This window comes from Choloepus didactylus, chromosome 10, assembly GCF_015220235.1.
Source record: "Choloepus didactylus isolate mChoDid1 chromosome 10, mChoDid1.pri, whole genome shotgun sequence".
Taxonomy (NCBI): domain Eukaryota; kingdom Metazoa; phylum Chordata; class Mammalia; order Pilosa; family Megalonychidae; genus Choloepus; species Choloepus didactylus.
The window spans coordinates 35,544,694-35,688,872 of record NC_051316.1 but is presented as its reverse complement, the minus strand read 5'-3'; positions in this window follow the sequence as shown (position 1 = coordinate 35,688,872).

Here is a 144,179-nt window from a genome sequence, read left to right as displayed (position 1 = left end):
AGTCCAGAAAGGCCTTTTCTTCTGACCAGCTCAGAATGTATGAACATGGTTATCAAGGATGTCAAAGGAACCCACGATTTCTGAAAGTATTGTTAAAAATGATGACAGGGCAACAACAATTCTGGGGCAAATTTGTATGAATTTTGTGGCCCATCCCAGTGAGATGGAAAACGTAGGACTGACAATCTGTTATTTTTCTCTAAGCCATTGAAGGAGGTTAGAAAAAGGAGGGATGAACATTGAGCATAGGGCAGGAAGGAAATACATGATGAACACAACAAAAAGGCAGCCAACGTCTGGAATGGGAATGCCATAAATTCGCAAGTAAAGCATTATTAAAAATTTCCAGCCCCATAAACGCCGCCATTAATCACTTCCAAATTAACCTGATGTGAGCTAAATTATTGCAAGTTCCTGTGTAAATTAAATCATTATTAGTTCCAGGCTTTTTTCTTTTTGATACAGGCTGACAAAGAAGGGATGGGGAGGCCTACTGGTTTCAATTTACAAAAGAGAGTTTGGCGGGAAAAGGATTTTTTCCTGATTACAAGAGCAAAACCACTTCACAGTATAATATCACAATAATTGTAGCCATATATCATAACATGTCATAAGTCCAGGACAAAGCTCAGCCACCTTTCGTAACAGCAGCCAAGAATGCGAGAAAAGGGAGTGAATGAGGTAATGGATTTCTTTCTCCTTATTCCACTAGAGAGCAGTGTTCTTTTGTACAAATCAGGTAGGTTTTTTTCTGTAAAAAAATGATGAGGAAAATCTCCTACGAAGAGAGGTTTTATTAGCAAGAGAAATGTTTCTCTGTTGCTGTGAAGATATGCATTCCAAATAAAAGGTGAAGACAGTATTTTCCAGCAAAGGTCGCTCTTACTGAAGTAGGTACACTTCTGATGCTATCGTCTTTTCATATTTAAAAGCACTGGCTACTTAAAGATATAGCATGTTTTACCATAGCTAAACTTTTTCAGATGGCAATCTCCTGTCAAAACAGATCTGTCAGTAATCAACCATTAGTTACTTTTATAACTAAAGGAAGGATATTAGTGAAAAAAAAACCTATCTAAAACAATTCAGGAGACAATAAGCAATAGTGTGAGGTACAGGAGTAAAGACAAGATGAACGAGTTTAGAGAAGGAAGATAAGTTTTATTTTCTGAAAAGTTTATTCAACTCCCTTCCTTTTTATTTTTAACTGATTATACTGCCATACCTTTATTGCTATTGCTGAGACTACCAAGTTTGCATGATAGGTATTTGTCTGTTTCTCTAAGAGAAAATATTCTGCCATAGGCTGACTGGCTACAGCTCCTTGATAGATCAATTGACATTCCAAGAAATCCTAGGCCAAGCTAACAACCGCTGAAGGTTACCTCCTCATTTCATATGTGTCAATATATTTTTAGCTCTACAGTTTCAAGCACATGGAAACAGGCACAGCAAACCCAGGGAATTCATGTGTATATATGCATGTAACTGATTGCCTTTCTTATTCACTAAGAATTAAATTACTGGGTAATTTTGATTTCTTCTAGAAGGAAATGAATATGCCCTTGAGTGTTTAAAATCACTAGAGAGCTTTTTAGGCAGTTCTGGACACAAATCCATGTCACCTGACATGTGGTTTCCTTATGAATTTAGCCCCATTTTTCTCCATTTGTTATTCTTATTTTTCTGACACATCACATCACTTTGCTATTTCCTGTTCCTAAACACACTGAACAAAACAGTTGTAGGCAAAAATATCTTGGAAGAAAATAAATGGGGAAAAATCGGAGGCCTGACATATAACAATAGGAAAGGCTCTTCAGGGTATTTACCTTGTTAATTTAGAGAAACTGAGCATATAGTGTCATTTTGGACCTGCTCATCTTTGCTGCACTCACACAGTAGATATAGGGAATTCACTATTTCTTATACCAAAATAAACCTGAGCTTCCTGAACTACAAATTCAGGATGTATTGAAGATGTTGAAGAACAGCGTTTCCCATATGATCCAGCACATAAGCAATGCTGAATAAAAAGGAGTGAATACATGAATGATTGAATGGAGAAAAGAAGCAGTAAATACCTCCATTCCAATTTGTTTTAATGCCAAATGCGTAGGATTCAATACAATAAGAAGTTTACTTATATCACAAAAATCCACGGATTGATTAAATAGACATCAAGAATAATTCAGAGCACTTCATGGAGACTGTTCAAATAGATAGTCCTGGATTTGAATCATAGTTCTACTATATATTTTATGGGTCACATCAGGCAGGGCTTTCTGAACCTCAACTACAACATTTAAACATACAGCAGGGTAATAATGCTCACTTTTCAAAATTGTGAGGACAATTGATAACTACCTGCTTTGCTCATAACAGACACTTGAAAATGGAAGAAAATACTTCTGAATTAATGCGGTCACCCATCCAGAAGCATAAGTATCACTTTTAAATGAAATCCTTTGATTAGGTCAACTTCTCTTAATAATCTAGGGACATACTACAATACTATAATTTCTTGGCCACAGACACCTGTCTAAACATGTCAGCTAAATAAATAATTAAGTCAACTAGCTGATTTGAAACCTCTTAAAGATCTCAGCTCTCCAGTAGGGGAGAACCAAGAGTTTCAGAAGTGTTTTGAACTTAAAATCAATGCTTTAAAAGATAATTTGGATGATGGCACAGAGAAGAGTGGAAGCTAGTTAAAAAACCAGGAACAACTAGTAAATAATAATCCGGAATAATGCGGTGGGAAAAACGTGACTGTCCACTCATTATACATCAACCTGAATTGGGAGGAATGCCCGAGATCACAGCATAAAATCTGTAAGTAAAAACTGCAGATCCAAGCCAGGAGAACCCTTCCCCCACAGCCCAAGCTGCAAAGCCTCATGGTGCTAGAAAGAAGCTCTCTCCCAGAAAGTGAATATAGCTCAGCTGAGCTCCAACTGGTGTTTTAATTAGTGAGTGTGAACTGCTCACTACGAGCTATGAATCCCCAACAAGCAGACAGAGGCTTTGGGTGACTACTGACCTTGGAGAGCCGGAGGGTGGCCGCAGACTAGCCCTGAAGGGGACTTTATGTCCCTGTTTCAGCTCAGTGGAGAAAGGCTCAGCCATTTTCAGTTCCCAGTGCTCTGACCCAGATAAGGGTAGAGATAGCACAGGCAGAGAGAGGCCACTGAAATGCTAATCACCTCTCCCTAGGGGGTCTATCTTCTCTAAGAGGAAAGGGGTGGGGCCAAGCTCTACTACTCGCCTTCCATTCAGAACCAGACCCCAGAGCCTGGGGGAAAACGGCCACGGGCCACACCTCCTTACACCAGTCTGGAATTACAGGCTGACAGGTGCCACCTGCTGGGCAGAAAAGCACAGTGACCTGAGGCATCACAGGGCACTAATTTTCTAAGACACACCCTCAGGGAAACAAGATACTGAATATTTCTTCCTTCTGGGACCAGAGCCCATTCTGATCTGGGAAAACCTGATTGGGGTAACCAAGGAAACTATGCCTAGACAACAGAAAGCTACAACCTACACTAAGAGAACTGAAGTTATGGCCCAGTCAAAGGAACAAACTTACACTTCAACTGAGATACAGGAATTGAAACAACTAATAATAAGTCAATTCAAAAAGTTTAGGGAAGATATGGCGAAAGCGCTGAACCATATAATGAAAACACTGGGCGTACATAAGGTAGAAATTGAAAGTTCGAAAAACCAACTGGCAGAATCTATGGAAATGAATGGCACAACACAAGAGATGAAAGACACAATGGAAACATACAACAGCAGATCTCAAGAGGCAGAGGAAAACACTCAGGAACTGGAGAAGAAGGCATCTGAAAGCCTACACACAAAAGAACAGATAGAGAAAATAATGGAAAAATAAGAGCAGGGTCTCTGGAAACTTAGGGACAAAAGGAAAAGCAAGAATGTATATGTCATTGGTGTCCCAGAAGGAGAAGAGGAGGGAAAAGGGGCAGAAGCAATAATAGAGGAAATAATCAATGAAAATTTCCCATCTCTTATGAAAGAAATAAAATTATAGATCCAAGAAGCACAGTATACCCCAAACAGAATAGATCTGAATAGACTTATGCCAATACTCTTAATAATCAGATTATCAAATGTCAAAGATAAAGAGAGAATCCTGAAAGCAGCAAGAGAAAAGCGATCCATCACACACAAACGAAGCTTGATAAGACTATGTGAGAATTTCTCAATAGAAACTATGGAGGTAAGAAGGAAGAGGGGTGATACATTTAAGATACTGAAAGAGAAAAACCACAAACCAAGAATCCTATATCTGGCAAAACTATCCTTCAAATATGAGGAAGAGCTTAAAATATTCTCTGACAAACAGACAATGAGAGAGTTTGTGAACAAGATACCTGCTTTACAGGAAACACTCAAGGGGGCACTACAGACAGAAAGGAAAAAACAAGAGGGAGAGGTTTGGAAAACAATTTTGGGAGATAGTAGCACAGCAATGTAACTATACTGAATAAAGATGACTGTGAATATGGTTGAAAGAGGAAGGCTGGGACCATGTGGAACACCAGAACAAAAGATGAACAATAAAGACTGGGACTGTGTAACTCAGAAACCTAGGGTGCTCAACGATTGTAATAAAAGGTACAAATATGTTTTTACATGAGGTAGAACAAATGAATGTCAACATTGCAAGGTGTTAAAAAGAAGGTGGAATTGGGGAGGAAATACAATTAATGCAAACTAGACACTATAATTAACAGAAACATTGTATTATGCTTCCTTTAATGTAACAAAGGCAATATACCAAACCTCAGTGCATATGGGTGGTGGGGAATAGGGGAAGGAATGGGACTCCTGGCAATGGCGATGTTGTCTGACTCTTTATTCTACTTTAGGTTAATGCTATCTTTCCTTTTGTCACTTTCTAGCTATCAAGTTCTGTTTCTTTTTTTTTTTTTTTTTTTTCTGGAGGTTATTCTTTTTTTTTTTTTTTTTTTTTTTTAAATCATCATTTTATTGAGATATATTCACATACCACGCAGTCATACAAAACAAATTGTACTTTCGATTGTTTACAGTACCATTACATAGTTGTACATTCATCACCTAAATCAATCCCTGACACCTTCATTAGCACACACACAAAAATAACAAGAATAATAATTAGAGTGAAAAAGAGCAATTGAAGTAAAAAAGAACACTGGGTACCTTTGTCTGTCTGTTTCCCTCCCCTACTTTTCTACACATCCATCCATAAACTAGACAAAGTGGTGTTTGGTCCTTATGGCTTTCCCAATCCCATTGTCACCCCTCATAAGCTACATTTTTATACAACTGTCTTCGAGATTCATGGGTTCTGGGTTGTAGTTTGATAGTTTCAGGTATCCACCACCAGCTACCCCAATTCTTTAGAACCTAAAAAGGGTTGTCTAAAGTGTGCATAAGAGTGCCCACCAGAGTGACCTCTCGGCTCCTTTTGGAATCTCTCTGCCACTGAAGCTTATTTCATTTCCTTTCACATCCCCCTTTTGGTCAAGAAGATGTTCTCCGTCCCACGGTGCCAGGTCTACATTCCTCCCTGGGAGTCATATTCCACGTTGTCAGGGAGATTCACTTCCCTGGGTGTCTGATCCCACGTAGGGGGGAGGGCAGTGATTTCACCTTTCAAGTTGGCTTAGCCAGAGAGAGAGGGCCACATCTGAGCAACAAAGAGGCATTCAGGAGGAGACTCTTAGGCACAAATACAGGGAGGCCTAGCCTCTCCTTTGCAGCAACCGTCTTCCCAAGGGTAAAACTTATGGTAGAGGGCTCAACCCATCAAACCACCAGTCCCCTATGTCTGTGGTCATGTTAGCAACCATGGAGGTGGGGTAGGCGAATACCCCTGCATTCTCCACAGGCTCCTCAAGGGGCACTACATCTTTTTTTTTTTTTTTTTTTCCCCTTTTTTTCTTTTTTGATTTTTTTTTTTTTTTTTTTAACTTTCCCTTCTTTTTTCAAATCACCTGTATGAAAAAAAAAGTTAAAAAGAAAACAAACATACAATAAAAGAGCATTTCAAAGAGACCATAGCAAGGGAGTAAGAAAAAGACAACTAACCTAAGATAACTGCTTAACTTCCAACATGTTCCTACTTTACCCCAAGAAAGTTACATAATATAGCAACATTTCAGTGAACTTGTTCCTACTACAACCATCAGAAATTAACAGACCATAGTCATTTCTGGGCATCCCCAGAACGTTAAATAGCTTATCTGTTCTTCCTGGATTATTGTTCCCCCTTCCTTAATTGCTCTCTACTGCTAGTTCCCCTACATTCTACATTATAAACCATTTGTTTTACATTTTTCAAAGTTCACATTAGTGGTAGCATATAATATTTCTCTTTTTGTGCCTGGCTTATTTCGCTCAGCATTATGTCTTCAAGGTTCATCCATGTTGTCATATGTTTCACCAGATCGTTCCTTCTTACTGCCGCGTAGTATTCCATCGTGTGTATATACCACATTTTATTTATCCACTCATCTGTTGAAGGACATTTGGGTTGTTTCCATCTCTTGGCAATTGTGAATAATGCTGCTATGAACATTGGCATGCAGATATCTGTTCGTGTCACTGCTTTCCGATCTTCCGGGTATATACCGAGGAGTGCAATCGCTGGATCGAATGGTAGCTCTATATCTAGTTTTCTAAGGAACTGCCAGACTGACTTCCAGAGTGGCTGAACCATTATACAGTCCCACCAACAATGAATAAGAGTTCCAATTTCTCCACATCCCCTCCAGCATTTGTAGTTTCCTGTTTGTTTAATGGCAGCCATTCTAACCGGTGTTAGATGGTATCTCATTGTGGTCTTAATTTGCATCTCTCTAATAGCTAGTGAAGCTGAACATTTTTTCATGTGTTTCTTGGTCATTTGTATTTCCTCTTCAGAGAACTGTCTTTTCATATCTTTTGCCCATTTTATAATTGGGCTGTCTGTACTATTGTCATTGAGTTGTAGGATTTCTTTGTATATGCAAGATATCAGTCTTTTGTCAGATACATGGTTTCCAAAAATTTTTTCCCATTGAGTTGGCTGCCTCTTTACCTTTTTGAGAAATTCCTTTGAGGTGCAGAAACTTCTAAGCTTGAGGAGTTCCCATTTATCTATTTTCTCTTTTGTTGCTTGTGCTTTGGGTGTAAAGTCTAGGAAGTGGCCTCCTAATACAAGGTCTTGAAGATGTTTTCCTACATTATCTTCTAGGAGTTTTATGGTACTTTCTTTTATATTGAGATCTTTGGTCCATTTTGAGTTAATTTTTGTGTAGGGGGTGAGGTAGGGGTCCTCTTTCATTCTTTTGGATATGGATATCCAACTCTCCCAGCCCCATTTGTTGAAAAGACCATTATGACTCAGTTCGGTGACTTTGGGGGCCTTATCAAAGATCAGTCGGCCATAGATCTGAGGGTCTATCTCTGAATTCTCAATTCGATTCCATTGATCTATATGTCTATCTTTGTGCCAGTACCATGCTGTCTTGGCAACTGTGGCTTTATAATAAGCTTCAAAGTCAGGGAGTGTAAGTCCTCCCACTTCGTTTTTCTTTTTTAGAGTGTCTTTAGCAATTCGAGGCATCTTCCCTTTCCAAATAAATTTGATAACTAGCTTTTCCAAGTCTGCAAAGTAGGTTGTTGGAATTTTGATTGGGATTGCATTGAATCTGTAGATGAGTTTGGGTAGAATTGACATCTTAATGACATTTAGCCTTCCTATCCATGAACATGGAATATTTTTCCATCTTTTAAGGTCCCCTTCTATTTCTTTTAGTAGAGTTATGTAGTTTTCTTTGTATAGGTCTTTTACATCTTTGGTTAAGTTGATTCCTAGGTACTTGATTTTTTTAGTTGCTATTGAAAATGGTATCTTTTTCTTGAGTGTCTCTTCAGTTTGTTCATTTCTAGCATATAGAAACATTACTGACTTATGTGCATTAATCTTGTATCCCGCTACTTTGCTAAATTTGTTTATTAGCTCTAGTAGGTGTATCGTTGATTTCTCAGGGTTTTCTAGATATAAGATCATATCATCTGCAAACAATGACAGTTTTACTTCTTCTTTTCCAATTTGGATGCCTTTTATTTCTTTGTCTTGCCGGATTGCCCTGGCTAGCACTTCCAGCACAATGTTGAATAACAGTGGTGACAGCGGGCATCCTTGTCTTGTTCCTGATCTTAGAGGGAAGGCTTTCAGTCTCTCACCATTGAGTACTATGCTAGCTGTGGGTTTTTCATATATGCTCTTTATCATGTTGAGGAAGTTTCCTTCAATTCCTACCTTTTGAAGTGTTTTTATCAAAAACGGATGTTGGATTTTGTCAAATGCTTTTTCAGCATCTATTGAGATGATCAATTGATTTTTCCCTTTCGAGTTTTTAATGTGTTGTAATACATTGATTGTTTTTCTGATGTTGAACCATCCTTGCATGCCTGGAATGAACCCCACTTGGTCATGGTGTATGATTTTTTTAATGTGTCTTTGGATTCGATTTGCAAGTATTTTGTTGAGGATTTTTGCATCTATATTCATTAGGGAGATTGGCAGGTAGTTTTCCTTTTTTGTAGCATCTTTGCCTGGTTTTGGTATTAGATTGATGTTAGCTTCATAAAATGAGTTAGGTAGTGTTCCATTTTTTTCAATGTTTTGAAAGAGTTTGAGTAAGATTGGTGTCAGTTCTTTCTGGAAAGTTTGGTAGAATTCCCCTGTGAAGCCATCTGGCCCTGGGCATTTATTTGTGGGAAGATTTTTGATGACTGATTGGATCTCTTTGCTTGTGATGGGTTGGTTGAGGTCTTCTATTTCTTCTCTGGTCAGTCTAGGTTGTTCATATGTTTCCAGGAAATTGTCCATTTCTTCTACATTATCCAGTTTGTTGCCATACAGTTGTTCATAATATCCTCTTATAATTTTTTTAATTTCTTCAGGATCTGCAGTTATGTCACCTTTTTCATTCATTATTTTGTTTATATGGGTCTTCTCTCTTTTTGATTTTGTCAGTCTAGCTAGGGGCTTGTCAATCTTGTTGATCTTCTCAAAGAACCAACTTTTGGTGATATTTATCCTTTCTATTGTTTTTTTGTTTTCTATGTCATTTATTTCTGCTTTAATCCTTGTTATTTCTTTTCTTCTACTTGGTTTAGGATTGGTTTGCTGTTCATTTTCTAGCTTCTTCAGTTGATCCATTAGTTCTTTGATTTTGGCTCTTTCTTCCTTTTTAATATATGCGTTTAGTGCTATAAATTTCCCCCTTAGCACTGCTTTTGCTGCATCCCATAGGTTTTGGTATGTTGTGTTCTCATTTTCATTCGTCTCTATATATTTAGCAATTTCTCTTGCTATTTCTTCTTTAACCCACTGATTGTTTAGGAGTGTGTTGTTTAACCTCCAGGTATTTGTGAATTTTCTAAGTCTCTGATGGTTATTGACTTCTAATTGTATTCCATTGTGGTCAGAGAATGTGCTTTGAATGATTTCAATCTTTTTAAATTTATTGAGGCTTGTTTTATGTCCCAGCATATGATCTATTCTGGAGAAAGTTCCGTGAGCACTAGAAAAGTATGTGTATCCTGGTGATTTGGGATGTAATGTCCTGTAGATGTCTGTTAAATCTAATTCATTTATCAGATTGTTTAGGTTTTCAATTTCCTTATTGGTCTTCTGTCTGGTTGATCTATCTATAGGAGAGAGTGATGTGTTGAAGTCTCCCACAATTATTGTGGAAACATCAATTGCTTCCTTTAGTTTTGCCAATGTTTCTCTCATGTATTTTGTGGCACCTTGATTGGGTGCATAGACATTTACGATTGTTATTTCTTCTTGCTGAATTGCCCCTTTTATTAGTATGTAGTGGCCTTCTTTGTCTCTCAAAACATCCCTGCATTTGAAGTCTATTAATCTGAGATTAATATTGCTACACCTGCTTTCTTTTGGCTGTAGCTTGCATGAAATATTTTTTTCCATCCTTTCACTTTCAATTTCTTTGTGTCCCTGTGTCTAAGATGAGTCTCTTGTATGCAACATATTGATGGTTCATTTTTTTTGATCCATTCTGCGAATCTATATCTTTTAATTGGGGAGTTTAATCCATTTACATTCAACGTTAAAACCGTGAAGGCATTTCTTGAATTGGCCATCTTATCCTTTGGATTATGTTTGCCATATTTTTCCCTCTCTCTATTAATATCCTTTATTGTACCCATACCGAATCTCTTTAGTACTGAACCTTTCTCCAAGTCTCTCTGTCCTGTCTTTGTTTCTCTGTCTGTAGGGCTCCCTTTAGTATCTCCAGTAGGGCAGGTCTCTTGTTAGCAAATTCTCTCAGCATTTCTTTGTCTGTGAAAAATTTAAGCTCTCCCTCAAATTTGAAGGAGAGCTTTGCTGGATAAAGTATTCTTGGCTGGAAATTCCTCTCTCTCAGAATTTTAAATATATCGTGCCATTGTCTTCTCGCCTCCATGGTGGCTGCTGAGTAGTCACTACTTAGTCTTATGCTGTTTCCTTTGTATGTGGTGAATTGCTTTTCTCTTGCTGCTTTCAGAACTTGCTCCTTCTCTTCTATGTTTGACAGTGTGATCAGTATATGTCTCGGAGTGGGTTTTTTTGGATTTATTCTATTTGGAGTTCGCTGAGCATTTATGATTTGTGTATTTATGTTGTTTAGAAGATTTGGGAAATTTTCCCCAACAATTTCTTTGAATACTCTTCCTAGACCTTTACCCTTTTCTTCCCCTTCTGGGACACCAATGAGTCTTATATTCGGACGCTTCATATTATCTATCATATCCCTGACGTCCATTTCGAGTTTTTCAATTTTTTTCCCCATTCTTTCTTTTATGCTTTCATTTTCCATTCTGTCATCTTCCAGGTCACTGATTCGTTGTTCAACTTCCTCTAGTCTTGTACTATGAGTGTCCAGAATCTTTTTAATTTGGTCAACAGTTTCTTTAATTTCCATAAGATCATCCATTTTTTTATTTAGTCTTGCAATGTCTTCTTTATGCTCTTCTAGGGTCTTCTTGATTTCCTTCATATCCCGTACTAGGGTCTCATTGTTCATCTTTAGTTCTTTGAGTAGCTGCTCTAGGTGTGTCTCTTCTGGTCTTTTGATTTGGGTGCTTGGGCTTGGGTTATCCATATCGTCTGGTTTTTTCATATGCTTTATAATTTTCTGTTGTTTTTGGCCTCGTGGCATTTGCTGTCCTTGATAGGGTTCTTTTAGGGTTTGTAGACCAGTTGAAGTCCTTATCTCTAATTTATCAGATCTACAGCTTCGTGGAGTACACTTTCTCTAACTAACCAGCAGGTGGCGTCCACGAGCCACCTGTTCTCCACAAGCCAGATCTCCCCTGCTTAGCCTTTTTGGTGAGTGGGGGAGTGAGTCTTGTGGGGCCCAATTGGTGTCCCAAGCTTGCGTGTGTAGTTGGTGTTGCCTGCCCTGTATGTGGGGCGTGTTTCTGGGCAGTCGGGGAGGGGGGGTGGCCCTAACAATCAAATCTCCCTGATGATCCTAGAGTTTTAAAGCTACTGCAATAGTCTAATCCTTCAGTTCAGTCCTGCCACAGTTTGTCTCTGCCACTGACCCACAAGTCTTTGGTATTGGCGTATGGCTCCTGAGACTTGCAAGTGGGCCCCTCTTCCAGGCTGTGCACCCCGGGTCCTCTGTTGAGGGATGACTGTGCTATGTCACAGGTGAGTGCCGTCCCCCCAGGGCAGTTCTGGGCTGCTGGGCTGTGTTGGGAGGCTCCCAGTCTGCTCAAATGATGGCTGAATGGGGCTCTGTTAATTCACACTGCTCCCCCTTCCCAGCTCTGGGACATTCAGCTGAGGTTGCAGGGAAGGCTAATGTCCACGCCCAGTTTTGTGGTGTGTGCCTGTTATTTGAAGCACTTCCGTCACACTGGGTTGTCTGGGGCAGCTCTGGGCTATGGGGCTGGCGATGGGCAGGAGTGTTTCCTGTCCACCAGGATGGTGGCTGTGAGCGGACACCCCCCTTTTCTTGGGAAGTTGTGTTGTTTAGTGAATTTTCTCAGCCACTGGATTATTGCCTTTTGTCTCAGAGCTCTCTTATTTCTGCTCTTGACTTGACGTGCCCAAATTTCAATTCTTTGAAGCTTTCTGTATTGAGCTTCTTAGAGTAATTGTTTTAGAAAAAGCAAAAAGGATTTAAAAAAAAACAAAAAAAAACAAAAAAAAAACGGCCCTCCTCAGAGATTTAATGGGTTATTGAAATGCTAATAGACAAAGCAACCAGGGCCATTAAGGAAAGGTGCCCTGGGCAGAGAGATCAGCCTTGCTTCGGGATTTGCATATGCGCCTCAAGGCCTGATCTCCGCCCTTCCCCTTTCTGTGTTCACCAGAACTCCAAAAATCCTCTGCTTTTACTTTGGAGCTTCTCGTGTTGTTTTCCTTCTATGCCCGTCTCCTCTCTGCTGGGCTGGCTGCTCTCAGAGTCTCTGGTGTCTGGCCTCAGTCTATCTATGGTTGGAGTTTGAATCAGTAGAATGAGTTTCCGATGAGAGCAGCCACTGCAATTCTCCCTTCTCCTTCCTGGAGCTGACAGCCCCTCCTCCCCCGGGACTGAGCCTGGCAGGGAGGAGCGCGGGTCCCCTGGCCGCAAAAACTTACAGATTTCGGTGATCTCAGCAGTTCCACGTTTTCATGAGTGTTGTATGAAGTATGCCCAAAGACAGATTGCTCTGTGGTGTCCAGTCCACGCAGTTCCTGGCTTTTTACCTACTTTCCTGGAGGAGTAACTAAAACATACAGCTCACCAGTCTGCCATCTTGCCCCCCAGCCCATCCCTCTGTTTCTTTTTGTTTGTTTTTTTTTTTTTTTTTTTTCCCTCTCTTTCCCTTTTCTTTTTCTTTTGCCTCTCTGCCTTCTTTGACTCTTCCTCTGTCTTTGTGGAAGAAATGGAGATGTCCTTACACAGACAGTGGTGATGGCGCTAAATACATAAATACGTGACTATACAGGGAACCAACCAACGATTGTTCACTTAGGATGGAATGTATGGTGCGTGAAGAAAATCATCTTAAAAGAAATGGGTTGATGAAGAAACCCTGAGGGCACTATATTGAGTGAAATAAGACAGACACACAAAGCAAATACTGCAGGGTTTCACTGATATGAACTAATTATAATATGTAAACTCAGAGACATGAAATATAAGTTACCAGGATATAGAATGAGGCTAAAGAATGGGGAGTGGCTGCTTATTATGAGCAGAATGTTCAACTAGGGTGAACTTAAATGTTTGGAAATGGACAGATGTGATGGTAGCATGTTGTGAGAATAACTAAGTGCTGAAAGGTGTGTGAAGGTGGTAGAAAGGGTAAGCTCAGAGTCACGTATGTCACCAGAAGGAAAGTTGGAGGTTAAAAGATGGGAATGTATAAAACAGTGAATCTTGTGGTGGACAATGTCCATGATTAACTATACAAATATTAGAAATCTCTCTCACGAATAGAACAAATGTATAATGTTATAACTAGAAGTTAATAATAGAGAGGCATATAGGGAAAAAAATGCATACCTATTGCTAACTATATACTACCGTTAGTAGTATTTTAACATTCTTTCATCAACAGTAACAAATGTACTATACCAAAATTATGAATCAATAATGGAGGGGCGCGTGGTTAGGGGTATGGGAGTATCTGAGTTTCCTTTTCTGTGTCTTTATTTCTCTCCTGGAGTAATGAAAATGTTCTAAAAATTGAAAAAAAAATTGTTTTGATGGATGCACAGCTGTATGATGGTACCATGGGCAATTGATTGCACACTTTGGATCTTTGGATAGTTGTATGGTATGTAAAAATCTAAATTAATTAATTAATTAATTAATTTTAAAAGATAATTTAACAGACTGTAAATGTGTATACCCTGTTGGGAGGGCATGTTGGTAATACATCCAAAGCCCTAGAAGTATTCATAAACTTTGAGGTAGTATTTCTATTCCAAGAAATCCATTCCAGAGAAATAACAATCAGAGGTACATAAAGATTATGTACAAGGGTGTTCATAACATTTTTTATAATAATAAAAAAATGGATACAACTTAAATATCTAACAACAGGAGATTAAATACATTATGGCATTTCTTTACAATAGTCTATTATGAAGCCATTAAAACTGTGCTTTCAAATAATGTTTAATGACATGGAAAATGCTCAAATATAAATTTTATTGTAAAAGGATATAAAACTGAATTTACAATATGATGTCAATTTTGTAAAATATTTCATATAATTATTTTTATTCACTATGTTTCAAGTAGTCAATCAAAATATTGTCAAAGCATAAAAAGTTAAAACAAGTGAAGTGCAAGTTTAAGAATAAAATATGCTTTCTCTCTTCTCTACTTATGTCTTAAGCGCAGATGAATTATTATGAGCATAGAATGAGACAATCTATATTTTCATATATATAAAATCTGTATTTTCCCTTCTTCACACATTTTGATGTCCTCCAAATGCTGATATGGGTGCCTATAACATTTATTGACAGAAAACAAAAACAATAAATGATTTAACTGCAGAGTACAGTTGAAATATCACCTTTTATTTTGCACCACTACACTTCAGGAATTTGGGGAATGTTGGCAAACTTTAGGATTGGCCTCAATGACTTCAACTGGCACCGAGTCTGAAGTTTCCAACAAGATAAAGCATGTTGTGATTAAGTTTATGTTGATATATCTAACTAGTAACAGGACTCCATAGACATTCACTTGAAAGGAGGATACTGATGAGCTATTGGAACATAGTAAAATTTAAGTGAAGGAGCAAGAGGCAGGTACATTTAAGCACCCTCAGAGAAAAATAGTGCTTACACGTGACTTTGACTGAAATCTAATCCTACCCAATGCTATGGAATCCTGTCTGGGGCCAAAGGAGAGAAATAGAGAGTTGAAGGCACAACCAGACAGGCTACTTCATGGAAATCTGTAACACATTTGGAATTCCTTTAATAGGAAAACATAGGTATTCTTCTTCAAGTCTCTGTAGATTGATACCCTGAAGACTTATAGCAGCTACTCATAAAGAAATTGTGGGCTTGGTTTATCAATGAAAGACACTATGCACTTGAACCAGCAGCCACAAGCAACAACTTTGCTATTTCTAACAGAGCAACACTATGAAGCTCTATGCCTTCAACAGAGTTAACTTGGTCATGAAAACACATGAGGTACCCACCAGGTACTCCCAAATAAAATGTGGAGGGAAATGATTTGTATGCAGTTAGAGTTTCTGAATGATAAAGAGAGAAGGACAGAGCCAAGGAAATAAAATGTATTTTGGTCCTATTTCCCTGGAAGCTGTTTATTTTCAGATAAAAAGCTCAAGTTGTTTACTGAATCAAGATTTTCTCACTCTCATACCTAGGGGGGCAGTGAATTGGATCAAAGTCCTCAGGGCTGATCCAGAGCAAAACTGATGCTGAACTGGATTTATACAGAAAGTTGCAATGAATAAAAGAACACCAGAGTGCCAGCCTCAATACTGTATGGAATATAGACTAAAGGACAGTAAATTTCAACATATTCACAAATATACATATTTAATACCTTCTGTGAAAAGGTTTTGTTGCATACATATACCATCAGGGCCCAATTGAGTCAATTTTGGTTTTTTGTTTCTTTCTTTGAACAGTTCTATGTGTAAGTACTGTCACTTTTATTCATTCTTAGGAGTCTTCAAAAAACAAAGAAAAAAATTCACATATTTTTTATTAAACTGTAATAAAGGGATCATAATTATCATAAGGATCCACTAGACACTTTTATAGCTATGATACATTATGGGATCTTAGTGATTTTATTTTTATCTGTATCTTGAAACATTTTGCATTTCCATCATCCTGGGAATTATATTATATCATTAATTTTCTATTATTCCCAACTATTTTAAAAGAAAAACCAACTTAAATAATAAGAAAAAAGAAGAATGACAGTATCACTTGAAATAAATACTCACTATTGCCCCATTCTTCAATATTCTTATTGCGTTGCTCAAAGGATTGCATCAATTTTTTTTTGAGAAAGTATAAAAGGAGATGAGAATTCAGAATTTTTCATATTCTGCTGGTAATGTCTAAAAAAACAAAATTGAGAGGAAGATAATTCACAATTTCAGGTTGAATCAGAAAGCAGATACACTCTATACTCTAATGATGATAGTAAAATTCATTGCACAAGTAAAATTTCATATTATGAGTATCCAGATGACATTATCTTAGTTGGATTTTCTTAAATACAAAACTTAGCAAGTGAATAATACATTTCTAAGAATTAAAAGGAAATATGATTTTCTCATTCAGTTAGCCATTCAACATGAAAGCTATCATCATGCAATGTTTATGATAAGAAAACTACCATTCCATTTTGTTAAAAGAATCTGTGACCATATTGTTTAACCCATTATGTTTGTGCACCAAACTTTATACAGTTTGTAAGGGCTCAAATGCTGAAATTAAGTGTATATAAATAGTTACTAGAAGGAAATAAGTGATACAGAAATACAAAATAATCATTGATCATTCTAAATGGCATTTATAAATTTAAACCAAAATTGGTTTGGAATTACACAGAAAGGAAGATGGTCTTGTCTTCAATAAAATTATGAGCTATACAAATTTTCGAAAATATTTCCAAGTAGAGCATTTGATGTTGCAAATGCCATAAAAAGCAACATGTTAGAGAGGCACTTGGAATATGCAATCTATATTTACAATATGGATGTGTTCCAGTTTCATACATGACTACTGATGAGCAATTAGTTGCATTCAGTGGACGCTTGTCCATTGTGGGCATGTTTAATAAACAATGTCACAAAAATGTGGGATAAAAATTTGGGTTTACAATGTTTAAATTTTTATCAAGATTTCTAAATTGTTTTTCACTGTCTCTTTATTCTTAATTATTGTGAATTGTTTGCACAATAATTTAAACTATAAAAAATTAATAAAATTGGACCCAGGTGGTAAATGGTGCTGTTTATTATTCCCTGGTAAATCAGAGTTTAAGCATGAGGACTAGGAGTAGATTCTTGAACTGGACCCAAGTGTGATGTTGAACTAGGAGTATTTCATGGCAACATTCTCAGAGTTAGTTTAAAACAAAGCACATGTGGTACAAATAAGATTTGGAGCCAAAATTACAATCATATAAAAGGTGCTAATATCTTCAGATAAACATAGCAGTAAATTTCTTAGCTAATCTTCCCTTCTCCCTCTCCCCCCGTTTTCTATTTCTATCTTCCAATTCATCTGCCTTCCTGCTTCTCACTCCCCTTTCTTTTGTGAGTCTGGATTAATTTAGGAACCACTGAAAGAATATCTAAATGGCTGTCCTCACATTATTCCAATTATGGATCAAGAGAAAAATTGTTGGCTATCTCTCAAGGAAAGCCAATCCACTGAATTCTTCCAGGCTTTTCCTTCAGATTCAAGGGATTTATGTGGTTTTAGAGGAAAGATTCTAAATAAGGAATAATTGCCTCAATCTTGACTAAAATGGTTTACAGTATGTCTTTTCCATAATCTTGATTGCAGCAAATGAATGTTTTATTCTGTGTACATTTATTGAACAGCTACTAAATGTCAGACACTGGGAATGCAAAAATAAATATGACATGATATTTTTCCTCAAAGAAAAGTGGATTTAAATAGCAAACAATAATCTTACAGGCCAAGTAAGAAAAAGGTGCAAGGAAAGTGTGATGATGGCTTAGTACATGTGTGAACTTGGCTAGGTTATGCTGTCCTGTTGTTTGGTCAAGCAAAAACTGACCTGACTGTTACTGTGAATATATTTTGTGGACTTAAATCATAAGCCAGTTAGTTGCATCTATGGCTGATTACACCTATAATCAATAAAGGAAATTGCCTTTAGCACTGAGAGAAGTCTTATCCAATCAGTTGAAGGCCTTGAAGGGAGAACTGATGATTTCAGCAGTCAGAAGGAAGACATTCTACCTTTACTTCAGTCAGTCAGCTTCTCTTGGGGAATTAATAAAAAAAAAACCTTCAGCAGAGATCCCAAAATAAATCCTACTCTATGGAAGTTGGACTTGTCAATCCTCACAGTCATGTGAGCCAATTCCTATAATACATCTCATAATATTTACATGCACACACACACACACACACACAAATATATATATAAACAGAACTAGTTGGTTCTGTTTACCTGGAAAACCCTGACTAATACAGATTTTGGTACAGAGAGTGGTTCTTGAGCAAAAGATCTAAAAGATGGAATTTTTTAGTTGATTCTGGGGTTTGGGGAATTAGTTCTCTAATCTGAATAGATTAAAAGCTATTAATGACTCTATTTCCAATGACCAAGATGACACTGAATTCAAAGCATGAATTGGCAGAACACCATCAAATACTGCTACTTAAATGCTTGTAAGAGGCAAGGCTATGGGTCACAATGTATTTTATACTGTAACAGAGTTTTTGGAACTAAAAAGTATAATGATGCTGGCTGGTTGTTCCTAAATACTCTGGATATAGATGTTAAAGATAGAAAGAAGCTCAAGGCTTCCAATTCCAGCTCAAATGCTGCATGAAGGATATGAAAGTTTCATGTGTGTCCTATAAAAAACTCTTATATCTTATGGCCACAAATTTGAGATTACCGAAAAGCAAATCCAACATCTCATTGTAAGAACAGCTGAATTACAGCATAAATTGAATTTTCAACCTTGCAGAATGTCTGCTGTTAAAGTGAGGGCATTAATTAGGAAGGAATGGGATCCTGAACATTGGAATGGGGGCAAATGTGCTGAAAATGATGACATTGGGGGACACTAAATCCCCAGATTCTTTGTGAGGTAAACTCTGTAAGGGACTACTGTGAAGAATCAGCCACCTCACCTCCAGTCCACCTTGAGAAACCAGGAATCCTGCTTGCACCTGAAAAGATTAGCCCTGCTATGCCTGATAAAACTCTGTCTCCCCTGAGGCAACAGCCCTCACACCTAAAACTGAAGAGATTAACCCTGTTTCACCAGATGAAACTGTGATGCCATGCCCTGAGATAGCAGGCTTAAAGACACTCTAAGTCCATTCATGACCAACACTTACGATCTATCGTTTTCTCCAGTAAATCCCCACAGGCCCCAAAAACTAAGTTCGAAAGTGGGACCCATGAGGAGGTACACCCCAAAAGAACTGCATAATTTTTCCAATTTATATAAAAATAAAATCAGGGGAATGTGTATAGGAATGTATATTAAGGGTATGGGATAGTGGTGGAAAGAAAATAAAGTTGGATCAGGCTGAATATACTGATCTGGTTCTACTAAGCAGTGTTTGGATTCAATGCTTGGGGGATTAGAAAGGACTATATCAGTTTTTTCTGGTGGTTGGCTGAATCATGGATCAAAAGCAGCCTGCATTATCTGAATTCTGAACAAGTGGATGATGAGATACAAAGGCTTAGAGAGATTGGAATGTTAGAGTGGATTTATCATATAAGACCTGCTCACCAACCCCATGACTGTCCAGAGGATATACTTTTCACCAAGACTGTGAGGAATAAATTTGTGAGAACAAATCTATCACCTGTGAAGAGCTCTGTGGTTGCTCTTCCTATAGGTCAAATATTACTGTGGGAACTATTGCCATGGAATTTGGATCCCTAAACCCAATGGGAATGATCAGATCCCAGGTGGCAAGAACCAAGTGGCAGCATTTAATCACCAAAGACAATGTGGGCATGGCTACCATAATGGGCAGTAGAGTCAGAGCAGTAATCAGAGTAGTCTAACTCACAGAGATGGATGGTGTACCAGTTTGTATATATTATGTCCCCCAGAAAAAGCCATGTTCTTTGATGCAATCTTGTGGGGGCAGACATATTAGTGAGGATTAAGTTGGAATGTTTGGACTAGGCTGTTTCCATGGAAATGTGCCCCATCCAACTGTGGGTGATGACTCTGACTGGATAATTTCCATGGAGGTGTGGTCCTGCCCATTCAGCATGGGCCTTGATTAGTTTACTGGAGCACTAAATAAGCTCAGACAGAAGGAGCAGGCTTGCTACAGACAAGAGGGACACTTTGAAGAATGCACAGAAGCTGAGAGCGTAGCTGCAGATGAGAGACAGTTTGAAGATGGCTGTTGAAAGCAGACTCTTGCTCCGGAGAAGCTAAGAGAGGACAAACACCCCAAGAGCAACTAAGAGGGACATTTTTGAGGAACTCCAGCCTAAAGAGGAACATCCTGGGAGAAAGCCATTTTGAAACCAGAACTTTGGAGCAGACGCCAGCCACGTGCCTTCCCAGCTAACAGAGGTTTTCCGGACGCCATTGGCCATCCTCCAGTGAAGGTACCCGATTGCTGATGTGTTACCTTGGACACTTTATGGCCTTAAGACTGTAACTGTGTAACCAAATAAACCCCCTTCTATAAAAGTCAATCCATTTCTGGTCCGGCAGCATTAGCAAACTAGAACAGATGGTGTTGGCCAGTTGATCCCGGAGTACCTAAGAGTGAAATAGATGGTAGTCTACTAAATTCTTACTTGATCCAAATAAACAGAAGACTTCTATGAAAATTGAACAAAAGCCTAACTTGAATCACAAAAACAGAGAGTTACAGTCCCTCAATCAATTCCCACAATTAAGACAGTTTAGAGACTCAGAACCCATTGAATGAAGGGAAGGTGAGTCCCCTTTGGGAAGGACCCTGTATCACTGACAAAAATTTATACTGTTAATTTTCCTCCCAGCTTTCTCAAAGGGAACCTATGGCCTTTTACTAAAGTCGCTATGCACTGGGGAAAGTGAAATGATCAGACATTTTGGGGATTACTAGATAGTGGCTTTGAAATGACATCAATTTCCAGAGACCCAAAACAAACTGTGGTCTACCAGTCAGCGAAGGGACTTATGGAAGTCAGGTGTTCAATGGAGTTACAGGCCAGGTTTGTTTGACGGTGGTCCAGTGGATCCCCCAAACCCACTCTGTGATTATTTCCCCAACTCCAGTATGCATAACTGGAACAGACATACTCAGCATCTGGCAGAATCCACACACTGGTTTTTTGACTTGTGGAGTAAGGGATATGGTAGGAAAGACCAACTGGAAACCATTAAAACTGCCTCTACCAAGCAAAACAGTAAACCAAAAGCAAGACTGAAAGCCTGGAGGGATTACAGACATTGGTACTTCCATCAAGGACTTGAAGGATGCAGGGGTGGTGATTTCCACCACATCCCCATTCAACACTCCTATTTGGCATATGCAGAAAACAGACTTATCTTGGAGGATGAGAGTGGATCATTGTAAACTTAACCAGGTGATGACTCTAATTTCAGCTACTGTTCCAACTGTAGTATCACTGATTGAGCAAATCAATACATCACCTGGTACGTGGTATGCAGCTATTAATCTGGCAAACACTTTCTGACCAATAGCTGTTAGTAAAGACCACCAGAAACAGTTTTCTTCCATCTGGAAAAGCCAGTGATACACTTTTCACTCTCCTATATCAAGGGTACATCAACTCCCCAGTCCTATATTATAATCTAGTCTGCAGGGACTTTTTCACCTTTCCCTTCCAGAAGATATCACCTTTGTCCATTATATTGACAATATTATGCTGATTAGACCTAGTGAACAAGAAGAAGCAACTACTCTGACTTATTAGTAAGGGTTTTATGTGTTAAAAGGTGGGAATAGATCCAACAAAAATTCAGGGAACTTCCACCTTAGTGAAATTGCTAGGTATCCAGTAATACAAGGCAAGTTGAGATATACCTTCTAAGATAAGGAATAAGCTGTTGTGTTTGGCCTCTCCTACAATCAAAAAGGAGTTATAACACCTAAGCTGGCCTCTTTGGATTTGGAAGGCAACATATTCCTAATTTGGGTGTGCTACTTTGGCCCATTTACCAAGTGACCAGAAAAACTGCTGTCTTTGACTGGGTATCAGAACAAGGAGAGGCTCTGCAACAGGTCCTGGTTTCTGTGCAAGCTATTCTGCCACTTGGGCCATATGATCCAGCAGATCCAATGGTGCTGGAAGCTTTAGTGACAAATAGAGATGTTGTTTGGAACCTCTGTCAGTCCCCTATAGAAGAATCACAGAACAGACCTTAGAATTTTGGAGCAAAGTCCTGCCATGCCCCACAAATAACTACTTTCCTTTTGAGAAGAGTTTTTGCTTGCTGTTGGCTCTTAGTAGAGACAGAATGCTTGACATGAGCCACCAAGTTGACATGAGACCTGAGATGCCCATAATGGACTGTGGGCTGTGTGACCCACCAAACCATAAAGTTGGTTGTGCACAGTAGCACTCAATCATCAAATGTAAACTGTATATTCAAATTCAGGGTAAAACAAACCCTGAAGGCATAAGCAAGTTACACAAGGCAGTGGCCCAAAATGCCATGGCCCCTACTCATTCCACATTTCCTTCTCTTTCCCAACCTGCAGCTGTGGCCTCTTTGGGAGTTCATTACAATCAGTTGACTGAGGAAGTGAAAACTGAGGCATGGTTTACAGATGGTTCTGCACAATATATAGGTACCACACCAAAGTGAATAGCCACAGCACTTTTAGCCACTTTCTGAGACATCCCTGAAGGACAGTGTGAAGAGGAAATCCTCCTATTAAAGGGAAGTCCTCCCAGAGGGCAGAAACTGGTTGTTCAGTTTACTTAGAAGAAGAAATGGCCAGAGGTGCATCTGCATACTGATTCATGGGCTGTGAGCAATAGTTTGACTAGATGATCAGAGATTGGAAGAAACATGACTAGAAATTTTGTGAGAAAGCTGTCTGGGGGAGAAGTGGATAGAATGGGTGAAAAGCATGAGGATTTTTTTGTCCCATGTGAATGCTCACCAGAGGGTGACTTTAGCAGAGGAGAATTTTAATAATCAAGTGGGTATGATGACACATTCTCTGTATACCTGCTGGCCTCTTTCCCAAACAACTCTTGTGATTGTCCAGTGGGCTCACGAATAAAGTGGTTATGGTGGTAGGGAAGGAGGACATATATGGGCTCAGCAACATGGGCTTCCACTCGGCAAGGCCAACTTAGCTACAGCCACTGCTGAGTGTCCAATCCGCCAGCAGCAGAGACCAACATTCAGTCGCACATATGTCACTGTTTCCCGTGGTGATCGGTTTGCTACCTGTGGCAAGCTGATTACATTGGACCACTTCCATCACAGAAGGGGCAGTGTTATATTTGTACTGGAAAAGATACACACATGGATTTGCCTTCCCTATATGCATTGTTTCTACGAAAACTACCATCTTTGAACTTACAGAATGCCTTACCCACCCTCATGGTATTCTACACAGCATTGCTTCTGATCAAGGTACCCACTTCACGGCAAATAAAGTGTGGCAATTGGATATGCTCATGGAATTCACTGGTCTTACCATGTTCCCCTTCTTCCTGAAGCAGCTGGATTGATAAAATAGTGGAATAGCCTTTTCAAGGCTCAACTATGACATCAACAGCATGACAATACTTTGCAGGGCTGGGGCAATGTTCTTCAGGATGCCAAATATTCTCTCAATCAGTGTCTACTCTATGATGCTGCTGTTGCTCCTATAGGGTTCACAGGCCCAGGAACCAAGGAGTGAAAATGGGAGTGGCACTACTCACTATTACCTCTAGTGATCTGCTAGAAAATAATTCGCTGCCTGTCCCCATGACCTTATGTTCTGCAGCTCTACAGGTCTTAGTTCCAAAAGGAGGAGAGCTTCTTCCAGGAGACACAACAACGATTCCATTTAATTGGAAGTTAATATTGCCACACAGACACTTTGGGCTCCACATACCTTTGATTTAGCAGGCAAAGAAGAGAGTTACTATACTACCTGGAGTGATTGATCCTGATTATCAAGGGGAAATAGGACTGCTACTCCACAATGGAGGTAAAGAAGAGTTTGCCTGGAATCAGGAGATTCCGTAGGGTGTTTCTTAGTATTACCATGCCTTGTGATTAATGTCAATGGAAATTTGAAATAATCCAGTCCAGGCTGGACTATTAATGGCCCAGACACTTCAGGAATGAAGGCTTGGGTCACCCCACCAGGCAAAGAATCATGACCACCTGGGGTGCTTGCTGAGGATAAAAGGAATGGGTACTGGAAGAAGGTAGTTATAAATTTGAACTTTGACTACATGACTAGTTACAGAAATGAAAATTGTCATGGCTATGAATATTTCTTCCTTTTTTAACAATATGTTTTCTTCCCTATCTTACCCTTAACATATACCATAAGTGGTATTAACTTTATGTCATAGTAATTAAGTTACAGGATATCAACTTCAAGAGTGAATATTACCCAAGGATTTGCATGCTCATCTTGGGAAAGAGTTAGTTGTATGCAGGACAGTTGAATTATGTTAGGTGAAAGTTGGTCTGTTACTGTTTTTATTTAGAGATTAAAGTTGGTTTAAGGAGATGTGTATGGGTGCCAAGTTGACAAGAGGTACACTATGATGGTTAATTCATGTGTCAACTTGGCCAAATTATGGTGTCCAGTTGTTTGGTCAAGGAATCACTGGTGTGATTATTACTGTGAGTATATTTCATGAATTTATATCATCAGTCAGTTGATTGCATCTATGGCTGATTGCAACAACAATCAATAAAGGAGATTGCCTTCAGCAATGAGAAAAGTCTCACCCAATCAGCTGAAGGCCTTAAAGGGAGAACTGGTGATTTCAGCAGTCAGAAAGAATTTCTGTCTCTACTTCAGCCAGCCAGCTCCTCCTGGGGAATTCATCCAAACCTTCACTGGAGGTTCCAGTTTGCGGCCTGCCCTATGGAAATCAGTTTTGTCAATCCCCACAATCATGTAAGCCAGTTCCTATAATAGATCTCATCATCTTTATACACACACATGCACAGACACACACATATGCACACACAGATACAGGCATACCTCAGAGATACTGCAGGTTTGATACCAGATCACTGCAATAAAGTGACTATCACAATAAAGTGAGTCACACAAATTTTGGCTTCCCAGTGCATATCAAAGTTATGTTTACACTATCCTGTAAATCTATCAAGTGTGCAATAGCATTATGTCTAAAACAAATGTACATACTTTCATTAAAATTTGACATAGAGACATGAAGTGAGCACATGCTGTTGGAAAAATGATGCCCATAGGCTTGTTCAATGCAGGTTTGTCACAAACCTTCAATTTCTACAAAACGCAGTATCAGCAAAGCACAATAAAGAGAAGGGAAACAAAATGAGGTATGCCTGAATATACATCTCTCTCCTATTGGTTCTGTTAGAACCTTGACTAACTGAGAGAAAACCATAGAAAAAGGAATGCATTTCCAGGGATGAGAATAAGTTGTATCTGTTGAATCAACAGACCAAAAGTCACCTGGGTTTAAACTTTAATTTTGAAGCATTTTCTATATTTCTTGCACATTTCATAGGTAAGCAAATAAAATGTGTTTACAATGTGGCAATGAGATGACTGATATAACTATGATAAACTTAAATTTCCTATAAATCATTGTCTTCACACAATGATAACGTGCATATGGTTGAAGAGTCTGGCAAACCAGCTAAATGAGAAGGTTGGATTAACTTTGAATTAACCTTTTGCCCAACCAAACTAACATTTTTTTTTTCCCATCAATGGACTCAGCCTCAATTCAAAAAGGCCATGATGTCATAAAATGGATGAAGTGGATTTTTTTAAGCTAACTCATCAGGGTAGTAACAAATATAAAATCCACATACAAATATACACAACAAATTTCTATTACTTTAGGAACAAAATTAAAGTATTTCTATTTCCTTTCTATTCAGTATCACAGCTCTGACAGTTTAAAGTTCTGTGGATGTGTGTGTGTGGTGTGCGTGTGTGTGTGTATTTCAAATGTATTTCCAACTCCAAGGTCATCTTCTTTTTAAAAGAAGAGTGGTCCTGATAACTTCAAGAATAATTGCTCTCTGGGAATGTTCATTTTTTCCTCTCACTTAATTTTCCATTCTACACCCATCCCTCAGGTCTCATATTTTCAGTAATGCAAATTGGGCCATTATTTACTTTTTGCTTGACTTTAAGAAGCACATCCACAGGCACATAAATGTGTTTTCGATCCCATTCATGCCTAAAAATTACTGGTAACTTGGAGAATCTGCAAGTAATTTTACAAAAATGTTTTGCTAGTTTTGCCAAGGATGTCTGACCCCTGGCCTTACTTCACTGATGTAAGTTTTTGAGTGTTTAGCATGGTCTGATTAGTACCAGCTGTGAGTGCTTTGGTTATGCACATGAGATACTAAACGAAGGAGAAAAGATTGCATATTCCAATGCAGGCTTGAAGGTCCACGACTCAGAACAGAAATAAGACTACATTTGAAACGGAGGCATGCCTTTCAATTCTGCTAAACTCCCCTTTACTCAGCTAAGCTGTTTGATTGCACCCTGGTGTGATTTAAAATCTTAATCAGATGCTGCTCAGACTGGAGAGAGATGATACCTTTAACAAAAGATAAACAGAATTCATTAAGAAATAGTTTTGTGTAATAGAGATTTCAAAAATTGTACTTTTGGTCCAAACCTCATGGGATTTCAAGAAAAAAATAAAACAAAACAATATTGATAATGTATTGTAAATCCTTAAACAGCAAGAAGAAATCTATTCCAGTATACATAGTTTAGTAGAGTTAAGATAGGTTATCTTTTTTATTTTTGCTTTGAAAGCTCACGGGACCGGTAAAAGCATGGGATGATTTCAGTGTATTTACAGTTAGCCTAAATTATAACATGGAGGTGCCCCTAAAATTCATTTATGCAACTGGAATTATGTACTCTATATATCGTTACATCTAAATATAAATTAGCTAAGACAAAGTTCATGGTATCAGAACAATCCATGTTTGGGTTTGAGTGTGTTAGAAAGGGTAGTTGAAGATTGGTGTTGGGAAAGAGATGATAGTTAGGGGTGGTGGTGGAAAGTCTGTCATAGCAAATAGAATAAGTCGTATGTTCCATAGTACATACATAGAGTCTCTGCTTTGTACTGAAATCAGGATGTCTGCTTTAACCTTAGAGGTTATTCTTTCCTCTACAACTCCTTTAACCTTAGAGGTTATTCTTTTCCCTACAAATAAAATAGTATAGCATATACCATCTCATATCTACCAAGTGAAATTCTCCATAACCCTTCCTAATATTCCCAAGGATTTTCAGGGGACATTTTGCCTGAAGATACCATTTTCTCTGATTCCATAACTCCTCTCAATTCTCCTAATGAGGAAAGGAATGCTGTCATAGGATTTTTTATTCCCATCAAGTAGTGGGAGCTCCTTTTCTCTTTTCCTCCTCATCCTATACCTTCCCCCTCTTCATTTCAAAGCATCTTACAAACAAATCTCTTGAACTTCCAATAAAGAACTCAAAAAATCTTGCTTCTTTCTTAAAATGAAGAATTTAACTTGTTAAAAGCAGTTTTATTGAGAGATATTCATATACCACACAATTCATTCATAGTGTACAGTCAGTGGCTTTTGGTATAATCGCAGAGCTGTGCATTCATCACCACAACCAATTTTAGAACATTTTCATTACTCCAAAAAGAAAAACCTCATACCCCTTAGCAGTCACCTCTCAATTCCTCTATCCTTCCCCAGCCCTACATAATCACTGATCTAATTCTGTCTCTATAGGTTTGTTTATATTTAAGTTTTATATAAATGGAGTCATACCATATTAGTACTTTGTGTCTGGTTTCTTTCACTTAGCATAGTGGTTTTTTTAAAAATTATTGTTATATATTTTTAATCAGGGAAGTTGTAGGTTTACAAAAAAGTCATGTAAAAATTACAACACACCCTATTTTTGACAATTTGCATTGATGTGGTAACTGTTACAACTCATGAAAGAATATTAAAATAATGTTAATTATCGCTCATAGTTTGCAGTAGGTGTATTTTTCCCATATACCACCCTATTATTAACACCATGTAACAGTGACGTACATTTGTTGTAATTCATGCAAGAACATTCTTATATTTGTACTATTAACCAGTCATCATCCACAACCAAGTACACTGTGTTACACAGTCCCATGTTTTATCCACTAACTTTTCTTCTAGTAACATACATGACCCAAAATTTCACCTTTCAACCACATTCATACACATACTTCACCACTATGTTAATTATACTCAGAATAATGTGCTACAATCAGCACTACCCATTTCTAAACATTTGCAATCAACCTAATCAAAAATTCTGCACAAATTAAGCAACAACTTCCCATTCTCCACTCCCATTCTAACCCCTGGTAACCTATATTTTAGATTCTAACTCTATGAGTTTGCTTTTTATAATGAGTTCATATCAGTTAGATCACACAGTATTCGTCCTTTTGTGTCTGGCTTATTTCACTCAACATAATATGTCCTCAAGTTTCATCCACGTTGTTGCATGCATCAAGACATCATTCCTTCATACAGCTGAATAATATTCCATAGTATGTCTGTACCACATTTTGCTTATCCAATCATCAGTTGATAGGCATTTAGGTTGCTTTCATCTTTTGGCAACTGTGAATAATGCCACCATGAACATCGGTGTGAAAATGTCAGTTTGAGTCCCTGTTTTCAGTTCTTCTGGGTATATAACTAGTAGCAGGACTGTCAGATCATATGGCAATTCTATACTTAGCTTCCCAAGGAACTGCTGAACTGTTTTCCATAGGGGCTGCACCATTTTACAATCCCACCGGCAGTGAATGAGTGTTTCTATTTCTCCACATCCTCTCTAACACCTGTAGTTTTCTATTTTTTAAATAGTGGCCATTCTAGAAGGTGTGAAATGATATCTCATTGTGGTTTTGTTTTGCATTTCCCTAATAGCTAGTGATGTTGAGCATCTTTTCATGTGCTTTTTGGCCATTTGTATTTCCTATTTGGAATAATGTCTATTCCAGTCTCTTGTCCATTTTTTTTAATTGGGTTGTTTTATTGTTCAGTTATAGGATTTCTTTATATATTCAGGATATTAAACCCTTATTAGATATGTGGTTTTCCAAATACTGTCTCCCACTGAGTAGGGCAAATTTTCACTTTCATGACAAAGTTCTTTGAAAGCACAAAAGTTTTAATTTTGAGGAGGTCCATTTATCTATTTTTTTCTTTCATTTCTTATGCTTTGGATGTAAAGTCTAAGAAACCATTGTCTACCATAGGATCTTGAAGATGCTTCCCTACATTTTCTTCTAGGAGTTTAGAGTCCTAGATCTTATATTTATGTCTTTATTCCATTTTGATTTAATTTTTACATACGGTGTGAGATAGGGGTCCTCTTTCATTCCTTTGCATATGGATATCCAGTTCTCCAAGCACCTTTTGTTAAAAAGACTATTTTGTCCAGTTGAGTGGACTTGCAAACCTTATCAAATATCAATTGGCCATAGATGTGAGGGTCAATTTCTGAACTCTCAATTTGATTTCATTGATCAGCATGTCTATTTAAATGGCAGCACAATGCTGTTTTGACCATTCACTGTATCTATGTAATATGTTTTAAAGTCAGGTGTCCTCCAACTTCCTTCTTCTTTTTCAAGACGTCTGTGGCTATTTGGGGCCCCTTCCCCTTACAAATAGATTTGAATATTAGTTTTTCTATTTTTGCAAAGTAAGTTGTTCTGATTTTGATTGGTGTTGTGTTGAATCTGTAAATCATTTTTGGTAGAACTGACATCTTAACAATATTTAGTCTTCCAATCCATGAACACTGTATGTCCTTCCATCTATTTAGGTCTTCCTTGATTTCTTTTAGCAATGTTTTGTAGTTTTCTATGCATAGGTCCTCTATATCATTGGTTAAATTTATTCCTGATATCTGATTCTTTTGATTGATATTGTAAATGGAGTTTTGTTGATTTCCTCCTCAGAGTACTCATTACTAGTGTATAGAAATACTACTGACTTTTGTGCATTGATCTTATATCCTGCCACATTGCTGAATTCATTTATTAGCTTTAGTAGCTTTGTTGTAGATTTTTCAGGATTTTCTACAGATAAGATCATGTCATTTGCAAACAGTGAATGTTTTACTTCTTTCTTTCCAATTTGAATGGCTTTTATTTCTTTTTCTTGCCTAACTGCTGTAGCTAGAACCTCCAGCACAATGTTGAACGACAATGGTGACAGTGGGCATTCTTGTCTTGTTCCATATCTTAGAGGGAAAATTTTCAGTCTTTTCCCAAATAAGTATGATGTTAGCTGTGGGTATTTCATATATTCCCTTTATCATGTTGAGAAAGTTTCTTTCTAATCCTATCTTTTAAAGTGTTTTCATCAAGAAAGGATGTTGGATTTTGTCAAATGGCTTTTCTGTGTCACTCAAGATGATCACGTGGTTTTCCCCTTCTGATTTGTTAATGTGGTGTATTGATTTTCTTGAGTTGAACCACCCTTGCATACGGGGGTTAAAACACACTTGGTGATGGCATATAATTTTTTAATGTACTGTTGGATTTGATTTGCAAGTATTTTGTTGAGGATTTCTGCATCTATATTCATTAGTGAAATTAGTCTGCTATTTTCTTTTGTTGTAGTATCTTTACCTGGTTTTGGTATTAGGATGATGTTAGCTTCATAGAATAAAGACAGGTTGTGTTTCCTCCTCTTCAAATTTTTGGAAGATTTTGAGCAGGATTTGTATTAATTCTTCTTGGGATCATGGGCTTTTCTTTGTTAATAGTTTGTTGATGACTGATTCAATCTCTTTATTTGTAATTGGTCTGTTGAGTGCTTCTGTTTTGTCTAGAGGCAGTGTAAGTTGTTCATGTGTTTCTAGGAATTTGTCTATTTCATCTAAGTTGACTAATTTGTTGGCATACAGTTGTTCATGGTATCCTCTTACAATCCTTTTTATTTTTATGGGGTCAGTAATGTCCCCCTGCTCATATCTTATTAATATATTTGCATTTTCACTCCTTTTTTGTTTGTCAGTCTAGCTAACGGTTTGTCAATTTTATTGATCTCTAAGAAGCAACTTTTGGCTGTTTTAATTTCCCTCTATTGTTTTTTAATTCTCAATTTCATTTATTTCTGCTCTAATTTTTGTTATTTCTTTCCTTCTGCTTGCTTTGGGATTAGTTTGCTGTTCTTTTTCTAGTTCCTCCACGTGTGCAGTTAGGTCTTTCATTTGAGCTCTTTCCTCTTTTTTAATTTTAGGCATTTAAGGCTATAAATTTCTTTCTTTGCACTGCCTTTGCTGCATTCCATAAATTTTGATATGTTGTGTTCTTGTTTTTATTCATCTTGAGATATTTACTGATTTCACTTGCAATTTCTTCTTGGAATCATTGATTGTTTAAGAGAGTGTTAACTGCCATATATTTGTGAATTTTTCAGTTATTGATTACCAGCTTTTTTCCACTGTGGTCAGAAAAGTGCTTTGCATGATTTTAATATTTTTAAATTTGAGACTTATTTTGTGACCCAACCTGTGGTTTATCCATCTTGGCTGGTAATTTTTTCTCTTTCAGTACCTTAAAAATATAATTCCACTGCCGCCTTGCCCCTATGGTTTCTGATGAGAAATCAGAACTTAATAGTACTGCATATCCCTTGTACATGATAAATTGCTTTTCTCTGGCTACTTTCAGAATTCTTTTTATATTTTTGGCATTTAACTTCTGATTAGTATGTATCTCGGAGTAGATCTATTATGATTTATTCTCTTTGGAGTATACTGCATTTCTTGGACATGTATATTTATGTCTTTCCTGAGAGTTCCATGTTTATTTATGTCTTTTCATAAGAGAAATTTTCAGCCATTATTTTCTCAAATATTCTTTCTGCCCCTTTTCCCTTATCTTCTCCTTCTGGGACTCCCATGATGTGTGAATTTTTGTGCTTTGTGCTGCCATTTAATTCCCCAGGACCTCGCTCAATTTTTTCCATTCTTTTTTCTATCTGCTCTTCTGCCTGTAAGATTTTGATTGTCCTATCTTTTAGTTTGCTGATTCTTCTACCTGTTCGAATCTGGTATTGTATGCATGTAATGTGTGTGTGTGTGTGTGTGTGTGTGTGTGTGTGTGTGTGTATAATTACATTTTAAAAAGATGACTTTAATTTAAAAAGTATTACCCTGGCTTCTGTGTTAAGAATAGACCTAGCTTTGCAGGTACTGCCAGATAACCCCAGTGTTGCCACTGGCATGGGTCAAGGACAAAATCTCACTCCTTTGTGCTCTTCTTAGCAGAGGGTGTCTGGCTAAACTGAATGGTCCAGGAAGAGAGATGCTCAGATGGACTTTTCTTTTTTAGTTTGCAATGATTTTATTTTTTCCTCAATACATTCCATTTTCAACACCTTGCAAAGTTGACATTCCTTTGTTTTACCTCATAGAAAAACATTCTTATATTTGTTGTCAGATTGGCTCTGCCTCCCATTCTTCCCCCCAAATCAGATGCCCACTGTGGCCTGTCACAGGATGAAAACACAGTCTCTGTCCACATTTTCTGTCTCTTTGTCTCTCACTGGCCTGGGCCTTGAAATGTCCTCCCCTATCTCCTGGGTCTTCAAACAGTGGGGGTATGTCTCACTGCTCTGAGAGATTTTATAGTCTGTGTCTGTGGTGGGAGGGGTCCCATCTGCTGATTCTGTGCCTTTCCCACACCGAGACCAAATGAGGGGGAGGGGAGAGGACTGGCTGGTCTGGGACAGAAGATTCCTACCTGATATTTCTTCTCTTTCTAGAATTTGGCATTTGCAGGGCTGTTCTTCTGTCCATGTACTCCTCCAGAGTTTCAAACAATTGGGAATTGTCCTTTTTTTTTTATTGGCTCTCTGGAGAGGAGTTTTCAGTAGCTGTTTACATTGCCTTGTTGATGACATCTCTCTGTGTAGTGTATTTTTAATCTCTTCTATTGTGTCTTTCATTACCATAAGTTATGTTTCTTTTCATACTTCCAAATTCTTTATGCTCGCCCAGTGTCTTCCTAATATCTTTTATCTCTTTAGCCATATTTTCCTTCGTCCACTTGAACTGATTTAAGAGATTTGTTTGAACATCTTTGACTATTTGTTCCAAATTCTGTATCTCCTACAAATTTTAAATTTTTTCCTTTGGGCCATATATTCCTGTTTCTTAGTATGGCTTATAGTTTTTGCTGATGTCTAGGCATCTGATTATCTTGATGAGTTTACTCTGAAGGTCCATTTCTCTTTCTTGCCTAGGGTTTAATTGTTGTTTGGTTTTGTGTTAAAGCTCTTCTTTGGCCATTGGTTCAACCTATTCTCAAACTTTAGAATTGCCTGTGTTTAACTGCTCAGATTTTTCAGCTCTTCATCTGATTCTTGTCCTGGATATGTGGTACAATTTTCAAGATTTCACTATTCATGCAATTGTTTCACTCCCAGGAGAAAGCTTTCTTTCCTCTGTTCCTTCTCCAGGCATCTTAAACTATTCTGTTTGTTTTTATTTTGCCTCTATAGATTTATTTACTCTCATTTGTTGCCTCTAGCTGATTTTCCCTAGAGGACAAATTCTGGGAGGATGGTCACTCAAGAGAGGACTTTCCCAAGTCAATATTTCCCAGCCAAGAGGGTTAGGGAACCATGAAGGGGACACAGACCAGTTCCAAAGAGCCCTGGGGAAAGGGTCAGGAAAGACACCAAAAAGACTTTTTGATAGCTCCCCACAGCTGTGCTTTCCTGGCCTGCTGAGAAGATGGCACTCTTCAGCAAACTGTTCCCCACAGCTGTGCTTTCCTGGCCTGCTGAGAAGATGGCACTCTTCAGCAAACTGTTCCCCACAGCCCTAAGGAAGCTCCAAGTCTCTAAACCTCTACCACCTTCCACTTGTTGGGACCAGGTAGAAACAATGACTGCATGGTCCTCGTAAATTTGTAAATTACAAGCTGTAATCAATTCTCAGCCATGCCCCCACACCCACCTCCACTGATTGGGGCTGAGGACTTGCATGTCCCTCTCCATCTGCAGCAGCTAGCCAAGGACCAAACCCAAGGTTGCTTACCTTGAGAGTAGGGGAAGGGTGCCATCAATCCCCACAGAACAGATTACTCATCGTTCTTTACCACAGTTCTCAGCCTCTTCTTCCCTCCCTTCCCTGGATGCTGCACAGTGATCCCCTGTCCTCCCCAGCCCCAGAACAGTTGTTTCAGACAGTTTCTGCCTATTTACTAGCTGTTTTTGAAGAAGTAGAGAGTCCTGGAGTTCTCTACTCCACCATCTTTACTGAAAGTTCTCCTGATTTAACTTTTGTTCACCTAAACCTCCCTGAATTAAGGTATGCAGTTGTTGGTCCATTCTATTATTGGAAAATTCTGAGTGATTCAAAAAAAGCCAACTTCTGTTCTCAAAAGGTTAAACACAGAGTTACTGTATGACCCAGTGTGCTGGTCTGAATCTATTATGTCCCCCACAAAGCCATATCCTTTAATGTAATCTTGTGGGAACAGATTTATTAGTCTGTTGATTAGGGTGGAAACTATGATTATATTATTTCCATGGAGGTGTGGCCCCGCCCATTCAGTGTGGGTCTTGATTAGTCCACTGAAGTATTTAAGAGAGAAGCTAAAAGCCGACAGATCCATATGCTTGCTGATGTTTGCTGATGCTTGGAGATGCTTGGAGATGCAGACAGAGGATGTTTGGAGATGCTAAGCTAAGAGATGAAGCCCAGAGTTTGCCCTGGAGAAGCTAAGAGAGACCCAGAGACATTTTGGAGAACACCATTTTGGAAAACAACCCTGGAGCAAAGGAACAGCAGATGGCAGCCACATGCCTTCCCAGCTCACAGAGGTATTCCAGACACCATTGGCCATTCTTCAGTGAAGGTATCCTCCTGTTGATGCCTTAGTTTGGACACTTTTATGGCCTTAGAATTCTAAATTTGTAATCAAATAACCCTCCTTTATAAAAGCTGATCTATTTCTGCTATTTTGCATAACAGCAACATTAGCAAACCAGAACACCCGGCAGTTCCACTTCTAGAATAGACCTAAGTGAAATAAAAACATATGTCTATGAAAACTTTGTACATGAATTTTTTATCTTTTTATTGTAGTAATATATATACAACTCAATATTTCCCATTTTAACCACTTTCAAATATATGATTCAGTGGTACTAATTACCTAAAATATGTTGTGCTACCATCACTAACATTCAATACCCAAATGTTTTCATCACCTCAAACAGATACCCTGTACGCATTCAGCAATAACTTCCCATTCTCCACATCCCACAGTCCCTGATAACTTGTATTCTCCTATCTGTCTCCATGAATTTGCTTATTACAGGTATTTCATACAAGCAAGATCATAAAAAATTTATCTTTTTGTGTCTGTCTTATTTCACTCAACATGATGTCTTCAAGTTTCATCCATGTTGTAGCATGCACCAGAACACCATTCCTTTTTATAGGTGTATAATTTTCCATTGTGTGTATAGACCACATTTTGTTTATCCATTCATCTGTTGATGGACACTTGAGTTGCTTCCACCTTTTGGCTATTGCAAATGCCACTAGAAACACTGGTGTACAAATACCTTTTTGAGTCACTTTTAATTCTTTGGGGTATACATCCAGTAGTGGGATTGCTGGATCATATGATCACTCTATGTTGAACTTTCTGAGGAACCACCTAACTGACTTCCAGAGAGGCTGCACCATTTTACAATTCCACTAGTAATTATACATGAATGCTTGTAGCAACATTATTCATAAAAACCAGAAATTGGAAATAACTCAAATGTGATAGAAATAAGAATACCAATTGCTAGTGTGGAGTTGGAATTGACCAAAAAGATATGAGAAAACTTTCTGGAATGACAGAAAAGTTTTATTTGTGAAAATTCATCAAATTATAAATTAAGATCTCTGCATTTCAGTTTATGTAAATTTTGCCTTAATAAAAACAATAAAGAATCTCTGAAAGAGGTAAACTATTTGATAGTATTATAGATAAATCAAAGAAAAATAGGGGATTGCCAATCTTGTAAAATGAAAGAGGAAAATCGGATGGATCAATGAATAAAAATAAATGTTAATCTATTTAGTTTCAACTATAGATTATAAATATGTGGCATGTATCCTAGTATTTCATTCCCCTTCTCACATAGTCAACATCATTAATTGTTTCAACCCTTTTTAAAAAATTTTGACTCAGAACTTTCTTTTCAGAAACATTTCTTGGAAGCCATTGCCAATGCAATGGCAATGGCAAACATGATGGAAATTGTACTACTAACATTTCATACAGCCATAAATTAAGTAACTCATAATTAATTCCTCTTTTTCTTATCTCACATCCAATCTATCCTTAAATGCTGTAAACTCTACCTAAGAATTATATCTAAATTCCAATTACATCTCTCCACCTCCATACAACAGAATAAAATAGGTTATATTGGGTGCTTCACCATCTGCCTGGCTTAGTTGTAAGTTTCTCTTTGATGCACCACCCCAGTTAGCCCTGCCCTGGGTGTAACTGCAACTAGCAGGGTCTGTACTTCCACAAGATTTGGATGATAAGATCTACCCTTATGGCTCCTGATGCTTTTTCTCCAAACAGCCCTTGCTGCTGTTTCTCTGAACAGTTCGGTGCCTATCTCATGCACACTTTACTAGCAAGGCCTGTATCCCCATATGGTGTAGATAAGCAGCTTCCCTCAGCTTCTCCAAATGGCCCTTGCTGCGTCTGCTTTTCATGTCGTTATAGTTTTAAACTTCCAATCACCAGTGTCTGCAGGAAAACCCTACACCTCCACTATGAGTCACAATAAAGACAAAAGCTCGGGACCCACATGTGCCAGTTCCCACTTCCTTCATAGAGCTTTGCAGGAGCCTGGTTTAGGTAAGCCCCAGGCTCCTCCACTGCATTCATTGTCCCCTCTCCCTCTCCAGAGACTCTGATCTAATAAAGCTGTCCTTTCATCATTCTCGCAGGCTGGCTATCTGTTTGCACCTCATTATCCAAAGAACTTCCATATAATATCCCAAACACTCCACTACCACCTTTCTAGCCCAAACACCATCATCCCTTGCCTGGACTATTGTTCTTGGTTATTCTTACCTTTTCCCCTTCTTTCCATTGTACTTTTTTTTTAAAAAATAAAACATAAGAGTAGAGAGATTATTTCAAAATGTACATCAGGTTGGATGGCCTCATAATGACATAAACCCACTATTGATCTGGCTCCTGCCAACTTTCTTGCCTCTTCTTTTATTCTGGTCCCCTTTGCTTTCTCCACTGGGGCCAGACTGAACTCCTTGTTGTTCCTTAAACACAGCATACATGCCTCTACTTCCTTACAGTAGCACTTACCATCACTTCTGACGAAAATGCTTTCCAAGTCATCTTCCTGGCATGCTCCCTCATTTTCTGCAAGTTACTCAAATGTCAACTCACGAGAGGAGCATTCCAAAACCACTACCCTATCTAAAATAGTATACAGTCCTCCATCCCCTGTGCATTATATATCTTCTTTACCTGCTTGATTTTTTCTTACACATCACACACACCCACATACACACACCCCTGTAAAATGGTAAAATGCATGCACTGGAAGACTTTATTTTGTTCATTGTCCTGCCTCTAAACCAAAGAACACAGTAGTTATTCACTTATGTATTTCCAGAAACTGGCACACAATAGGAATTTCATAAATATTAGTTCTATGACTGTAACTAAAGAATTTATATTTTGGAGAAAAACATTAATATTACATTCCTCTTTCTGAGAATAAAAGAAATAAAAAGCGTTTTTCCCCTCTCCCATACTGTTGGAAATACAGAGACAATATTTTCAAAAGGAAGAATATGGGCTTTACAGATATCAAACATTATATGGCTGCAGGGCAAGTTATTTGATACTTTTTCATTTTTTTCTCATTCTTTTTTTCCTCTCCATGCTTCAGTTTTTGTATATACATTGCCCTGAATTCAAGTTCACTAATAATTTTTTCATCATGCCAATCTATTGTTAATCTCGTCCATCAAATTATTAATTTTAGACATTTTGTTTTTCAGTTATAGATTGCCTATTTGATTCACTTTTTACGGTATTTCTTTGTTAAAATTATCAGTATTTCAGCCATTTTGTTCATCCATGCCTCTATTTTCTTTAACATATTTGTGATGGTCATTTAAAATTCCTTGTCTATTAATTCGAACCTCTGAGACATTTTTATATCTTCTTCTATTTCTTTTTTTTGCTCTTGATTATGCATTACATTTCCCTGCTTCTTCACATGTCCTTTAATTTGGATATATGCCAGACATAGTATTTTTAAAACAAAACAAAGAGATGGAAATGGATACTATTTTGCTACAGAGAAGGCACACTACTGCCCTTCTCTGGTGGCTAGGTGAGGTACTGAATATATTGATTCATTCACAAGAGGAGCTGGGTAAGCAACAAATTTCAGTTTGTTTTAATTCATTTCTTGTCTCAAATGTTTTGAGGATGTGATCTGTACTATATGTATTACAGGCACATCACTCTAGTACATCTTCAAAGTGCATGAAAACTATGAAGATTTGTCTCCCTTCCCAATTGAGCTCCAAGCCTCCTACAATGGCAAGCTCTTGGTAAATATTTAATGAGTAAGATCTGGTAGGCATGGAGTGAGATCCCAATCAATCATGACACCTATATGGTTATTTTCCTTCACTAGTTCCTATGTACCCAGTTGATTCCTTCTGTCTCTGGTAAGTCTGACCCTCCACCAATGTGCTGAAATCAACAAAGGTCCCCATGTACGAAGGAGCCAAAAATCTCTATTCACTTAATAACTCGGACCTCTCTGGAACTTATTTCATTTAGACTTTTTTTTTCTACAGTTGTGATTCTTGGATGTCTTTATTTATATAATTTTTGGCTTATCTACTTTTTTCCCCTTGTTGTTATGGTAGGAGTAATGGTGCTTCATGAATTTCTGCATTCTAACAGAAGTTAAACTCTGATAAATCGTTGGAAATCAGAACAGTCCTGCGACATCTGATATATTACATTTATTGAAGCATATACTTCTCTTTTTTATCTGCTATTTGAACAGCGATTTCTAGAAAGAAAGATAGTAAGTGGTAAGTAGAAAATGAATCAACAAAAGTTACAGCCAGTCTTTCACCTTTTTTTTTTCCTGAAATCTTTAAAACAACCATGGATGCTTGAGATCATCTCACTGAGAATTGGAAATTTTTTCTGTGAAAAGAAGTCTTATTTCTAAATTGAGTAATCTGAGAATAGAGCAGTAAGAATAGGATAAAAGGACAAGGGCCATAAGAATTTGCTAAACTGTAGAAGTAATAATGTCAAAAGGATTTCAAATAAAAATATACATAATCACATAATGGTTTTCATCAATGTACACTGGAATGGAAATATATTTGACCACTGCCACTAAATAAGAATAAGATGTTAAGGATATTGCCTTTATAGATTTTCACTTCTCCATTTTAAAATGGTATAAACCTTAATGTCTCTTCCAGTTCTAACTCTTCATTACCCCTTTCTGATACCCACTTGATACCCACATAACAATTAGGAGTTACTAAAGAACTGAAGTTATGAACTTGGGCTCTGAAGTAAAATAAATTTGATTATGAATCTCAGTTCTCTCTATATGCCCTGTTTTGTGACCCTGTGATAGTTAGGTTCATGTGTTAACTTGGCCAGGTGATGGTGTCCAGATGTCTGGTTAAGCAAGCACTGGCCGAACTGTTACTGCAGGTTCATTCAGGAGTTCAATGAAGTTGCCAGTTTGCTGCCTGAGGGGCTCATCAAACATGTTCATTGGAGTAGCCAGTCTGCTGCCTGCCCTATGGAATTTGAACTCATGCATACCCACAATTGCATGAGACACTTTTATAAAATCTTACATTTATAGATATCTCTTGTTGATTCTGTTTCCCTAGAGAACCCTAACTAATACAGACCTGGATGAAGTTACTTAGACATTTTGATCATTGACTTTCTCATCTGTAAAACGGGGAATAAAAACACTTACCTCAAAATGTTCTTATGGGGGTTATATTTGATAGTGTGGACTCAGCAAATGGTATAACTAATATTGTATACCTTCACTTCTGAGGCATCATTAACTTAACATTTTGTACGAGTAAAATAAGAGAAACACTCTCATATCAAATATACACATTAATTATAAATAGTTTCTCATTTCAGGAATCTAAAATGAGGAAAATACTGAGAATAGATTATGGATCTAGAATGAGTTGCATTGGAGAGCTAGAATGAAGGCACTGGAGAAAGAGAAGAAAGTAAATTACTCTTATGTATTCTTCCATTTTTGGTTATGATTTGCTCCTGGTGAAAAATGGGATTACTGAGAGAGGACATGATGAACATGTTATGGTTTCAAATACTCAAACAACATTCACAGGTCACCAGCCCTAAACAGAACTCTATACCCCCTTTCCTTGCCAGTGGAAAGAAGAATGTGGTGTTATATCATAAACTCAAGTTTAGGTCAGAGAAAAATTGAAAACCCAATTCCCTTTAAAAATTCTTCATATATAATGCTTGCAAACCAATTCCAAAGATTTATGCAGAAATTAAAGGAGATAAAATCCTCTTGGTGGTAGTTACTGTTATGCTTTCTTTAGCTTATATAATAAGCTGAGTTTTTGACAAGAGTGGCAATTTGGGGCTAAAGCCCTATAGGTAATTCAAAGAACAAAGTGAAATCATTGGTCTAATCTGAGGAATAACCATAAAACTGCTTATCTGTTGAGCAAAAATATCAGGCTAAATATGTTCCTAAAAATTCCATTTTTGGTGAGCTATTACATATTTAATATTTTTAAAACATTGACCTATAAACACTAGAATGAAAACCTATCACTTAATGACTTGTTCACGCTCATTCCTAATGTGTTGAATTCCATTTCACTAAAAATATCACATAGCCTATGACAGTGAGTTACAAACCAGCCATTATATTTTATCCATGTTCACTTTAATTTTAAAATTAGTTCTCCTTTCCAGGTACTTGGATCTACCTACCTACTTACCTACCTACCTACCTACCTACCTTTTAGCTATACTCTTTATCAGAGGCCTAATCTGGAGAAAGAAAAGGTTTAGGTTATATTTTCTCTATCATATTTAGTAGAGAAGGATAATGATCTAGAAAAATTCAAAAGGAATAAACTGGGAAAGCTAAACCAAGCACAGATGAACAGGACGAAAATACTTTATTGTTCTTCCCATTGAAATGGTCTAAACCAAATGACTGTAGTTTCTAAAATCTGGAAATGTGGGATATTTGAAGGAAGAGCTTTTTATGAAAACTATGGAAATACAGAATGGCTTTAAACTGAGTCCTGACAGCCCATGATTCTATCCCAGTACTCAAATCTTGGTAAACTCTGTAAATCCCACTTATGTCCTTAAAGTTATGGTTTATCCTAGAGAAAAATAATGCTTTATTTAGTGTGTCCCAGCCACTGGGTGGGTGGGGGTTGGGGGTTAATGCTAGTAAATAATTTGACTTTGTGTGTGAAAATGGTTCAACATTATAAAGTGGCTAATCTATTCCACATGCCAACCCAAAGTAGGACCTGCATATCAGACCATTATGTGTAGAGGAAATGACTGGATTAATTATGTATGACTATTAATTTTTATATGTAGGGGAAATGGATGGGAAAATTATTTATTAAATAATCTCAGGGTAGAGATGAGCCATTCCTGTGGCCCCTCTAGTAAAGCTCAAGGAAATGACTCAACTGAGTTTAATGAAACAAGTCTTCTTTGAAAACATATCCTTTACAAGGGGCTTCATGAGAGCAAATTTAATGAGTCACTGGAAGGAAACGTTTGAAATCACGGGCGCAATTTATTGTTTTCAAATGAAAGCAAAATTTAATTGCTCATTTTACCATTAAGAGTGCCCTGAGAGAAATGAATAAGAAGTTACACATTTCTGATAAGAGAATTCTCTATTTGCCTCCCATTTCAAGGGTTATGATTACAGTATCAATAACTGGTTCAAGAAGAGATCATACTGAAGCAAATAATACAGCTAGCTGAACTATGTGATCTGAGCAGTAAACACAGATGGTAAAGATCTTCCTGGGATTGCAGATCTGACATTTTGAGCTCACCAGTTAAAAAGAGCCTTTTCTTAACTGATGGAAAAGCAAACAAAAGTAAACACAACAAAACCAAATTAATTTTTTTCCTTAAAACTATGAAACCATCTTCTATACCCTTGTCTTCTTTTCTCTGTCCACAGCATTTACTACAAAGCATTTTCTATAATTAATTTGGGCTCCTAATATCAAAAGTGGGGGTAGCTATTCATAACTAATGTTGATCAAATAATAATAATTCTTTTCACACTATCTAGGTGTGGCTAATGAAAATACCCCAAATCTGGAATAATATTTTTACTAATTAGAGTATGTTTCTCAAAACCCAATACTTGATAATTATAAAATACTACAGCAAATAATACGTTCTAGAAATATAAAGCACTATGAATTACAACAATAATTATATTTCATGTCTGAAAATCTAAAAATAACTGAAAAAGTTGATTTACTACATTCATCAATTTTCCTCCTTACTTTGTTCTGATTTATTAAAATCATACTAAACAGTACATGAAAACAAATGCAATTCACCAGAGACTTTAACTTAAAACAAATTTCAGAAAGTTTAATTGCACACTTTTCTTATTATAATGCCAGCGGACTTCTGCATGTATCAAATATACCTGTTTATACATTTGTAAATACGATAGTTTAAGAGCAGAAAATGAAAAAGAATAAAGCAAGCAAGAAACAAAAAGAATGAGCCTTAAATTCTACATATACTCTATGGAGAACCTCAATAACCTTTTACTAATGAGTGGAGTGTATCTGATGAAATTCCCCTTTGGAAATTTTTCAGATATTAAATTTTTGAAATGACATGTCTTGCAAACAAAGGTAGAAACAATTTATCCTATTAGCTTGAAATTTCACACAATGAAAATGGAAAGGGAAAGTAAAATGAAGTTAAAAAGAAAGCTGATTAGAATTTGGAGGTTTGCTGGGCTAATGTCTAGACCTAGGAGGACTAAGGTTAAGTAATTTACATACCCGGTAACTTAGCCTTAAGCATCAACCTACACTTAGCTTGATGAATAAACCTCTGTCTCTCTCACTCTCAGAATGCACATTGCACACCCACTCTCAGACCTACATTGCGTTGTCACAAGAGTGACTTTGGGGAAGAAATAAACAAACCACAGAGTCTATTTACTCAGAATATATTCAACTTTAAAATAAGGAGAGACACTGCAGAAAGGGAAGAAATGCCTTGAGGAATCGATCCATGGAACACCCTCTCAGCCACAACTGTTTGCTTACTTAAGTAGAAGCACAGCCCAGGAATATTCTCCACTGTACTTGTTTAATTGTTTTTCTGTGTTACCTTCTGAAAACTTACATCACTTATAAACTGATTTCAATTAAATCTATCTCATTTAGGATGCAAATTCCTCTGGTTTAAGCAATTAGATGGTCCCTTTTAAATGTTCAGGATCACATCACTGCAGGAAAAAAAAAGAAATTGTTATCTGGTGGTAATGAGGAGAGCCAGTTATTTTGGACATTGAAGAGTTTTGTTGAGTAGGGCAGTAGAGGGATTCCAAGGAGGAGAGGGGCTTAGGAACCCATGTGATGACCTTGGGTACTGGAAGGAATCAAATTAATCAAGAATGTTTAAGATATTATGGGGAAAATTTTAATCTCTATCATATTAGATAAACTATTATTTCAATAAATGGGCAGATATAGCACATTTAGAGATGGAAAAATTTAATTTGCAAGAATGTTAGGTCTCCCAAATTAATCTACAAATTCAGTGCCATACAAATCAAATTGTAGTTAAGATATTTTGGATATTCAACAAAAAAGTTCTAAAATTCAGATAAAAGAATGCTATTCCAAAATAGCAAAATCCATTTTGATAAAGAAAATTAAAGAGGGATGACTCACTTTCCCAGATGTTAAGGCACACTATAAATTTACGATAAAAAAGTATGGGATTGGCATAGGAACAAATGGACCAACGGATCATAATAGGTCATTCAGCTAAAGATGTATATATATATAGAGAGAGGAACTTGATATATAATAAAGGATACAACAGAAAGCAATAGGGAAGAGAGTTTAGTAATGGTGTTAGAGCAATTAGTTTACTAAATATAAAGCTGGTTCCCTAATCTATACTATATACAAAGGTGTATTCCTCAGGGATTAATAATCTAATGTTAAAGACAAAACAAAAAAGCTAAAATGAAGATGTTAAACAGTATCTTTAAAATCTTGGGATGGGAAAACTCCTTAAATAAGATCCCCTCCTCCCAAAAGGAAAAGCATTAAGCAAAGCATTGATGGATTTGACTTAAGCAAAATTAATGCTTATTTCTCAAAGGAAATGCAGGCAAATTAACAAATAGAATGAACGAAGATATTTTAGTGTCTATAATTGACAAATAATGGTCATTTAGAATATACAGAAACTCCTGCAAAGAGTTGGGAAAACAAATAGAAAACTATGCAAAGAATTTGAATAGGTAAATCAAAGAAAAGCAAACCAAAATGTCTAACGTATGTAAAGAGATCAGATAAGTATTGGTCAAAACCAATTAGATAAATGCAAACCAAAATAATAATGTGATAATTTACAGACAAAGGAATGGTGACACCTTGTAGGGCAGATAATACAAAATGTTGGCTAGGACGTGGGGAAAAAGAGATTGTTCATTAACTTTTGGTGGAAGTATGAATTGGTCAACCCATTCTGAAAAGCAAGTTGGCAGTATTTGGCTAAATGTAGTATTTATATGTTCTCTGCCCTAATGAATCTACTCTTGGTATATCACAGTTCCAACAGGGGTCATGTGTTAGGTTGTTTAGCACAGAAACAATAGCATTTTGCCTCAACTCACTGTTTCCATACACACAGCTTGTGGGTAGAAGCAGGGAGTAGGAGACAAATTAGAAGTCCACTTCCAGAGGCATGGGTAAGCAAAGAGCAATGGTTGCATCCTATGGATTCCTCTTCAGCAGTCTGAAGCAATTAGATGTATATAGAGCACCATAAGGAGACCTCAAAGACACTGTGCCAAGTGATAATGAAAGACACAGAACACAATTTATGGCAAATTACTATTAAATATAAATTAAAAATATATATAGACAGAAAACAGTATGTAAATTTAGAAGTATGCATGCATAAATAAGGGCACATAGCAAAGATTTTAAGAAAAGTTTACAGTAGTGAGGCGAAAGAGAGAAGGAACAGCATGAAAGAGAAAAAGTCATATAAATGGAGGACACTTTCCTACGCAGATGATGAGAATGTGCTCTGAACTGGGGAGTATTTTTAACTGAGTTCTTAAGCCCGACATCAAAGTAAGAAAGAAGAGGAGTAGGAGAATGATTCAGTATCTTCTGGCCTGATCTGATGGCTCAAAGATGTGAGCAGGAAGCATTTTTCATTCTCATTCTTTTTGTATTGGCTTCTCTTTCAACAGTTTCTCCTCCTCTGATCCCAAACTGGCTGCCAGAGGATCCTGGACTGCATGTTTCACCTTCACATTTGGCATGGAAGAACATATTTCACTCCTGAACTATCAACAAAAATCCTGGTCTTTTCTACAATTGGGTCTTCACTGTGGCAAGTCATGTCTGAACCACATGCCTTCCTTAGTGCCTAGGGTTCAGCTTCCCATTCCACACAGAGGGAGGTCACTTCTCCTCCGGCCCTTGCTAAGAAGGACTAAACCTGCTCCAGTTCCCCAGAATGGTTCTGCTTCAGCTTCCCCCTCATTGCTCCATTTTTGGCATCACTCTTTCTTTTCTGGAAAGTGTGGATGTCAATTTTTAGATTACTGATGTTTTTGATTTGTTTATGCAATATTTCATGCAGAATTTCTCTGCATTTTTATGGGGGTGTTATCTTTTCCTTATTAACACAGACCACCTTTTGATGGGAAGATTATCCCAGATTCCAAAGCAAATTTATCACTTGTTAAAGAAGTGGGAGCTGCTTCTTATTTAAATAACCGCACGATATGGTCTAACAATTGTGAAATATTTCTACTGACCAAGGTCAAAATGCTAAAATTTAAAGAAAAACCATTTTTAAAATTCCCAGAAAACAACTTACAAAATAATTTGGGATAAAGAACGTACCTTTTCTGGAAAATCAGCTCACAATAGAGTGAAAATAAAAGAGTGATAAGTCTTTGTGCTTTGGTGTATGATCTCTCAGTGTTTGACAGGACTACTTACCTCTTTAGAGTAGTCCTTGGACCAAACATGTAAAAACCACTGAAAGATTCTGTGTTGCTAATGTGGCCAAATATATTTGTTGTTTAAAAAATAAGCTTTACCTGGGGAAAAATGGATATGAATGCATTACCTTCCATCCCAATATTTTAAAATTGCTTCTTAATGTGACAGTTAACTTCTGGAGGGACATTTGGCATCCTGTAGGGTAATCTTGTTTTGAAGATGAGAAGACTGTGGTCCCAAAGCCCAAGTGACTTGGCCAAAACAAATAACCAAATCAACTCCTGACCATCCATGAGTGGAATAACCACTTTACTATTTTTGGCCCTCTGGATCAGCTTCTTTCTGCTGCCTACTTTACTACAGTTCTTAAGCCAGAAATGCTGAGACCAAATGAGGCTGGAAGTATAAGTGTTCACAGATGACTGTTGGAACATAGCTCAAAATCATATTTAATGAAAGGGGTCATTAACATCTCTACAGACAGGAAATAACATTTACTACATAAGTCAGTACCCTAAAATGGTAGAGACTTTGGGATTTAGGGATGAGAATAGCTCAATATGTCATTTCCTTATTCATTTATTCATAGGATACTCATCACTTAGATTTGGGGTTATTTCATAAGATTGATGGAAAAGACTCTTCTGATTTAAATCTATTATTCTGGAACAATAAGAAATTCATGTACAATTTCTGCAGGAAACACATGCACATATGTGTACACGTACACACACACACACACACTAGCTGCTTTGTGGAAAGTGTTTTAGAAGCTCCTTTAAAGAGTGTTTCTATTTTATATGTTTTACTTTTTAAAATTACTTTATGCCATTCACTCGTAAGTCCTAAAATCTCTTGCTGATTTTTTAGCCTCAGTTGTATTTGACTGTTTCTCTTGAGGTTTAGTCTTCCTGGTAAAGAGGATTTTGGATTATAACCAAATTCAACAGCCACACTTGAAATTAGTAAATGACTACTGGGTATATTTCAAACAAATTCTTCATATCTCCAGAGAAATTAGAAACAAAAAGATTCTTCATGGCTAAATTTGTCTAATGCTTAATAAGTTACTAAAACATTTACTAAATAGGAGGCTAACAATCCAATGGGCTAATGCAGTTTTCAAGGTCCTTAATTTGCTCTCAAAAAAAGAGTTTTATTCTGGGAAAAATCTGGCACAATTCATCTCACTTTCCATTTGTTCATAATGTGTAAAATCACTGAAAAGCACAGTGAAAGCATGGTTATTATCTGATATTTATTTATCTCCCACAGTGTGGTGGTCTAACACTAGCTAAAACAATACAGGTACAACATATCCACTTTCAAACAGACAAGAGCAAACTATAATGATACAGGTTCGAATAGGCAATCTCACAGCAAAAGGCATTTGGTCATTTCATATATGACAACTAAAGTGAAGGTAGGGCCTCATTAGATTTTAGGAAGTGCAATCAGCATAATGGAAACAAAAATTGGAAATGACATTATCCTAGAGTCTGAGCAGTCCCACTAAGCTCCACTATTTGATTTAGATAGACTTAGAGAAGAGTAAACTATCTTAGAAAAGGCACCCTTCTACACCTTTAGTACAGGGGCATAAAATTCATGAAATCCAGTTCATGAAGGGACTTCAAGGGGTGTTAATAAATTCCTGGAATAGTATGTAAAATTGTGCATTTCTTTTTTTAATTAAGAAAAACATCTATTGCTTTCATTGGATTCTTCAAGATATACATGACCTGAAAAAGTCAAGAACCACTAGTTTAGAAAAGGATTATAATTTCCCAAATGATAACCAAGAATTGTCAGATTTGTTTGTTTTCTGTGGCTAATAAAAATCACCCCATTGATCCATTTTCAGGGACCTTGATTATGTGAAGTGATCAGATCATGGTGAACCAGACCATAGAAGTGATCAAAAATAGGTATATTTTCATTTATTTGTTCAAAATCCCCAACTTCTCTCTGTTCTAGCTCACTAGCAACTCATTACCAATCATAGAAACTCCCACCTAAGTGATTAGTACTTATCCCACTCTAAAGATACTCTACTTTGGGATATCTTGGAACACTATTGAGAAACAAGAGGAAAATTTAGTAGATTTGTGTGTGTGGTTTTTTTAAGAAGCAGAAATGTGTACTGTAAAGGACAGTGGTTTCAGTCAGTCTCCACTACACTTCTAAGATTTGTCAGGAATGATGTCCTGTCTTACATTAGTATGGTACATTTGTCACAATTAAAGAAGCAATATTGACACATCATTAACTAAAGCCCATACTTTATTCAGATGTCCTTAGTTTTTAACCTAATGCTCTCTTTTCCTCTTCCAGAATCCAATCATGTATACCACATTATATTTAATCATCATGTTTCCTTTGACTCTTCTGTGCTGTGACAGTTTCTCAGACTTTCCTTGTTTATGATGACCCCAGCAGTTTTGAAGAGTACTGGACAGGTACTTCTGGGGTTTGCCTGATGTTTTCCTCACAAATAGCCTGGGATTGTGTGTTTTTTTTTGGGGGGGGGGCTACAGAGATAAAATACCATTCTCATTACATCATATCAAGGGTACATATTATCAACATTGACATACCATTGATGATGTTGGTATTAATCATCCAACTGAGATGTCAGGCTTGTCAAATTTCTCCACTGTGAAGTTATTTTTTTTTTTTTTACTCTCTTTTGACACTGTTCTTTGGAAGGAAGTCACTATGCTTGGCCCACACTCCAGGAGTAGGGAGTTATGCTCTACCCTCTTTAGGGCAGAGTATCTACATAAGTTATAAGGAATTCTTCTGCATGGGAGATTTATCTATTCTCCATTTATTTATTTATATATTCATTCATTCAAAAACTAATTTATATCAGTATGGCTCATGACTATTTTAAACTTTGAGTGAATGCTTTCTTACTTTCTGGAACTATAAGATGATCCAAGTCCTAGAATCATCCACTTCTCCAAGAAGCTGTTTCCTTTTATTATGGAATGTATTAGAAAACAAGTGCAGGGTGCTAAGCATGCTTGTTACTATTGGGTATCATGCTTTTAGGCCCTGCTACCCACAGAGCAAGAAAATATATGTACGTATACTAACCTGTGTATATATACGTATCTGTAAATATTTCCATATGTATACATTTGTAGCTACATTAAGCTAAACATGACTTCATACTGATGTCCCCAACTCTAATCCATTGTCACAAGGAACAATCTAGCCTTCTCCTTTTGCTTATCTGTAACCTCCCACTCCCAAAGTGAGAAAACTGGTTTCCACAATCAACCATCCATTTACTTAATTGCTCAATTCCAGTACATATGTATAGTGAGTTCAGAGTTCTCAACCCTCAACCCTATGCGAAACAATTTTATCAAATAGAGTATAGTACTTACATAAAGTTTATTTTGCCTTTAGTTTTAAAGACTCCACTAATTTCCAAAGTTACTTATGTCAAAACTTTTTCCCGCACCCTATACAATGAAGTTATTTCAGACATTCATAATGTAGTTAGATTCTGTAACAATCTGCTTTTTATCCTGCCATCCCACGAACTCGTCTTTAATCCATTAAAGTTTCACTCTTTGTGCAGTAAAATTATGGATTTGGACAAACACATTGTGTCATATATCTACCATTACATAATACATATAGTTTTATCACTCTTAAAAATTATACAGAATAGTTTTATCACTATTAAAAATTCCACTGTGCTTCATCTAGTCAACCCTCCTCCATCTGCTGCTTCTGGCTGAATACCTGGTAATCACTAATCTTTTTACTGTCTATACTTTTGCCTTTTCCAGAATGTCATTTAATATAATCATATAGTATGTAGCCTTTTCAGACTAAGTTCTTTCACTTAGCAGTATTCATTTCAGATTCATCCATATTTTTGCATGGCTTGATAACTCATTCCTTTTTATTGCTGAATAGTATTCCATTGCATGGATGTAACACAATTTATTGATTCACTTACTGAAATTTCTCTACATCCTGTTTTTGAAAATTATTTTAAAAGCTGCTATAAACTTTGGTGAACAGGTTTTTTAATGGGCATAAGCTTTCAAAACAGGTCTGCAAACACCTAAGAGTGCAATTTATGGTTTGCATGTTTTGTATGGTAAGAGCTTGTTTGGCTTTCTAAGAAACTACCAAACTCTTTCCCAACACAGCTGTACCATGTTGCACTCCCAGAAGAAATGAATGAGAGTTCTTGTTGCTCTGCATCCTCCTCAGCATTTAGTATTGTCAGGCTTGGGGTTTTTTTTTTATTTAAGCCATTCTAATAAGTATGTAGTAGTATTTCAATCTGTATTTCTTTATTGACAAATGATGTTGAGCATATTTTCATATGCTTACTTGTCATATGTACATCTTCTTTGTTGAGGTGTTTGTTCAGATGTTTTTTTTTTTCATTTTTTAATTGGCATGTTTCTTATTGTTGAGCTTTCAGAGTTCTTTGCATATTTTGGAAACAAGTCCCTTTATCACATATATATTTTGCAAATATTTTCTCTTAAGCTGTGGCTTAACAGTGTCTTTCACAGAGCAGAATTTTAAAATTTTAATGAAATCCAATTTACCAATTTTTTTTTCTTTTATAGATCATGTTTTTGGTATTTAACCTAAAAACCATCACTAAACTCAACTTCACCTAGATTTTCCCTCATGTTATCTTCTAGAAGTTTTATAGTTTATAATTTTACATTTAAGTATATGACCCATTTTGAATTATTTTTGTGTATGGTATATGATCTGTGTCTAGGTTCATCTTTTTCATATATATGTCCAATTGTTCCAGTGCCATTTGTTGAAAAGACTATCCTTTCTTCATTGAATTGCCTTTGTACCTTTGTAAAAATAAATGAGTTATAAAAGCTCCTTTTACTCTACTGATTAACATTCACTACTCAGTTTAAATGCTACCATTTCTATGAAGCCTTCCATGATTCTTCCCTATACCAATTGAAAGTAAATTTCACCCCTATCTTCTATCACTTTATTCAGATCTCAAGCTCAAAAAACCCCTTTTGAGAGCACAGAGACCCCTACAGGGCTAGCCACAGAACTTTAAAGAACATCACATGAGCGCAATACCCATATGACTCTATTCTGAATGCTAACGTGTGCCTTCTAATTTTCCTGGTCTTGATATTTCAGCAACCTTTACTGACCTCCATGGAAGACTTTCTTGGAATTCAGTTTTCAATCTCACTAATACCTGGATTTAGTCATTGTATTTCTAGTGTTTCTGATTATGGCTTGTCTCTCAGCTCTGTCTCAATCATCTCTTGGCACTTTGAGAAAATTTGACACATTTAATCACACCTACTAAACAGTAAGCTTCTTAAAGTTAGGACACATGCTGTATTCTTCCATGTTCTACTGCCTGGGATTGTCAACCAGACACTAACCAGAGTTTAGAATGATTTCATACCACATGTAATGGGAAATATAGTTCTTACAGTTGTAAATGATCGGGATGAAAACAATTTCCTAAAAAATAAATTCATGAGGCAATTTATTTAGAAATTATAAATTGATAAATACAATAAATATTTATGATGATGATTTTTTTTTAAAGTGGTCTTTTAAGTGTACCATGTGGAAAAACTTTCAAATTTGTATGCATATTTAAACATTTTGGTCTATTTCTCAGCATTTTGTAGTTTCTTTTTGTTTTCCTGTTACTTTTTTTGTTCTGTAAAAATATCTTGCTCAGTCATTTATATCCAAATATGGCTCTTCTGCAGTTCATTAGAGCAAAAACTGGAATCAATCTAAATATTCATTGCTGCATACCTCAACTGATATTACATATGTGCGATATGATAATTACAAAATATTAAGTGCATATAGAAAATATTAAGTTTGATACATTTTTAAAACAAAAAATAAAGTACTACTAAACATGAGCAAGAAAAACTGGCTGAAATTAAAATTAAAAGCCAATAAAAAGTAAAAGTAAATATCTAAGAAAAACTATTATTTTTGTTTTCATTTGCCACCTTTCTTGTTTTATTACAAAGTAATATGTCAATGTATGCTAACTGAAAGAAAAAAACAAAGTAGAGAATGAACAGAACACAAATGAAAGCCACATTTAGATACACAGAGAAAGAGGTATATCATAATTGTTCTTTTTGGTAAACCTCTTTTCGTTTAAGATTTCACTTTAAACGTACTCATCACAGTAAAAAAGTTATAGAGCATAATTTTTAGTAGCTTTACACTATCCCAATACATGAATTTGCCATATTTTTTTAAAATCTCATGAATCCAAATGTGTGTTTTTCAAAACTTATTTCAGGTTACCTTAATTTTTCATGGTTGCCCTCAGGTTTGCAATATACGTTTTTAATATAATTCCACCCTCAAATAACACTACGTCAGTTCACATGTAGAGCAGTTCTTCCCTCCCATCTTTTATAATATTGCTGTCATTCACTTCACTTATCCCTATGTTATAATCACCTAATACATAGTTTCTTTTATGACTTTAAACAGTTATCTTTTAGATTAAATACAAAAATGTATTAAATTATATTTTACCTTCCCTTATTTCACCTCTGATATTACTCTTTTGTATGTAGATACAAACTTTTAGCTATATCATTTCCTTCTCCCTGAAGAACTCTTTTTAACATTTCTTGCAGGGCAGGTCTGCTGGCAATGAGTTTGGTGTTTTTGGTTGCCTGAGAAAGTTTTTATTTCTCCTTCAGTTTTGAGGATAATTTTACTGCATACTGAATTCTAGGTTGGTGGTTTTCTTTTTCTTTCATCACTTTATATATGCCATTCTGCTTTCTCGTTGCTTGCATAGTTCCTGACAAGAAGTTTGCAATAATTCTTACTCTTGTTCCTCTTAAGGACTTTCCCCCCTCCGGCTTCTTTCAAGATTTTCTCTTTGTCTTTAGTTTTCTTCAATGAATATGATAGGTCTGGGTGTAGTTTCTTTGTTATCTATTCTGCTTAATATTTGCTGGACTTACTACATCTGTATTCTGATGTCTGTCATGAATTTTGGAAACTTCTCAGCTATTATTACTTGAAATATTTCTTCTCCATTCTTTCTTTCTTCTGCTGCTGGTATTCCAATTGCAAGTATATTATACCTTTTGAAATTGTCCCACAGTTCTTGGATGTCCCATTCTGTTCTATTCATTCTTGTTTTTCTGTGCATTTCAGTTTGGGAAGTTTCCATTCACTTATCTTCAACCCAATAATTCAGTAGTTATATCCAGTCTACTGATGATCCCATCAGAGTCATTGTTTATTCCTATTAACAGTGTTTTTGATTCTTAGTATTTCCTTTTGACTCTTTCTTAGAGTTTCCATTTATCTGCTTACATTATCCATTTACTTTTGCATGTTGTCTTCTCTATTAGATCTTTTAACATACAAAGGGATGATATATTAAATTCCCTATCTGCAAATTCCAAAATCAGTGCCATATATGAGCCTTGTTGTGATGCTTACTTTGTCTCTTCAGACTGTATTTTCTTGCCTTGTAATTTTTGTGGAATGCTGGACATGATGAATCAGGTAATAGGAATTGAAGTGAGAAGGTCTTTAGTATGAGGATTTATGTTAATCTTGCTAGGAGCTATGCCATTTAATGTTTGCTATAGCTGTAGCTATAGCTGCCAGATGCTTCAAGATTTCCCTAGTGCCCATGTTTTTGTCTCATTTATTGACTTTGGGCTTCCCTACGTACTCCCTGTCAGAGAAAGTCTGTATCTTCCTGCTCATCAGCTGTAATTCACAATTATCCTACTGAAGACCTGTTGGCGTTGTAGTAAGGTATGGCAGAAGATAAGTATTCTACAATTTTATGATTAAATCTCAGTCTTTTAGTTGGCCTGTGTGTCTAGGCCGTAGTCTTTTTGTTTTGTTGCTCCCTTCTGGCCCCAACCCAATTATTAAATGAGACAAGGAGGCTAAAGGGATCTGGAAGGAAAAAAAATGCCTTTCCCCCAAGGAATAAAGCTCTGGTAAAGGCATATTGCCTGCAAAATAGGCCTTTCTTATGAAGAATACTCTTGGTGTATTTCACAAGGGTTGCTTTTACCAACTGCTTGTCAGAGCCATGAGGGATTCTTTTTCAACTTCTCACTATAAGAATTTGGCTGGGTTCCCAGAGGTAAAACCTATGAAAAAGTGGGTCGCTTTAAGACTGTAGCCACCAGGACTTGCTCACTCTCACACTAGTCTACATTTAGTTTTCAGCAATTCATCAAAATTACTATTTAAGTTTTTCTACCAGTTTATGACTCCAGTGGCTTTTCTCCAGATAAGCAGATCTCAGCTGTGACTCTCTACAATCACAAGTCTCTCCAAATTTCAGGGTGACAGTTTGTCCTGCAAACTTCGTGCTCTAATGGGTCTAAGAAAAGTCATTGTTATTCAGTTCATTATAGTTTTTCTTGTTGTGAGGATGTGAGAGATGACTTCCAACCTCTTTACATGTCCTAGCTGAACTCAGAAATTCCCTGGTATTTTAATAGGATTCTGTGATAAAGTATGTTTGGGAAACACTTCTTAAACAAATTAATGTTTTTTTAGTCTATAATCCCTTCAAAACTTAATTATTTTCATTCATGCTGTGAGTCTCTAATTTAAGTCCAAGTCCAACCATATTCTGGATCAACTCACTTGTTATCACAAGAATACAAACACTGAAGCAACCCTTTATTTATGTCACCTATTTATATAAATGTTCTGACTGAGAAAAATTCTTGCAAATACAGTAATTTATACTATTTATTTTGCAAATATAACATTCAGAATATTTCTAAGCATATTTACCCATGTGATTATACTTTCATAACCTCTCTAAACAAATACATATTATATAATTATTGTTTCATCTAATATATTTGCAAACCCCAGTAAAATGGATTTCTCTTCTCATTAATCCTTCACATTGTTTTCACCATGCACATAGGCTACTAGTTTAAAAGAATCAATCTGGTTTTCAAGGCCAGAAGAAAATCTCCTTTTTCTTAATCCCACTTATGGAAGAGAAATCTGAAATTTACCCTCTCCATCCACACAGAATGAGTGATTTTGCACTATTTGTGAAATGCTTGAAATTGTTTGAACGAGAAGAATATAACATCAGATAATGTGAAACATTATTATGTTACATTGAATCTCATCACCTAACAAATTTTAGGATGCCAAGAAACCCAATATAAGGACCAATGAAAAAGCCTGGCTACCTACAAGTATGGCATACATTATGTATTTTATGCCATGCATAAGAAACATCTGGAATAAATAAACTAGAATGGGCCACTGAATTAAGGTATAGGAATGAACTCAAGAGGAAGCAGTTTCTATATAAATTGTAAGGTGAGGAAAAGAGAAACTAAAGCCAAGAGGGACTAATTCTCTAGCCAAGATTTATGAGTCTTGCCAAAGTATGGAGGTTGAAGGAACTGAAATAGATATATATCACCCTTACTTATTTCCTTAAACCCCTACTCACAGAGACAAATTAAAAGACCTATACATTTCATGTTGGCAACAGCAAAGATATCTAATCCCTTTGCATACACTACTAAATGTTCCAGATTTGCATTTCTATGTGAAACTACAGAATAGGCACAGTATGTGTGTTTCAATTATACAACACCTGGCTTTTTGAAATTTTAGCTCTCTCAAAAAAGCACATTCCAAGCCACTGGTTGATATTTTTGTTGTTCTTTTTCAGAGCTTAGGGTTTCTGCAAATGGGCTAAAGGACTAAGAACCAGTATTTTTGCAAAAAAGCAAAGAAGACTTAGGAAATTGATGGAATGATGATATGGCATATGTGTGGTCTATGTGTAGCCTGTGTGTGGTAGAAAACTACTGTATTCCTTGTCTTAGAAAGTTCTACTCCAAGTATTTTCCCCATATGTTTGCCTTTTACCATCCTAAAAGATAAGATGATGTGAATGAATGCCAGGTGATTACAGTCCACACATATTTATGGAATTGTTAAACTCTTAAAATCTCAGGTTGCTGAATCCAGAGGGGTGTACTTGGGGAAAGAAAGTAGCATGCAGTTATGGCTTTGGAAAAGGGTGTTTGGAGGTAGGGGGAGGGAGACATTGATAATGTGGATTCAAAGAGGATGCCAAAAAATTACCATGGCTGATGAAACCCCCCAAATTACCTTCACATAGGAAAAAAAGGAATAGAAATCACAGGTCAGAGAAAGACAAACAGAGAGACAGAAACATAGACACATAGAGAAAAGTGAGACATCTGGTGTTCTAATGTTGTAACTTAGTTTAAAATTCTTCAGCCTTAAGCGTAATGGGAATGTATACATTAGCTTGTTTTCTCTTCACTTTTTAACTGTCATACCATCACTTGTTCTAATAAAAGAAAAAAAAAAAAACCCACTCCATGGATGGTCGGCCATTCTTATGTCAGTAGGGCCAAACTTCAGAAGCCTCTACAGCATGAGCTTTGTCTTTCTTTATATTTAGTGAAACACCAGATGAGTGGCTAATTACCAATTAACTTAAGAACTGGATTTTCGTTGGTGAATTTAGTGGTTTGTTAATCAGCAATAATAGATGTTAGAAATGGATTCTCAATTGTGAAATTAGTCAAATTCCAGATATGTAGATTTGTTAAAGTATTCTAGAAATGCACTTAAACTTGCACAAATGGAGAATTAGAATCCAGGCGATCTTTCACCTGCACCCTTTGGGATGTCTCCCAAGGCTAGAGTGTTAAGTGATCCTAAGTCTAGTCTTCAGGTGAGAGAATTTCTTATTGCCTGATGCTAATTTATAAGGGTAACAAAATCTGTTGCGTCTATTTCTAGTGAATCATTCATGTATGGTATAGTTTGTTCATTCAAAAGGACAGCTAACTGGGACTTTATCAAAGTTAAATAACATTGTTATTCTAGTTTACTAATGCTGCCAGAATGCAAAACACCAGAAATGGATTGGCCTTTATAAAAGGGGGTTTATTTGGTTACACAGTTACAGTTTTAATGCCATAAAGTGTCCATCAACAAAGGGGACCTTCATCGGAGAAAGGCCATTGGCATCTGGAGAACCTCTGTTAGCTGGGAAGACATGTGGCTGGTATGTGCTTGCTCCCAGGTTGCGTTTCATAATGGCATTCTCCAAAATGTCTGCATCAGCTTCCAGTGGCAATCTTCAAAATGTGTCTTAGCTATAGCTAGCTATGAGCTCCTTCTATCTGAGCTTATACAGTGCTCCAGTAAACTAAACAAGGCCCATGCTGAATGGGCGGGGCCACACCTCCATGGAAATTATCCAGAGAAACCTACAGTTGGGTGGGTCACATTTCCATGGACACTGAACCACTAGGTTCCAACCCAATCCACACTAATACGTCTGCCCCCACAAGAATGCATTAAAGAATATGGCTTTTTCTGGGGGACATAAATATACAAACTGGCACAATTGTATTAACTGTTTTGTCTGCCTATTAAAATGTATTTAATTAATGTATGTATGAATATAGAATTTGATCTGGGACATACTTTCATTACAACTTGTAACAAAATTATGGAGGAACAGCAGAGCCTCACTATTCCAGTTTGCTAATGCTGCCATTACACAAAATACCAGAAATGGATTGGCTCTTGTAAAGGGGTTTTTTCAGTATAAAGTTACAGTTTTAAGGCCATAATAGTGTCCAAGTTAAGGCATCAACAATAGGGTACCTTCACTGAAGGATGGCCAATGGCATCCTGAAAACCTCTGTTAGCTGGGAAGGCACATAGTTGACATCTGATTGCTCCCAGGTTGCATTTCAAAATGGCATTCTCTTGCCTCTTTGTTGCCCAGATGTGGCCCTCTCTCTCTAGCTAAGCCAACTTGGCAGATGAAATCACTGCCCTCCCCCTACGTGGGATCTGACACCCAGGGGTGTAAATCTGCCTGGCAACATGGAGTATGACTCTCGGGGAAGAATCTAGACCTGGCATCGTGGGATGGAGAACATCTTCTTTTTTTTTTTTTTTTTTTTTTTTTTTTAAATCATCATTTTATTGAGATATATTCACATACCACGCAGTCATACAAAACAAATTGTACTTTCGATTGTTTACAGTACCATTACATAGTTGTACATTCATCACCTAAATCAATCCCTGACACCTTCATTAGCACACACACAAAAATAACAAGAATAATAATTAGAGTGAAAAAGAGCAATTGAAGTAAAAAAGAACACTGGGTACCTTTGTCTGTTTGTTTCCTTCCCCTACTTTTCTACACATCCATCCATAAACTAGACAAAGTGGTGTTTGGTCCTTATGGCTTTCCCAATCCCATTGTCACCCCTCATAAGCTACATTTTTATACAACTGTCTTCGAGATTCATGGGTTCTGGGTTGTAGTTTGATAGTTTCAGGTATCCACCACCAGCTACCCCAATTCTTTAGAACCTAAAAAGGGTTGTCTAAAGTGTGCATAAGAGTGCCCACCAGAGTGACCTCTCGGCTCCTTTTGGAATCTCTCTGCCACTGAAGCTTATTTCATTTCCTTTCACATCCCCCTTTTGGTCAAGAAGATGTTCTCCGTCCCACGGTGCCAGGTCTACATTCCTCCCTGGGAGTCATATTCCACGTTGCCAGGGAGATTCACTTCCCTGGGTGTCTGATCCCACATAGGGGGGAGGGCAGTGATTTCACCTTTCAAGTTGGCTTAGCCAGAGAGAGAGGGCCACATCTGAGCAACAAAGAGGCATTCAGGAGGAGACTCTTAGGCACAAATACAGGGAGGCCTAGCCTCTCCTTTGCAGCAACCGTCTTCCCAAGGGTAAAACTTATGGTAGAGGGCTCAACCCATCAAACCACCAGTCCCCTATGTCTGTGGTCATGTTAGCAACCATGGAGGTGGGGTAGGCGAATACCCCTGCATTCTCCACAGGCTCCTCAAGGGGGCACTACATTTTTTTTTTTTTTTTTTTTTTCCTTGTTTTTTTTTTTTCTTTTTTTTTTTTTTTTTTTTTTAACTTTCCCTTCTTTTTTCAAATCACCTGTATGAAAAAAAAAATTAAAAAGAAAACAAACATACAATAAAAGAGCATTTCAAAGAGACCATAGCAAGGGAGTAAGAAAGAGACAACTAACCTAAGATAACTGCTTAACTTCCAACATGTTCCTACTTTACCCCAAGAAAGTTACATAATATAGCAACATTTCAGTGAACTTGTTACTACTACAACCATCAGAAATTAACAGACCATAGTCATTTCTGGGCATCCCCAGAACGTTAAATAGCTTATCTGTTCTTCCTGGATTATTGTTCCCCCTTCCTTAATTGCTCTCTACTGCTAGTTCCCCTACATTCTACATTATAAACCATTTGTTTTACATTTTTCAAAGTTCACATTAGTGGTAGCATATAATATTTCTCTTTTTGTGCCTGGCTTATTTCGCTCAGCATTATGTCTTCAAGGTTCATCCATGTTGTCATATGTTTCACCAGATCGTTCCTTCTTACTGCCGCGTAGTATTCCATCGTGTGTATATACCACATTTTATTTATCCACTCATCTGTTGAAGGACATTTGGGTTGTTTCCATCTCTTGGCAATTGTGAATAATGCTGCTATGAACATTGGCGTGCAGATATCTGTTCGTGTCACTGCTTTCCGATCTTCCGGGTATATACCGAGGAGTGCAATCGCTGGATCGAATGGTAGCTCTATATCTAGTTTTCTAAGGAACTGCCAGACTGACTTCCAGAGTGGCTGAACCATTATACAGTCCCACCAACAATGAATAAGAGTTCCAATTTCTCCACATCCCCTCCAGCATTTGTAGTTTCCTGTTTGTTTAATGGCAGCCATTCTAACCGGTGTTAGATGGTATCTCATTGTGGTCTTAATTTGCATCTCTCTAATAGCTAGTGAAGCTGAACATTTTTTTCATGTGTTTCTTGGTCATTTGTATTTCCTCTTCAGAGAACTGTCTTTTCATATCTTTTGCCCATTTTATAATTGGGCTGTCTGTACTATTGTCATTGAGTTGTAGGATTTCTTTGTATATGCAAGATATCAGTCTTTTGTCAGATACATGGTTTCCAAAAATTTTTCCCATTGAGTTGGCTGCCTCTTTACCTTTTTGAGAAATTCCTTTGAGGTGCAGAAACTTCTAAGCTTGAGGAGTTCCCATTTATCTATTTCTCTTTTGTTGCTTGTGCTTTGGGTGTAAAGTCTAGGAAGTGGCCGCCTAATACAAGGTCTTGAAGATGTTTTCCTACATTATCTTCTAGGAGTTTTATGGTACTTTCTTTTATATTGAGATCTTTGGTCCATTTTGAGTTAATTTTTGTGTAGGGGGTGAGGTAGGGGTCCTCTTTCATTCTTTTGGATATGGATATCCAACTCTCCCAGCCCCATTTGTTGAAAAGACCATTATGGCTCAGTTCGGTGACTTTGGGGGCCTTATCAAAGATCAGTCGGCCATAGATCTGAGGGTCTATCTCTGAATTCTCAATTCGATTCCATTGATCTATATGTCTATCTTTGTGCCAGTACCATGCTGTCTTGGCAACTGTGGCTTTATAATAAGCTTCAAAGTCAGGGAGTGTAAGTCCTCCCACTTCGTTTTTCTTTTTTAGAGTGTCTTTAGCAATTCGAGGCATCTTCCCTTTCCAAATAAATTTGATAACTAGCTTTTCCAAGTCTGCAAAGTAGGTTGTTGGAATTTTGATTGGGATTGCATTGAATCTGTAGATGAGTTTGGGTAGAATTGACATCTTAATGACATTTAGCCTTCCTATCCATGAACATGGAATATTTTTCCATCTTTTAAGGTCCCCTTCTATTTCTTTTAGTAGAGTTATGTAGTTTTCTTTGTATAGGTCTTTTACATCTTTGGTTAAGTTGATTCCTAGGTACTTGATTTTTTTAGTTGCTATTGAAAATGGTATCTTTTTCTTGAGTGTCTCTTCAGTTTGTTCATTTCTAGCATATAGAAACATTACTGACTTATGTGCATTAATCTTGTATCCCGCTACTTTGCTACATTTGTTTATTAGCTCTAGTAGGTGTATCGTCGATTTCTCAGGGTTTTCTAGATATAAGATCATATCATCTGCAAACAATGACAGTTTTACTTCTTCTTTTCCAATTTGGATGCCTTTTATTTCTTTGTCTTGCCGGATTGCCCTGGCTAGCACTTCCAGCACAATGTTGAATAACAGTGGTGACAGCGGGCATCCTTGTCTTGTTCCTGATCTTAGAGGGAAGGCTTTCAGTCTCTCACCATTGAGTACTATGCTGGCTGTGGGTTTTTCATATATGCTCTTTATCATGTTGAGGAAGTTTCCTTCAATTCCTACCTTTTGAAGTGTTTTTATCAAAAAGGGATGTTGGATTTTGTCAAATGCTTTTTCAGCATCTATTGAGATGATCAATTGATTTTTCCCTTTCGAGTTTTTAATGTGTTGTAATACATTGATTGTTTTTCTGATGTTGAACCATCCTTGCATGCCTGGAATGAACCCCACTTGGTCATGGTGTATGATTTTTTTAATGTGTCTTTGGATTCGATTTGCAAGTATTTTGTTGAGGATTTTTGCATCTATATTCATTAGGGAGATTGGCCGGTAGTTTTCCTTTTTTGTAGCATCTTTGCCTGGTTTTGGTATTAGATTGATGTTAGCTTCATAAAATGAGTTAGGTAGTGTTCCATTTTTTTCAATGTTTTGAAAGAGTTTGAGTAAGATTGGTGTCAGTTCTTTCTGGAAAGTTTGGTAGAATTCCCCTGTGAAGCCATCTGGCCCTGGGCATTTATTTGTGGGAAGATTTTTGATGACTGATTGGATCTCTTTGCTTGTGATGGGTTGGTTGAGGTCTTCTATTTCTTCTCTGGTCAGTCTAGGTTGTTCATATGTTTCCAGGAAATTGTCCATTTCTTCTACATTATCCAGTTTGTTGCCATACAGTTGTTCATAATATCCTCTTATAATTTTTTTAATTTCTTCAGGATCTGCAGTTATGTCACCTTTTTCATTCATTATTTTGTTTATATGGGTCTTCTCTCTTTTTGATTTTGTCAGTCTAGCTAGGGGCTTGTCAATCTTGTTGATCTTCTCAAAGAACCAACTTTTGGTGATATTTATCCTTTCTATTGTTTTTTTGTTCTCTATGTCATTTATTTCTGCTTTAATCCTTGTTATTTCTTTTCTTCTACTTGGTTTAGGATTGGTTTGCTGTTCATTTTCTAGCTTCTTCAGTTGATCCATTAGTTCTTTGATTTTGGCTCTTTCTTCCTTTTTAATATATGCGTTTAGTGCTATAAATTTCCCCCTTAGCACTGCTTTTGCTGCATCCCATAGGTTTTGGTATGTTGTGTTCTCATTTTCATTCGTCTCTATATATTTAGCAATTTCTCTTGCTATTTCTTCTTTAACCCACTGATTGTTTAGGAGTGTGTTGTTTAACCTCCAGGTATTTGTGAATTTTCTAAGTCTCTGATGGTTATTGACTTCTAATTGTATTCCATTGTGGTCAGAGAATGTGCTTTGAATAATTTCAATCTTTTTAAATTTATTGAGGCTTGTTTTATGTCCCAGCATATGATCTATTTTGGAGAAAGTTCCGTGAGCACTAGAAAAGTATGTGTATCCTGGTGATTTGGGATGTAATGTCCTGTAGATGTCTGTTAAATCTAATTCATTTATCAGATTGTTTAGGTTTTCAATTTCCTTATTGGTCTTCTGTCTGGTTGATCTATCTATAGGAGTGAGTGATGTGTTGAAGTCTCCCACAATTATTGTGGAAACATCAATTGCTTCCTTTAGTTTTGCCAATGTTTCTCTCATGTATTTTGTGGCACCTTGATTGGGTGCATAGACATTTACGATTGTTATTTCTTCTTGCTGAATTGCCCCTTTTATTAGTATGTAGTGGCCTTCTTTGTCTCTCAAAACATCCCTGCATTTGAAGTCTATTTTATCAGAGATTAATATTGCTACACCTGCTTTCTTTTGGCTGTAGCTTGCATGAAATATTTTTTTCCATCCTTTCACTTTCAATTTCTTTGTGTCCCTGTGTCTAAGATGAGTCTCTTGTATGCAACATATTGATGGTTCATTTTTTTTGATCCATTCTGCGAATCTATATCTTTTAATTGGGGAGTTTAATCCATTTACATTCAACGTTAAAACCGTGAAGGCATTTCTTGAATCGGCCATCTTATCCTTTGGATTATGTTTGCCATATTTTTTCCCTCTCTCTATTAATATCCTTTATTGTACCCATACCGAATCTCTTTAGTACTGAACCTTTCTCCAAGTCTCTCTGTCCTGTCTTTGTTTCTCTGTCTGTAGGGCTCCCTTTAGTATCTCCAGTAGGGCAGGTCTCTTGTTAGCAAATTCTCTCAGCATTTCTTTGTCTGTGAAAAATTTAAGCTCTCCCTCAAATTTGAAGGAGAGCTTTGCTGGATAAAGTATTCTTGGCTGGAAATTCCTCTCTCTCAGAATTTTAAATATATCGTGCCATTGCCTTCTCGCCTCCATGGTGGCTGCTGAGTAGTCACTACTTAGTCTTATGCTGTTTCCTTTGTATGTGGTGAATTGCTTTTCTCTTGCTGCTTTCAGAACTTGCTCCTTCTCTTCTATGTTTGACAGTGTGATCAGTATATGTCTCGGAGTGGGTTTTTTTGGATTTATTCTATTTGGAGTTCGCTGAGCATTTATGATTTGTGTATTTATGTTGTTTAGAAGATTTGGGAAGTTTTCCCCAACAATTTCTTTGAATACTCTTCCTAGACCTTTACCCTTTTCTTCCCCTTCTGGGACACCAATGAGTCTTATATTCGGACGCTTCATATTATCTATCACATCCCTGAGGTCCATTTCGAGTTTTTCGATTTTTTTCCCCATTCTTTCTTTTATGCTTTCATTTTCCATTCTGTCATCTTCCAGGTCACTGATTCGTTGTTCAACTTCCTCTAGTCTTGTACTATGAGTGTCCAGAATCTTTTTAATTTGGTCAACAGTTTCTTTAATTTCCATAAGATCATCCATTTTTTTATTTAGTCTTGCAATGTCTTCTTTATGCTCTTCTAGGGTCTTCTTGATTTCCTTCATATCCCGTACTAGGGTCTCATTGTTCATCTTTAGTTCTTTGAGTAGCTGCTCTAGGTGTGTCTCTTCTGGTCTTTTGATTTGGGTGCTTGGGCTTGGGTTATCCATATCGTCTGGTTTTTTCATATGCTTTATAATTTTCTGTTGTTTTTGGCCTCGTGGCATTTGCTGTCCTTGATAGGGTTCTTTTAGGGTTTGTAGACCAGTTGAAGTCCTTATCTCTAATTTATCAGATCTACAGCTTCGTGGAGTACACTTTCTCTAACTAACCAGCAGGTGGCGTCCACGAGCCACCTGTTCTCCACAAGCCAGATCTCCCCTGTTTAGCCTTTTTGGTGAGTGGGGGAGTGAGTCTTGTGGGGCCCAATTGGTGTCCCAAGCTTGCGTGTGTAGTTGGTGTTGCCTGCCCTGTATGTGGGGCGTGTTTCTGGGCAGTCGGGGAGGGGGGGTGGCCCTAACAATCAAATCTCCCTGATGATCCTAGAGTTTTAAAGCTACTGCAATAGTCTAATCCTTCAGTTCAGTCCTGCCACAGTTTGTCTCTGCCACTGACCCACCAGTCTTTGGTATTGGCGTATGGCTCCTGAGACTTGCAAGTGGGCCCCTCTTCCAGGCTGTGCACCCCGGGTCCTCTGTTGAGGGATGACTGTGCTATGTCACAGGTGAGTGCCGTCCCCCCAGGGCAGTTCTGGGCTGCTGGGCTGTGTTGGGAGGCTCCCAGTCTGCTCAAATGATGGCTGAATGGGGCTCTGTTAATTCACACTGCTCCCCCTTCCCAGCTCTGGGACATTCAGCTGAGGTTGCAGGGAAGGCTAATGTCCACGCCCAGTTTTGTGGTGTGTGCCTGTTATTTGAAGCACTTCTGTCACACTGGGTTGTCTGGGGCAGCTCTGGGCTATGGGGCTGGCGATGGGCAGGAGTGTTTCCTGTCCACCAGGATGGTGGCTGTGAGCGGACACCCCCCTTTTCTTGGGAAGTTGTGTTGTTTAGTGAATTTTCTCAGCCACTGGATTATTGCCTTTTGTCTCAGAGCTCTCTTATTTCTGCTCTTGACTCTTGACTTGACGTGCCCAAATTTCAATTCTTTGAAGCTTTCTGTATTGAGCTTCTTAGAGTAATTGTTTTAGAAAAAGCAAAAAGGATTTAAAAAAAAAAAAAAAAAAAAAAAAAACGGCCCTCCTCAGAGATCTAATGGGTTATTGAAATGCTAATAGACAAAGCAACCAGGGCCATTAAGGAAAGGTGCCCTGGGCAGAGAGATCAGCCTTGCTTCGGGATTTGCATATGCGTCTCAAGGCCTGATCTCCGCCCTTCCCCTTTCTGTGTTCACCAGAACTCCAAAAATCCTCTGCTTTTACTTTGGAGCTTCTCGTGTTGTTTTCCTTCTATGCCCGTCTGTCTCCTCTCTGCTGGGCTGGCTGCTCTCAGAGTCTCTGGTGTCTGGCCTCAGTCTATCTATGGTTGGAGTTTGAATCAGTAGAATGAGTTTCCGATGAGAGCAGCCACTGCAATTCTCCCTTCTCCTTCCTGGAGCTGACAGCCCCTCCTCCCCCGGGACTGAGCCTGGCAGGGAGGGGCGCGGGTCCCCTGGCCGCAAAAACTTACAGATTTCGCTGATCTCAGCAGTTCCACGTTTTCATGAGTGTTGTATGAAGTATGCCCAAAGACAGATTGCTCTGTGGTGTCCAGTCCACGCAGTTCCTGGCTTTTTACCTACTTTCCTGGAGGAGTAACTAAAACATACAGCTCACCAGTCTGCCATCTTGCCCCGCCCCCCCAGAACATCTTCTTGAACAAAAGGGGGATGTGAAAGGAAATGAAATAAGCTTCAGTGGCAGAGAGATTCCAAAAGGAGCTGAGAGGTCACTCTGGGGGGCACTCCTATGCACAATACAGACAACCCTTTTTATGTTCTAATGAATTGGAATAGCTAGCAGTAAACACCTGAAACTATCAAACTACAACCCAGAATCCATGAATCTTGAAGACAATTATATAAAAATGTAGCTTATGAGGGGTAACAATATGATTGGGAAAGCCATATGGGCCACATTCCCCTTTGTCTAGTTTATGGATGGATGAGCAGAAAAATGGGGGGGGGGGCACCCAGTGTTCTTTTTTACTTTAATTGTTCTTTTTCACTTTAATTTTTATTCTTATTTTTTTGTGTGTGTGGTAATGAAAATGTCAAAAATTAATTTTGGCGATGAATGTACAACTATATAATGGTACGTTAACAATTGAATGTATGCTTTGTTTTTTATGACTGCATGGTATGTGAATATATCTCCATAAATGAATTAAAAAAAAAATGGCATTCTCCAAAATGTCAGCATATGCTTTCAACAGCTATCTTCAAAATGTCTCTGTAAGCTGCGGCAGTGAGATCCTTCTGTCTGAGCTCTTATATAGGGCTCTTGTAAACTAATCAAGGCCCACGCTGAATAGGCAGGGCCACACCTCCATGGAAATTATCTAATCAGAGTTATCACCTACAGTTTGGTGGGTCATATCTCCATGGAAACAACCTAATCCAAAGGTTCCAAAGTAATCAACACTAATACATCTGCCCCCACAAGACTGCATCAAAGAACATGGTGTTTTGGGAGACATAATACATACAAACCGGCACACTCACCCACATCAAAATTTTCATCTTTTTCTACAAGAAGTACCTCTGAATTGTACAGAACCAAATTGGTTTACATTAGTTCACAACAATTTGCAATCATGTGCTACAGAGGAATAAATATCTTATGTTACAGCACTGCAGTATCTTGTATATTGTTAGAGACCTAAAGCTCAGGAAAAGTACCCAGGTTCCTGATTGATCCCTGGAACTTTGGGTATCTGTGTGACACCTGAAACTCAGAGCTAGAGCTTGGCAGATATCAATGTCATTATTAGTGCATACTGCAACTGTTTAAAAAGCTGAAAAAGAGTCCAGACTTCAATTCGAGATATGAATGAAGCAGCTCTAGTTAGGACTAGGGCAAATCGGGTCAAAGGATAAAGGACGATACTGACTGTGTTTTAAAACTTCAACTTCCAAGAGACAAAGGGAAAAGATGTTTATTTGGTCCAGGACTATATTTCCTAAACAATTTAGCTCTACAGTTTGTTTAAATACAATAATTACATGGAACTTTGAATAGGAAGATAAACATGGTAGGTTTGTACGGGTTAGTGTGAAATAGCGACACATCCCAAAGTAATTTGGGCAGAGAATAAAAATATATATGCAGGGCCCCCCTGAGGAGCTGGGGGAAAATGTGGAAGTGTTGGACTTCCTCACCTGGATTGTTGCTGTGTTCTCACAAACACTGAGGACTGGCGGTTTGGTATACTGAGCCCTGTATCATGGAGCTTGCCCTTATGGAATTTGTTACTACAACGGAGAGGCTAAACCTGCTTATAATTGTGCCTAACAGTCTCCCCCTGAGTACCTCTTTGTTGCTCAGATGTGGCCCTTTCTCTCTAACTAAGCCATTGTATTAGTTAGGGTTCTCTTGGGAAACAGAATCAATGAGAGATGTCTCTGATTACCAAATTGTAAAAGTGACTCACGCAACTGTGGGTATGCACGAGTCCAAATTCTGCAGAGCCATCAACAAACTGTGAACTCCAAGGAAGATGTGCGATGAACTCCTCGGGAAATGAACCGACAACTTCGACGAACTCCTCAGGAAACCAACCAGCAACTTCAATGAACTCCTCAGGAAATGAACTGGGATCTTTGACAAACATGCTCCATGAACTCCTCAGGAAACGAACTGGTGACTTTGACGAGCTCCCCAGGAAATGCTTCACTGGGCAGCTGAAGAAGAAGTGAAGGTTTGCTAACTGTCCGGCTTATAAGCCTTCAACTGATCACCCGGACCAAATCCAGCCAATTGCATTCTCTCATTGTGGAAGGCACGCCCCTTGATGAGTCATCAGTCAGCTGCAGTCAATTGACTGATGATCCAACAAACCAGCCCGTTGGTTTATTAACCAGCCTCAAATATCCTCACAGCAATCGTCAGGCCAGTGCCTGCTTGACCAGACAGCTGGGTCACCTAGCCAAGTTGACACATGAACCCAACCATCACAGTCATCTTGCCAGATGAACTCACTGCCCTCCCACTATGTGGGATCTGACACTCAGGGGTGTAAATCTCCCTGGCAATGCAGGACATGACTCCCGAGGATGAATTTGGATCCAACATCATGGGATTGAGAACATCTTGACCAAAAGGGGGATGTGAAATGAAACAATAACGTTTCAGTGGCTGAGAGATTCAAATGGAGTCGAGAGGTCACTCTGGTGGACATTCTTACGCACTATACAGATAATCCTTTTTAGGTTTTAATATATTGGAATAACTAGAAGTAAATACCTGAAACTGTTGAACTGCAACCCCCAGTGGCCTTGACTCTTGAAGACGATTATATAACAATGTAGCTTACAAGAGGTGAGAGTGTGATTGTGAAAGCCTTGTGGATCACACTCCCTTTATCCAGTGTATGAATGGATGAGTAGAAAAATGGGGACAAAAACTAAATGAAAAATAGGGTAGGGGAATGATTTGGGTGTTCTTTTTTACTTTTATTTTTTATTGTTATTTTTACTTTTTCTGGTATAAGGAAAATGTTCAAAAAATAGATTGGGGTGATAAATGCACAACAGTTAATTATATACCATGGATGAGTGTATGATATGTGAATATATCTCAGTAAAACTGAATTTTAAAAAAAGTACTCAGGTTCCTGAAAAAAATTAATCCTTACTGGCCTAAAAATATTGCTGTAATTTTTAAATAACTGATGTGTTGTCATTCACATTTTACAGAGATATAAACCAAGGGTCCAAAAAGTTCGGTAGCTTGCCCACATTCCAACAGTTAATAGAGGGTAGAACAAATACTTGATTTCATATGTCTTACTTTTAACATTGTTCTCTTCTCTAGGTCATGCTTCTATATTCTATATTCTTGGAGCATAGGAAAGGGAAAACAAGCTCCTATAAACAGCATAGCCCAAAGAGAAGTTTTGTGTGAAAAATAGACACTCATAAATCCCTTAACTTCAAGTGACTAAGAGTGTCTCTAATTTTTTAGGGATCACAATAAAATCCTCTCTGGATAAATTCTAGTTGCTTCCTGATGTTAAGTTAAATGTTTATTCAGCACTAGAGTTCATTCCGTAGAGTGGGTTCAATCATTCTCAGCTAATACTTTTTGTGTTAGGATAAAATCTTGAGGTAAAAGAACCCTTTCAGGTACTGTTATGAAAGGAAATGTGAACAGGATGGGTCTGCCTGAAAATTATAGTTAAGATTATGTTTCCCAGTTGTTAAAAAGCTCTTTTCAGGAAATGCTGACTTCACAAGTCTTATTTCTAATAGAATGCGCTGCATGACACAATCAAGTCAATTTGGGTAGGATCAAACATTTCCACATACACCACAAATGCCCACATGCACATAAACACACACACAAATACTGACCATGTCAGTTTAACTGTATGCAGCCATGACTACATGTAAATGTCTGTTTGCAACCTTGTAAACAGAGAGATTTACAGTCACTTCTATGAAAGATTTCACCAAGACTGGAAATGGCAAAGCTTTTTCCTTTCCTCCAACTGTAACACTTTCCTTTCTTTCTGGGATCCTCCGCCCACCCCCTACCCCCTCTTGGAGAAGCAAGTTCCATAATGTCTTGAGCACAAAGAATACAGTGCTTTTGTGAAAGCAGAATAAAGACTTGGAGGTACTTACTGAGAGTACTAGAGCTGGGCCCAAGAGCTCTATGCATGTCAATGACAGAGCAGGCTACTTCAAACAGATAAAGTTGCATTAGTGCTTTTAAATTTATCCTTGGGAATATGCTCATCTGAAACAATGATTGCAGAGACAAATCAGATGATTGCTGCTTTCAGAATTAAATGAATGCTTCAAGAGAACAGCGCTGAGGAGAATACATCTGAAAAGTCTGGAGAGTAATTTCACGGAAAACAAATTGGGTGCCCAGTTTATTTTTAAAAAGAAAGATAAGAGTACAGAAAGAAAAAAGAAGAAAAATATTTTAAAGTCTATTTGAACATGCCACAAATTATGCCTCTTTCATAGTTTTGTGTATGGACTTGATATCTGATAAAGGATTATTGATAATAGGCAGGCACTCTATATAAAGGTAGTATTCTTACAGGAAGCCTACATGATTCAAATATTTTTCTCATTTTTTTATATAATGTATATACAAAAAGCTGATATAAATCCAACATTGAAGGAACATTAAAAATAAAAATGCAGCCAAATGCCTGCCAGGATCTTCGGATATGTACACCAACTTAAAAAACAAATAAACAACAAAAAAACTACTATGCAAAAGACTTCTCTGAATGGGTAATGTTTTCCTGTTATATTTAGGCCCCTGCTGGATAGAGATTTAGATGTTTAGAGAATTATCTCCATCTCACCATCAAACCTCAGGCCCCAGGGCTGCAAAGTGCTCTCTGCTTCATCCCAGCGTAAACAAGAACAGGGAACATGAAAAAAGTAATGGTCCCTGGCAGAAGAGTGGATCAGATCATGGAATGATTATGCCAGTTCCCTTTAACCACTCTTTAAAGGAGAGGACCTCACACTGGATATTTAGGAAAGTGAGCCTCAGAGATAGTTGTCTTGGGAAAAGTCCATTTTTTCCAAGTAATGGAGCTCAGAAAATCCTGAAATTAAAAACAAACATACTAAGAAATTTAACATTCATTAACTTTTCTACACAGTGCATCATTTTACCCCACAGATAGTTGGGTACCTACAGAAAACAAAGCAGAGGTCTTCGCTTCTTTAACAAGATGTTCCTTGGTAACTCTTCACAAGCCCAAGAGGAAAGGATATAATGGGGGCCCATGGATTCCAGACTTGCTTGGTACTGCCTAAAGAAACATTTAGGCAGTTTCTATCTAGTGACAGAAACCCTTTGGACAACTTTTGGCTCCTTAATGGCTGAGCAGTTAGCAGGAAGAAGCAGTTTGTAACCCTGGTACTTCTTAGGGTTTTACAAGGCCTCTAAAGGTTAATTATAAGAATATTAATTAAAATTTATTTGACTCCAATCCATACCATGAAAAGTCAAAAGAATCCCAAGCTCCCCAAGCCTTCACCTCCTATCAGAGTTCAGGATGCCTCAACTCTTCTTTGCAGCTAACTTTCTTAGGATATGTCACTGACCATTCAGTTATCTGGTTGCTTAAGTCATTAACTGGTATTGCTCCTTCAGCCCCTGATACTGGTCTGTGTTGACATAAATCTAGCTCTTCTAATAATCTTCTGTGCTACCATAAATTAGTGTTTTAGTTTGCCAGGCTGCTGTAACAAATACCACACTGTGGGTTGGCTTACACATTGGGAATTTACTGCTGCCTCCTGGAGTCCATAGTGTTCTGGCTGGTAACAATCCTTGGGTTGGGTTCCTTGGCTTTTTTGTCACATGTCAATGTCCTCTCCTTTCCCTTCTGGTCTCTGTTGACTTCTGGCTCCCCTCCATGGCTTTCCTCTCTATAATGTCTGAATTTCTTCTGCTTATAAAGGACTCCAGTAATCTGGATTAAGGCCCAACATCACTCAGTTGGACCCCACCTTAACTAAAATAACGTCTTCAAGAGATCCCATTTAGAGGGGGTTCATGCTCACAGGAATGCAGATCAAGACCAAGAATATATCTAAATTGGGGTATGTAATTCAACCCACCACAGTTACAGAGGAATTGCTACATTCTTAATAGAGTCCCAAATGGGGAACCACTTGGAGTTTTCTTTTATTCTCTGACTCTTTGCTTGCATCTTGAGGAAACATTCCCTGGGGCTATGGCAGAGAACATTCTAGTGGTCCCACCATTACCAGAGTCAAAGAGTCAGCTCTCACATGACAAAGTCTCAGGAGTCTGGTATATGCTTGGATTCTGCTCCACCAGAGGTTCCATGCTCTGCCCACTCAGGGTACTATTTCTCTCCTGAATGTTGTAGCATCTTTTGATGCTCTCTTTGCTCAGTACCAGGATTTTATTGTGTTTTTTAAAAAAAAACTCACTAAGATCTCACTAAATTCTCATTTAAACAGCGTAAGTAGAAATACCTTGGTCTTTAGGGCCTGGTAAAGGATAGGTGCTCTATCAGGAAATTCCAGAATTAACTCACTCTTGATTTCTGTCTATCTCTTTCTGTCTCTGAGTCTATCTATATCTCTGCCTCTTTCTTTTGTCTTCTTCTCTCATTATATAAAAAAACATAGATCTGAACACACACACACAACTTCCTCATTCTCTTGTTGGACAGAATAAAAAATAGTTTGGGCTTTATTCTATTTGGGAATTCTTAGTTGTAATTTTAATTTTTGATTATTTATTCATTTTATGTAAATATTTCAGTAACAGTAAAATTTTTATATAGGTAGTGGGTTCTACACTCCTGAATTTGGTTTCTATCAACCTTAAAACTTTTAAAAACAAAGCAATAGTAGCTTAATAATATAGGCATATTTAAAACAACTAGATTAAAATATTTCTAGTGATGTTTCAGCTTTGATAACTAGTAGGCCCTGTTAAGAATCATGGATTAGTATGAGGATATTAGGTCTGATTCTTTTTTCTATGAGCCAATACTTCCCATGTTTCTACACTGAACAACTAGGATTTTCTACAGCACATAAGTACTGCTTTTTCTATGTACTTATAATATTCTTAAAATCAATGTTTTATAGGATATCATGTGCTTCACTTTTATAGATTTTTAATTTCATCTAATATAATTCAAGATTCAGCAAATAAAGAAAATATCTGTAAGTAAAATTTTTAAAATGACATTTTCAAATATTTATATTCTGATATTGAATCTAATTAACTGGTACATTAGGTAGCTATTTCCAAATGTGTGGATAATCGATGTGAAATAACAAGTATGTAGGTTTCTGACCACCAGTAGGAGGCAGAGACTTTGAGGACACTATTAAAATATTTCTATTTGAGACTGCCTGCTGTTCTGTCTAAAATGAATACATAATAATAGATTGTTCCCAAAATTGTACATTAATTTCTTCAGGGAAAATGATTTTTATTACTAACTGGTTCAGGACCAATTCAAAGATGACTCTGCCATTCCCCTGAGGGCTGACTTGATATAAAGTTGGCAAATGCAAGATATTAGAGTTGATTTTATTTTATTAGCTCCAAATACAGTTCAAGGAAATTAAGGCTGACTTTTAAGATGTGTCATATTAAGTTTGAAAGATAACTTAGGCTAGGCAACGTCTAAACATTATCACACATTCAAAAACATTATTTGGGATCGGAACTTATAAAATTGCAGTGATACTGTACAGAGAAAAATAGATCATTTTCTTTATTGCAATTAGTGTCAAAACAATTTTAATCACTTACACCATCAATAGGCAACATTAACCACAATTATCCTACTTGATTTTCTATACTGATTGGATGAACCGGGTCATTACCAAGTCTCCAAAATACCTGAATTGGGTCAAGTAAACATTTAGAGCAGCAGTAAGCAGGTAAAATCATTGAAAACTGTTGTATACTTTTATTGGAGAGAAAAATATCTGTGCAACATATTTATTTTATTTTATGTGGGCAGAATTTCTTATACTCTGTGCTTCACTGCCATTTTTTGTCCATGTACTTCTGGAAGGAAAATGGGTAGATGGAGATAAATGTTAATAACATTCCTACATTTTATCAAAAAAGAAATCAATTTTTTTTTTTTTTTTTGGCTTGTAGGATTTTTGTTTGGTTCGTTGGTTAGTTGTTTTCCTTCACTGGGTTTATAGTATTTACTTCAATGTTACATAATATGAATAGATACAGATTTCACTATATGCAATGATAAAAGATAACGCCAATAGTTACCACTGATTTTAATTAGCCATGCGTTTTTCAGTTCTTCCCAGAAAACTAGGTCCTCTAGGCCCTTTGGTTGCCTCTTTAGAGTTTATATAACATGTATTTCGGGAGTTAAAAGTACTCTGAGTAGTTGTGAAAACAATATTTGCTTGTCTGTCCCTGTCTTCTTCCCTCTCTTGCCCCTCCAAGTAGTCAGTGAAAAACTTGTTTACTTTCCTTAATTTAATTATGTTATGAAGCTAAAGAATAAGAAATTGATCATCTATATGTATAGTTTTAGATATATGTATTGATACAGATATTGATAATATCTAAATTGCATAAAAATACACACATATAAATACATAAATATATTCTTTTTTAACACACAAAGCTATTGGGTATTTAAGTGTTGAGGAAGTTTAATGTCTTAGAGTTCAGTTTTTATTATTCTCTGTAAATAATTTTTACTACTTGCTAAAAAGCAAAAGACAAAAAAAAATTATTTGGGGGGAGCTGCTGAACTTGTCTTTTTTACTGAAAATCCAGAGGGTAAGAGTGAAGGAGCCACTTTTAGACAGCAGAAGTAAAGATGCAGAAAATCAACTATTTAGCTGGATTTGGTTAAAACTTGATCAAATACCAGATGATGCCTATGTGAATATCTGACTTCCAGGTCAAAAAAATAAAAGGAAGATAATGTGGGCAACTGCAAAGTAGAAAACCTAGTATTATAGATAAGTGATTGGCCAAGTTGCATAATTAGCAACCAGCAAAGCCCAGGTTCTCTAACTCCCCAAGATAATGTTCTTTCCAATTCATTACAAAAATATATTGAGTATTTTTCTCACCTGGAAAAAGACATGGTGGGAACAATATTGCAGTACTGGCTTCACTATCATTAATTTTAAGTGGTTCCAAACCTCTTTCACATATATACAAACACATACTAACATTCACATAAAACAGTAAAATGAAAATTCAGAACTTTAAGGTAAGGGCCCTTTTTCCTCAAATTATCCATGTATTTCTCTTGATTTTCTCCTTGTTGACAGTTAATATGTCTTGCAAATTCAATTAAATATCTTAGTTTTCTTACTCCCTCCTCAATTCCCTCCTCCCACTTGATAGTCTTGTGAAAATCCAATCTTTCAAGATAATAAATTTGATAATCCTTTGGGGCATTTTGTCATTTTCAGCACAATTTTTTCTTTGTCAATTATCAGCTTTAGGCACTGTGACCTATTTTGGGCACAGCAGATGTTCTTAGCTCAGTTGACCTAGACTATGCACAATTCAATTAAGACACAGAGCAGTACTAGTGCTGAGTAGCCAATTTCCTTCCCCCGTTGTGTTCATGATCCTTATATAAATATACTGAAGTAAACCTTCTCTGTTCTATTTGGCTGTGTGAATTTGAGTTGCCCAAGTGTTTAATGCACTATCACTATTGAGTGAATTCCAGAGATTTACATCATTGTTTACTGCTTTCTCATTTTACCCAAAAAGTTAAAAGAATACAATTCCTCATTGAAAATAAAGTGCCAAAGGTGGAAGGAATTACATTTGTTTCCTAGGTAACAACTATTCACTTTTGATGAACTTCAGACATGGTTTTCCTTTATAAAATAATAGATTTGAATAGGCAGAACAGTCAATAAAGTGCAGTTGGCATCACAGTACCCGGATTAATATATAGTAGGCTATAGAAATGAACTTTTCAATGGTTTTTTTTTTTTTTTTTAAATCTTCATTTTATTGAGATATATTCACATACCACGCAGTCATACAAAACAAATCGTACTTCTGATTGTTTACAGTACCATTACATAGTGGTACATTCATCACCCAAATCAATCCCTGACACCTTCATTAGCACACACACAAAAATAACAAGAATAATAATTAGAGTGAAAAAGAGCAACTGAAGTAAAAAAGAACACTGGGTACCTTTGTCTGTTTGTTTCCTTCCCCTATTTTTCTACTCATCCATCCATAAACTAGACAAAGTGGAGTGTGGTCCTTATGGCTTTCCCAATCCCATTGCCACCCCTCATAAGCTACATTTTTATACAACTGTCTTCGAGATTCATGGGTTCTGGGTTGTAGTTTGATAGTATCCACCACCAGCTACCCCAATTCTTTAGAACCTAAAAAGGGTTGTCTAAAGTGTGCATAAGAGTGCCCACCAGAGTGACCTCTCGGCTCCTTTTGGAATCTCTCTGCCACTGAAGCTTATTTCATTTCCTTTCACATCCCCCTTTTGGTCAAGAAGATGTTCTCCGTCCCACGATGCCGGGTCTACATTCCTCCCCGGGAGTCATATTCCACGTTGCCAGGGAGATTCACTCCCCTGGGTGTCTGATCCCACGTAGGGGGAAGGGCAGTGATTTCACCTTTCAAGTTGGCTTAGCTAGAGAGACAGGGCCACATCTGAGCAACAAAGAGGCATTCGGGAGGAGGCTCTTAGGCACAACCATAGGGAGGCCTAGCCTCTCCTTTGCAGCAACCGTCTTCCCAAGGGTAAAACCTGTGGTAGAGGGCTCAACCCACCAAACCACCAGTCCCCTATGTCTGTGGTCATGTTAGCAACCATGGAGGTGGGGTAGGCGAATACCCCTGCATTCTCCACAGGCTCCTCAAGGGGGCACTACATCTTTTTTTTTTTCCTTGTTTTTCTTTTTTTTTTTTTTTAACTTTCCCTTCTTTTTTAAATCAATTGTATGAAAAAAAAGTTAAAAAGAAAACAAACATACAATAAAAGAACATTTCAAAGAGACCATAACAAGGGAGTAAGAAAAGACAACTAACCTAAGATAACTGCTTAACTTCCAACATGTTCCTACTTTACCCCAAGAAAGTTACCTAATATAGCAACATTTCTGTGAACTTGCTCCTACTATATCCATCAGAAATTAACAGACCATAGTCATTCCTGGGCATCCCCAGAACGTTAAATAGCTTATCTGTTCTTCTTGGATTATTGTTCCCCCTTCCTTAATTGCTCTCTATTGCTAGTTCCCCTACATTCTACATTATAAGCCATTTGTTTTACATTTTTCAAAGTTCACATTAGTGGTAGCATATAATATTTCTCTTTTTGTGCCTGGCTTATTTCGCTCAGCATTATGTCTTCAAGGTTCATCCATGTTGTCATATGTTTCACCAGATCGTTCCTTCTTACTGCTGCGTAGTATTCCATCGTGTGTATATACCACATTTTCTTTATCCACTCATCTGTTGAAGGACATTTGGGTTGTTTCCATCTCTTGGCAATTGTGAATAATGCTGCTATGAACATTGGCGTGCAGATATCTGTTCGTGTCACTGCTTTCCGACCTTCTGGGTATATACCGAGAAGTGCGATCGCTGGATCGAATGGTAACTCTATATCTAGTTTTCTAAGGAACTGCCAGACTGACTTCCAGAGTGGCTGAACCATTATACAGTCCCACCAACAATGAATAAGAGTTCCAATTTCTCCACATCCCCTCCAGCATTTGTAGTTTCCTGTTTGTTTAATGGCAGCCATTCTAATTGGTGTGAGATGGTATCTCATTGTGGTCTTAATTTGCATCTCTCTAATAGCTAGTGAAGCTGAACATTTTTTCATGTGTTTCTTGGCCATTTGTATTTCCTCTTCAGAGAACTGTCTTTTCATATCTTTTGCCCATTTTATAATTGGGCTGACTGTACTATTGTCATTGAGTTGTAGGATTTCCTTATATATGCAAGATATCAGTCTTTTGTCAGATACATGGTTTCCAAAAATGTTTTCCCATTGAGTTGGCTGCCTCTTTACCTTTTTGAGAAATTCCTTTGAGGTGCAGAAACTTCTAAGCTTGAGGAGTTCCCATTTATCTATTTTCTCTTTTGTTGCTTGTGCTTTGGGTGTAAAGTCTAGGAAGTGGCCGCCTAATACAAGGTCTTGAAGATGTTTTCCTACATTATCTTCTAGGAGTTTTATGGTACTTTCTTTTATATTGAGATCTTTGGTCCATTTTGAGTTAATTTTTGTGTAGGGGGTGAGGTAGGGGTCCTCTTTCATTCTTTTGGATACGGATATCCAACTCTCCCAGCCCCATTTGTTGAAAAGACCATTATGACTCAGTTCAGTGACTTTGGGGGCCTTATCAAAGATCAGTCGGCCATAGATCTGAGGGTCTATCTCCAAATTCTCAATTCGATTCCATTGATCTATATGTCTATCTTTGTGCCAGTACCATGCTGTTTTGGCAACTGTGGCTTTGTAATAAGCTTCAAAGTCAGGGAGTGTAAGTCCTCCCACTTCGTTTTTCTTTTTTAGAGTGTCTTTAGCAATTCGAGGCATCTTCCCTTTCCAAATAAATTTGATAACTAGCTTTTCCAAGTCTGCAAAGTAGGTTGTTGGAATTTTGATTGAGATTGCATTGAATCTGTAGATGAGTTTGAGTAGAATTGACATCTTAATGACATTTAGTCTTCCTATCCATGAACATGGAATATTTTTCCATCTATTAAGGTCCCCTTCTATTTCTTTTAGTAGAGTTATGTAGTTTTCTTTGTATAGGTGTTTTACATCTTTGGTTAAGTTTATTCCTAGGTACTTGATTTTTTTAGTTGCTATTGAAAATGGTATCTTTTTCTTGAGTGTCTCTTCAGTTTGTTCATTTCTAGCATATAGAAACATTACTGACTTATGTGCATTAACCTTGTATCCCGCTACTTTGCTAAATTTGTTTATTAGCTCTAGTAGCTGTATCGTCAATTTCTCAGGGTTTTCTAGATATAAGATCATATCATCTGCAAACAATGACAGTTTTACTTCTTCTTTTCCAATTTGGATGCCTTTTATTTCTTTGTCTTGCCGGATTGCCCTGGCTAGCACTTCCAGCACAATGTTGAATAACAGTGGTGACAGCGGGCATCCTTGTCTTGTTCCTGATCTTAGAGGGAAGGCTTTCAGTCTCTCACCATTGAGTACTATGCTGGCTGTGGGTTTTTCATATATGCTCTTTATCATGTTGAGGAAGTTTCCTTCAATTCCTACCTTTTGAAGTGTTTTTATCAAAAAGGGATGTTGGATTTTGTCAAATGCTTTTTCAGCATCTATTGAGATGATCAATTGATTTTTCCCTTTTGACTTGTTAATGTGTTGTAATACATTGATTGATTTCCTTATGTTGAACCATCCTTGCATGCCTGGAATAAACCCCACTTGGTCATGGTGTATGATTTTTTTAATGTGTCTTTGGATTCGATTTGCAAGTATTTTGTTGAGGATTTTTGCATCTATACTCATTAGGGAGATTGGCCGGTAGTTTTCCTGTTTTGTAGCATCTTTGCCTGGTTTTGGTATTAGATTGATGTTAGCTTCATAAAATGAGTTAGGTAGTGTTCCATTTTCTTCAATGTTTTGAAAGAGTTTGAGTAAGATTGGTGTCAGTTCTTTCTGGAAAGTTTGGTAGAATTCCCCTGTGAAGCCATCTGGCCCTGGGCATTTATTTGTGGGAAGATTTTTGATGACTGATTAGATCTCTTTGCTTGTGATGGGTTGGTTGAGGTCTTCTATTTCTTCTCCGGTCAGTCTAGGTTGTTCATATGTTTCCAGGAAATTGTCCATTTTCTCTACATTATCCAGTTTGTTGCCATGCAGTTGTTCATAGTATCCTCTTATAATTTTTTTAATTTCTTCAGGATCTGCAGTTATGTCACCTTTTTCATTCATTATTTTGTTTATATGGGTCTTCTCTCTTTTTGATTTTGTCAGTCTAGCTAGGGGCTTGTCAATCTTGTTGATCTTCTCAAAGAACCAACTTTTGGTGATATTTATCCTCTCTATTGTTTTTTTGATCTCTATGTCATTTATTTCTGCTTAATCCTTGTTATTTCTTTTCTTGTACTTGGTTTAGGATTGGTTTGCTGTTCATTTTCTAGCTTCTTCAGTTGATCCATTAGTTCTTTGATTTTGGCTCTTTCTTCCTTTTTAATATATGCGTTTAGTGCTATAAATTTCCCCCTTAGCACTGCTTTTGCTGCATCTCATAGGTTTCGGTATGTTGTGTTCTCATTTTCATTCGTCTCTATATATTTAGCAATTTCTCTTGCTATTTCTTCTTTAACCCACTGATTGTTTAGGAGTGTGTTGTTTAACCTCCAGGTATTTGTGAATTTTCTAAGTCTCTGATGGTTATTGACTTCTAATTGTATTCCATTGTGGTCAGAGAATGTGCTTTGAATAATTTCAATCTTTTTAAATTTATTGAGGCTTGTTTTATGTCCCAGCATATGATCTATTCTGGAGAAAGTTCCATGAGCACTAGAAAAGTATGTGTATCCTGGTGATTTGGGATGTAATGTCCTGTAGATGTCTGTTAAATCTAATTCATTTATCAGATTGTTTAGGTTTTCAATTTCCTTATTGGTCTTCTGTCTGGTTGATCTATCTATAGGAGAGAGTGATGTGTTGAAGCCTCCCACAATTATTGCGGAAACATCAATTGCTTCCTTTAGTTTTGCCAGTGTTTCTCTCATGTATTTTGTGGCACCTTGATTGGGTGCATAGACATTTACGATTGTTATTTCTTCTTGCTGAATTGCCCCTTTTATTAGTATGTAGTGGCCTTCTTTGTCTCTCAAAACATCCCTGCATTTGAAGTCTATTTTATCTGAGATTAATATTGCTACACCTGCTTTCTTTTGGCTGTAGCTTGCATGAAATATTTTTTTCCATCCTTTCACTTTCAGTTTCTTTGTGTCCCTGTGTCTAAGATGAGTCTCTTGTATGCAACATATTGATGGTTCATTTTTTTTGATCCATTCTGCAAATCTATATCTTTTAATTGGGGAGTTTAATCCATTTACATTCAACGTTATAACCGTGAAGGCATTTCTTGAATCAGCCATCTTCTCCTTTGGTTTATGTTTGTCATATTTTTCCCCTCTGTCTATTAATATCCTTTATTGTACCCATACCAAATCTCTTTAGTACTGAACCTTTCTCCAAGTCTCTCTGTCCTTTCTTTGTTTCTCTGTCTGTAGGGCTCCCTTTAATATCTCCAGTAGGGCAGATCTCTTGTTAGCAAATTCTCTCAGCATTTGTTTGTCTGTGAAAAATTTAAGCTCTCCCTCAAATTTGAAGGAGAGCTTTGCTGGATAAAGTATTCTTGGCTGGAAATTTTTCTCACTCAGAATTTTAAAGATATCGTGCCACTGCCTTCTCGCCTCCATGGTGGCTGCTCAGTAGTCACTACTTAATCTTATGCTGTTTCCTTTGTATGTGGTGAATTGCTTTTCTCTTGCTGCTTTCAGAACTTGCTCCTTCTCTTCTGTGTTTGACAGTGTGATCAGTATATGTCTCGGAGTGGGTTTATTTGGATTTATTCTATTTGGGGTTCGCTGAGCATTTATGATTTGTGTATTTATGTTGTTTAGAAGATTTGGGAAGTTTTCCCCAACAATTTCTTTGAATACTCTTCCTAGACCTTTACCCTTTTCTTCCCCTTCTGGGACACCAATGAGTCTTATATTTGGACGTTTCATATTATCTATCATATCCCTGGGGTCCATTTTGATTTTTTCAATTTTTTTCCCCATTCTTTCTTTTATGCTTTCATTTTCCATTCTGTCATCTTCGAGGTCACTGATTCGTTGTTCAACTTCCTCTAGTCTTGTACTGTGAGTGTCCAGAATCTTTTTAATTTGGTCAACAGTTTCTTTAATTTACATAAGATCATCCATTTTTTTATTTAGTCTTGCAATGTCTTCTTTATGCTCTTCTAAGGTCTTCTTGATTTCCTTTGTATCCCGTACTATGGTCTCATTGTTCATCTTTAGTTCTTTGAGTAGCTGCTCTAGGTGCTATGTCTCTTCTGATCTTTTGATTTGGGTGCTTGGGCTTGGGTTATCCATATCGTCTGGTTTTTTCATATGCTTTATAATTTTCTGTTGTTTTTGGCCTCTTGGCATTTGCTGAACTTGATAGGGTTCTTTTAGGATTTGTAGACCAATTGAAGTCCTTATCTCTAATTTATCAGATCTACAGCTTCGTGGAGAACACTTTCTCTAACTAACCAGCAGGTGGCGTCCACGAGCCACCTGTTCTCCACAAGCCAGTTCTCCCCTGCTCAGCCTTTTTGGTGAGTGGGGGAGTGAGTCTTGTGGGGTCCAATTGGTGTACCAAGCTTGTGTGTGTAGTTGGTGTTGCCTGCCCTGTATATGGGGCGTGTTTCTGGGCAGTCAGGGAGGGGGGGGGTGGCTCTAACAATCAAATCTCCCTGGTGATCCTAGAGTTTTAAAGCTGCTGCAATAGTCTAATCCTTCAGTTCAGTCCTGCCACAGTTTGTCTCTGCCACTGACCCACAAGTCCTTGGTATTGGCGTATGGCTCCTGAGACTTGCAAGTGGGCCCCTCTTCCAGGCCGTGCACCCCGGGTCCTCTGTTGAGGGATGACTGTGCTATGTCACAGGTGAGTGCCGTCCCCCTAGGGCAGTTCTGGGCTGCTGGGCTGTGTAGGGAGGCTCCCAGTCTGCTGAAATGATGGCTGAATGGGGCTTTGTTAATTCACACTGCTCTACCTTCCCAACTCTGGGACAATCAGCTGAGGTTGCAGGGAAGGCTAATGTCCACGCCCAGTTTTGTGGTGTGTGCCTGTTATTTGAAGCACTTCCGTCACACTGGGTTGTCTGGGGCAGTTCTGGGCTATGGGGCTGGCGATGGGCAGGAGTGTTTCCTGTCCACCAGGATGATGGCTGTGAGCGGACACCCCCCTTTTCTTGGGAAGTTGTGGTGTTTAGTGAATTTTCTCAGCCACTGGATTATTGCGTTTTGTCTCAGAGCTCTCCTAGTTCTGCTCTTGACTTGACCTGCCCAAATTGCAAGTCTTTGAAGCTTTCTGTATTGGGCTTCTTAGAGTAATTGTTTTAGAAAAAGAAAAAAGGATTAAAAAAAAAAAAAGGGCCCTCCTCAGAGATCTAATGGGTTATTGAAATGCTAAGAGACAAAGCAACCAGGGCCATTAAGGAAAGGTCCACAGGGCAGAGAGATCAGCTTTTCTTCGGGATTTGCATATGCGCCTCAGGTCCTGAGCTCGGGCCTGAGCTCTGCCCTTCCCCTTTCTATGTTCACCAGAACTCCAAAAATCCTCCGCTTTTATTTTGGAGTTTTTCGTGTTTTTTTTTTTTCTATGCCTGTCTCCTCTCTGCTGGGCTGGCTGCTCTTAGATTCTCTGGTGTCTGGTCTCCGTCTATCTATGGTTGGAGTTTGGATCAGCAGAATGAGTTTCTGATAAGGGCTGCCACTGCAGTTCTCCCTTCTCCTTCCCGGAGCTGACAGCCCCTCCTCCCACGGGACTGAGCCTGGCAGGGAGGGGCGCGAGTCCCCTGGCCGCAAAAACTTACAGATTTCGCTGATCTCAGCAGTTCCACGTTTTCATGAGTGTTGTATGAATTATGCCCAAAGTCAGATTGCTCTGTGGTATCCAGTCCACGCAGTTCCTGGCTTTCTACCTACTTTCCTGGAGGAGTAACTAAAACATACAGCTCACCAGTCTGCCATCTTGCCTCGCCCTCCTCAATGGTTTTTTAATTATTCCTTTACAGAAGAAGAACACCATAAATTTATATATGATTTTTTTTGTCTTAATTTTAATCAGACTGAATCACTGCCAATAACTTTACATAGTAGCATGTTCTGACATGATGCTCATTTCTGGTATTACTTTCTTCTTAATTTTACTTTTGGCAGAGAGATTAATGAAATTAAAATTGTTACCAGTAACCCATACACATATTGCCATCAGAGTTCTTTAGATATAAAGAGTATTTTTCGAACTTCCAGGAATATGGCGGATTAGGAGAGACAGAGCAAAATTCTCCTCTGTGAAAAACACTACATAAAGGACAGAAAGCACTCCAGAAGAGCAGTTTCAGGGTTCCACCAGCTGGGCAGGGACTTCTACACCACATAGCAAGTACGTAGTTGGAAAAGCCAAGAGACTGTGTTTAAGACCGGTGAGCATTTGACCCAGAACGCCGCTGGGGAATGGGTAGTTAGAGCTGCCTGATGGGTGTGGAGGAGAGCAGCCTCCCACACCCCATGCACCCTCCTCAGCGCTTGTCTGGTGTGATTACCCTTCACAGACCCGTGGCCAGGAGCCCCTGTGCCAGGAACTAGCAGTTGGAGCAGGTGGACGAGAACAGAAGGGACAGCTTTCCATGCCCCGTGCAGCCATCTTAGCAGTTGGCTTGGGAGATAATCCCTCACAGCACAGAGGCCTAGAACTGGGTACTGGCCGCTGAGCATGGAGTGAGCAGCTTTCTAAGCGTCAACTCTGCAGGTGGTTGGGGAGATGACCCTTCACAACCCTGCAGCCTAGAGCTCCCTTGAGGATATTCAGGATTTGGCGGACTTGTGACAGCTTCCACTCTTCCCCCACAGAAGCCCGGGGTGTGCAAGGCCTAGAGGCAAGGATGCTGCATGGAAGGACCAGGATCCCTCTCATAATCCCAGGGACTCGCAGGCACATGGCAGGGAGGGACTGTGGGGCCTTTGAGCTGGAAGGTGAGACATGCAGCTCTGCAGCCACAGAGTACTCCACCTGTAGCTCCAGGATTGGCTGGGACAATGGTGTCCTGGAGGTAGATTCCCCGCCATACTGCACAGGGTATGCCCCCCACCAACAGGGCTGGCGGTCCCCATTGCACATGGAAAACTGGTGCACTGATTGGATTTCCACATGGTTTGGACCCTCACTCAGTGCATAGACAATATTGGGAGAGAACTGGCATGAGGGTAAGAGGTGGCTCAAGATCTCCATCTACTGGTAGGTCAGGGAAAGTTCACTCCACCAAGCTGTAGCTCTGTCAAATTATAGATAAATTTTCAAATAATCATGCATATCCTAAAAGAACGCTATCAAGATAAGCAAATGTCATAGGCCAAGAACAACAGAAAATTATAAAGCATATGGGGAAACTAGAAGATATGGATAACCCAAACATCCAAATTAAAAAGTCAGAGGAGACACAAAACTTGGAGAAATTAATCAAAGAAGTACACAGAAACATCAGTGTCATGGCTAAGAATATAAAGGATAACAAGAAGACCCTAGAAGAGTATAAAGATGAATTTGCAATAGTAAATAAAAATAATAACCTATGTTATAGAAATGAAAAATACTCTTGATCAAATTAAAAATATTCTTGAGACATATAACAGCAGATTTGAAAAGGCAGAGGAAATATTTAGTGAACTCAAGGACAAGATAATGGTATGTGGAAGCACAAAAAAGGAATGGTGAAAAAAAATGAAAAATTTGAAATGGATCTCAGGGAAATGATGGACAACATAAGCATGAAAATACAAGAATCACTGGTGTTCCAGAAGGTAAAGAGAAGAGTAAAGGGCTAGGAAGAGTACTCAAAGACACTGTTGGGGAAAATTTCCCTATCCTTCTAAATGACATATATATATGCAAATCAAAGATGTCCAACTAACTCCAAATAGAATAAATCCAAATAAACCCACTCCAAGACATTCTAATCAGACTGTCAAATGCTGAAGAGAAGGAGAAAGTTCTGAAGGCAGCAAGAGAAGCAACTTGCCACATACAAGGGAAACAACGTAAGACTAAGTACTGACTACTCAGTGGGCACCATGGAGGCAAACAGGCAGTGGTATAACATATTTAAAATTCTGAAAGAGAAAAATTGCCAACCAAGAATTCTTTATCCAGCAAAGCTCACCTTCAAAATCAAAGGAAAGCTTAAAATGTTCCCAGACAAATAAATGCTGAATTTGTTATCGAGAGACTTGCCCTACGAGAAATACTAAAGGGATACTAATACTAATACTGATAAAAAAAACAGACAGGAGAGAGAGGCCTGGAGACAGGCACAGAACTGAAGAGTATTAGTAAGGATAACTTAAAGGAAATAAAGACAGAGGGAAAACATAACTCTCACAACTAAAAACCAAAGGATAAGATGGCTGATTCAAGAACTGCCTTCACATTAATAACACTGAATGTAAATGGATTAAACTCCCCAATTAAAAAATACAGATTGGCAGAATGGATTAAAAAATATGAACCTTCAATATGCTGTTTACAAGAGGCTCATCTTAGACCCAGCAACAGAAAGAAATTCAAAGTGAAAGGATGGGAAAAAATATTCCACACAAGCTACAGCCAAAAGAAAGCAGGGGTAGCAATATCAATTTCAGATAAAATAGACTTTGAATATGAGGATGTCAAAGAGACCAAGAAAGAAACTATATACTAATAAAAGGGACAATTTACCAAGAAGAAATAAAAATCATAAATGTTTATGCACCAAATCAAGGTGCTCCAAAATGCATGACACAGAACTGGTAAAACTGAAGGAAGCACTAGATGTTTCCACAATAATAATGGCAGACTTCAACACACTACTCTCTCCTATAGATAGAACCACCCAACAGAGGACCAGTAAGGAAATTGAGAACCTAAACAATGTAATAAATGAATTAGACTTAACAGACACATAAAGAGCATTACATCCCAAATTACCAGGATATACATTTTTCTCTAGTGCTCATGGAACTTTCTTCAGGATAGCTCATATACTGAGGCATAAAACAAGCCTCAATAGATTTGAAAATACTGAAATTTTTCAAAGCACATTATCTTACCACAATGGAATACAACTAGAAGTCAATAACAATCAATGATCTAGAACATTCACAAACATCTGCAGGTTAAACAACACACTCCTAAACAATCAGTGGGTCAAGGGAGAAATTGCTAAATATCTAGACATGAATGAAAACGAGAACACAAAATATCAAAATTTATGGGATGCAGCAAAGGTGGTGTTGAGGGGGAAATTTATAGCTCTAAATGCATATATTAAAAAGGAAGAAAGAGCTAAAATCAAAGAACTAATGAAACAATTGAAAAAGCAAGAAAATGATCAGCAAACTCATCCTAAAGCAAGTAGGAGAAAAGAAATAACAAGGATTAAAGCAGAAATAAATGATATGGAAAATAAAAAAACAACAGAGAGAATAAATAAAACCAAAAGTTGGTTCGAGAAGATCAACAAGATTGACTAATCCTTAACTAGACTGACAAAGTCAAAAAGCGAGAAGACTCAAATAAACAAAATAATAAATGAGTGGGGGAACATAAATGTGGATCCTGAAGAAATTTTTAAAAAATCATAAGAGGATACTATGAACAACTATATGCCATCAAACTAGACAATTTAGAGTAAATGGATAATTTCCTGGAAAGACAGGAACAACCTAGACTGACCCAAGATGAAATAGAACACCTCAACAAACCAATCACAAGTAAAGAGTTATCAAAAAGCTTCCTGCAAATAAAAGCCCAGGGCCATAGGGCTTCACGAGAATTTTACCAAAGTTTCCAAAAAGAACTGAAACCACTCCTATTCAAACTCTTTCAAACAACTGAAGAAAATGGAACACTACATAACTCATTTTTTGAAGCCAACATCACTCTAATACCAAAACCAGATAAAGATGCTACAAGAAAGGAAAACTACAGGTCAATCTCCCTAATGACTGTAGATGCAAAAATTCTCAACAAAATACTTGCAAACTGAATCCAAAGACACATTAAAAAAATCATACACCACCACCAAGTGGGGTTCAAACAAGGCATTCAAGGGTGGTTCAACATAAGAAAATCAATCAATGTAACATAACACATTAACAAATCAAAAGGGAAAAATCAAAAGATCATCTCAATAGATACTGAAAAACATTCAACCAAATTAGCATCCTTTTTTGATAAAAACACGTTTGAAAGGTAGGAATTGAAGGAAACTTCTTCAATATGATAAAGGGTATATATGAAAAACCCACAGCCAACATAGTACTCAATGGTGAGGGACTGAAAAGCCTTCCCTCTAAGATCAGGAATGAGACAAGGATGCACGCTGTTACCAGTGTTATATATATGGTTAAAGTCTACAATAAAAAATGCATTAAAAAAGAATTTTTTTCAGTTTGCCTTCTCGAACTTTGAATATTTTCAGCCTTTACCTCTAGGATATGATGGTCTTTGGTGGAACACAGTAATTTATACAGCCCCCGATGTGTTTCAGTTTAACATGCATGTTGCACTTGTACGATCAGCCCTAGTCCATAATGTGCCTGCTGCAATCCCTGGAAAACATCACACCGTCTATGGGTATATAATTCAATCTCTATAAAAGAAATGCTAGATTATAGTTAGCAATTAGCATGGTAAAAGCTAAAAATGAGGAAAGTGCAAAGAAATATTCCCGTGGGGGAAGGGGGAGGTAAATTAAGTGATCATAATCTATGGTTCAAGTGGGCCATTGTTCTTTTGTAACTCATGTAAAATAAAATTAAAAATACAGCATGAATATCCAATTTTGGATATTACAGAACAAAGCACAAATTTTAATAATTGAACTTTTATTTAATGCCTATATCTCTATCTCAGTTTTAAAATTATTCAGGGGATTAGTTTTTATCAGCTGTAAATAATCAGAGATTACATGAGACTGAGGCTGTTTAAGGGAGGTGTGACCAAACAACCTACCTACTTCTTACCAGAAACTTGAAGTCTACAGAGACAATGAACAACAGCCCGGTGTGAAATCTTTCACATTCTAAATTAAGCTATCAGAGGATTCAAGAGAGGGTCATTTAGTCTTGAAGTAGGACAGTGGTAAGGATTCAGAACTTTTACTTCAAAAAGATACTTCATCAGGGCCACAATGAGTAAATCTGGGTAATGCCCCAGCTCAAATTTGAAATCCAGGAAATGCAATCTGGCAGGGAGATCTTCCTTAACTAATGGCCTAGACACCAGAAAACAACTTCATGGGAGTTCACCAGCCAGCACAGTCCAACCTCTCTGGGTTGGGTACATTTATTACGCCTCAGTCCAGGGAAGCTTGGTTCAGCACTTGGGTGAAGTCAAGGTTGTGCAACTAGATTCCTCAGTGTTATAACTTAAAGCCGGATTTTATAATCATGCAGCATAAAAACAAAATAACATGCAAGGGTCTGAAATATAGAGGGACAGCTGCTAGCGATAAAGTCAATCAGATAAAATAGATGATTCTATGGCCCTAAAGATGGGACACAGGCTCTTTTGTTTAGGAACAGCCCAGTTCCATCACAGTAGCTCAGTCTATTGCTCTAACATCCATTTCTATTCTATTTTCTCTGGTTTTTCAATGTTGGAGGCTGGGCTCTATTCTTCCATTTACAGTCAGTCAGTCATTCCTTTTGTGCATTATTACTTCATTTTGTCTGGTTTGGTTTTCTTAAGCAATTTATATTCCTTCTGTAGGCATCCCCAAGTGTCTGGGGTTTCTTTTCAGCCTGCCTTTACCTCTAAGATCTCCTCATCCCACAGGAAGACAGGATAAAGGTTCTAAGGTCTTGAGCTTTGTTAGAGAAATCTGAAGGAAGGTAATGCAATTCAGCAAAAGGAGTTTAGAGTCAGAAAAGCCTAGTTACAAAATGTCCTCTTTGAATTTTCAAGTCGTATGACCTTGGAAATAAAGCTTAATCCCAGTAAATTGCCATAAAATTGAAATAATAACTTTTATTAAGGATTTTACAGATTAAACAGGGAAAATTAGTGACATATCTATCATAGTGCCTAGTACTGAAAGATGCTCAAACACTGGTAGATGTATTTTATCAGTCAAGTCCTCTTGACTCAATGTCTTAAATATCACCTGAGGCAGTTCCCCTTCTCTATTGCCTTGCCACTGCCTTACTTCTCCTCTCTACTAGCCTGAGGCAAGTTCCTTGAGGGCATAACTTATTTGTCATTTCTAGTGCCAGGATCTGGATCAGAGAAGACATCCAACAAATGACTTTCGAATGAAGTTGTATTCATGATTATGACCTAAAACCAGAAATCTGGAGTTAATCTTTCTGGACATCAGACAGGTTTCTCTGAAGTCCCCTCAGTTTACTTGCAGAGATGCACAAGTAAATTATGAGGGAAGTTGCACTACATGTCCTTTAAAGCCCATTTTAAGGCTAAGGTTCTCTAATAACTTAGGAAAAAATGTGCTGATTTTGGACAATGTTCTGTATTTTCTTAGCCAGAAGAGTACTTAGCATTTATACAATGGTTCATGTTATGTGACACCAAACAACCAGATGAAAAAGTGAGAAACATTGTCATGCATCCAGATATTTTACTTGCTTGCTGCCAAACATCTGGATGTTTAGAAACACTGACTGAATTTTTCACTTTTCACCTGGGTGTTTGGCACTGTATAGGCAGAGCAAATGGCAAGCAGACATCTTGGCAGAACATACACTAAGACATACGGATGTGGGTGGTAGTGTCTTAGCATTCAAGCTGTTTTCCACAGAAGGAAAAGTTCACAATGGCATTTTGATCAAGATGATATATTCTGTCATTTGAGGGACTTTCCCTCTAAAAGGCTCTTAGAAATGTTTTGGATTATGATAATTCTTTGGCTTCCTGTGATATATCCTTGTAGCACTTAATGCTAGGACACAACCACTCTAGATGGAGACCTATCCAAGATGCTGGGAATCAGAAGGAACTCAAAGACTCACTACTCACACTGAGTTAGTTTTGATGAGTGACTTGTTCTTACCTTATTTCCCATTTTCAAGGCAATGTGTTTTGGCTTTGCCTGAACTTTTACTATAACTTAACTCTGAAATTATTTCATTAACTCTATAAATTGGTCTTTGCCTTATACCTTGGTTCCTAATGACTGGATTGCTCCCTTCTTCCTCAGCCTCCTGAGGTACTACAAAGACTTCCTCAGGCCTGTTTTTCCTCCTATATGCTATACATTCATCTTTATCACTTCTACTATTTGTCACTCTGCGAGTTATCACAGACATTTTAGCTTAAATACTGTATTAGTCAGGACAAGCTAAACTGTGCTGCTATAATTTCTGTGGTTTAAAACAATGAAATTTCCCCATTCCCAAAGTGTGCTGTGAATGCATGAAATTCTCTGGGGCAGCTTTCACATCATAGCTCCTCCAGATTAATGCAGGCTTCCAAGATCATTACAGCAGAAGAAGGCTAGGTTGGAGAGTTAAGCCAAAGCAATTAAACACATGTATATAGAAATTAAACATATCACTTCAGCTAAAATTTCATTGGCCAGGTTTCTGGTTTATAGGCAGTATGTAGAGAGCTGGAAGGAGGGTTGATTCCACCTTGACAAGAAAAATAAGCCAGACTAACTTCAAAATTATAGTTTTATTTTAACCCATTGATGGTCGATATTACACAACCACGAACTGACCACATATTTAGGAGGTATGGTGTGGTAAAATGATGCAAGTACATACTTGCTGGGATAGAATCAAATGAAAACTGAGAAGTGTTCAGCTGCAATAGTTGAAAAATTGATGAAAGCCAAATGCAGGCTGGTGAGGCAGTGTGGAACACCTGGGTAACAGAAAAATCAGTGGAGTCTGCATTCCCTTGTACACTCTCCATAATACTCACTGAGCACTCACAGAAAAGACTGGAAAGAGATTTAAGAAGCAGCCATTGTGGCACATATCCAGGGATGGGAACAACAGCTGTGAGGGAGGGGCAAGAAACTCTGGATCCTTCTATATCTCTACTATAGAATAAAACCATAGTATGTGTGGGAAAGGGCAACAAGCACTACTAAGGGCATTGGTGAAAACTCACTGAAGCTGGAGAAGGAAGAAGGAGAACCTTGTTCCTGGAGGCGGGACAGGATTATGAGTTGAGCCCACAATTATAGATCAAGGAGGGGCAGTAGAACCAAGAAGGTGAAACCACAACCTAAGTCCGAGGCTTATTCACAACAAATGAAGACAGAACTCCATCCCGCAAAATAACTCCATTCTCAAGTTATCACTTCTGAATAACAAATAACAAAATACTGCTGGGAGAGGGGGAGAAGGGGAACAAGAGCATGCAAAAAGCTGTTGAGACAGAGTACAAAAAGAAGCCCTAAAATTCATAGTCAAATACTCACTGCTCTGGTAAAACAACTCTACTCTAAACACAAGGTATCCATACAGCAATTTGAAGCTTGTGGTACACTGAGGATAATTCGAGCTACAACAAATCTGCAACTCAACCTAAATCCTGAATAGATTAATTCAATCTCCTTGATGACACACCTAGCAAAAAGAAAGGAGTGCTAATTTCTGGATATAGAACATATTTACATATTTATTCATATTTACGTATTATATATTTAGGTCAATTTCCTAAATAAGATGTCCAACTTTCAACAATAACAAAATGCGACATATGAATAGGCAAGAAAAAACACACTCAGAAGATACAAAGCAATTATCAGAGCCAGACTCAGATATGACATAGCTATTGGAACAACTACCTAATAGGGAATAGAAAATAACTATGACTAATACGACTCCTTACACAAAAGGCTAATAACATGCAAGGTCCAATGGGTAATTTCAGCAGAGAGATGAAAACTATAAGAAAGAATTAGATATAAATAGAAATCAAAGACACAGTAACAGAGATGAAGAACACTGTAAAAGTCTCATCAGTAGACTTTACACAGCTGAAGAAAGAAGTGGTAAATATGAAGATAGTTCAAAAGAAATTACTCAAACTGTACTCACAGTGAAAAACTAACGAAATATTGCATTTCTAAGAGCTATGAAATGATATAAAACATTTTATCATATGCATAACTGGTATCCCAGAAGATGAAAAGAGACAAAATGATACAACAGAGATAGGTGAATAAATAATGGCCGAGAATTTTCCAAAATTAATGCAGACCCCAAACCACAGATCCAAGAACCTCAGGAAACAACATGAATGGTAAAATAAAGTAAGTAAGTAAATAAATAAATAAACCAGCACAACCACTTAGGCATATTATATACAAACTGCTGAAAATAAAATAGAAAATGATGATGGTATCCTGAGAAAAAGGATTTGTTAAATACAAATGAGAAAGATAAGAATTACAGCACTTTGCTTGTCAGAAATGACACAGAAGAGAATGAAGTGACATTTTAAAGTGTTGAGAAAAAATCACTTCTACTCCAATACTGCTGAAAGAATATTATGTCAGGCTAAAATTTGGATCTACACAAAGAATGAACACTGGAAATGGAATAAATAAAGTGATCATTAAACTCTTGTTTTATTACAAATTTAATTGCTTCTGAAAGCTGTTAGAGAAAAGCAACTTTGTATGTACAAGGAGCTGCAATAAGATTACGTAACAATTTGTCACGAGAAACCATGGAGGCAAGAAGGCAGTAGGGTAAAATTCTTAAAAGTGCTGAAATAAAACAAATGCCAGTCAAGACTTTTACAAAGATTAAAACATACCCAAATAAACAAAAACCAAGGGAGTTCATCACCACTAGGCCTGCCCTACAAGCACTGCTTAAGGGAGTTCTTCTGACTGAAAGGAAAGGACACTAGACAGTGGATCGAAGTGGCATAAAGAAAAAAAGATCTCCAGGAATGGTAACTACATGGGTAATTATGAAGTCCATTATTATTGGATTGTATTTTGTTGTTCTGTAACTCCATATTTACTTCTTACAATTTCTAAAATACAAATGCATAACAAGTGATAAATATATGGTTTTGGACATACAATGTATAACGATAAAGATCTGTAACAAATAAAATCAAAAAGGTGGAAACAGAGGGTATAGGAACAGTGTTTTGTAGGCTACTGAAGTTAAGCTGGCATCAAATCAAATGCAACTGCTGTAGTTTGATGATGTTAAATTTTAGCCCCTTGGTAACCACAAAGAAAACAGCTGAAAAATATATGAAGAAGGAAATGAAAAAGGATTCAAATTATATGCTACAAAAAATCAAATAAATATGAAACTAGATATTAACAGAAGAACTGAGGGACAAAAAAGTGTTTAAGACTTACAAAGACCAAATAGCAAAATGGCAGAAGAAAGTCCTGTATTATTAATTGCTACTTTAAACATAAATGGATTAAATTTTCCAGTCAAGAGACAGAGAGTGGCAAATTGATTAAATAAGGATGACCCAACCATATTCTGTTTGCAAGAGAGTAACCTTAAATTCAAAAACACAGGCAGGTTGAAAGTAAAAGGATGGAAAAAATATACACCATGCAAAGGGTAACCAAAGAGAGCTGGGGTAGCTATAACAATATCAGATAAAACAAACTTTATGTCAAAAACTGTTATGAAAGACACAGGGACACAGATAAAGGGGTCAATTCAGCATGAAGATATAATAAATATATGTGCACCTAACAGCATTGTCCCAAAGTATATGAAGCAAATACTGACAGATCTGAAGGGAGAAACAGATGGTTCTACATTAATAGTAGGAAATACAGTACAACATTTTCAATAATGGATAGAACATCTAAATAGAAGATCAATACAAAAATAGAAGACTTGAGCATTGCTATGAATCAACTAGACCTAACATACATATATAGAACAGTTCTCCCAAGATAGCAGAATATGCATGCTTTTCTAGTGCACATGATCATTCTCTAGGATAAACCATATGTTAGGTCACAAAACGAGTCTCAATACATTCAAAAATATTGAAGTAATATAATATATCCTCTCTGAGCACAGTGGAATGAAGCTAGAAATCAATAACAGAGTGGGAATTCGAACATTCACAAATATGTGAACATTAAACAATGCATTCTTAGATGACCATAGGGTCAAATAATAAATCACAAGAGAAACTGGGAAATATCTTCAGGCAAATAGAAACAAAAAACACAACATACCAAAACTTACGGGATGCAACATAGACAGTGATCAGAGGGAAATCTGTGGCTCTGAATTCCTACTTTAAAAAGAAGATCTCAAATAAGAGACCTAGCCTCACAAGTGGAGGATCTAGAAAAAGAAGAGAAAAATAAAGGAAAAACAAGCAGAAAGTAGGAAATAACAAAGATTAAATTAGAGATAAATGAAATAGAGAATTAAAAAAAATAGAATCAACAAAACCAAAAGTTGGTTGTTTGAAAAGATTAATAAAATTGGTAAGCCTTTGGCTAGACTGATAAAGAAATATACAGGATACAAATTAAAATCAGAAATGAGAGGGGGAAAATAACTACAAACCCACAGCAATAAAGAAGGATTAAAAGAAGATAATAGGAGCAAACTGATGAAATGGACTGTTCCTAGAAACACACAATCTACACTGATTCAGTAAGATCCAGAAGATCTCAACAGACCAGTCACAATAGAGATTTAACCAGTAACCAAAACCTCTGAACAAAGAAAAGCCCAAGACCATATGGCTTCACTGGTAAATTTTTTTTAGTTGCTCTCTTTTTATTTTTAATTGTGGAAACATATACAGCATACACTTTCCTATCCCAACCATTCCCAAGCACACCTTTTGGTGGGATTAATCACATTCAACGTGTTGTATGACCACTATCCATTACCAGAATTTTCCCATCACCTCAACCAGAAACCCTGCAGCCATTATGCATTAACTCCTCATTCCCCCTCCCTCCCTGCTCCTGGTAACCGGTACTCTACTTTCTGTCTCTATGAGTTTGCATATTCTAGCTCTTTCTTATAAGTGGATTCATACAATATCTGTTCCTTTTTGTCTAAATCATTTCACTCAATATGTCTTCAATGTTCATCCACATATTGCATGTGCATGTATCAGAACTTCATTCCCTTTTAAGGCTGAGTAATATTCCATTGCATGTATACACCACATTTTGTTTATTCTTTCATCTACTGATAGACATTTGAGCTGTTTCCACATTTTGGCAATTGTGAATAATGCTGATATGAACAGGGGTGTACAAATGTTAAGACTTTTTAGACTAGTTTTATACCTGTGATATTTCCTAACAGACACCTGCAAAGTAATGGCCAATAAAAACTTTTGGGGGAAAAAAATGAAAAGGAAGTAAGAAGTATGAATTTTAAAAATAGTAAACTGAACAATGAAATAAACTAAAATTCTAAAATAACTCCTTTCTGCATTTAGAAAAATCTCAATGTGGCAGCATTATTAGCAATTCTTCTGGAGTTATTAGAAATCCCCTGCAGAATGAAATGCATGATAATATAATCTGCATCTGGGAAATCAAGGCAAATACATCTGACCATATACTGTTGGCATTTCCATATCTTAAGTAAGTCTTAAGTATGTTCCTTAAATACATTGTGTAGCTTAAAATTCCAATCATTCATTCCTGTGGTTGGTTCTCGTAAGCAAAAGAGTATTTCATGCATTTCATACTTCCTATTTTGAAATAACTATACACTCATAAGTCTTGTGTAGCATTCCCCCAGCTTCTCCCAATGGTGACCTCTTGATGACTTGTAGTACAATATCAGAGCCAGAAAAGTGACATTGGTACAGTGCTGTTAGTTAGACTATATAAATTACTCAGTTTTCACTATTTTTATATGCATGTTTGTGTGTGCCATGTGTGTAGTTCTATGCAATTTTACTCCATGTATAAATTTACATAACCACTATCACAATCAGGATTCACAACTGTTCCATTACCACAAAGGAACTACCCATTTGTATCCTTTATATTTGCATCCCACATCTCTGTCCCAAGCAATCACAAATCTGTTCTCCATCTCCATAGTTTTGTAATTTTGAAATGTTATATTCCAAATAAATAGAATCATACACTATGTAACCTTTTGAGATTGACTTTTTTTAGTTGCCTTGAGTCCATCCAGTTGTTGCATGTAGGTGATTCCTTTTTATTGCTGAGAAGTATTACATTGCACGGATGTAACAGAGTCTGTTTGATCACTTCCTGGAAGGACAATTGGGTTGTTTTGTCTTTGCTATTAGAAATAAAGCAGTTATGAACATTCCTGTATATTTCTCTGGGATTCATGTCCAAGAGTGCAGTTGCTGGGTTGTGTGATAAATACATGCTTCATTTTCCAAGAAACTGCCAAGCTATTATCCAGAGTGGGTGGACCATTTTACCTTCCTACCAGCAATGTCTGCGAGAGCCAGTTTCTCCACATTCTATGGAGCATTTGGTATTACATTTTTTCGTAATTCAGTCTTATTGACATACATTCACATAGCATACAATCATCCATGGTGCATAATCAACTGCTCACAATACCATCATATAGTTGTGCATTCATCACCCCAATCAGTTTTTGAACATTTTTCTCACTCCAAAAAGAATGAAAATAAGAATAAAAATAAAAGTAAAAAAGAACACCCAAAGTATTCCATCCTCCATCTCACTCCATTTTTAATTTAGTTTTGTCTCCATTTTTCTACACATTTGTCCATACACTGGATAAAGGGAGTGTGAGCCACAAAGTTTTCACAATTACACCTGTAAGCTACATGGTTATGCTATCATCTTCAAGTATCAAGGTTACTGGGATGCAGTTTGACAGTTTCAGGTATTTCATTTTAGCTATTCCAATACACTAAAAACTAAAAAGGTATATCTATATAGCACATAAGAATGCCCTCCAGAGTGACCTCTAGACTCCATTTAAAATCTCTCAGCAACAGATACTGTATTTTTTTTTTTTTCATTTTGCTTCACCCTTTTGTTGGTCAAGAAGATTTTCTAATCCCACAGGGGCAGTTCTAGTGGCTTCCACTTGGCCTTTCCCACCATAGTAGCCCTCACTCCATGAGTCTGGGAACCAATGTGAGGATTCTGCCAATTGCTGAGTATGTCTATACCAATTATGCATTCCAGAACTGGGGAAATAACCAAAGAATGGGTCCAGGGACCCACAGGACCCACTGTGAGATGGATCTGAGCTAAAACTCCATCAATCAACTGACCTCCATAAGCCCCAACTCTGACTGGTGGACCAGAGTGATGTTTTGGGACTCCTGGAATTAATGTCAATTCTGAACCAGTGTCTAATAATCCCCCAAATATCTGATCATTTCCTTTTCCCCAATGCACAGTTACCCTGGTAAAAGGCTGTAGGTCCCCCTGGGGAAGGCTGGGAGGAAGATTCACAGTATAAACTTTTGGCAGTGTAACAGGGTCCTTCCCCAAAGGTACCCAGCCTTCTCCTCATTCAAGGGGCTCTGGATCTGTAAACTGTCTCAAGTCTGGGAATTGATTAAGGGGCCATTACTCTGTTTTTGTAATTCAAGGTAGACTTTTGTTCATTTGACCTAGAATTCTTCTGCTTATACAGTTCAAACAAGAATTTAGTAGACTGCCCATCTATTTTACTACTAGGTACTCTGTGATCTACTAGCCACCTCCATAAGTGTCTGCAAGTCAGATTATTTTGACTGCTGCTTTGAGCCTTTTTTCCATTATGGTAGTCACTCCCACCTTGACTTTGTTAATTAATTGCTACCATGTGGCTTCTGCTGACTCAGAATCTGATTATCCCCATTGTGTTTAAGGATTACAGCTCAGTGACAGCATTTTCCACAGGAATATCTGACCTACAGAGATGGGTAACTACAGAGCTCTTCAGGGATGACACAGCTAGTCTCACAAATTTATTCCTCACAGTTCTGGTAAAAGGTGTGTCCTCTGAACATTCCAGGGGTGTGAGAGCAGGTCTTCCATGATGAATCCACTCTAAAATTCCAATCTCACTAAGTCTTTGAATCCCCTCCTCCACATTATACCAGGGCAGTTTTGGCATTTCAACCTCAGGTAATGTCAGTCACTTTTTGATCCATGTTTCAGCCAACCACCCAAATAGTTAATGCCCTTTCTAACCCCTCGTGCTATAACATTGAATGCAGACTCTCTGTTTAATGGGCCCATATCAGTAAATTCAGCTTGAACAATTTTATATTCTTTCTACCATTATCCCACACCCTTAATATCCACATTCCCCTGATTTCTGTCTGTATAAGTTGGAAAACTCATGCAATTCTTTTGGAGTATAGCATACTTCCTCATGAGTCACACTTTGTACCTCACCCTTTGGAGTCTGTTGGGACTTTAGTCTAGTTATAGGTCTTGAAGCAAAGACTGGTGGTGGGGGTGGGTCATGAAAAGAATTAGAAGTATCCCTCAAGCCATTTACCTCAGGGCATCTTGTGGCAGTTTCATCTCATGAAACAGGATTAATCTCTCCAGGCAGAGGAGTGAGGGCTGCTTCCTCAGGGGAGGTGAATACAGGTTTAGTAGTCACTGAAGGGTTAATCTCTTTAGGCTGAGGCTGGATGGCAGGCTCCTCAGGGCAGCCTGGAGGTTCGGAAGCTGTTTCTTCAAAGCAGGCTGGAGGTCAGGTAGCCGTCTTCTCAGGGCAGAGTGGAGGTGGTGGTGGGGGGTGCTGTTTCCTCAGGACAGACACTACAGGTATACCTAACAAAGACTCAGCAGAATCCAGGGTTCCAGAGTCCCCACTGTCATTATTATCACTCCATATGTCCCATCCTAAGCTTCAGGATTCCATTCTTTTCCAATCAATGCCTTCACTTTAACAGCAGACACCCTGAGAGGTTGAGATTTTAGTTTATGCTATAAATCTGCTACTTGTACAATGAGACTCTGGGTCTGGTTTCAGAAATCTCAAGTCTGCGGCCATAGGAAATAAGATTTTCTTTCAGGGTAGACATAGAAACCTTTACATCTGTCACATGGCACTTAAGTTTCAAATTTGAAACCTTTAGCTCATTCCTTTCTCTTATAACTTTATCCAGTGTATCTAAGAGCAACCAGCCAACATCACTACACCTCTTAACTCTGCAAAATTCTGTTAAGGTGTCAAAAACACTGTCACCCAGAGCCTTGCTTCATACAAGAGTATGACTAGGAGAATCAAATGGTGATATTTTGCATGTCTCCATTGCCAACTCATGCCATAGACAGTGTCACCTTGATTATTGGAAATGGAGTCATTAGTGCTTTTTAATCTAATCAGAGTAGAAAACCAATCGTAAAAGCCCATTTTAAGATTCTGTTTCTCAAGAACCACTCCTTGTACCAAGTTGTATTAGTTAGGTTTCTCTAGGGAAACAGAATCAATAAGAGATATCTATAAATATAAGGTTCATAAAAGTGTTTCACACAACCATGGGTATGCATGAGTCCAAATTCCATAGGGCAGGCAGCAGACTGGCAACTCCAATGAAAATGTTTGATGAACTCTTCAGGCAGCAAACTGGCAAATCCAATGAAGATGTTCAATGAACTCCTGAGGAAACAAACTGGCAACTTTGATAAACTCCTGAGGAAACACTTCGCTGGCTAGCCGAAGCAGTGAAGGTCCCCTAATTTGCTCACTTAAATGTCTTCAACTGATTGGATTAAATTCAGCTGGTTGAATTCTCTCTTTGTGGAGGACACACCCTTAGTTGATGTAATCAATCACAACTGCAGCCAATTGACTGATGATTTAATAAACCAGCCACAAATGTCTGTGCAGTAATGGTTCAGTCAGTGCTTGCTTGATCAGACACCTGGATGCCATCATCTGGCCAAGTTGACACATGAACCTAACCATCACTCCAACCTCACTCTCTCTATATATGTATATATAAATTAAGCCATAAAGCCTCAAAGACAAAAATATAAAAGCCAAAACTTTAAACGTCCTATGAGAAAACATAGGGAGGCTGTGCCAGTTTGGAAGTATTATGTCCGCCAAAACACCATGTTCTTTAATGCAATATTGGGGTGGACTTATTAGTGTTGATTAGGTTGGAGCCTTTGATTGAGTGTTTCCATGGAGATGTGACTCACCCAAATGTGAGTGACACCTTTTATTAGGGTATGGCCTCTTGATTAGATCATTTCCATGGAGGTGTAGCCCCACCCATTCAGCTTGGGTGTTGATTAGTTTACTGGAGCCCTTTAAGAGCTCAGACGGAAGTTCAGTGCTGCAGCCAAGAGAGACATTTTGGAGATGGCCACTGAAAGTAGACTTTTGCTAGTCCAGAGTTTGCTGGGAGAAACTAAGAGAATGCCCCCCACCCACCCCCACCACAGATGCCTAGTGAGAAATGTTCTGGGAGAAAGCCATTTTGAAACCAGAACCCCAGAGCAGATGCCAGCCATGTACCTGTGCCTTCTCAGCTGACAGAGGTTTTCTGGATGCCATCAGTGTTCTTCAGTGAAGGTACCCTACTGTTGGTGCCTTTGTTTGGACACTTTTATGGCCTTAGGACCATAACTTTGTAACCAAATAAACCCCCTTTATAAAATCCAATCCATTTCTCTTATATTGCATAATGACATCATTAGCAAACAGGAATGGAAGCGTATTCAGTCTCTCGTTTTAGGCAATTATGTTACATCAAAAGCGCAAGCAACAAATGAAAAACAAAGATAAATGGGACTTCATCAAAATTGAAAATATTTGTACATCAAAGGATTTCATCAAGAAAGTAAAAAGACAAACTATAGAATGGAAAAAATATTTGGAAACTACATATCTGATTAGGGTTTAATATCCAGAATATATAAAGAAATACTTTAACTCAACAACAAAAAAGGCAAACAACCCAAATAAAAATGGGCAAAGGACTTGAATAGATATCTCTCCAAAGATGATATTTAAATGGCAAAAACATGAAAAGATACTCAACAATATTAGCCATTAGGCAAATGCAAATTAGAGCCACAGTGAGATACTATTTCATACCCACTAGAACAGATACTATTAAAATATCAGAAAATAGCAAGGGTTGGAGAGGATGTGGAGAAATAGGAACACTTGCTTATTTTTTGGTGGGCATGTAAAATGGTGCAGCCACTGTGGAAAACAGTTTGGTGGTTCTTTAGAAAGTTAAGTATAAAATCACCATATCACTCAGCAATCCCAATTCCAGGTATACACCACAAAGGATTCAAAGCAGGAATTAGAAAAGAATAGATACTTGCATACTGATGTTCATGGCATCTTCTGCAGAGATCAAGCTCTCACTAGGCTACTGAAAACCTTATTTCCTCCCTTTGCTTTTTTAGCTATAGAGGTGATAATACTTGACCACTGTTGGTAGTTATTGGGTGCTTTATCATAACTTGTTTGTTCACATAACTGCGAACGTACATCTGTAAGTAGTCTCTCCATTTAAGTCTCCATTTGAAGAACCTTGGGTGAATTTTGTTACCTGCCAGAATACTGACTGACACTTCTGTATGCAATGAAACATTATAAAATGTATTGTTTACTATGTTTTTAAGTTGTATTGTAAGTTTGCTAACAGTTGTCTAAAATTTGGTTTATTTTTCTGTATTGCATTTTTCTTGTGATGTGTAGTTTTAGACTGTGAGCACATCTTCAACAGATATTTTCAGAGGGCATAGCATATGTACTATTTTGTGGCATAGTGCTTTATAGTGGAAGCTTGCATTGTAGCAATGTCTCCTGAGTTTTTCTGGATCTAGACCAGTTTCTACGATAATTTCTCACTTGGATTGACTTCATTGCATAGGTAGTATGAAATCAGATTCCAGCCTCAGGTTTGACACAGCCTTGTGGTTCCATTATTTTGTAGATAATTGTGCATCAATTCTTGACCTAAGGCAGGTGGCCAGGTTGCTAGCTGCTTTGCAAAGCAAGGGGTGGTGTTTTCATGTTTATGGCCTGGGCTCTTCACAGTCACAGCTAAAGTTCTAAATCTGGCTTTCATATGATGGTGAAATTTTTGGTTTCAGCTTCTTCTCCCTGTTCTGATTTTGAGTTACCTCTATGTTTTCTTACTGTGGAGATTAGCAATGAGCTACACTTTTGTTAAGATCTTACCAAGCTCCTTAATGTGTTTGGAGTAGAACAAGAATCCTTGTGAGTCAACTGCACCTTCCATATTGCTGGGAAGTCCAAACTTCATCACATATAAGCTGGGAACTATATTAGAACAATATAATTAATTATTAAGTATCCAGACACAAGGCATTCAGCATGTGTAAGACTGCAATATTATCCCCAATGAGAATAAAAATTATTTAAAAAAAAAGATCAAATATTCCTAATCACATGAAATATAGATTTTAGTTTCACAATCCCCATGTACTACTTAATTTCCTGGAATTGCGAGTCTAGATTTAAATTTTAAAATATAAATTATATATATACAGAAGTCAAGAAATTTATTAATACACTAGAATGGGCTATGTGTGTTCAATAAAAAGGGACTCAGAATAATTATGTTGTTAAAAAACTTATTGATATTATTATTTCTCTATTTTCATTTTAAAAATATTTGGGGCAGTCATAAATGAATACAAAAACAAGAACCACCATGAATATAAGACAAACTAAGATACAAACCAAAGGGGTTCCAGATAAGATTATTTATTGATTTCAATGCCAGAATAAGACAATTTTTACCTGGACTGAGAAAAGACAGATTAAAAGTAGGAAGAAGAAAATAACCACAATGTTTTAGAAATGGAGAAATATTAAAAGTAAAAAAAAAAATCAGTTACGTGATATATTTTTTATACTAACTGACATTTTACTGTTGAACTTCAGAAACCTTTCACAAGACGGTTTAAAAAAAAAAAAAACGAAGAGGGAAAAAAAAATCACTTTACAATAATAGCTAACACAATTTTTTTTCATTGTTCCCAGTCAGCTCCAAACCCATTTTTGTAAAAAGCCCATTTTTCATGCATCCAGATGACAGATACAGGCTATGAAATTCTTTTTTCTATTTGTAGAAGCTTATACAGGTGCAGCCAAACACAAAGCTTTAGGACAAACTGTAAGCAAGCTTTACAATGTGGGATTTGAATTTAAAATATGAAACATAAAATCTATACAAAACTGATAAAAATCAAGCCAGATATTAGTACTGAAACTTATAACCCATGTGTAAAAGAGAGGTTTATTTTCCTTTCAAGTACCTTAATTGCAATACAGAACAGAAGAAATGAAGATGTAAAGCTTTGTGGTTAGTTTAAGTTGTACACTCGTAGATACCGTATCAATTTAAAAAGTTACACATAGGACTTGGGCAAGATGGCGGCATAGAGAGGAGTGGAAGCTAAGTAGTCCCCCTGGAACAACTACAAAAAACCAGAAACAACTAGTAAATAATCCAGAATAACTGCGGGGGGACAAACGAGACCATCCATTCATCATACACCAACCTGAATTGGGAGGAATGCCCGAGAACACAGCATAAAATCTGTAAGTAAAACCTGCGGAAACAGGTCGGGAGACCCCCTCCCCCATAGCCCGAGCTGCAGAGCCGCATGATGCCACAGAGAAGCTCTCTCCCAGCAAGCGAATATAGCTCAGCTGAGCTCCAACTGGGGTTTTAAGTAGCGAGTGTGAACTGCTCACTACAGGTACGCAGACCCAAAAAACAGACAGAGGCTTTGGGTGACGACTGACCTGGGAGAGCCAGAGGGTTGCCTTGGAATGGGTCTGAAGGGGACTATCTGTTTCTTTTTTGGCTCAGTGGAGAAAGCCCCAGCCATTTTCAGTTTCCAGGGCTGTGACCTGGGGAAGGGTGGAGACACCACAAGCAGAGAGTGAGACCATTGAAATGCTAATGACCTCCACCTGAGGGGTCTGTCTTCTCTAGGAGGAAAGGGGTGGGGCCCTTTCCATTCAGAACCAGACCCCAGAGCCTGGGGGAACACGGCCATACCTCCTCACACCAGTCAAGAATTATAGGCTAACAGGCATCATCTGCTGGGCAGAAAAGCACAGTGACCCAAGGCATCAAAGGGTGGAGCAATTTTCTAAGACACACCCTCAGGGAAACCAGATACTGAATATTTCTTCCCTCTGGGACCTGAGCCTGTTCTGGTCTGGGAAAACCTGATTTGGATAACCAAGGAAACCATGCCTAGACAACAGAAAATTACAACCTACACTAAGAAAAACAAAGTTATGGCCCAGTCAAAGGAACAAACATACACTTCAACAGAGATACAGGAATTTAAACAACTAATGCTAAATCAATTCAAAAAGTTTAGAGAAGATATTGCAAAAGAGATAGAGGCTGTAAAGGAAGCACTGGACATGTATACGGCAGAAATCAAAAGTTCAAAAAACCTACCAGTAGAATCTATGGAAATGAAAGGCACAACACAAGAGATGAAAGACACAATGGAAACATACAACAGCAGATCTCAAGAGGCAGAAGAAAACACTCAGGAACTGGAGAACAAAACACCTGAAAGCCTACATGCAAAGGAGCAGATGGAGAAAAGAATGAAAAAATATGAGCAACGTCTCCGGGAAATCAAGGATGAAACAAAGTACAATAATGTACGTATCATTGGTGTCCCAGAAGGAGAAGAGAAGAGAAAGGGGGCAGAAGCAATAATAGAGGAAATAATTAATGAAAATTTCCCATCTCTTATGAAAGACATAAAATTACAGCTCCAAGAAGTGCAGCGTTCTCCAAACAGAAGAGATCTGAATAGGCCTACGCCAAGACACTTAATAATCAGATTATCAAATGTCAAAGACAAAGAGAGAATCCTGAAAGCAGCAAGAGAAAAGCAATCCATTACATACAAAGGAAGCTTAATAAGACTTTGTGTGGATCTCTCAGCAGAAACCATGGAGGCAAGAAGGAAGTGGTGTGATATATTTAAGATACTGAAAGAGAAAAACCACCAACCAAGAATCCTGTATCCAGCAAAGCTGTCCTTCAAATATGAGGGAGAGCTCAAAATATTTTCTGACAAACAGACAATGAGAGACTTTGTGAACAAGACACCCGCCCTACAGGAAATACTAAAGGGAGCACTACAGGGTGATAGAAGACAGGAGTGTGTGGTTTGGAACACAATTTGGGGAGATGGTAGCACAACAATGTAAGTACACTGAACAAAGGTAACTATGAATACGGTTGAGAGAGGCAGATGGGGAGCATGTGAGACACCACAAGAAAGGAGGAAAGATAACGACTGGGACTGTGTAACTTGGTGAAATCTAGAGTATTCAACAATTGTGATAAAATGTACAAATATGTTCTTTTACGAGGGAGAGCAAGCAAATGTCAACCTTGCAAGGTGTTAAAAATGGGGAGGCATTGGGGGCGGGATGCAATCAGCATAAACTAGAGACTGTAACTAATAGAATCATTGTATTATGCTTCCTTTAATGTAACAAAGGTGATATACCAAGGTGAATGCAGATAAGAGGTGGGGATAGGGGAGGCATGTTAGACACTTGACATTGGTGGTATTGTCTGATTCTTCACTCTACTTTGATTTAAGGTTATTTTTCCTTTTGCTGCTTCCTAGCTGTCATTTTTTTGTTTCCTCTTTCTTTTGCCTATCTACCTTCTTTGACGCCCTCCTGCCTTGTGGAAGAAATGTAGATGCTCTTGCTTAGTATGAGCAGAATGTTCAATTAGGATGAACTTAAATGTTTGGAAATGAACAAGGGTGTTGGTAGCAAGATGTGAGAATAACTAACAGTGCCGAATGGTGTGTGAATGAGGTGGAAAGGGGAAGCTCAGAGTCATATATGTCACCAGAAGGAAAGTTGGAGGTCAAAAGATGGAAATGTATAAAACTGAATCCTATGGTGGGCAATGTCCATGATCAACTGTACAAATACTAGAAATCACTTCATGAACCAGAACAAATGTATGACAATACAATTAGAAGTTAACAATAGAGGGGCATATAGGGAAGAACTATATACCTATTACAAACTATATACTACAGTTAGTAGTATTTCAACATTTTTTCGTAAACAGTAACAAACGTACTATATCAATACTAGGAGTCAACAATTGAGGGGGGTTGGTTAGGGATAGGGGAGGTTTAGAGTTTCCTTTTTTTTCTTTTTTCATCTTTCACTTTATTTCTTGTCTGGAGTAATAAAAAGTTTCTAAAAATTGAACAAAAATTAAGTGTGATGGATGCACAGCTGTATGAGGGTACCCAGGGGCAAGTGATTTTACACTTTGGATCTTTGGATAATTGTATGGTATCTCAACAATCTCAATAAAAATGAAAAAAAAAAAAGTTACACATAGGCCAACAGATGTCTATTCTACATTTGAAAAGGTTTTAAAAACAAAGCAATACTTAATTTTTTTTAATAACTTGGATTCTTTTAAAATGAATTTTTATTAATTTATGAGCTCAGCCACACTGGGTCTTCTTGATACGGAATACAAGCGCAGCACTGAAAAGGTGCAGAATTGGAATGATGTTAAACATGATGCGTCTTTCAATGCATTAAAAATATCTGATTTTGGATCAAAGTAAGATATTTAATTAGCATGCAAATGAATGTAAAATTGATTCCTGATACAAGTGGGGGGTGTGTGTAAATTTTTAAAAATTTTAAAATCTAATAGATATCTACAAATTTCTGATAAATCCAGAAATGTACCTCAGATAAATATCTGTGGCAGAAATCTATGTGGCAGTGTTAATGGAAAATGGATGCATTAGATAATCTTCCCTCAAAGGGAAATCCTCCATCTAAGGCAAAAAACAATATATAACATTTATTGAAAATGAGCACATTTTATGTGATTTTTACACACACACACACACACACACACACACACAAATACCCAGATGGGTTTAGAGTTGGAATGACCAATAATGCCACATAAGCATTTCTAATATTGTCAGTTCCACTGGGATGAAATGTTTCACCCCAACCCCTCAGATGGTCAATTATGACTTAAATCCTCTTGAAAGGTCCCTTAAGACTCCATCCTTACCTTATGTCAATTGCTCAATTACAAATCAGGTTTCAAATGTCTCCAATTTCTGCAAACAGAAGACGTAAATAGAAAAAATTTGAGAGATGGAGAAGGACTAGATTAATTTGGACTTTCATTTAACTGTACATAATTAACACAGAACAGATGCTTCCCAATTAATTGGTCTGGCTTCAGACCAAGGCAAATCTTTACTGTTTCTTTTGGACAGAACTTAGCAGCGGAGGTGGGGGGAAGCTAGTAGGGCCAAAACTTAAACATCAGTTCCTTCATGACCGTTTCCCAAATCTAGGTGTTTCTATATGGGCAGTCTGCACCTCCCCTTTTATAACATTTATAACATTTTATAACATTTATAAAATTTCACCATCATATGAAAGCCAGATTTAGAACTTTAGCTGTGCCTGTGAAGAGCCCAGGCCATAAACATGAAAACGCCACCCCTTGCTTTGCAAAGCAGCTAGCAACCTGGCCACCTGCCTTAGGTCAAGAATTGATGCACAATTATCTACAAAATAATGGAACCACAAGGCTGTGTCAAACCTGAGGCTGGAATCTGATTTCATACTACCTATGCAATGAAGTCAATCCAAGTGAGAAATTATCGTAGAAACTGGTCTAGATCCAGAAAAACTCAGGAGACATTGCTACAATGCAAGCTTCCACTATAAAGCACTATGCCACAAAATAGTACATATGCTATGCCCTCTGAAAATATCTGTTGAAGATGTGCTCACAGTCTAAAACTACACATCACAAGAAAAATGCAATACAGAAAAATAAACCAAATTTTAGACAATTGTAAGCAAACTTACCATACAACTTCAAAACATAGTAAACAATACATTTTATAATGTTTCATTACATACATAAGTGTCAGTCAGTATTCTGGCAGGTAACACAATTCACCCAAGGTTCTTCAAATGGAGACTTAAATGGAGAGACTACTTACAGATGTACATTCGCAGTTATGTGAACAAACAAGTTATGACAAAGCACCCAATAATTACCAACAGCAGTAAAGTATTATCACCTCTATAGCTAAAAAAGCAAAGGGAGGAAATAGAGTTTCAGTAGCCTAGTGAGAGCTTGAACTCTGCAGAAGACGCCATGAACATCAGTATGCAAATATCTATGTTTAAGTTGCAACTTGAAAGATGAGTCAAAATTAAGTAAATGAAGAGGGGGGGGGAGGTAGAGAGATCAATATAAGCACATGCCTGGAGTAAAGAGAGAATATAGCATGTGCTGGAAACCTAAATATGTTAGGTACTGAAGAGTGCAGAAAAATTCAGCTGAAGAAATTAGCAAGGAGCAACTCACACAAGAATTGGAAGCCAAGTATTTATTTATAACCATAATAACAATTTAATTATGTGGCTGTTGGGATGATGTTGGAGAGGGTGGGTGGTAAATAAAATCATTCTAGGAAGAGAGAGATACCCATGTAAAGGCTGGGAGATGAGACGTGACATGGTATAATTGAGGAACTAAGAGAGGATGAGTGGCCAGAATAAAATGCATGAGGGAGATGATTGTGCCAGATAACATCAGGGCTTCTCTGCCAGGTTAAGCATCATCCAATGGCTTTAAGCAAAGGAGGCACTTAATGAGAATCTTGTTTTAGCAAGACCACTCTGGTTACTATATGGAGAGTGGATTGGAGAAGGGAGAAGCTAAGGGCTAGCAGAACACTTGGGAGGCTGCTGCACTAATCCTATTAAAAGATAGGTGAATTTTATCAAGAATATTCAAGTTAAAAGACAGACATAGACTTCTGGGAAGATGGTGGAATAAGAGAGGCAGAGAAACTTCTCCCCTTTAGTGGAATAACTAAAGAAAAGGCAGAAAACAACTGGGATACCAGCTCCAGGGAACAAGTGGCCAGAGAAGGGCCTCTATAACATATATGGGATCCTAGATAAAAAAACGGAGGAATTACAACTGAAAGGACAGGGTGAATTTATTCAATGACGACCGCCTCTGGAGCTGGAAGCTACATGCTGGCTGGAGTGGGAGAGGGAGGAGCTCCCATCTCCACAAGCAGCTGGGAAGGTAACCCTTCTCAGTCCCCAGCTGTGAGGGGACTCGGGAACCAACAGCCTTGTGTTAGCCATACAGTGCCCTTGCTGCAGTGCGCAGTGCCCTGTGCCTACCCCTCAAACCTGAGGTAGGTAACTGTGGAGGCTTGGTTTTGGGGTGGATGGGGTATTCTCCCTTTGGGAGAAGAGAGGACACAGAGCTGAGCAGAGTCAGTCTGACAATAAGCAGGCAAGAGAGACAATCTGTGTTCCACTGCCTGTATCCCTTCTCCAGGGAGGCCCATGACATGCAAGGGCAGAGAGGCAGGGAAAAAAGACAGTGCTACATGGAAGCACTAACAGTTCCCCCCTCCAAGTCCCATGGGTGCATGGTGGGCCAATGAAAGCAGGCTGGATTCTGAGCTGGCTGAGGGCTGGGGAAGGTGAAATTTTCAATCCCACAACCCAAGATTAATTCACTCAGAAGCCTGGGAATCACCAGACCCAATGTGCCCTCAAGAAGATTATCCACCAAACTGCACAGTCCCTACTCACTACCCCTGGAGCTGGCAGTCTCCAGTGCGCATGGAGAACTGCTGTGCTGATTGGATTTCCATGTGGTTTGGATCACAAGCAGCACACAGCTGCAGTCATGGAAAAGTAAGTTTGAGCAAGAACATCATCTGCTGGGAAGACTGGAGAAGTGCACTCTGACAGATTGAGGTTCTGCTAAATTTTATAAAGATGTCCAAACAAACTTGTATCTCCAAAAATAACCTTATTAAGATAAGCAAATGACAAGAAAACAACAGAAAATCACAAAGGATATGAAGATACAAGAATATATGGTCAAGTCAAATGACAAAATTTAAAAGCCAGAGGAAAATACAGAACTTGGAACAATTACTCAAAGAAGTACATACAAATGTCCAAAACAACATCAAAGGGTTGGCTAAAGACATGAAGGACATCACGAAGATACCAGAAAAGTATAAAGAAGAATTTCAAAGAGTAAATAGAAAAATAGGAGATCTTACTGAAAAGAAAGATACTATAGATCAAGTTAAAAATACAATAAAGACAAACATCAGCAGATTTAAAAATTCAAAGCAAGAGGAAGGGGATTTATAAACCATAAAAAAACATTTTTGCCTCCTGCTAGAATTGGATCTTAGGGAAATGATAGACAACATGAAGCACCCAAATATAAAATGAGTGGTACCCCAGAAGGGGAAGAGAAAAATAGCTAGGAAGAGTATTGGAGGAGATACATGGGGAAAACTTCCCAACCCTCATAAAAGACATAAATGTTCAAATCAAAGAAGCCCAACAAACTCCAAACAGAATATATCCAAACAGACCCACTCCAAGATGTATACTAATCATATTGTCAAACATGGAAGGGAAGGGGAAAGTCCTGAAAGCATCAAGAGAAAAGCAATTCACCATATACAAGGGAAACCACATAGGACTAAGTACTGATTCCTCAACAGGCACCATGAAGGTGAGAAGGCAGTGGTATAACATATTAAAGATTCTGAAAGGGAAAAAATGCCAGCAAGAATTCAATACCCAGTAAAGCTGTCCTTCAAAAGTGAGGGAGAGTATAAAATTTTTACAGATAAATAAATGCTGAGAGAATTTGTTCACAAGAGACCTGCCCTCCAAGAAATATTAAAGGGTGTTCTACTGGCTGAAAAAAAAAAATGAGAGAGCTCTGAAAAAGGATAAAGACTTGAAGAATATTAGTAAAGGTAACTTAAAGGAAAAAAAGAGAGGGAAAAAGAGATCTGACAAATAAACACCAAAGGATAAGATGGTTGGTTCAGAACTGCCTTTACAATAATAACTTTGAATGTGAATGATTAAACTCCCAAATTAAAAGACACAGACTGGCAGAATAGATTAAAAAGTATGATCCATCGATATGCTGTCTACAAGAGAATCATGTTAGACCCTGTGACACAAAGAGATTGAAAGTGAATGGATAGAAAAAAAATATTCCACACAAGTTGCAACCAAAAGAAAGCAGGGGTAGCTATAATAATATCAGATAAAATAAACTTTAAATGCAAAGATGTCATAAAGGACAAAGAAGGACACTATATATTAATAAAAGGGACAATTCACCAAGAAGAAATAACAATCATAAATGTTACTGTACCCAATCAAAGAGCTCCAAAGTACATGAGGAAAGCATTGGCAAAACTGAAGGAGTAATAGATGTTTTACACAATAATAGGGAGAGACTTTAATACACCACTCTTTTCTGTAGCTAGAACAACTAGACAGAGGACAAATAAGAAAATATAGAAACTAAACAATGTGATAAATTAATTAGACCTATAAGACATATATAGAGTGTGCATCCCCAAATACCAGGATATACATTCTTCTCTAGCACTCATGGAATGTTCTCCAGGATAGATCATATGCTGGGGCACAAAACTGGTCTCAATAAATTTAAAAAGATTGAAATTATTCAAAACACTTTCTCTGGCCACAATGGAATGCAGCTGGAAATCAATAAGCACCAAAGAACCAGAACTTATACAAATATACAGAGACTAAACAACACATACTTTGTGCCAGTTTGGATACATTATGTCCCCCCAAAAATCCATTCTATAGCAATCTTGTTTTAAAATTCAGTTTTATTGAGATATATTCACAAACCATACTATCATCCATGGTGTACAATCAGCTGTTCACAGTACCATTACAGAGTGTGCATTCATCATCACCATCAATTTTTGAACACTTTCATTGCCACACACAAAAATTAAGAATAAAAATTAAAGTAAAATAGAGCATACAAAACATCCCATACCCCCCATTCCTCCCTATAATTCATTTACTTTTTGTCCTCATTTTTTTACTCATCTGTCCATACACTGGATAAAGGGAGTGAGAGCCACAAGCTTTTCACAATCACACAGTCACAAAATGTAAGCGATATAGTTATACAATTGATTTCAAGAATCAAGACTACTGGGTTGCAGTTCTAGCCATGACAATACATTAAAAACAAAAATGGATATCTATATAACACATAAGAATAACCTCCAGAATGACCTCTCAACTCCATTTGAAATCTCTCAGCCACTGAAACTTTGTTTCTTTTCTCTTCCTCCTATTGGTGCCAGAAGGGTTTCTCAATCCTATGATGTAGGCCAAGCTCATCCCTACGAGTCATGTCTCACATTGCCTGGGAGACTTACACCCTAGGAGTCATGTCCCACATAGGGGGAAGGGCAGTGAGTTTACCTGCCAAGTGGGCTTAGAGAGAGAGAGGCCATATCTGAGCAACAAAAGAGGATCTCTGGGGGTGACTCTTAGGCACAATTTTAAGTAGGCTTAGCCTCCCCTTGCAGTAACAAACTTCATAAGATCAAGTCCCAAGATCTAGGGCCCAGCTTTCTAAATTGGCAGTCTCCAATGCTTGCGAGAATGTCAATAATTCCCCAGGTGGGGAAGTTTAATATAATGCAATCTTGTGGTGGCATACTGATTAGTCTGCTCATTTAGGGTGGAATCCCTGATTGAATTATTTCCATGGAGGTGTGGACCCCACCCATTAGGGAGGGTCTTGATTAGTTCCCTGGACTACTTAAGAAAACTCAAGAGCCAACACAGATTCTTCTTAACACTTAGAGATGCTTAGAGATGTTTGGAGATGTGGACAGAAGGACATCTGGAGATGCTACACTTAGAAGCCCAGAGTTCACCCCAAAGCTAAGAGAGGACCCCAGATGCTTAGAGAGAAATACCCTGAGAGAAAGAAGCAAGGACACACAGGAGCTGAGAGAGAGGAGTGAAGATAGGAGCTACGAGCCCAGAGACATTTTGGAGAAAGCCATTTTGAAACACGACCTGGGAGCAAAGGACCAGCAGATGACAGCCATGTACATGCCTTACCAGATGACAGAGGTGTTCTGGCCATTGCCATTCTTCAATGAAGGTATCCTCTTGTTGATGCCTTAGTCTGGACACTTTTATGGCCATAGGACTGTAAATTTGTAACCAATTAAACCCCCTTTTATAAAGGCCAATCAATTCTGGTGTTTTGCATCCTGGCAGCATTAGCAAATTGGAACACTCTTAAACAATCATTGAATCAAAGAAGAAATTGCAAGAGAAATTGGTAAATGTCTGGAGACAAATGAAAATGAGAATAAAACATATCAAAACCTATGGGATGCAGCAAAGGCAGGGCTGAGAGGGAAATTTATAATGCTAAATGCATACATTAAAAGGGAAGAAAGAGCTAAACCAAAGGCCTAACTGAACAACTGAAGAAGCTAGAGAAAGAACAGCAAACTAACCCTAGAACTGGAGAACAACAAAACAAAACAAAACAATAACAAAACAAACTAAAAAACAAACATGAGAATAAATGTAACCAAAAGGTGGTACTTTGAGAAGATCAACATAATTGACAAATCGTTAGCTAAATTGAAAAAGTCAAATATAGAGAAGAGCCAAATAAACAGAGAGCAGAATAATTACTACAGATCCCAAAGAAATAAAAAGCTTAAGAAGATACTATGAACAACTGTATGCCAACAAACTAGACAATTTAGAGGAAATGGTCAATTTCCTGAAAATACATGAACAACTAGACCGACCCAAGAAGAAATTGAAGACCTCAACAAACCAATCAAAAGCAGAGATCCAATCAGTTATCAAAAACCTACCTACAAATAAAAGCCCCGGGCCAGACGGCTTCATAGGGCAATTTTACCAAACATTCTATAAAGAACTAACACCATTACTACTCAAACTCAAAAAATTGAAGAAAAAGGAAGAACACCTAATTTCATTTTATAAAGCTAACACCACTCTAATACCCAAATGAGATAAAGATTACAAGAAAGGAAAACTACAGGCCAATTTCCCTAATGAATATAGATGAAAAATTCTCAACAAAATACTTACAAATACTTGCAAATGGAATCCTAAGGCACATTAAAACAATCATACACCAAGTGCAGTTCATTCCAGGCATGAAGGGGTGGTTCAACATAAGAAAAACAATGAATGTAATAAACACATTAACAATTAGAAAGGGAAAAATCAAATGGTCTTCAAAATAGGCATTGAAAAAGCATTCAACAAAATTCAGCAATCTTTTTTGATTAAAAAAAAAAACACACACACACTTCAAAAGACAGGTATTGAAGGAAACTTCCCCAATATGATAAAGGACATATATGAAAAACCCACAGCCAGCATAGTAGTCAATGGTGAGAGACTGGAAACCTTCCCTGCAAGGTCAGGAACAAGACAAGGAGGCCCACTGTCACCCCTATTATTCAACATTGTGCTAGGAATTCTAGCCAGAGCAATTAGTCAAGAAAGAAATAAAAGTCATCCAAATCAGAAAGGGACAAGTAAGGCTTTAATTATTTGCAGATGATATGATCCTATATTTGGAAAATGCTGAGAAATCGACAACAAAGCTACTTGAGCTAATAAACAATTCAGCAATGTGGCAGGACACCAGATTAATGTGTAAAAATCTGTAATGTTTCTATTCACTACTACTGACCTAATTGAAGAGGCAATCAAGAAAAAAAATCCATTCACAACAGCAAGTAAAGAATCAAGTATCTAGGAATAAATTTAACCAAGGATGTAAAGAAACTCTACACAGAAAACTTAAAACTTTGCTAAAAGAAATCAAAGGGGACCTAAATAAGTGGAAAGATATTCTATGTTCATGGATAGGATGGCTAAATGTCATTAAGATGTAAATTCTACCAAAACTCATCTACAGATTCAATGCAATACCAATCAAAGTTTCAACAACCTACTCTGCAGACTTGGAAAAGCTATTTATCAAATTTATTTTGAAGGGAAAGGGGACTAGAATTGCCAAAAACATCATAAAAAAGGACAAAGTAAGAGGACTTACACTTCCTGATCTTAAAACCTACTATAAAATAGAGGAGGGGCAAGATGGCAGCATAAAGAGGAGTGGAATTTAATTAGTCCCCTGGAGCAACTATAAACAACCAGGAACAACTAGTAAATAACCTGGAAAAACTGCTGGGGGAAAACCATGACTGCCCACATATTGCACACAACCAAGATTGGGTGGAATGGCTAAGACAGCAGAATAAAATCTATAAGTAAAAACCACAGAATTGCGCCAGGAGTCCGTTCTCCCCACAGCAGGCTGAGCTGTAAGCCCTCACTGTAGGAGAAACCAGCATTCTTAGAGCCAGTGAATATAGCTCAGTCAAGCTCCGACTGAGGTTTTAATTAACAAATGTGGACTGCTGAATACAAGCTACAAACATAGACAAAACCCCTAACAAACAGACAGAGGCTTTTAGATACAACTGATCTTGAAGAGCCAGAAAGACCAGGGGCTCTCTCTGATCAACAGGCAAAACTGGGGGTCCATGGACTGGCTCTGAAAAGGGGCTTTCTTTCCCTCTCTCTCTCAACCTGAGAGGTTCAGTGGAGAGAGCCTCAGCTATTTTCAGTTCATAGTGCTCTGGCCCAGACAGGGGTGGTGATAACAGAAGCAGCAATTCAAATGCAGAAGATAACTCCCTAGGAGGTGTATCTTCCCTAAGAGGAAGGAGGTGGGTCCCAGCTCTAGGGCTGGACTTCCCTTCAGAACTCAGACCCCAGACCCCAGGGGAAAACAGCCAAAACAGAAACTAAAGGGGCCACACTGCCTTACACCAGTCTGGAGCAACAGGCTGACAGGTTCCACTTGCTGGGCAGGTTAGGAAAAGCACAGCAGCTAGAGGCCTCACAGGAAAGCCTGTTGTTCTTCTAAGACACACACTGAATATAAACTCATTCTGAAACCTGAACCCATTCTGGTCTGGGAAAATCTGATTGGGGGTAACCAAGGAAACCATATGCCTAAACAACAGAAAAGTACAAATTACAATAGGAAAAACAAAGACATGGCCCAGTCAAAGGAACAAACTTACACCTCAATTAAGACATAGCTGAGGTATTGTTTCACTTTAATGAAACAATCAATTAAAGATTTTCAAACAAATATGCTAAATCAACTTAAAAACCAAGTCAATGAGTTCAGGGAAGATATGGTAAAAGAGATGAAGGATATAAAGAAACCTCTGGATGAACATAAGGTAGAAATTGAAAGTTTGAAAAAACTACTGGAAGAATCTACGGAAAAGAAAGGGACAACACAAGAGATGAAAACCACAATGGAGACATACAATAGCAGATTTCAAAAGGCAGAAGAAAACACTCAGGAACTGGAGAACAAGACACCTGATATCCTACACACAAAAGAACAGATAGGGAAAAGAATGGAAAAATATGAGCAACATCTCAGGGAATTGAATGACAATATGAAATGCATGAATGTATGTGTCACGGGTGTCCCAGAAGGAGAAGAGGAGAGAAAAGGGGCAGAAGCAATAACAGAGGAAATAATCAATGAAAATTTCCCATTTCTTATGAAAGACATAAAATTACAGATCCAAGAAGTGCAGCGTACCCCAAACAGAATAGATCTGAATAGACTTATGCTAAGACGTTAATAATCAGATTATCAAACGTCAAAGATAAAGAGAGAATCCTGAAAGCAGCAAGAGAAAAGCGATCCATCACATACAAAGGAAGCTTAATAATACTATTTGCGGATTTCTCGGTAGAATCCATGGAGAAGGAAATGGTGTGATATATTTAAGATACTGAAAGAGAAAAACCACCAACCAAGAATCCTATATCCAGCAAAACTGTCCTTCAAATATGAGGGAGAGTTTAAAATATTCTCTGACAGACAATGAGAGAGTTTATGAACAACGTACCTGCTCTACAGGAAATACTAAAGGGAGCACTACAGACAGAAAGGAATGGACAGGAGTGAGAGGCTTGGAACACAATTTTGGGTGATGGTACCACAACAATGTAAGTACACTGAACAAAGGTTAGAAGGAAGGTTAGGAGCATGTGGGACACCAGAAGGAAAGAGGAAATATAAAGCCTGGGACTATATAACTCAGTGAAACCTAGACTGCTCAACAATTGTGATAAAATGTACAAATATGTTTTTACATGAGGGAGAACAAATGAATGTCAACCTTGCAAAGTGTTAAAAATGGGATTGTATTGGGGTAAAACACCACAATCAATTCAAACTAGAAATTATAGTCAACAGAAACATGATATTATGCTTCCCTTAATGTAACAAAGGCAATATACCAAAGCTAAATGCCTGTAAGAGAGGGACATAAGGGAGGGGTATGGGACTCTTGGCATTGGTGATGTTATCTGACTCGTACTTTAGTTTAATTCTATCTTTCCTTTTTTTTGCATTTTAGCTATGATTTTTTTTCTTTCCTTTTCTTTTTCTTCTGTCTCTCTATCTTCTTTGACTCTTCCTCCTTCTTTGTGGAAGAAATGGAGATGTCCTTATGTAGATAGTGGTGATGGTGGTGAATGCATAAATACATGATTATATAGGGAACCATTAACTGTTTACTTAGGATGGAATGTATGTTGGGTGGACAAAACCATCTTAAAAAATAATGGGTTGATGAGGAACTTTGAGGGCACTTTACTGAGTGAAATAAGTCAGACACATAAGGACAAGTACTGTATGGTCTCACTGATCTGAACTAATGATAATATGTAAACTCATAGACATGAAATATAAGTTACCAGGATATAGAACAAGGCTAAAGAATGGAGAGCAGTTGCTCATTATGAGCAAAGTGTTTAATTAGGTTGAAATCAAGTGCTTAGAAATGGACAGAGGTGACAGTAGCATGTTACTGTGAGAATAACTAACAGTGCTGAATGGTTTGTGAATGTGGTTGAAAGGGGAAGCTTAGAGCCATGTATGTCTCCAGAAGGAAAGTTGGAGGTTATAATATGGGAATGCATGAAACAATGAATCTTGTGGTGGACAATGTCCATGATTAACTGTGCAAATATTAGAAATTTCTTTCATGAACTATAACAAATGTATGACACTATACCTAGAACTTAATAATAGAGGGGTATATAGGGAAAAATATACATATCACAAACTATGCACTACATTTAGTAGTAGTATTTTAACATTCTTTCATAGACAGTAACAAATGTATTCTACCAATACTATGAGTCAATAACAGAGGGGGGTGGTTAGGAGTATGGGAGGATTTGAGTTTTCTTTTTTGCTTTTATTTCTTTTCTGGAATAATGAAAATGTTCTAAAAATTGGAAAAAAAAATAATTGTGGTGATGGATACACAGCTGTATGATGGTACTGTGGGCACTTTGGGTCTTTGGATGATTGTATGGTATGTGAACAATCTCAATAAAATTAAAAAAAAAAAAACCTACTATAAAGCCACAGCAGTCAAAATAGCATGGTATTGGCACAAAGATAGACATATCGACCTATGGAATCTAACTGAGAGAGTTCATAAATAAATCAACAGATCTATGGTCAACTGATTTTTGACAAGGTCCAGAAATCCACAGAACTGGGAGAGAATAGTCTCTTCAGCAAATGGGGATGGGAGAACTGAATATCCATATCCAAAAGAATGAAGGAGGACTCCTACCTCATACCCTATACAAAAGTTAACTCAAAGTGGATCAAAGACCTAAATATAAGAGCCAGTACCATAAAACTCCTAGAATATAGGGAAACATCTTCAAGAAGTGCTAATAGGAGATAGCTTCTTAGACTTCATACCCAATGCACAAGCAACAACAACAAAAAATAGATAAATGGGAACTCCTAAAAGTGAAATGCTTCTGTGACTCAAAGGACTTTGTCAAAAAAGTAAAAAGGCAGCCAATACAATGGGAGAAAATGTTTGGAAATAATGTGTACCGGTTTGTATGTATTATGTCCCCCATAAAAAGCCATGTTCTTTGATGCAATCTTGTGGGGGTAGACATATTAGATTGGAATCCTTTGACTGAGTGTGTCCATGGAGATGTGACTCAATCAACTGTGAGCGAGACCTTTCACTGTATTATTTCTATGGAGATGTTGCCCCACCACTTCACAGTGGGTCTTAATTGGATCACTGGGGTACTTTAAAAAGAGCCACACAGGCCCAGACACGGAGCAGCTGTGAGTGACATTTTGGAGAGCAACTGAGAGTAACATTTTGAAGAGGTGCTGCAGCTAAGAGAGGACAAAACACCCCAAGAGCAACATTTTGGGGAATGTCATTTTGAAACACAACCTGGGGGCAAGCAGACACCAGCCAATGTCTTCCGAGCTAACAGAGGTTTTCTGGACACCCATGGCCATCCTTCAGTGAAGGTACCCAATTGTTGATGCATTACCTTGGACACTTTATTGCCTTAAGACTGTAACTGTGTAACCAAATAAACCTCCTTTGTAAAAGCCAATCCATTTCTTGTATTCTGCATTCTGGCAGCATTAGCAAACTGGGACACCAAGTATCTGATAAGGAATTGATATCCAGTATATATAAAGAAATGCTATAACTCAATGACCAAAGTACAAACAACGCAAATATAAAATGGGCACAAGATATAGACATTTTTCTGAAGAGGAAATACAAATGTCTAAAAACCAAATGAAAAAATGTTAATCTTCATTATTTATTAGGGAAATGCAAATCAAAAGCACAACGATATATCATCTCTCATTTATGAATGGCTGCCATTAAACAAACAGTAAACTACAAATGCTGGAGAAGATGTGGAAAAAATTGGAACACTTATCCATTGCTGGTGGGAATGTATAATGTTACAGCTGCTGTGGAAGGCAGTTTGGCTGTTCCTTAGAAATCTAAATATCAAGTTGCCCTATGACCTGGCAATTCTACTACTCGATATACACCCAGAAGATATGAAAACATGTTCATGTGACATGAACAGGCATTTTCACATTGATGTTCATAGCAGCATTATTCATAGTTGCTAAAACATGGAAACAATCCAAGTTGTCCTTCAACAGAAGAGTGGATAAACAAAATGTGGTATATACATATGATGGAATATTAAGCAACAGTAAAAAGGAATGAGGTCCTGAAACATGTGACAACATGGATGAACCCTGAGGACATAATGCCAAGTGAATAAATCAGATACAAAAGGAAAGATATTGTATGATTTCACTAACATGAACCCCCTAGATAATGTAAAATCAGAGTCTTAAAATGTAGAATATAGGGGACTTAGAGATAGACAGAAGCTAGAGAAGGGGGAGTAGTTATCTAATATGCACAGACTTGTTAATGAGGTTGAACTTAAAGGTATGGGAATGGGCAGTGGTGATGATAGTTCATTAATGGCATTATCAGTAACAGTGCTGTATTAAAGGTGAACATGATTGAAAGGGGTTTTTAAAGACATGTATCTCACAGATTAGCACCACAAATATAAATAAGTTCTTGCATGGTCTACTTCAAAAGTATGACACTTGTACAAAGAGTTAACAACAGAGTGGCATATGGGAAAAACTACCTATTGCATGCTATAGACTATATTTCACAAGAATACCTTACTAGTACCACATCAATAGTAGGGGTAAACAACTGGGGAGGATAAGTGTTAGGGGGTGTTTTTGGTTATGATAATTGTCTGAAACTGAGAGTGATTATGATTGCATAACTAAATAAGGATAATGTGAGACATTGATTGTTTATTTAGGATAGAATATATGCTATGTGAAATTAAGGACGCCCTACTTAATAAATCAAGCCCTCAATCTTGAGGATTGCTCTTATGAAACTTACTTCTGTAAAGGGAGGCTAAGCCTACCTATAATTATGCCTAAGAGTCACTTCCAGAGAACCTCTTTTGTTGGTTGGATGTGGTCTCTCTCTCTCTAAGCCCAATTCTGCAAATAAATTCATTACCCTCCTCCCTATGTGGGACCTGACTCCCAGGGGTGTGAGTCTCCCTGGCAATGTGGAACATGACTCCCAGGGATGAGCCTCATGGGATTGAGAATACCTACTTGACCAAAAGGGGGAAAAGTAATGTAACAAAATACGGTTTCAGTGGCTAAGAGATTACAAACGGTGTTAAGAGTCTGTCCTGGGGATTACTCTTCTGCAAGTTTCACCTAGATATTGCAAATTGATACAGTATGCCAAGCCCCAATCAACAGTATTCTCAAAAACTCTAAAGAATATCTAGGTCTCTATCTGAGATTCTACAAAAGTTTCACTCACTAAGTTTGCTCATCAGAAACGTAAAACCTCCAGATTGTTCCTATGCCAGATAAGTCCCAAAATGCAGAGGCACTAGCCTCTTCAAGAATGTCACCCAGCTGCATCCCTCTTCCCCACAATGTTGACACCCCTTTTCAGTATGAATAAGTTAGAGTGGTCATTGCCCAGATATCCCTGAAGATTGTGACAGTGACCAAATGAAAAGGAGGAGTAGCAACAGATAAGACAGGATTTAACAAAGGGTTATGACTACTGAATCATTATATAGATATTTCTTTTTAGTCTCCAGTACATTAGAACAGCTAGAAGGAAATAGCTGAAATTGTGGAACTATAACCCCTCTCAATACTTTGACATTTACTCTATAACTACTTGTTAAAGCCTACTATGAAAGTTATCACTTTTCTGTATATGTATTATATTTTGTTATATTTCAAAATGGAAATGTTTTTTAAAAAAAGACAGACATAGTCCAATATGTATCAGAACTCTTGATCTATACAGGAACTCAGAAAATAACTTATGTAAATTTGAAGCTTGCATCCAACATGTTTCTCAGTCTGGAAGCAATATACTTCCTCAACCTAAAAAGCTCAAGGCAAACCTTTTTTTGGTTCTCAAAGGTCTTCCATTCATGGGTATTTCCAAAGAAATGTATCATTCTTCATCCAGATATAATAATACCATAGAACTAATAGAGTAAAAGTGACTTCGGGGAGTAAATGAAAAATCTCCTTCTCTCTTAGTGGGAACGATGTTTTTTTGACCATCCCAAAAATCTGAACATGACAATTCCTTTTGTCTCAGCCCCCAGGCCATGGGATACCAACAGTCCTGTCAATTCTGTGTGCAAAGGGAACTTTAAGAAGGGGATGAGGTAAGCAACCAAGCCAGTCTAATCATTCAATGGGGTCAGTGTATAACAAACATTTTTCTTATGTAAATTTTCTGACAGTTTGAAGCAGATAATCTGTATAAGAAATGGTAACTGAATGAGGAGCTCACAGGGAATCAGAAACTTTCAAAGAAGAAAAGGAAGAGTCTTAAAGCTGAAGATATCTGATCCATCATGAAGACCATTGGGCCCCAATAAGGAGAATAGTTTCCAAAGGGAAGAAATAGACAGTCAGGTGTCCCCTAAACTGTGCCTAATAATCTACACTCAGTCCAGATGTAGGTTAAAATAGAATCAGAAACCTCACCTTGAGAACTATTTTATCTCACTGTTTTTGCAGATGCTTATATCTTACCTTTAATTTAAATTCACTTTTTTTGGCTGAACTAAATAAAGACTTTCCACCCCTTGGACAAGATTGACAGGGCCTCAGGTCATCCCTAGAGAGTATAGTGATGGCTATGGGACTGAGATTCAAAATTTATAGAAAGTTAGAATTAGACCAAGAAGCAAGGATAGAAAGATGGTAACCCAAGTGAAAAAGAAAAGCAATAATCACCAACAGACACCTGAGCTCCTTTCACCTGGACTACCATTCAAGTATATTTACTTCCAGATGAAGAAAGGATCAATTCTAAAGAACTGCCCATAAATAGAGAATCAATAAAAGCTGAGGAAATGTGTATCATTGAGTTTTCCAATGTTAATGGAGTTAGTTACTTTCTTCAGGACGAGGTTTAAATGTTGTAGGCAAGTTTCAAATTTACATAAATTATCACAGGATTGTTCCAGCCTAGATACAATTATTTTTTTCAGATTTACCTTCTAATTGAATGGGAGGGGATGACAGCAATGTGTGATGAGACCAGCCACTTCCCTGTGCAAATCAGATGTTTCCTTATGTACAATGGGACATAAAAAACAACTAAAATCTTAATCCCATTAGCCTCTGAGAGGCCATCCAGTTAGATGCCAGGCTTTCCAGCTACACTTTTCCTAAACTATCTAAGGTATTTGAAGAGGATATATGTTTGGTTGTATGAGTTTTGAAGATTCCAGAACTTCTGTTGATAGCTCATTTCAGTGCCAAACAAAACAATTACTTCTAGCAAAATGCATTCAGCATTCAGTTGAAAAAAATAGCCTGAAAATGACTCAATGCGGTCATATAGCAATTATCCCTACTAATGAAGCAGAAGAGTAGAGCATCAATAATTTCAAAATATAGGCTATATGAAGATCTTTTCCATTTGACCTAGAATTATACTGTGCTGGCAAATATTCTTGAGCATTAACTTTCAAGGTAACATTTCAAATGATGGAGCACTCACCAAGGAATCAGGAAAAGTAGGCTCAAATTCTTTAATATCAAACTCTTTGTGACTCAACTTCCTTACTTCTATCAAACAGTGGAATTATGCACCCCACTTTAGACATATTAATCTTAATCCACATTCCTGTGGGTGTGAGCCCACTGTAAATAGGACCTTTTGTAGATGTTGTTTTTAGTTAAGGTGTGGCTCATACATTATGAGTTTTGAAGATTCCAGAACTTCCTGTTGATAGCTCATTTCAGTGCCAAACAAAACAATTAGTTCTAGCAAAATGCATTCAGTATTCAGTTGAAAAAAATAGCCTGAAAATGACTCAATGCGGTGAACACAGGGTAGATTGGGTTAACCAGATCGTCGAGGCTATTTTGAAGTAAACTTGAAAATATAAACAGAGTCTTAGCCCCACATCTGCATCAACCAAGTGGCTAATGCTCATTTGACTACCTTGTGCTACAGTTTGGTATAATGAAACAGGTACCAGCAAGCAACAAAATCACCTACCAGTGAAAAATGTGTCTCACAAATGGATTGTCTGGTATTAAAAATCAGAAAATCAATAAAATCTACTGGTACCTAATATTCTTCCACTGATATAATATTGAAGGTCTCAGTAATCTGGCAGGAAATTTGGATTCTAATCAGAATCTAGGAAATGTTACAGTTTACAAGATGCTTTTGTGAGAGTCCAGAATAATAGATAGTATCTACTAATAAAAATAGAATTTCACATTGAGAAATGGGTATGACACTTTCAACCTTCACTCTGCCCACATACTATCTCATTCATTCAAATACTTTTTGTAATCCATGTTAGAAATAGAGTTTTGGAGTGGTAAGAAATTTTTTTTGGACCATCTGTTTTAGGATATTGAATAGTATAACACTGCATTATCTCATTAGCGGCAGATCAGACATACCCTCAAATAAACTAAAGTTTTTTTGTCTTTTTTTTTTAGTGTCTCTACATTTTGCAGATACATACAGGTGAAAAATATTTCAATAGAAACCCATAACAGTACTATACCAAATGAAATTAATTTATTCGAATATTTTTGAATAATTTTCTGTGCTAAGGATTACTCAAAGTGCTTGGAGATATAAATGTTAATCTTTAAACAGAAATTAGAGACAGACCTACTTATATATAAAAACTTGATATAGCATAAAACTTGCAAAGAAATAAATGGGAAAGGAAAATGGATTCCTTATTAAGAGTATATACAAATGTAAGCTTTAGATGTATTAGAGGCCTAAATAAGAAAAATAAATTATAAATAACAGAAGCTCATGTACACAAATTTCTCTGTGATCTAGGTTTGGAGAAGGGCTTCTCTTTTATTGAAATAAAATTCACATAATGTAGAATTAACTAATTTAAAGTATACCATTAGGTGGCATTTAGTATATTTACAGTATTATGTAACCATAAACTCTCTTGTACCAAAATATTTTCACCATCCCAAAAGGAAATTCCGTAACAATAAAAAGTCATTCCCCATTACCCCTTCCCCCAAGTCCCTGGCAAATACTAATCTTTTTTCTGTCTCTATGGAAACATCTGTTCTGGATATTTCATATAAATGGAATTATACAATACGGGTCTTTTGTGACTGGCTTCTTCATCTAGCATAATGCTTCTGAGATTTAACTGTGTTGTAGAATGGAACAGTACTTCATTTCTGTTTAAGACTGAATAATATTCTGTTATATGGATATACTATTTTTATTTATCCATTTATCCCCCTTTTATTTATCCATCTCCCCCTTTTGGTTATTTATTGTGAGTAGTACTGCTAAGAATATTTATGTACCAGTGTTTGTTTGAATATCTATTTTCAAACCTTTGGGATATATACTCATGAGCAGAATTGCTAGGTTATATGGTAATTCTATGTTTCCCTTTTGTGGAACCCAAAGTTCCACTTTTGTGGAAACACTGTTTCCCACAGTGGCTATACCATTTTACATTCCCACCAGCAATGTATGAGGATTCCAATTTCTCCACATCCTTGCCAACACGTTATTTTCCATTTTTTTTTTTATTATAGCCAACCTAATGGGTATGAAGAGGTATCTCATTGTGGTTTTAATCTGCATTTACCTAATGACTAATGAGGTTGAGCGTCTTTTAATGTGCTTGTTGGCAATTGTGTATCTTCCTTGAAAAAGGGCCATTCAATTCCTTTGCCCATTTTTAAAATCAAGTTGTCTTTTTGTTGAGTCAGGACTTCATATATTCTAAGTATTAAACTCTTATCATATATATGATTTCCAAATACTTTCTCTCATTCTGTAAGTTGTCTTTTCACTTTCTTGGTAGTGTCATTTGATGCAGAAAGGATTTTAATTTTGATGAAATCTAATTTATCTATTTTTTTCTTTGGTTATTCATGATATGGTGTCATATCTAAGAATCCACTGCCAAATCCAGGTTCATAGGATTTTTACCCTGTATTTTCTTCTAAGAGTTTTATGAGTTTTAGCTCTTATATTTAGGTCCTTGATCTATTTTGATTTAATTTTTGTATATAGTCTGAAGTAGGGTTCCATCTTCATTTATTGTACATGAACATCCAGTTTTTCCAGCAGCATTTGTCTTGAAAAGACTTTTCTTTTGCCATTGAATAGACTTGGCACCCTGGTTGAACATAAATTGACCACAGATGTGTCGGTTTATTTCTGGACTCTCAATTCTATTCCACTTGTCTATATGTCTATCCTTACGCTAGTATAACACTGTTTTAATTACTGCTGCATTATAGTAAGCTCTGAAATCAGAAAGTATGAATCCTCCAATTTGCTCTTTTTCAAGATTCTTTTATGTATTCTGGGGCCCTTGCAATTCTATATTAATTTTCGAGTTGGCTTTCCCCTTTCTACATAAAAAACCTTTGAGATTTTGATAGAGATTGCATTGAATCTGTAGATAATTTGGGGTAGTATTGCCATCTAAATAGTATTAACCCTTCTAAACATAAACAAGGGATGTCTTTCCATTTCTTTAGGTCTTCTTAAAATGTCTTTCGACAATGTTTTGTTGTTTTCAGTGTACCAGGCTTGTATCTCCTTGGTTAAATTTAATAGTAAGTATTTTATTCTTTTTCATGCTATTGTAAACGGGAATGTTTTTTTAATTTCACTTTTTGATTGCTGGAAAAGGACTTCTTAAACAAAACCCCCAAAGTAAAAAATAAAAGGTAGAAAAATTTTGTTTGGTTTTATCAAAATTAAGGATTATTATTCAATAAAGGACTATCACTGACAAAGTTAGAAGACAGATGATATATTGGAATAAAATATTTACAATACCTCAGATATTAATATCTGGAATACATAATGAACTCCCGAAAATTACCAAGTAAAAGACAGGAACAAAATAGAGAAATGGCCAAGGATTACAATGTGCTCATTACCAGAGGGAGAACTCTGTATCACTAATACGCATATGAAACACTGTTCAAATAAAACAGAGAATTTTCACCCATTAAATTAACAAAAAATATAAAGCTGGCAGGAATGCAGAGAAACAGAAACCCTTGGCCACTTCTGGTTGGAGTGTTTGTCATCAGATTTAATTATTGATAGCCCGTGACACAGCAACCTCACTCCAGAGCATATGGTCTAGAAAAATCTGCCCAACACCCACCCCTGCACCTCTGCAGGGAAATGTGTGAGAATGTTCACTGCAATATTTGCTTATGGTAGTGAGAAATTGATGGCAATTGATGTATTTGTCACTAGAGATTGCACACTACAGAATACTCTTCAGAAGTTGGAAGTAATGGCTTAGATACTACACAACATCAGATCTTAGAAACACAGATGAATATTACAAGACATTTTATGTATTTTGACATAGGTGCACAAACACAAAACCACATGTAAAATACATATATGAATAAAAAGAATAGACATCAAACAATTGGAATATTTGTCTATGGCTCTCGGGAATGGGAGCCAGAAACAGGGATAAAATAAAAGGAATTTTTAAAATAAAGCAGTTTAAGGGCCATGCATAGAGTGATGTTATCATGCCAAGAAGAAAGAAGTATGAAAGAAAAATGATTAATTCAACCAATCGCTTCACAGTGTCCTCAGATTTTTTTCATGAACATCATGGTACAATATGAAGAACTGAAGATACAAACCAACCAACCAATCAAGAAAATAAACAAATGATACATGATTTTACCTCTCCAGGAGGATTTTGGTTTTAATTGAAGCATAAAAATAAAACTCTAATAGTGGAAATTCAGTATTCCCCTAATAGCTAAGCATAAAAAAAAAATATGGAGTTTTAACGATTTCAGGTGTTTGTTAAGAACTTGAAAAGGCCAGAGACTCCTGTGTAAGGTTTGAATCATAGGCTAGAAGTCTGCCATATATCAAGCTAAAAATGGACTCTGTAAAATGTAAAAATGGTCAGTAAATCCTAGAAATTTCATCAGCTCTCCTTTATTCCACCTATTTTAAAAATATCATGAAATTTATACATTTAATATCATTAAATTTATATATTATAAATTTAAGATATATAAATTTATGTAGTTAATTTTTAAAATATCATGAAATATATTTAAAAGGAATACCTTACCAGTACTACACTATTAACTAGGGATGAATAATTAGGGGCTGATAAGAGTTTTGGGACGTTTTGTGTTATGACAATTGTTTAAAATTAAGAGTGATGATGATATGCAACTAAGTGAGATGCTGACTGTTTACCTTGGACAGAATATACATTATGTGAAATTAGGAACCCCCAACTTAATAAATCAAGCCCCGATCTTGAGGCCTGCTCTTATGAAACTTATGGTTGTAAAAGGGAGGCAAAGCTGTCCTACACACACACACACATAAAATGAAGTAATTTATAGGGCCACCACTTCTGAAACCTTTACTGTTTGGCTATAGAAATGCAGATTCTGATCCTTGTTTAAGGTTTTAAAGACCAATACTAGTTGACCTGCTTTTGCTTTGGTTTTTTCCCTCTAATCTGGACTTGCTGAAAGGCCACGTTAGGTGTTCATCTTTTTCCTTTATTATTTTTTTCCTAATTTCATTTGATTGTTCATATATATAAATTTGAAATACACTGTTCTTAATGCTCCCAACACATTTGCAATGTAGGTGATATTATTCCTGGTTAAAAAATGAAGAAACTAAGCTTGGCAGTAAAATAATCTTCCTTAGGTAACACAGAAAGAGCCAGAATCTGAATTAAGAAAAAGGGATGTCTGAATCCAAAGCCTGCACTCTTAACATAATCCTCCATTAGTTCTCATACATCACATATCATTGGACCTTGTCAGAGTTTGATTCCTTAATCAATCTTCATATAATCTTAAATAAATGAACTACAGCATCATTAGATGTAATCCTATGTATTTTACTGTGGTTACGTGTATCACTTATGCTGCAATTTGTTTTTCTGCTTTATTCTTGGCATTATGAATGCTGAATCACAGTTTCCTTAGCATTATGAATACTGAATCACAGTTTCCTGTGGTAAACATTGTGATCTAGGTTACTGCGATTTATCACTGAATTTTTTATTCTGTGTGTGTGTGTATGTGGAGGATCTCAGGAGAAGGCAGGCAGAAGTAGGTACTATTCAAGGGTATCAAAGAACAGAAATGTGTTTTACAGTATTCCCTTCCACTGCCTTTCTCCAGCCCCCCCATATTATATTTTAATAGCAAAATATAAATTTTAACTGAAGTTAAATTCTAAGCCACTTCACAGATCAAAAGAACAGTATATCATGATCTCTAACTTTATTTTAAAAAATTATTCTTGTTAGAATGTTCCATTTAATGATAGCATTAAAAAAATTCTAATTGGTCAATAAAAGTCATATGGATAGATAACTTAAATTTTTAAAAATTTCTTCAAGAGGCAGATAACTCATAGCATATACCTAATATCCTTTTTAAGCTAAACAGTCTCTCATAAAGAGCTGATTATAAAATAAACATTGTCTCTTCAATTACCCCAACCTACTCATCATGCATTATGAACTTGAATCTAAATTCAATACAAACGAACTATCTAAAACATACTTTGGCATATAGCAGCTCCACAAAAAAATTTGTGGATTCTAGTAGTTCTATATCTCGAACACTTTAATCTTTGAAGTTTTTACTTTTCTCAGCATTTTAGTATCTTCCCCACAAATGTGTAATTGGAATATACATTTTCCCATCAAAAAAGCAACTATCCATCAGCTCCCTTATATTGTGGGGCAAACAAAATTTTTATGAAAAACAGATTTTCACCAGGAAGTATTGGTGAGATAATCAAATTAAATTGGGTTTCATCAACCTTTTTAATGGCAAAATATTAAAATTTATGTTTGACAATTCGCTTTTTACAAAAGTGCATATTTTATCTCAAGCTAAAAATAGGGAATTTTTATAACTCAGAATTATATTTATGAGCATAATTAACTGTATAGAGCTGAAAAACTTAGGTGTACAGAGCTCTGTCCCACAATGGACCCACTTTGAGGTGATATTATGGTAGGTTACCTACCATATTCTGCTATTGCCAGGCTGTGAGCTTTGTCTTCTCACTTTTTAAAAAACTCCTTACATTTTCATTATACTTGCTTCATATCATCTTTTTGAGAAGTCTAATCTAATTTGTGTAATAAATTGAATAAGCTTTGAAGTCTTTTCATGTGGATAGATGATTCTTTGATGAGTGCTGCTGGTTGTTCCATAATTTTACTGATGTACAATAACTATTTTCCTATTTTTGCCTCACCTCCTTTACCAATATGGCTGCCACAATTATAATCCTAATATGTGTTTAGTGTCTTCAGTGACCAAATTCTTTTTAACAATCTTATAGGGTGTATATTTCTAGACATGGAAATTAAACGTATCATAATGAACTTAACACTCTTCCTTGACAATCTAGTTTAAATGATTTTTCCTTATTAGAAACTTTTCTGACTTCTTTGGGAAGTTGCTTCAAATTTTGTATGTTCATTGCCATTTAAATAACATCGTACTGTTCTTAATTGATCTGGTTTAGACAGACAGACAGATATACAGATAGATACATCCAATGAAATAAATTGAAAAACCTGCCATGAGAATATTTCTTAAAGAATAAGACATTTAATAGAATACTCTTTTTTTTTTTTTTTTTTTTTTTACAGCAGCTGATATCATCTGCTTGCCCCTTCTCACTGCATTTCCAAATCAAATGAACTTTCAGTGGTTCAGTTCAAGGCCCACTTTCCTCCTAAACCACTCCTGAGTATTTGAGTTCATGGCTTGTCTCTCTCCTTTCCTTCTTAGAGAAACTATGGCCAGTACCACTCATCTAGACATTATTGCTTACTGTAAATCCAAGCAAAGAAATTTACTTGGAAGAAAACCTGGGAAGCCAAATCCTGCCATTTACATGACCCTAAACATCCCAAGTTTCTAATACTAATAACTCTCAATGATCCTCACCTTTCTATAATCACCACTGTGAATATGACAAGATATCACTCCTGTAATTATGTTATGTTCTATGGCACAGTGAACCTTAAAATAGGAAGATTATCCAGGTGGGCCTAATCTGATTGCAGGAGTCCTTTAAAAACAGTTTTCTCAGGCTGGTGGCAGAAGAGGAAGTCAGAGAAACTAAGCATGACAAGGACACAATGCACTGTTGATGACTTTGAACATAGAGGGAATGTGGGCAGACTCTAGGAACAGAACAACTACCTGACAACCAGCAAGAAAATGGGAAGGGAAATTCAATCACAAGGAACTGGATTCTGCCAACAATTTGAAGGAACTTGGAAGCAAACTCTTCACCACAACCACCAGATAAAAGTCCAGCCTGGCTACTGCCTTGATTTTGGCCTTGCAAAACCCTGAACAGAGAACACAGACTTCTTACCTGCAAAACTGTGATAATAAATAGATGTTGTTTCAAGCCACACATTTGTATTGTTTGTTACCACAGCAGTAGAAAGCTAATACAATTAAACAATTCTGCAAGGAAGTAGTTCCCCCACCAACCTAGAAACATCCACATGCAGGTATATAGGGGAATACGTTTTCCTTTCTTTTGAGTGAATACTTAGGAAAGGGATTGCTGGGTGATAGGGTAAGCATAAGTTTAACTTTATATGAAAATGCCAAACTGTTTTATGAAATGGCTGTACCATTTTGCATTCCTGCCAGCATTGTATTTAGAGTCATAGTTCCTCCACATTCCTTCCAGCATTTTGTATTGTGTTATTTTTGTGGCTATTATTTTTGTTGCTATTATTTTTGTCATTCCAGTAAGTGTGTTGAGGCATATTATTATGGACTTAATTTGCATTTTTCTAATGACTAAGGATGCGGAATACCTTTTCAAGTTCTACTTTGATATCTGCAGCTCTTCTGTTTTTTCTCAAATTTTGCCTCCTTTCATAATGGGTTATTTGCCTTCTCACTAATGAGTTGTAAGATGTATATGCATTCTGGGTACATGTCTTTTTATCAGTTTTGAAAATATTTTATCCAATATATGGCTTCTATTTTCACTTTCTTAACAGGATTTTTCAAAGACCAGACATTTTCAATTTTGATGAAGTCAAAAATAGACATTTTTCTTTTATGTTTTCTGCTTTGTGTCCTATATAAAATTTTTCCTATACCAAGAATGTAAAATTTTTGTTCTACTTTTCCTAACCAGAGGTTTTATTATTTTGGTTTCGTATTCAGTTAAAGTTGATTTCTGCATATGCTATGGTATGGGTTGAAGTTCATATTTTTGTATATTATATCCAATTGTCCTGCGTCATTTCTTAAAAACACTGTCTTTTCTCCATTGAACTACAGTGTAAACTGTCAGAAACTAATTGATCTTGTGTGTGGGTATATTTCTGGACTCTATATTCTGCTCCAAAGAAATATATGTATACACACATACTCTTATGCCAATATCACACCATTTTGGTTACTACAGTTTTTTTTTACTTAACCTTGAAATCAGGTAGTGTGAGTCCTCAAAATTTGTTCTTCCTTTTCAAAACTGTTTTGGCTCCCCTAATTCTTTTGCTTTTCAATATTAATTTAGGAAAGAGACTTAATTTCTACAAAAATCCTGCAGGGTTTTGATTAGAATTGTGTTAAATCTATAGATCAATTAGGGGCAAAGTAACATCTTAACAGTACTGAAGCTTCTAATCCATGAAATTCCACATTTATTTAGGTCTCCTTTAATTTCTCTCATCAGTGGTTTCTATTTTTCAGTGTGAGTGTGCATGTGTATATGTATATATATATATACACTCATATGTATGTGTGTATGATGTGTGTGTGTGTATCTATATTATGAGCATGTTTTGTTAGTTTTATCCCTAAGTATTTTGTGTGTTTTGGGTGATATCATAAGCAGTATTTTTATTTTAATTTCAAATTTGTCATTACTAGTAAGTGCAAGTTTTGTACTGACTTGTGTCCTGAGAACTAAATTCATTTTTTAAATCTAGTGGTTATTTGTAGATCCTTTGGCATTTTTGATATAGACAATATTGTCTGTAAATAAAGATAGTTTTATTTCTTCCTTTTCAAGCTGTGTTCTAGTTTGCTAATGCTGCCGGAACGCAAAACACCAGAGACGGATTGGCTTTTATAAAAGGGAGTTTATTTGGTTACACAGTTACAGTCTCAAGGCCATAAAGTGTCCAAGGTAACACATCAACAGTCGGGTACCTTCACTGGAGGATGGCCAATGGTGTCCGGAAAACCTGTGTTAGCTGGGAAGGCATGTGGCTGGCGTCTGCTCCAAAGTTCTGGTTTCAAAATGGCTTTTTCTCCCAGGATGTTCCTCTCTAGGCTGTAGTTTCTCAAAAATGTCACTCTTAGTTGCACTTGGGATATTTGTCCTCTCTCAGCGTTTGGAGAGGAAAGGGCTGCCAAAAAGGCCCTTAGGAAGGGTTAGGCTCCTGCTGTCTCAAGCCCCAAGGATGCAACGTCGTTCTGTAAATGACTCTCAGACTTTGAAATCTAACGGAGTCTGTCCTGCAGGTTTTAGGAACTGTTTTGGTCCTGTTAACCCTGTTTTCCTTACTCTTTCTCCTTATGGCAATGGGAATGTTTATCCTATGAATGTCCCTCCTTTGTATATTGGGAGCACATAACTTGTTCTAAGTTCACAGATCCACAGCTAAAGGAAAATTATGCCTTAGGACTGACCATGCCTATAATTGATTTTGATGGAATCTTGTACTTAACTATTGTTACTGAAATGATTTAAGTTTCTGTGATATTGTTGTGGGATGAATGTATTTTGTATTTGGAAAGAATATGTTTTTCTGGGGTCCAGGGGGTGGAATGTGCAGGTTTGAATGTATTATGTCCCCCAGAAAAAGCCATATCCTTTGATGCAATCTTGTGGGGCAGTGGTTTTAGTGCCAATTAGATTAGAATCCTTTGAGTATTTCCATGGAGATGTGACCTACCCAACTGTAGGTGATAACTCTGATGAGATAATTTCCATGGAGGCATGACCCCACCCATTCAGGGTGGGTCTTAATTATTAGAGCAGTATGTAAGTTCAGACAGAAGGAGCGAGCTTGCTACAGCCAAGAGGGACACTTTGAAGAAAGCACAGGAGCTGCAGATGAGAGACAGTTTGAAGACAGCTGTTGAAAGTAGACTCTTGCTCCAGAGAAGCTGATAGAGGAAAAATATCCCAAGTGCAACTAAGAGTGACATTTTTGAGGAGCTGCAGCCTAGAGAGGAACATCCTGGGAGAAAAAGCCATTTTGAAACCAGAACTTTGGAGCAGATGCCAGCCATGTGCCTTCCCAGCTAACACAGGTTTTCCGGACACCACTGGCCATCCTCCAGTGAAGGTACCTGATTGCTGATGTGTTACCTTAGACACTTTATGGCCTTGAGACTGTAACTGTGTAACCAAATAAACCCCCTTTTATAAAAACCAATTCATCTCTGGTGTTTTGCATTCCGGCAGCATTGGCAAACTAGAACAAGCTGTTATAAGTTTTATTTTTTGCCTATCCTTACTGCACAGTACAATGTTATATAGAAAAGATTAAATCTACCATCCTTGTTTGTTTCTGGTCTAATGGGGAAAGCACTCACTCTTTCACCATCAAATGTTGTGGTAGCTGTATTTTTTTCAAAAATGCCCCTTGTCAGGTTTAAGAAGTTATCTTTTACTTATAATTTGCTGTTGATTTTTATTATGAATGGAGATTAGGTTTTGTCAAATGTGTTCTCTATATCTACTGAAAAGCTCATAAGAATTTTTTTTCAAATATCTATTCTGCATCAATTGATAAGATTGTAAGGTTTTTCTTTTTTTTCTTCCATTGATAACTTAATTGACCTCAAACGTTAAACCAAACTTGCATTCTTGGGATGGATCCTAATGGTCAAGATTTATTATACTTTTCAAGTGATGTAGATTCAATCTGCGAATCTTTTGGTAAGAATTTTTGTACGTGATGGATATTGGTTTGCAGTTTTCCTTTCTTGTAAATCTTTTTTTTTTTTTTTTTGGTGGGGGGGCAGTGAGGAGGGGGTTGGTATCATGGTAATGCCGGCCTCATAGAATGAGTTTCAAAATGTTAAATTATTTATTTTGTAAAAGAGTGTGGTAGAATTGGCATCAATTCTTCTTTAAATATTTTGTAGAATTCACCAGTGAAGTCATTTGGACCTGCCATTTTCCCTGTGGAAAGATTAATTATGAATTAAATTACTTTTATAAATACTGCACTATCAAGTTACCTAATTCTTCTTGAGTGAGCTTGGGTAAGTTGGGAATGTGAAGGAATTTGTACATTTTGTTACTAGATAGGCATAAAGCTATTTTTATTCCTCATAATATATTCTTCTTATACTTTTTAAGCTTTTTATATTGAAATACTTTCAAACTTATAGGACAGTTACAAAAAATACAATAAACCCCATACAGAGAACTACAAAAGACCCCCGCCCTCCGCCATACACTCAGATACATCAATTTTAAGTTCTGCCACATTTGTCATATCATTCTACCTATTTGTCTATTATCTGTCTATCCATCTGTCTGTATATCTACTTATCAATCCATTTTCTGAATACTTGAGTGTATGTTGTATACGTAATGCTCCTTTAACACTTAATACTGCCATGTACATTTCCTAAGAACAAGGATATTCCCTTACGTAACCACTTTAAGTGCAGTTAACAAGTTCGAGAAATGTAATATTGATATCAAGTTTACAGTGGCTATTCCAATTTTTTCATATGTCCCAATAATGCCCCTTTGATCCTTTTCTCCTCCCTTGCTAGAGTCCATCCAGGATAATGTATTACATTGATTGTCATTGACTCTTTAGTTGCTTCTTGCTCTTTATTTTTTTTTAACTGTGGATACATACATACAGCATAAACTTTGCCATCTCAACCACACCCAAGCATATCATTCAAGGGGATTAATCACTTTTACAATATTGAAGTACCCTCAACACTTTCCATTACTAAAACTTTCCATTTCCCCAAACAGAAACTCTACACGCATCATGCATTAACCATTTCCCTTACCCCCTGCTCTAGGCAATCACTACTCTAAATTATGTCTCTGTGAGCTTACATGTTTTCTAATATTTCCTTTGTGAATACCATGGGCTTAAATTTAACATCCTGAATCCATAACAATCTCTTTTGCTTTGATACTAAGTTAACTTCAATAGTATATATAAACTATGTTCCTATACCTCTTGTCCCTCACCTTTATGTAGTTCTTGTCACATATTACATGCTTAATCACTATGAGTCCAAAACCACTGATGTATCACCATATTTTATGCATTAGGCTTTTAGATCCTGAAAGAAGTAAAAAGTGGAGTTACAAAATAAAAATACAAGAGTACTGGGATTTACATTTACCCATGCCATTACCTTCAATGAAGATCTTTATTTCTTCATGCAGCTTTGGTCTATTGTCCATTGTCCTTTGCTTTCAATCTAAAGACCTCTCTTTACCATCTCTCATAGGGCCAGTCTAGTGGTGATGAGCTTCCTCAGTGTTTTTTTTTAATCTGGGAATGTCTTAATCTCTCTCTCATTTTTGAAAGGCAGTTTTGCTAGATATAGAATTCCTGGTTGGCAATTTTTTGCTTTCACCATTTAAAATAGGTCTTCTCACTGCCTTCTTGTCCCCATGATCTGATGAGAAATTGCCACTTTATCTTACTGAGGATCCCTTTTTCATGACATGTTGCTTCCCTCTAGCAACTTTTGGAGTCTTCTATATTTGGCATTCAATACTTTGATTATAATATGCCATGGTGTGAATCTATTTAAGTCTACCCTGTTTGAAGGTTGCTGGGCATCTTGGGTATATGTTCATGTGTTTCATTAAATCTGAGAAGTTTTCAGCCATTATTTCCCTGTTCCTTTCTATCTTTATCCTCCTGTGGAATTCCCACAGTACATATATTGGTATGCTTGATGTTTTCACATGGGGCTTAGACTCCATTCATTTTTCTTCATTCTTCCTTCTTTCTGCTCCGTACTGAATGATTTCAATTGTGTTATCTTCAAGTTCACTAATTTTTCTTCCAGCTGGCTGTTGAACCACTCCAGGGAATTTAAATTTATGTTACCATGGCTTTGGCACTGTTTGGTTCCTTTCATAAGTTCCATCTTTCTATCAGTATTCTCTTTGGGTTCATCTATCATTTCCTGAATTCCTTTAATTGTCTGTCCTAGTTTTCCTAACCATATTCAGGATCAATTTTTAAAACATTTTTTTTTTTTCAGGTATGTTCCAAGTCCAGTCCTCTTCATTGATTGCTTCTAATACTTTAATCATCTCCTTTGCCTGGGGCATTGCCTCCTGTTTTTATGTATCTTTTGTAACCTTTTACTAAAACCTGGACATTCTGATATTTTAATGTGTGTAGCTGGAATTTAGACTCTGAGGTGTCTGTTCCTTAACTTGGTATACAGTTAGTGTTATGAAGTGTTTTCCTTTAATGCCAGGAGCTAACTGAAAAAAACAATAATAGGCAAAAAGAACACAAATTCCCAGTCTCTGAAGATTGACTTGTGCAAGGACTCTCCTTCCGGGCTTATTCATACAATTAGTTTAAAGAATAGCTCTAGGCCAAAGCCTTGGGGCTGCCCTGATGCTTTCTGCTCATGTATCTTTTCTTGGGCATACACATGTGACCCAAGGAATTACCCCATTTTCCCACATATGAATGTCTCCTCCTCCGTAGGAAACAGTTACTTCATAGTCCCATGCACTGCAATGTATGTCCTATGGCCAGAATCCTTTGCTCTGGACAGCACAACTTGACTTCTCTCCCACAGCCTTCTGGAGGAGAGCTCTGTGAACTGTCTTCTACACACAGGGCAAGCTCTCAGATTGGTGAGACACCCAGATCACCATCAGATAGACTGAGACAGACATACAAGCTCTCATTATGTCCAGAGGGCTATTCTGCCCCTTCTGGAACCAGGACCAGATGAGTGGTGGGGGAAGAGCCAGCCAGGATACCACACAATCCTACGACTTTTTAAATTTTTTGCTGTCTCTTTTCCTTTTTTTTTTTCTTTTTCTTTTTTTTCTTTATTAGAGAAGTGTGAGTTTACAGAACAATCATAAATAAAATACAGGTTTCCCATACACCACCATATTATAAATGCCTTGCATTGGTGTGGAACATTTATTACAAATGATGATAGCACATTTTTAGAATTGTACTATTAGCTATAGTCCAGGGTTTAACTTAGGATTTACTGCTTGTGTAAAGCAGTTCTGTGGCTTTTTAATTTTTTTTTATTGTTACCATATATACAATTTATCACCTTCAGGTATATATTTCAGTACTGTTAATTACATTCACAATGTTGTGCTACCACAACCACCATCCATTACCAAGATATTTCCATCATTTCAAATAGGAACCCTGTACATTTTAAGCCTTAACTTCCCACTCCCTAACTCACCCTGTCCCATTGGTAACCTATACTCTAGATTCTGACACTGTGTGTTTTCTTATTCTAATTATTTCATATCAATGAGATCATACAAATTTGTCCTTTGTGTATGGCTTATTTCACTCAACATGATGTCTTCAAGAGTCACCCATCTTGTCACATGTATCAGGACTTCATTGCTTTTTATGGCTGAATAAAATTTTATTCTATGTATATGCCACATTTTATTTATCCATTCATCTTTGATTTCTTTTAGCAATATTTTGTAGTTTTCTGTGTACAAGTCCTTTTCATCCTTGGTTAGATTTATTCTTAGATACTTGATTTTTTGGTTACAATTGTAAATAGAATTTTTTTTCTTGATTTCTTTTCCGACTGTTCATAGCCTGTGTACATACACACTACTGATTTTGCGGCATTGATCTTGTACCCCACCACTTTGCTGAATTCATTTATTAGCTCTAGAAGCTTTGTTGTGAATTTTTTTGGAGTTACTGTGCATACGGACATAATCTTAGTGTTTTTGGTTTGCTAAAGCTGCTGGAATGTAATATACCAGGAAATGTGTTGGGCTTTTCAATGTAGATTTATTAGATTGCAAATTTACAATTCTAAGGCCATGGAAATGTCTAATTTAATGCATCAAGAGGTAGATTCCTTCTCTGAGGCAAGGCTGATGGCATCCAGGGTTCCTCTGTCACATGGGAAGATATATGGTGATACAGGCCAATCCTTCCTCTACTGGGCTCTGGTTTCAAAATGGCTTTCTCCAAAATGTTCCTGGGCTTCTGTCTCTCTCAGCTTCTCTGAGCTCTCTCCAAAATGTCTCTGCCTTTTATCCTCTCATAGAGGGCTCCAGCAAGACTATTAAGTCCCACCTTGACATAGCTTATGCAGCGTGACTGTGTGACTGTGAAAACCTTGTGGCTTACACTCCCTTTACCAGTGTATGGACAGATGAGTAGAAAAATGGGGACAAAAAAGTAAATGAATAATGGGGGGGGGGGTTTGGTGTTCTTTTTTACTTGTATTCTTATTTCATTTTTTTTTTTTTTTTGGAGTAATGAAATGTTCAAAAATTGATTGTGGTTGATGAATGCACAACTATATGATGATACTGTGAAAAAGTGATTGTACATGTTGGATGATTGTATGGTATGTGACCATATCTCAATGAAATCGCAAGGGAAAAGAAAGGGCCCACCTTGAATGGGCAGGGTCACATCTCCATGGAAACAACCTAATCAAAGGGTCTCACCCACAGTATGTCTGCCCCCACAAGATTGGATTAAAAGAACACAGTCTTTTCTAGGGTACATAACAGATCCAAACCAGCACACTCCACCCCCTGGGCCCCAAAAAGACATGTTCTGAAAATCACTTTTGCCATTAAAGGTAACATTCATAAGTTCTGGGTATTAGAACACTGACATCTCTTCTTTTTTTGGGGGGGTGGCATTATTCAGCCTACAACATTAGTTATTATGCACACACAGTTCATTCTCATTATTTGCAGTAACTATGCTCTATAAAGTGGCTGCTGACAGGAAATACTAAACCATTGCTACCAGGGGAAATACAGAGGTTACTGTGAGCCTCTGGTCACAATTTTTTTGTCAAATGATTAATCCACAACCTTGTTTTATGTGAGTTTCTGTTTAAAGACAACTTATCTATATTATTGAATTCATTAACATCGAACTTGTGGCCAGCAACACTGTAACTCATGCCAGAATGAAGCTTATCTGACATATGTGCTTTCTCCATAACGCACATCATAGCATTGTTGTACTTAGGAACACTCGAAGGCACTTTAGCATTACACTTAGGGGCCTATTAAACAGTGAAATCATTGATAAAAAGTGCAAAAGTGTAAAAAACATGGCACTAAATATATCACAAAAAGGATACTTGTTTTCAGTATGAAAGCTGAAGAAGAAGGCACAGTGTCACCTTGTTTGTCTTCAGTTGTTAACGTGTACATTGGGCAACTAAAATTTTCACCACTCTGCCCATGTCTACAAATGATAATGAAAGCATCATAAGTATTGATTTTGGGGTTACAAATACATTTTAGCAAGTAGGCAAATTCACAATATGGAATCTGAAGACAATGAGAATCAATTGTGCACATAAGTATCTGTGTATGAATGTATATATGTGTACATACATGAATACGTATTTATATATCTTAGCAGTTACTCCAAAGTTTATAATATAAGTCACTTATCAAAGTCTACCTCCAAATAGCATTACACCATGTGCTAGTTTGAATCTGTTACATACCCCACAAAAGACTATGTTCCTTTAATCCACTCTTGTAGGGGCAGACCCATTGTGGGTGGGACATTTTGACTAGATTGTTTCCATGGAGATGTGACCCTGCTCATTCAAGGTGGGTCCTAATCACCTTTACTAGCATCCTCTATGAGAGGATAAAAGGCAGAGACATTTTCAAGAGAGCTCAGAGATGTTTAGACAGACATGCCCTGAGAGAGACAAGCAGATAAGCTGCGAGAGACATTTTAGAAAGAAGCTAAAATATGTAATCCAGAGTTTGCCCCTGGGAAAAGCTAAGAGAGAAGCTAAGAGAGAAGCCCAGATACATTCTGGAGAAAGCCACAGAAACCAGGAGCTAAATCCAGGAGAGGACCAGCAGACTCTGGCAATGTGCCTTCCCATGTGACAGAGGAACTCTAGATGCCATTGGCCTTTCTTCAGAGAAGGTATCATCTTGTTGATGCCTTAACTGGGACATTTTCATGGACTTAGAACTGTAAATTTATAAACTAATAAACCCCCATTGTAAAAGCCAATCCATTTATGGTGTATCGCATTTCAGCAGCTTTAGCAAACTGAATCACACCACTTCACATAGTATGGGAGCTTTGCAGCAGTATAAATTTTAAATCCATTTCCTCCTCATTTTTTGCTTTTGTTGTCATGCATTTTATTTTCCTCTGCATATAAAAACTTCATGATATATTGTAATTATTTCACATTAGACAGTCAATTATCTTTTAAATCTTTAAAATAAAAAATATTTTATATTTACCTATATATTTTTTACTATTTCTTCTGCTCATTTCTTTCTACAAATCCAAATTTCCATCTGATGTCATAGTTTCTCTGCCTAAAGAACTTCCTTTAATAGTTCTTGTAGCACAGGTTTTTCTAGCAATGAAAATTTCAGCTTTTCTCTGTCTGATGAAAGTCTTTATTTTGCCCTCTTTTCTGTATTTTTGCTGAGCAGAGAATTCTGGTTTGATAGTTTTGTTGTTGTTTTGCTGTTTAATCAGTAGCTTATGGCTTGTATAGTTAATAGAAGTCTTGCACCATTATCTGTTCAACTGCTTATGTTTCCTTTTTCTTTAAGATTTGCTCCTTATATTTGGTTTTCAAAAAGCTGCTTTTGTTTATTTCTTTACATTTTGTTTCTTTTTTTATATTTACACTTATCTTGGGATTCTTGGATCTTTCTGGATCTGTGGTTTGTTGTATTTCATTAATTTTAGAAAATTATCAGCCTATATCTCTTCAAATATTTCTTTAGCTCCCTTCTCTCTTTTTCTATGCCTTCAATTACCTGGGTGTTAGACCATTTGATACTGTCCCATAACTCTAGGATGCTCTGTTCTTTTTCACCTTTTTCTCTTTCATTTTGAGTAATTCCTATTTACCTCTTCTCAAGTTCACTTTTTCTATCCTCAGCTGTGTCCAGTCTGTTAATAAGGCTGTCAAAGAACTATCCCTAATAGTTTTCTTTTTAATTTCTTTAATTTCCATTTGATTTTTTAATGATTTCCATCTCTTCTGAAATTCTCTCACCTGTTCATACATGTTGTCTATCTTTTTCATTAGGTTGTTTAGCATATTATTCATAGTTCTCTTAAAGTCTTTGATTGTTTTAACATCTGAGTCATTTTTGAATCTGCTTCTGTTAATGACTTTTTCTGAGAATGTATTTTTTTTCTTGCTTGGTTTGTGTCTTCTAATTTTGATGGAATGTTTGACATATTGTGTAAAATAGTCAAAATTGAGGTAATTAGTATTTAAGCCTGGAATTGAGCATGCCTCTTCTTCTGTCAAGCTGTTAGGATGGAAGAGTGAGACAATCTGTGCAGTTTCCCTGGGAATAGATTTTGTGGCTGACATTGGTACCTTCAGTGAACCACAAGCTTCAGATTCCTCCAGAGTATGCTACTGTTATCTTGTGCTTAGCATGGGGTCTGGGATGGCAGAGGGTTTTCTTTCTTCTTATTCCACCTACAGTTTCACTAGGCCCTTGACACCCATACCACTGAGCAGGTCTTTCTCTACATACTTCCATTCATGCTTTTATTTCTACTCTTTCCCCTGAGGCAGTGGATCTCTGCCTGGTTAATCAGGCAGGCAGGAAGGTTCCCTACCCCCCCCATCCAGGGGCAAATGTATTTTGTTTCAGCAGCAACAGGATTTCCTGCCCCTTTTCCAGTGGTTTAAAGACTTTTGCTTCTCATAAGAACATGATTTGGGAATCAGTGTTATGTGCCTATCCTCCATTAGGAGCCAATCACCTCATTCTTAAATACACCAACAAAGGGAGTTCACCCTGCCTCCTGCCTTGCACTTTTATTTTGTATGAGTACCTGGTAGAGTTCCATTAATAGATCTTGAGAGTAAATAAGAACTATCTTTGTTTCTGGAGCTCTTAGTATTTCTAAAATGATATACTAGCCCACACTCTGCCCTTTGGAATTTAATAAAATTTTAGCTGATTATTTCTTATGCATTTTTATGGCAGTCATCTCTTTTTCCTATGTTCTGCCCAAGGTGGAATATTTCAGTGTCTTATCTCTCCTTAGAGGTACTTGCTACTTCTTGGAATTCAGTTTTCTTTATGTTC